Genomic DNA, 141,608 nt, shown 5'->3' with positions numbered 1-141,608 from the left:
AATAAATATATATATATATATATTATCCCTTAATTAAGACGGAAAACCACTCTATAGTTTCATTCCCATTTCCCAAATGTTCTAAGCAACCATACATAAAATATAGACAGCGCAGATATGCATAAGTTGATGCAAGAAACAGATAACCTTTCTAGGATATATGAAAACGGAAGCTTGTCAATGGGGTCCTCGCCACCCTGGATATGATCATTTACTAAATAATAATGGTTTAATGATTGATAGACGAGCAGGAAAAGGGGCCCATGTTGCACCTCCAGATACTGCATTATTTGATAAAAAGATGCTCTCTTTTTTCTTTTCTTTTGGCTTAGGCATAGAATGCATGCAGTTAAGGCTGAGTAGAATGAACAGATGATAAAGCTGCTTAATTGGGAAGACATTAGGAAGAAGAACCCTAAAGTTGAATGATGGAATTTGGTTTGGTATGGCCTTGCTTACAATTCCTAAACAAGCTTTTATTCTTTGGCTTGTAATTTCATTAATTTCATAAAGGAATGTTAGAGTTCTTTCTAGTGTTCTTTTGGTGTCCATATGAAAGGATATAAATATAATAAAAAAATGGGACAACTTTACAAAAGGGTATCGAATTATACAGCGTTTTGACGGAAGGGTACTGAACTATTATTTCTGTCGAACCCGGGGTTTTAACTATCAAAATGAGTACCAGAAGGACATTCCGTTTGTTCTCGGCGTTAAAACATGACTTTTTTAATGCCATTTGTCTGTTTTGCCCCTCACTTTCATGCATGTAAACTTGCCATGCGATATCTCCACCCGGTGCCAATGATTCCCTTTCTTCTCCTCTTCCCTCTTCCTCTCTCCGCTTACTCTCAGCACCCGGTTCTCCACTTTGATCTTTAGCTCCTCCTCCTTCAACCTTGACACGTCCAACATGATAGCGTGACCTTCTGGTGTCTCCTTCCAGTCGAACTTGTCGCCCCTGTGGAGCCAAAATGGGATATTTTCCAACACTTGGAATGGGTTTGCCCAGAAATCAGCCAACATACTCCCCGCACGATTTACGAGTGGCAGCAAAGACCCATTTGAGAACCCAATTAACATTAAGAAAGAGTAGGAGAAACAAAGCGGGGACAACTTGTTGTGCTTGTTCTCTCATTTCTCTCTCTTTTTTGTTTTAGAGGTTTCGGTAAGTGGAAGAACGCTGATATTGCGGTGTTGAGCTTGAGCGTTGTAGGCTTGTAGCATGCTCTGTGATTCTCACTTGTGAAGAGCGAGGGGGCACTACGCTAGCTGTTTATATAGGGAAGGGGAAAAGTAAAAGACGTGGCGGAATTTGGAGAGCTCCAACCAAAAGGGCTTCTTGGGGTACAAACCATGTCAAATTGGCAACTCAAAATTTGGAAGCCACATCCATGAGGATTACCAGTAATATCACATTGATTGCTCAACACTGAATGACTTTTTAATTAGCTTTGATCTGAAATTTGAAGTTCATGTATTCTTACAGGAAACTGTTTGAGTGGGTCACATGCAAAGTGGAAGTCACGTGACTCATGAAACAATTTTCTCTGTTTTAGCTTCACAAAACAGTGTGTTTAAGCCAATGGGGTTCGGCTCATGAAAAAACCACTTAATCAGAGGCATGGGCTTCACATTCAGGGAAGAAGAAGATTTACAATGTTTCTTGCAAAAGGTATTTTGGATTTGGTTGCGAGGTTGACTAGGAGACCTCTAACAAGCTTGAGGGCCGGTCTTCATGTTCTCGATCCCACGGCACTCCTCTAGGCTCGCCTTCCATGTCTCGGTTATTTCCTTGGCGCGCTCCTTCACGCTCGGCGTCACCAGCAGCCTTGACTTCCCGATCATCGGATCCACCACCACCGGTATCAGCGACTCCAGCACCAGAATGTAGGCCCAGCCCAAATCATTCAGTACTCTATCTCTCTTCTCCACCCTCTTGTCCACCGGAAACACCTTCGATATCGATTCCAGCACGAACCTCGGTGGATCCACGCACTCGGCCAGAGCCAGAGGCATTTGAGCCCTCAACGCGTCCAACTCTTTCTTCTTCCCAGTGATGAACCTCCAAAACCCAAGAGCGTCCATTTTCAAGCAAAACGATTTCAAACTGAACACACTTAAAAAAAAAAAAAAAGAAAAAAAAAAAGAAAAAAAAAAAAGAAGACTTTTTGAGCCGTTTTCAAAATGGCTCAAACATAGGGATGGCACTTCTTTGTTTGAGCCGTTTTACACAAAAACGGCTCTAATTAGAATCGTTTTTACAAAAATGGTTCAAAATATTTAGAGCCGTTTTGTCCAGAACGACTCAAAAAGTTTACAGCCGTTTTAGTAATAAAAAGGCTCAAACAATTTAGAACCGTTTTAGACACTAAAACGACTTAAAACATTTTGAGCCTTTTTATCACTAAAACGACTCTAACTAGGCCCAAAACAGCTCCAACTATTTGGAGCTGTTTTTAAGCATAAAAACGACTCTAAACCCCAATTTTTTTTTAAAAAAAATATATATTTATTTTTAAAAAAATACCTGATAATAAAAATATTATTTACATTCATAAGCTCATAAACGTACGTTCACATACACTTATAATCCAAACTCCATACACTCATAAGCAATCACTATAGCTTGATGTACACACCAAGCTGGCCATAAAAACAATAACAAATAAAAGAACGAATAAACATAAATAATGTCATTCAACCCCAAATATATAAAATACAAACTCTAAAGCATTCAAAGTAATTTCAAAACATAATAAAGAAGTTATTTACAATCACAAACCGATCAAGTCAAACCGATCAAGTCTAACCGATATAAACAATATTTACATCATTTACAAACTTCGATATTCCACGTACATTCAAAATGACTCAAGATATTGTTTGTGACGACAAGCGCTCATGTGAATCATCATCCTGAATTGAGGGCACGGAACTTACATTAGTAATTCAGATGAAATGTACATTATGCAACTATATATATATATATATAAAAAAACTAGTAACAATATATGTAACATTTTCAACTGTACAGGCTAAAAGAATCACACTTTGTTAATTAGTTAATAATGTTGGGAGCTAACCTGGTCGACTGGCCATTGAAGATTTCACCCTCATACCATTAGGTGATTCAATGTCTTGCGTAGCCGTAGTGTTGCCCACTAGTGCAGCATTGGCAACCGCAAGACTTTCCATCATCTTTTGCATATTCTCTATCACTTTACTTTAGATCATCTCCCGTTCCTCTGTTCTTCTCTTCTTTTCCTCCCATCTCCTCTCTCTTTCATCCCATCTTTCATCCGCTCTTCTCTTCTCTTCCTCCCATTTTGCCTTCAATTCATTTATTTGAGTATTGGCTGCAGCTTCCTGAGACAAGCGTGATGCAAATGAGCGAGAAGTGGGTCTAACTGGTAATGGTCCAAGCCTAGCTCCACGAACACGACCCGAGTATTCTGCTGTTCCCACTGCCTTTGCAAGCGCATCATCTTCGGCCCATAGTATTGAACCCTGCGAAGATACAAGATTCGTTCTTGCAGTGTCCTCGGCCATCAGCTCCCTAAGCTTGTCCTGACATATATATATATATATATTAAATGTGTTAATTATTAAACACTTAATTGACTCGGTAAATACTTATACTATTTTAATGTATATAATAAATTCAACAAAACACAAACTAAATCACTAAGTTAAGCACGCACAATCGTCTCTGAAGTTGATTGAGTGCTAGGCGTCCCATTCCTTTTTGTGTGGGTTGCTACAAAAACTTTCGCTCGGGTGGGTGGCACTTGCTTTAATATCTCCTACGAAAACAAACAATATAAATTAACCAACATTAGTCATGAATGTGAGAACAAGTTTTTAACAAGAAATTCTTTATAATCTTACTTTTTACATTGATACACAACAAATCTGTAAAACAAACAACTCTTATCCCTGTTACAATATATCTCCAACAACACTCCATAAGAAAATGAAATTGTCATTGCATTAAAAACTTCTTGACAAACATTACGTTGTAACAATAAGCCTTGTGCCTGTTTATGTGGAAGGTTGTGCCTGTGTACGTGGAAGTTTAAGAGGTTATTATCATAACTCAAACATTCAATCGATGAGAAAGCACAGTTGAATTGTATGTTTGAAGACAAGCTTTAATTTCAACAATTGATGGTGTCTGCTACATTTCTTCATTATTCTAATAGGATTCTGTTTTATAGTGTTGCATGACCTGTGTACTTAGGTGAGAAAAAAAAAGTTACTTATTTCCTGAATTTAAGCATTTTTACTTATTGGGGAGTTAATGGCCAAAAAAGCATGTAACTCATGTTTATGGTATACAAACATATCAATTTGTCTCAAATCACATATGTTGCTAAATGGAATAATTCAAGTTCTGTAGAATGTGTTGATACTGTCATTTGAGTTTTGATTTATAGCAAGTTATGATTGATATTGTTATAATTCAATTACGGATAATGTGTGATATATGTCTTCTTCAAAAATTAAGCTTCATAATTGCAAAAATTCATGCCCACAGGACATAAGAATCTCAAGAAACCCCAAGGTATTGCCATCAAATAAAGCTGGACCCAAGCACACAATTCACCAATGACCCCTTAACATGCAACATCCAACATATCATCCTAAGAGCCCCAACACAAGAATGTGCTTTACTATTTAGAAATAAATTTATATATTAGAACACCACCAAAAAATAAATCTCTACCTTACAAAATTATTTTCAACTATATATATATATATATATATATATATATATATATATATATATATATATATATATATATATATATATATATCCTTGTGAATCAAAGCAACATACCAGGTCTTTTGCGACTCTGGCGTAGCTCTTCGAGCCAGATGTATGAAAGATCTTATTGTTGCTTTTGGCAATTTGTCTATTACTTTCCGCTCTTACCTACACAGTTTTTGTTAAAAAAAAAAAATATGGTATCATGCATGGTTGAAAGTTGAAAGACATACAATATTAGTAAATAATATAATTACCTTATCTTCCGAAGTCAACCATTTGTCAATGGTAATCTCGAGATCCTCAGCATCGAACTCCGTGATGTTGGATGACGAGTCAAGAATTGACTCGCGAGTATCATTGTTTTGTAGATTAAGACCCTTCTTCACACTGTACTTGTAATTTTTTCGCTTTTGCCCGAGATCAATCATTGTGATCCGTTTGATTTGATTCATCGGTGCATCGGGCATGATGTAAAATTTATTCTACAAATTAGTAAAAAACCAATATATATTATGTATATGTAATATATGTTTAACACAATAAATCTGTAACTAACTTGTTTTACATACCATCAGGGCGGTCCATAGGCCCTCCTTAACTTGAGGAGGTACCTTCCTCTAGTTTGGGGCACTTAGCCCCACAAACTTCCCACTCTGGACATATGTCGCTCCTATCCAACGAAATTTCAACCCACTTGTGCGAACTGGCTGCCACGCTATATTAAATTCAACGACAACCTTCTTTCCAGTGGGTATTGTCCAAAAGGCGTTTGGAGCGCCAACCTCTTGTATGTGAAAATTACCATCCGCATCTGTATTTAAATTAATATTAGAAACAATATAAGATGATCGCATAAAAACTTTGGAGCCTAGTTTACATATACATCAAGTGTAACATACGTACCTATCGTATGGACTTGTTGGTTGTCCAATATTACGTCAGAATTGGGACCTTGTGCCCTGTCATCCACATGTGGCTCTATTGGAGTATCAAGATCAGGAAGACACCCGTCAATTCCAGTGTTGCTCGTATCCGACTGCCTATGTGGGTTGTCGAGTACGGGTTCCTCAATAAATGCACCCGGAGAAGGTGGATGGCTATCTTGTGTTATCTCATCTACAAGCTGAGATGGAGGTGCCTCAGATGTAGACTTTGTAAGACATCGTGATGGGATCCGCGTGCGAAGTCTCTTTCTCGGAGGTGATGATGCCATATCGGTGTACAAAATACACAAATAAATAAAGTGTCAGATAACATAGAAATATAGAAACCACTAAACATGTTTAATATAATTTGATATCAATTTAAGTTTATTGAAAAAATAAATAGTCATACATGCATGCTACTTTTATTGTGGTTGTTGTACTTCGAATGCAGGTACGTCGCTACAGGCACAATGAACATCTAGATAGTCAACATCATTTTGATCCTGATTAACGTTCAAGTTTAAAGGCTCACTCTCATGATAGTTGAGACCTTCATCATAGTTCATTTCCCTCTGACCAACGTCATACACATTTCTTGGTTTAGTCCTTACTACGCAACACCAATCTGGGTTCCTGTCGTCACGGGCATAGTATACTTGTGATACTTGTGAAGATAATACGTAAGGATCATCCGAAATCTTCTCTTCCGTATGTATCCGATTTTTGAAATTCACAAGTTTTATACTATACTCATCCTCCGACTATCCCTTATCTTTTCTAATGTCCGTCCAATCACACTTGAATAGCACATACCTAGTCATGTCATAGTACTCTACCTCGATTATTCGAGTTAGCTTCCCATAATAGGTATCACCATTAACTGTCGGCACACACACACACCACTGTTTTGGGTTGTTTTTCCTTCATCTTGGACCACAGTGCGAAACAACTTGCCGTTAACCACATATCGGTTATATTCGAGGGCTGTTTCGAGTGGGCCTTTAGAATGCCATACAAGCTTATCCCCCAGTTCAATTCTGCGTGTTTGGTCCATTCGGTTGACTTGTGATTTGAGATAATGTCTCTTTTAAATCGAGAAATGTAGAAAATTACATATACACTAAAACGATCATCATGGTTTTATAAACCATAAGAAATTCTTACATAGTCAAGGTACTAATCACAAAATGTGTCCCTATTTTGTCGGTGCAATTCTCTGTCCAATAGTCGGCCCCTATTAGAGTCGTGCCTCAGCTCATCCAAGTGCATCCTATAAGTTTGCAGTCTATATTTAAAATTCACAAATGTATGTTTAAGTTGAAGTGAAATGTCTTAAAAAAATATAACTCACGTGCGCAATTGAAGGAATTCGTCTGAGTTGAAAATAATATATCGATGAACTTGCGTCATTGTGCATTTGTCGAGGTTTACTCATGTTACTGCCCCCTTAGCCTCAGCGGGGTTTCTTTGAGGCCTATTGTAGACTGTTGGTGCATTCTCTAAGTACCTCGAACAAAATGTCAACATTTCATCTGCTAAGTAACCTTCCGCTATAGAAACTCTCAGAGGCAGCTCTATTGCGCACTAAGGATTTGTACCGTCCAAGGGACCTACATATACAAAAAACCCTTATATGTATCACACACACACACACACACACACATATATATATATGAGAGAGAGAGAGAGAGAGAGAGAGAGAGAATACTCGCGTTACCTCTCAACCGGATACATCCACCAATAGTGTACTGGTCCACCAAGCCGACATTCATGAACTAAATGCAGACAACTCTATTAAAGGTTTCACAACCTTATTTGGCAAGGATTCACGCAAAGCAATTGGCAGAAGTTGTTGTATGAGTATATGGTTGTCATGACTCTTCAGACCAAGAATGGTACGAGCTTTAAGGTTTACACAATGGGACACCTTGGAAGCTTATCCGTCGGGTACTCTTAACATCTTTAATCACTTTCAAAAAATTTAATTTATTTTCATTAGACATCGTGTGACATGCTGTGGGCAGATATGTCTTGCCTCTCTAGCTCTATCTCTAACATCAAACCCACTCCATCATCATTATAACTGGGGAACCCACGAAAATATAAAAATGAAAACATTTAAAAAAAACTGGAAAATGCTGTTACAGCACAGTGCACGCATATCAGTACATACAAATGAATGAGCATTGATGAGAGAGGTATCAACAGTACCTGAAACTGCACCAATCGTTTTCTCCACGTTCGGTAAACTTAATTCTGTGCGCACACTATGAATATCTTGTTGCTCTGCCTAAGAGACTGCGATTGTGCTGATCAGGGTGATCTTCTACATTTGTTCTTAAGTCAGCCAAGTGTTATCCTAGAAAATGCAGGAAAAAAACAAAATTGTAAGCTATCTATTGCCAAGAGTTCTTAGGTTATTCACTACCTTAAAAACAAAGCTTGCCGTCAACCCAAAGCCCGGGCACCACACACCAATCTTTCAAATAAAATATGAAAAGGGAATCAGCCTGACCCCATTCCGCCACATTTATGTTGTCCTAAATTCATTTTATATAACACTAATGACTTATGTTCCATAGACACTTGGACAGTGGCAGAACAAAATTCTCTCCCAAATATTAACTAAAAGAAATAATCATTTGCAAAGTTCAGATTTTTTTTCCAATGCGGGGAAAAGGGGAGTTACAAAGGTGGGTGTTTTCTACTATATCTGCCCAAGTTCAGCTTGTGTAGCCAGTTTTCCCTCTTATGCGCTTCCTTCGCCTATTTCCAAATAGAGAAATGCTTCATTCCCACCTATGGTCCTTCTTCTAGAGAGAGTGTTTGTGTGCGAGAGCTAGAGAGAGAGAGAAAGAGAGAGAGCAAGAGAGAGTGAGAGAGCTAGAGAGAGAGGACGTACCGGTGGTCGACGGAGAGCGGCGGCCGGCAGTGTCTGTAAGAGAGAGAGTGACGGAGATCAGAGAAAGAGTAATGAAAGAGATAGAGAGGCTCATAAAAAAAAATAAAAAAAAATAGAGAGTAACGAGATAGCAAGAGACTTGCGGGTGTACAGATGTTTCTAGAAGGAGAAAAAAAAACAAAAAAAAAAAAATGTATGAAACTTTTGCTATTTGGGGTGTGGCGCGCGCGGGACAATTTCTTGTCCCTCGCGCATGCCCCCAAAACGACTTAGAGTCGTTTTGGAAGAAAACGACTCCAACTAGAGTTGTTTTTTTTCCAAAACAGCTCCAATTACATAATTTATATATATATATATATATATATATATATTAATTAATTATAATACATTGTTAATAATATTTAGGAAAAATTACATTTTAGTCCTCTAAATTACCACCCGTTTGACAACTAGCCCCACAAACTGCCAACACTCCGACTCCGGCCCCCCAAACTACCAAAACCTTTGAAAAATACCCCATTTAGTGAAATATCCCCATATTACGCCTATCACGTGTCATTTTTCAATTAAAAAAACTAAAAAAAAAATTAAAAATTAAAAACTAAAAAGTCTAAAACTCTCTTCAGCCACCCCATTCTCCTTATTTTTTTAAAAATAAAAGTTTTTTTTAGTTTGCTTTTTTATTTATTTATTTTTAAAATATATTATTTTTTAATTGAAAAATGACATGTGGCAGAGATAATATGGGGATATTTCACCAAATGAGGCATTTTTCAAAGGTTTTGGTAATTTGGAGGGCCAAAGTTGGAATGTTGGCAGTTTATAAGGCTAGTTGCAAAACAAATGGTAATTTGAGGGGTTAAAATATAAATTTTCCTAATATTTATATAGTATTTTAAACTAACATATTAATTAGTTCTTAATACTTAATTAGTATAAACATACATATATCGTATCACACACGGTTAATTAATAAAAGTTAGGCTAGTTGCAAAACAAGTGGTAATTTGAGAGGCTAAAATATAATTTTCCCTAATATTTATATAGTATGTTAAACTAACATATTAATTAGTTATTAATACTTAATTAGTATAAACATACATATATCGTATCGCACATGATTGATTAATAAAAGTTATATATATATATATATATATATATATTATACTTTTATTATAATTACTTAGTTATATAAAATATATTAGACTTACTACTTGCTCATATTATACATATACCATTAGTTTATCATGAACTCGAATAGCATTCTCAATGAGCTTGAGCTCGCTCGAGTTTTAAACGAACTAGCAGAGCTTAAACACACGTCATAGATCGACTCTAGTTTGAAATTGAAAAATTATACATATATCATTAGTTTATGAACTCGAATATGATCAATCACACGTTATTTTGAATAATATGTGTCAAGTTTGATTGATCAAACTCTTTCACGATTAGTCGGACTACTGCACTATGGTCGATCAGATGGTCTATCGATCATATTATTCTATCATGATCGATTAGACTACTATACTAAGATCGATCGGATGTTCGATCAAACATTCACTGTATCAAGTTTGATCGATTCAACTCTATCATGATTAATCAGACTAATGCAATAGATTCGATCAGATGTTTGATCGATTGGAGTAATACACTTGGATCGATCAGATCTTCTATCGATCATATGATCCTGTCATGTTCGATCGAACTAGTACTTAATTAGAATCAACTGTATGTTAGATTGAACATTCATTGTGTCAAGTTTGATTGATCCAACATTTGTATCACAATAGATCGGATTAATCGATGCACTAGGATGAATGAGATATTCGATAAAACATTCAATTGTGTCAAGTTCGATCGATCATTTGATCGTATCACGATCGATTAGACTAATGCATTAGGATTGATCGGAGTAATACCCCAAGATCGATTAGATGATTCTATCGATCCTATGATCCTATCATGTTCAATCGGACTAATACTTATGATCAATCGCATGTTAGACCGAACTTTCACTGTGTCAAGTTTGATTGATCAAACTCTATAATGCACTATGATTGATTGATTGTTCGGTCGATCAAAGTAATACACTTGGATTGATATAATCTTCTTTCGATCCTATGAACCTGTTATGATCGGCTTTAGTTCAATATCAACTATTTAATTAAGTTCAACTCATAAATGAGCCAGTTTTGAAATCTTAAAAGCTCGCCTTGTCTCGATTACAACCCTAAATACAATTTATGTAGTGCTATATATTATATAAAATAAAAATAAAAATTAGTGCTATATATATTAGTTAATGTAATATATAATATATTGGGTTAGAGTTATTATAATTTGAGCCATTTTTTTTTTGTTAAAATGCCTCTAGTTGGAGTTGTTTTTATTAAAATGGCTCCAAATTCTCTTATTAGAGTTGTTTTCTAAAACGGCTCTAATTAGGGCCGTTTTAATAAAAATGATTAAAATTGCTCTAATTAGAGCCGTTTTAACAACAAAGGCTCAATTTAGAGCCTTTTTTTTTTTAAACAGCTTTAATTAGAACCCTTTTTTTCTTGAAACAACTCTAATTAAATATTGAGCCCTTTTAAAAAACGACTCTATTTAGAACATTTTTAACAAAAACGGCTCTAAATTGAAATTAAAGCCGTTTTAATCATAAACGGTTCTAATTAGAGCCGTTTTGAATATAAGGGCTCAAAATATATTTTGAGCCTTTTTACCAAAACGGCTCAAAAAGCCTCTTTTTTTTTTCTTCTTTTTTTTTTTTTTTTTTTTTTTTTTTTTTTTTTTTTTCTTTTTTTTTGTAGTGGTAGTAAGCCCTTGCCACTATCGACCTCTCCGTTCTCGTCCTCTTGGGATGCCCTACAAAGAGCCATGAGTGCAGCCTCCGTTTTCTCCTCCACTTTCTCCAGTACGATCTCGACGCTGCCTTGGATGGGGACTTCGCACTTCTCGAGATCGTTGAGGGAGGCCTTGGTCTGGTGGTCTAGGGTCTGGATTTTGTTCCTGAGGGCCACAGACTTCTTCAGGATGTTTTGCTCCAAGGATAAGAAGTGGTCTGAGAGCTCCCTCCAGAGGAGCGTGCAACTCGTCATCGGCACCACGCATCATTTTTTGTTCACTAAACCAGTTTCGTCTGCTAGTCTCCTCCTGGCCGGTTTGTCTCTCTAACGTCGTCATGCATGTCGGTTCTTCCACTCCTCAAAGGACCGTTCAGAGCTTCTCTCCAAGTTGATGATGACGAATACAATCTGCATGTGTGAGTGGAGAGTGGGTCCAGCTTGAGGAGTTGTGTTTACATGCATGAAAGTGAGAGACAAAACGGACAAATGGCATTAAAAAAGTCACGTGGAAGTCACATGACTCCACTTTCGTGAGGATTTAATGCCGAGAACAAACGGAATGCCCTTCTGGGACTCATTTTGATAGTTAAAACTCCGAGTTCGACAGAAATGATAGTTCAACACCATTCCGTCAAAACACGGTATAATTCAATACTTTTTTGTGAAGTTGTCCCTAAAAAAAATTAAAAAATTGCATCCATGCCATCTAGAAGGACATACATGTAATTTTTTTATTCCATTTATGTCGTTCTAGATGGATACCAGAAGAACACTATAAAAAACTCTAGCATTCTTCAATTCGATATGGTCTTTCTACCGGTGACAAATTGTTCGGCTAGGGTTATGGAAGGGATATTTCTTGTTCCTTTTGTCGTGGTTGTATTGAGTCTATATATTGACCATTTATTTTTTGGTTGTGGCTTTAGTGCTCGGTTATGGAAATTCTTCTTGTGGAAAAACTCTTTGGCGGATCCTCCTGTTGATTGGGATGAGGTAGTTTCTCTTGGCGTTAAGAATTGGAGTGGTAGCTTGAGTGCCATTTTATGTAAGTTGAGCTTGGCTGCTGTGGTTTACCATAATTGGCAGCAAATCTTTGAATAATTTCTGTCATGGAAGTACTCCTAGATATGAAGAGTAGATTTTAAATGCTAGCTGTAATTTGGGATATTAAGCATAGAGTCAATTGTAAAGGGAGGTTTAAACTTTCTCTGCCTATGATATTGTTCTTTGTGAAAATTGGGGTATTGGGTTAGATATCCTCCACGTACGGCTAGCAGTTTTGTTTATGCTCTAGTGCTTGGTTTTTGGGTTGGATCCCTTTGTCGGGATCATGTAGTTTTTGTTGAGTTTCTAGCTTTTTGCTAGTTGTATTCTTTGTCTTGGTTATGAAATCATTCATTGTCCAAAAAAACGATTTTTTCAAGGAAGCACTGTTCTTCCCTGAAAACAAAGAAGCTGAGCTCATAAAGTTGTGAAATTTTCACTACTTTTTGGCCGATGAGATGTAAAACATGTACACAGAAAGCTTAAGTAACTTTAGAGCGAAAACATATAGATTAGAGCACTCAATCTTCCTACAGGCACAATGACTTTGCTTTGAAGAGGATAAACAGGGCTCCGGCCGTTAGTATTTTATTAATGAAGTTGCTTTATCTACTGTGAACAAAAGATTGCAGAAAAAGTATATACCTACATTTGGCAGTCGGAAGGATAGAGGAATGAAAATGGTTAGTCTAAAGAATTCTGTAATCATTTTCCTTTCCACACTTTTTGTGAACCAAAAGTCAATCTATGGCTTTTTCGGGTTCAAGTAAACATGTTGATTATTTTTGTGGAAAACTTAGAATGACCCAAGCTTCAAGTCAATCTATTCGTTGCAATCGCCGTACGTTCTTGACGAATTGCTTTCGGGGCAAAGAGAAACTGAGCGGACCTGCATGTATTGAATTTATGATGAAGAACAGAGTATTGAAAAATGATCAGAATCGGTTGTTCTGCAATACGTAAAATGGTCGGCGACAAAATCAGATCAAAATGAAGGGTTTAATGTTAAAAAATCAGAAAAGAGGAAGGCTGTAGAAATTTCGAAGAAGGAGAGAGACAATCTAGAAAACAACGTTAAAAACCCATAAATAAATAAAAAACCAAGTAGCCGACGACCCAGATTCGTCTTTATAATATTATCCTAGTAATTACGTCCCAGATTTGAAGTGGACCATAGACAGACGCAGAGCCGCTACTAGCTTTGCTTATAAAAGTGGAGGAGAGGACCGGGACTCCAGAGTCAGATGGTCCACCATACTATCATTGTCGCTGACGGAGCTAATGCTTATATATATATTTTTGCTTCCTTCGTGTAACTCCATTTCCAAGGCACCATTTTTTGTAAGCAAACGTGATAATGGGTGTTCTGGATCATTTCTCCAACATCTTCGATTGCTATTGTCGCAAATCCAAGCGCAAGAAACGCAGGCAATTGCAGGTACGTACCTTCTTAATTTGCACCTGGAAACATGCCGGTGGCCGCCGGCTGTAAATGACTCAGGTGAGTAAAGTGTTTGCAGAGATTTGTAATACAAATATGGACTTCCCCGTTATTTTTCGATTGAAACTGGCCAAAATCCAAAATAGCGTCGACCGGCTTAAACTACGTCGTATTATTCCGGAATATACCATACCCAACAAAGTCCTTTCCGAGCGGAGCTAAGGTTGTATTCGAGTTAAACCAAGTCGAGTTTCGGGATACCAGATTCGGCTTAAATACAAATAATAGGAGCTTGAGCTCCGCTCGAGCTTGAGCCGAGTTTTGAATGGTTGTTTGAACTCAACTTGTTAAGAGCCTAACTGAGTTCGAGCTACACATAATAGAAGCTCGAGGTTGAGTCGAGTTTTGAATGGTTAAATTCAACTTGTTAAGAGCCTAACAAGTCAAGCCTCCAATCGAGCTTGAGCGGCTCAAGCTCAATTGGAGTTTTCTAATAATATATATATATACAATTTAACTTTGATCTATATTCTAAATAGAAAGTTTGTAGTATTACATATATTATGTTTACTATGTTAATATTTGTACACTGTAATTATAGAATCTTATATTTAATTATAAAACTTATTTTTATACATATATATTATTATATATATATATACACACACATGAGCAAGCTAATTATTCGAGTTGAACGAGTTGAGTTGAACTTATACAAGCCAAGCTCACGAGCTTTGTCCGAGCCGAGCTGAACTTATACGAGTATGCTTCATTTTATATATAAGTAGATTATTGTATTCACGACCGACTCATTTATTTTTCGAAAAAAAAATCAAGACTGAATCAAGTTTAAACGAGTTCACGAACGGCTGAACTCATCTAACACCCCTAAGGGAGCCCATATGTTAGAATCTTTAGAGCTTTTTTATTTATTTATTTATTTTTAAGGTGAATCTTTAGAGCTTTATGTCAGTCTGAATGGCTGCATATCTGTGTGCTTATATAAAGCCGGTACGTGTTTGCCACTTATGGGACTAAATTCTTTGATTTGGAATGGTTTTTGTGAATAGACGGTGGAGATCAGGGTGAAGATAGATTGCGAAGGATGCAAGCAGACGGTGAAGAAGGCGGTGGAGGGAATGAAGGGTGTGAAGGATGTGCAGGTGGATCCCAAAGAACATAAGGTGACAGTCGTTGGATACGTGGACCCGGGCAAGGTGGTGTCCCGCATGGAGCATCGAACGGGCAAGAAGGCTGAGATTTGGCCCTACGTGCCATACAACCTCGTCGATCACCCGTACGCGCCTGAGGTCTACGACAGGAAGGCCCCAGCTGGGTACGTGCGAAACGTGCAGGACCCGCAACTGGCGTATCTGACACGTGCGAGCTCCACTGAGGTGTGGTGGACCACAGCTTTCAATGAGGAGAATCCCACAGCTTGTACCATCATGTGAACAAATTAAAAATAGTCGTACTTATGCAGTGGACTTCTTAGGACCGTAGATTTCTCATTCTCCTTCAGATTGGCCGGTGTGCTGCAATTCTTCTTCTTCCTCCTCCTTTTTTATTTTTTTTCTTTGGTTGGGGACTATGACTTGGTCATCATTAGATCTAAGAATCAAAGAATTAAATCATCAAAGTATTTAATTCTGATTGTATATTTTTATGAAACTATTCGTCTAGATTCAATATTTTGTCTGTAAATTAAGCTCTTTTTTTTTTTTTTTTTTTTTTTTTTTTTTTTTTTTCAATTGGTTATAATTATGTACCAAAATATTATCAATTTAAAAAAGAAAAACCACTGTTATGTGTTTATGAGTCATATAAACTTGAAGTTTATTTCACAATTATAGAAATGAATTGATTTTCATTCTCTTTCGGGCTTGATTTATGAAGGTAGAATGTTAATTAAATAAATTATTTATCGGTTTAAACTTCGAGGATAATTAGTGATTTAACGTGATATTAGAGCAAATAAATATCATGAGTTTGAATATTATTTTTGTAATTTACCTCTCATTTTCAATTGAATATTTAGCGTGTGAGGAAAAATGTTCAAATATTAATTAAATTATTAAATTCATAATTTTTAACCTGCTTAAGCTCTTAAAGTACGTAACGGGTGATTTAACCACTAATCATAATTAAGCATGATGTTTGTTTCATAATCATGTGTATTCCCTTGGTCCAATTATGAAAATATAATCGTCTATGATATGTCTTCAATTCTCATTATGGGCTACCTTTGGTACACTAGAATGATATTTCCTTAAAAATAAGAATGGATATTAGTAGAAATACATGAAACTTGAATAGAATGACAATTCATATTCTTTTGTTTGGTGATAACATAAGAATTACCAATTTTTTTTAACTGAAATTGAATATAGTTTGCTCAAAAATTTTAAAATACTATAGCTCTAAAAATCATTTATCAAAAAGCTATTATTTTAATTTTTTTGGGTAACAAAGAAAGGATATAACTAGTTCTTTTTCCTTTCCCATTTTTCTTAAAAAAAGAAAATACACAATGGTTTTTTTTTTTAAGAAAAAAATAGTACATTTAATTAATTAGATTGTGATAATTAAAGGAAAACTTCCTGGTATGTGAATTAATGGATAGATCGAGATCGTTTGCATTGTTATTCTATGACTGTCACCTAATCTAATTCTTAATGCTTTTTGTTTTGAACACTTCAAAGGAAGTGTCAATTATGTCATCTCTTCTAATCAACAAATTAAAGCAAGTGGATAATTAATTTCCTTGTCTTCTAATAATGGGTAAGATTAAGTTTTGTTAATTAACTAGATTGAAGTAAGATACATATATATATATATATATATATAAGAGTTGAGTAATCCTAACAAGTTTTTCTGTACAATTCATACAATGTCAAATAAAATAAAATAAAAAATTGAAAATGCGTCAAATAAATGATTCGGTCTAATAATTTCTTGCCCATCAAGTAATCGACCAATAAAAAAGACGATTTTTGTAACAGGCCAAAAAGTTTGGTGGGTTTTTTTTTTTAATTTTTAATTTTTTCCCATGATATAATAGCAATGACGTGTCGATATATATGACAAAGTGTAGCTTGCACTCAACTCATTGATATTTTCATATTTTAAAAATAGAAATGTTCAAATGTGTTATAAAATAGAGCTTACCTATGCATGCTAACATAATACGCGCGTGATGGATGACCATTTCCACGTACTAATTAATTAAACTTTTACGTTGGGAAATAAATGGACAGAAATTGGTTATAAATAAGTCTAATATTAATTGTTGTGTTAAGAAAGCATCACATATTATTATTATTATTATTTTTTTTTTTTTGTGTGTCGGATGAAATTGATTTAATAATAATAATAAAATTATCTCAAAAGGTTCATGACTTATGAAATGCAATTTTTTAACCAAATAAATAATTATATAAATTCACGTCATCTAGAAAGACACTAAAAAAAATGTTCGAAGGAATTATAACATTTGTCTTTTTAAAATACATATTATTTTATTAGATTGATTTATAATAATTAATTATAAATTAATTTTTAACTAATTTCTGTCGGAAATGAAGGTATACGTACGTTGTGAGCTGTGACGTTTGCATCGAAACCCATGCACGTTACTACGAAAGTGCCAAGTGGATGCCTATGTCCATTTGCATTTTCTTTTCTCAATTAATTTTTCCACTTGTAGTTTGACTATATATAGTTTATTCTTGCAAAAAATTAAGAAAAGGGGTCTATTTTTTTTTTTTTTTAATCTGTTTATTTTATTTTTAATTGCTAGGTACGTGGTTTTCCAGAGTCAATGTGCGACCACAATTTCAAACATAAAAAAAAACAACTTCACAACAACCAAATTATGTTTGAAGGTGTACGTTAATGTTCTTGTTTTATATGTGTTTGGATTCTCCTTATGCTTTGTATTCTTTTTTAATTCACAGGGTTGTGGGAGATCAGCGTAAATTATTTTATTTTTACGCCTTGTAAAGGTTACTTTTTTAGGTTAATCTAAAAGCATTTTAAGGTTGATGAATATTTTACGTTGCATCAAACATTAAAAAATAATTTTTTCTTTTTTTAAAAAAAAACCATGTTTATACTTAAACAAACCGGGCCTAAATGTTTTTGGTGTAATTTCTGGGGGCTAGTTTGTTTCTTATTATAATATAGAGATTTTTATTTATTTATTTGTTATTATTATTATTTTTAAATTCCTTTTCAAAAGCTTAGGATGCATTTGAGATTGTGATTTCGTAGACAAAAATTATGATTTTAAATCAGATCGCAGAAAATGAATCGTTTGAGAATTAAGTCTTTAAAAAATTGCGATTTGAAAATGCAGAAAACTGCATTTTCAAATAGCAGGTAATGAAGTGTTTTTTTTGAAAACGCATCGATTATTTTAAAAGCTAACCTGAGATTTTAAAAACCAAATTACAATTTTGCCAAATGCTTAACTGCGTTTTTAAAAATTATTTTTTCAAATCACAATTTTTAAATTGCACTTTTTAAAATCAGATACCCAGACAAACCTTAATATATGAGGAATAGAGTTAACTTAGTTAAGAAAGAAAGTCCAAACCCCCCACATGGTATTCACTTTAACATAGGAGGAATCTCGGTTTTCTTTACAAAGAAAAAGACTGCTTTCTGTCAAGTGTGAAGGCCTTTAGCCCTTTCCATGTTGTCTTCCAGTCACCCATGCACTTTTGGGCGTCTAAAGAAGAAACAATCTACGTAACCACTCTATCACAACAGCTGCGCTTATAATTATATAAGATGGCCGGGGGAGCTGTTTGTGCTTCTAAATAATTAAGCACGGCCATGGAAACATCATCATCACCATTACTGCCTCAGCCTGAGCAGCAACAGCAAGGGGAGACCACCCTGAGTAATCCTGAAGCTGTAGCAAGCAGTACTAGTGGTAGTGCGTGGCATTCTTCTGGGTCTATTGGCCCATTCTTTGCAGTGATCTCTGTGCTGGCGGTTCTTGCGGTTCTTTCGTGCGTGTTGGGAAGGATGTGGACCCGAGGCCGAGGGGCTGTTACTCCACTGGAAAGTATGGGGGATAGAGGCTGCTTCCGGTGGGTTAAGCGGAAGTGCCGGCAGTGTACGGTTGGTGCTGTTGAAGGTGGAGTGAAGATGATGGCTTTTGGCAAAAAAAGAGACAATGGTGATCAGGTTCAACATCCCCCACAGGTTTAATTTTATGGTATCGGATTCTTTTGGGCTTTCAATTTTTTGTGGCCTAAGAGACCCTGAATTATCCTTTACTTCTTAAGTCACATTTCAATGGTAAATCGAGCGTAGGCCCACTACAGAAAACTGCGGCCCGTTGTCCATGCTAGTAGGCCCACTACTTAGACTTCGATTGGGCCGCTCAAAATGAGATGTATCTACTGCTACAATTGATTCAATTTTCACCGAATATATTTATGTACATCTTTAATAGGAATGTACAAACAGGGCGGTTATTAACTGCTAATAATTGTTAATAACTACTAATCACGTAATTAAAAATAACCGCAACCGAATAATCGCCTAAGCCACTTACGGTTACCGGTTATAAGGATTTAAAAATCCGAATAAACGATTACCGGTTTATATATATATAAAGAAGGCTAAAACCCACAAGAGACATGATTCGTGCATAACAGTTATGTAACTGTTGTGCAATAATCAAGAGGCATGGATGAATTTCACGTGGTGAGTCCCACCATATGAGTTCCACGTAAAATCCACTCCATGTCACTTATTTCCTGCACAACAGTTGCTGTTGTGCAGGAAACATTAGCCAACCCAAAAAGTTACGTTCAATTGTTCATTTTCCTTACGGAGGGTTTTGGATTCTTAAATAGCTTAAACAATGGAGAATCCAATATAAATAATTGATTACACCAATTTCAAGCCTAAGTCAGACTATTAGCTAGATTATGAAAAAGTAATTACAATAACAAAATATAATTTTGCTTTTTCTTCTACTCGGATCCGAAGCAGAAAATGATCATCTTTTCAAACTCAGATGAAATCAAGAAACAACATAAATGTATTAAAATTGCTAATGCTACCAAAACCTAATAACTACTTCTCAGAAATGGAAACTCTGTTTACACCTCCAAACACGCCCTGAAAATCACAAAGTCACAACCACATTCGATCACTGAACCACCTTGCTTAATCACCAATTCCACTCCCTAGACTTCTCAAACTTTACACTACAACCATTCGATCCTAGTCTCATAAAAAATTGAATATTGAATGGTTCGATTTCAAAAGAACAAAAAAAATACTAATTTATGAAAAACGATTACCGGTTAATAACCACATAATTATCGGTTGCTAATAACCTTTACTAGTTGCGGTTGCGGTGATTTAAAAGTGAATAATCGGTTGTACACCTCTAATTTTTATAGACATCAGCTTCGGCTTGAACAAAATAATGCTACACTTGGTCTTAATCTTGCATCGACAAATCTTGCTTCTTGAGATGTCCCCACATGAGAACGCATGTACTTTTTACATGTTTTTCGAACACATGTTATTTTATTAAATTGATCTGTAAGAATTAATTAAAACTAATTTGTAACTAATTTATGTCCGAGATGAAGGTATACGTTGTTAGCTGTATACCTTAATTGTATAATAAATGAAATTGATTGACAAAAAAAATTATAGTATGCATGGATGACACATAATAGGATCCTTTTCATTTCATGTGAAATTGAAGTGATCTATTTTAGGGTTAATATTTTATTTTATTACATTAACGGTGTACATGTTGCTGATAATGATAAAATTTTTCTATTGATTTTTTTTTTTTTTTTTTTTTTGTGATTTATTTACCCTAAATTAAGGGATTTGTTTACCCTAGTTTAAAGAATTTGTTTACATTTGAAAATATTCAAATAACCTGTAAAGCTCTATAAATAGGCATTGTGTACAATCAAATCAATAATAATAATAATAATAATAAAAAGATGTTTCATCTATGGCATTTACATGTAAATGTAGGCCAATGGCCTAACAATCATAATTTATCTGTATCTCTCTATTTTCATATTTTTAATTTTAAATTACGTGACAATATATATACCAAAAGATCTATAAAATTTAATATTGACTACAAAATAAATCATCTTTATTTTACTTGAAATGGAGGACACTAATCTATCATTAAATCAATTGAAAATTGCTGAATAGTTTTACATTTTGAAAAGTTATACAAGATATAACTTAAAACCTAATATCATTCACAATTTTTTTTTTTTTGGGTTTTTTGTTTTTGGGCCTTTTTTTTTTTTTTTTTTTTTTTTTTTTTTTTCTCTTATTTTCAACGAGCTTGATAATCATTTAAGAATGTGACATAGGTCTTGTAAAACAAATTACAGAAAATTTATTTTAATTTTATCGATGGTCTAAATTTAATTCAAAGTTTTATATGAAAAAGAAAAATATATAATAAAATTAAATCTCTTTTTTATTGCAATTAATTCAAATCCTTCATTTAGCTATGAATTTCCTTCTTGGCCAACCCAAAAGTTTAAAAAACATTTCTAGCCCAACCCAAAATCAACCCATTGGAATTTTAGCGCCACAACCACCCACCTGGCCACCTATATAAACTCTTCCCCACACCCCGTCAATGCATTCCCTCGTCGCCCAATTTCTTGGCGGGAAACCCAGTCAACGAAGCAAGAGCTCCACACACAGAGAGAGACCATGGCGGAGGAACAACAACCACAACAGAAAGAGGCTGCCCTGGATAAACAGGTGGACGAGGACTACGCCGTGTGGAGGAAGAACACGCCGTTCCTCTACGACCTGGTCATCTCGCACGCTCTCGAATGGCCGTCTCTCACCGTCCACTGGGCCCCGCTTCCGGTCCCACTGTCACACGCCTCCGACTCATCTCTCGCCGTCCACAGGCTCGTCCTCGGGACCCACACCGCCGAGGGCTCCCCCAACTTCCTCATGGTCGCCGACGCTCTTCTCCCCAGAGAAGCGTCGGAGACCAGGGTAGATGGCAATGCCGCAAATCCCATTGTCCCTAAGGTCAGTTTCTGGTACTTCCACTCTCATTTTCGAGAATTATTTTGTGGGTGCTTGGTATTTTGATGAATTATTTTTTGGGCACCAAGTGTTTGTTAAAATCTCTAGCAGAATGTGTTTGATTTCTATATTCAGTGTTTTAATTGGCAGAGGTGAGAGAGTGAGAGGCAAGGTACTTACATTGTTGTTATCAAGAATTGTCTTGTGGGTACTGAATATTTGGGAAATTTTCTAGCCGAACTTTGTGATGTGTACCTTTGGTGCTTTCATAGGCAAAAACGCCACTTGAAGAACTCCCCACCGCTCTTACTTCAAAAATTATTTTGTCGGAAATCAGTGTTGGAATTTCTACCTCAACATACGTTTGACTGTTTTGTTTGGAATGCTTGTAGGTGGAGATAACACAGAAGATACGCGTTGATGGAGAAGTGAATAGGGCGCGGTGTATGCCGCAGAACCCGGTAATTGTGGGTGCAAAGACAAGTGGGTCTGAGGTTTATGTGTTTGATTGTACCAAACAATCAGGGAAGCAACAAGGGGGTGATTGTGATCCTGATTTGAGGCTAAGGGGTCATGATATGGAAGGGTACGGGTTGTCTTGGAGTCCCCTTAAGGAGGGATACCTTTTAAGTGGCTCACATGACCATAAAATATGTATGTGGGATGTGTCTGCTGTGGCTCAAGATAGGGTGCTTGATGCGTTGCATGTTTATGAGGTAATTTTCTGAATCAATTTTATATGTTGGTAGTTGATGTTGGTGTTTTAGTCATGGTGCATCTGATACTTTGTTTATGGGTCTTGTAAATGTAACTAACAGGCTCATGAAAGTGTGGTTGAAGATGTATCCTGGCACTCAAAGAATGAAAATTTATTTGGGTCTGTGGGTGATGATTGTCGGTTGATAATTTGGGACTTGCGCACAAACCAACCCCAACATTCTGTCAAAGCCCACGAGAAAGAGGTGACTTAATCTTCAAACTATACATTTGTGTGATAGTAGTGGCTCTCTAAGTTGTTTATTGAATACCTTACTTACCTACCATGTCCTCTTTAGCGTCCCACTCTAGCTTTTCTGTTGAATCTCTATCAAATTTTCCACAATCGTAAGTATGTTGAGTTTGTTTTATTCAACTTATTTCATTTTTTTTGCTCTTACTGATAAACAATACGTTTCTTTTATTTTATTTAATTGATTCAATTCATTTTCAGGTCTTGAAGAAACCTTCTCCTTTTTTTTTTTCTTTTTTTTTTAATGTATATCATTTCTATCTGATAACTTGAATCCCTTAGTCGTCTTGTTATCTTGAAATGTGATCTTTGTTGCCCTCTGATGGTCTCTGTATTATCTCTCGTGTCATATATGTACAATCTCGAAGTGTGAATTTTGTTGCCCTCTGATTCAATGTACATTCCTGTTTCTCTTATATTATTATGTACTTAATAAGTACGAATTTTATTGATTACCTTTTTTGGGTGATCCCAGGTGAACTATCTTTCTTTCAATCCATACAATGAATGGATCTTGGCTACAGCATCTTCGGATACCACCATTGGTCTCTTTGATACAAGGAAGCTCAGTGTGCCGTTGCATGTTTTAAGCAGTCACACGTATGCCCTTTACCTAATAGATTGATATTAGATTTCAGTGTCATGAACAAATTATATGTGAACCCAGCTTTGTATCCCCTCTCTCTCTTGCTCTCTCGCACACGCAACCGATTCCTTCACCAATCTGAATAAACTTTGTTCTCATTCATTTATGTCTACAATTCAAGAGAATTCAAGACTCAACCTGCAAAGGAATTCACAGGGTTCACATTCATCTGTCAAATAGTCTTTCAATGCATGCAATGTCACTGAATGACTATTGCTGTCAAAACAATCAGCGATGCGATTTTTTTGCTGTGTTCGAATGCTTGCTAATTGCCCAAGATCTGGATATACAGAGTAAAGGGGGTTTAATGGGCTTTGAAAATGAAGTGATGTTTGGCTTATGATGAACATTTAGTCCATATATTATATTGAATTTGAATCTGTTGACAGTTAAAACTATTTTACATGTTTGTGACACTCTTCAACAACTAATGTACTAACTGATTCTTGACGCTGTAGTTCCATTTTTATGTGGGTGTCAGCAAGTTCTGGGTGAAACATGTCATTTCCTTGTTTCTCTTGATCTAATGTGTTATACTTGTGATGATCATATTGAAGTCAACTCATCATTTTTTTTTTGTACCCTTGATTTGCTTCTTATAGAGAGGAAGTATTCCAGGTAGAATGGGATCCTAACCATGAGACGGTGTTGGCATCGTCTGCTGATGATAGAAGGTTGATGGTTTGGGATCTTAACAGGTATTCGTATCAGAAATAGCTGCTAGGAATGTGCTTGCTTTTCTTTTGTTTTATTTGTACAAAAAATATATATTGTGTCCTTTTCTTTATATTATTTTTGTATATTTCTTTATGCAACTTTTGGTTGCTAAGAAGATTAAGGGAAACAGGAGAAAGCTTGGAAATGTTGTTGTTTTTTACTAGTTGTAAGCATCTGGTCCTTTTTTTTTTCCTCCATAAACAAAACAGAGCATCAAGGTCTCCCGACTAATTGGAATACTGTGAAGTGGATCGAGTACAGGACACAGGCACTTGACACTTCAGATATGTCTCATAAGGGGACTGACTTGGAAATTCAAAATAGTTGACTACCCTACTATTCAACCACAGCTGTTATATTTAGCTGCAGCAAGAAGGATTAGGGATGGATAATAGGACCTGATAAACGATCAGCAATTATTATCAGTAGAACCTCTTACTGAACATGTATCATTTATGCACCAACGCCAATTGTTCAAATGGTTTGTCATGGGATTCTCATTTTTTCTGATTGATGCTTTAGACTTCCTTTACTCCAGTCTATGAATCATGATTACAAACATGGAGTCGTGCATTATGAAGATTTACGAGTGAGGTTATGCATTTCATTATTTAAGATTTTTCTTGCTATTTTAATCTATTGTTTCAAAGTTGAGATGGTCTCATATTATACCAAAACTTCATTGAAATTTTGGAAAGCTTTTCTGGGCAGGAATTCTACAAACAATTGAAATTATGGACAAAATACTAAGTTTAGACTTTCTGATATGTTTGTGCGACTTCTACTCAAAATGTGTTTTGCCTCATCTGACCGATAAGTAATGCCTTCAGGATTGGAGATGAGCAGTCAGAGGGAGATGCTGAAGATGGTCCTCCGGAGCTTCTATTTTCTCATGGTGGCCACAAAGCAAAGATTTCGGATTTCTCGTGGAACAAGTATCAGCCATGGGTCATTGCAAGTGTGGGTGAGGACAACACTGTTCAGGTTTGGCAAATGGCTGAGGGCATATATCGTGATGATGATGACATGCAAGCAGCTGATGACTCACCATAGATGTGATCCTTGGGTCTAAAAGCAAACTTTAACTTCCAGCTTGTTTGGTTTAGGTAGGAAACATATCCGACTTTTCACTTGAAATGATCATCATACTCGAAAAATCTGTAGATTCTAGAGTTCATATATTGTCAATTTGAAACATTGTTAGTTAAGACTACTCAAGTTGTTCGTCTGATTTAAATCCTCTTGGAAGAGACTGATGGATCTTTGGAGGAGCCCTAGGCTCCACTTGTGATGGCAAACGATATTCCCTTTTTTTTTTTTTCCTCCCTCTCCCTCTCCCTCTCCCCATCCATGGTTGGTATCTCTAAAGGAAGTTTTCATACGGTCTTAAGTCATTATTGACTTCCTCTGTAGGAAACTTTGGTATGGCACATGCCGCACATCTGTGCACTGCGGAATAGGATTCTCTCCGCCTTCATTTCATTGTTAGAATTTAAAGCTTGTGCATGAAACAATATATATGTTGGTACATCATTTATATTTTTTAAAATACATGTCAATATTAACTTTATGTACACCGTTAGATGTACTAACGACAGGTTTGGAAAGGTATCAACTCCTAGTGTTAATATCTAGTGGAGCATGATGGTAATTTTCATGAGAAGCACAATCAACAAGGGATTGCGCCTATATATATTAAGTTGATTAGTTTAGCGCGGTTTGGAAAAGACATCCTAAAAAGAGCTTAATAATTATTGTTTGGAAAAAGTAGACATATCCTTTTAAACTATTAGGCAGTTTACAATATTTCTTCCAAATTATTAATTCAAGCAATATTCCTCTCCAAACTATCAAAAAAGTTAAATATACCCTCCCTCTCTCCTTAAAATGACAAAAGTACCATTACTAAAAGAATTTACAAAGTTCAAAAAAATATTTATTTATTTAGGAGTTTTTGTCTTTTTGAAAAATTTGTGAGGACATTTTTATCTTTTTGCAAAACAAAAAAGTACAATGCAATTTTTTGGTAGTTTGGAGAAAGGAGATGTTTTCAATTGAAAGTTTGGAGAAGATATTGCACAGAGATATGTTATTTGCACATAAATTGTACACGTCTTTTGGCATTTTTTATTTTTTTTTTTCAAAAAATAAAATAAAACACAGCCAAAAGTCATTGCTTTCTTCCTGGTGGAAATCTGGCATACTTTTGTCAGGAAAATGCCAAGAGCAGAAGCAAACTTCTGTTATTATATAGCAGCAAAGTAACTAGAATAAAATATGCTGGAAGCATCGGAAGCTGATTCTATCCTTCCACACAAGTCACAAGTTTGGACCACACAAAGTGAGATTTGTTCTCCCCGTCTCCCTCCCCCACCTTTTCTATCTATACTTAATTCAATGAATAGAATAATGGAGAAGGGAGAGGTTTCATATAGAATACGAAGACTGAGATTAAAGGCATTCGACTTCATAGAAAACCACAAACTTGGCCTCAACCATAAGTTCCACTGATACACATCAACTAAGCTTTCTGCTTTATCAAACATTACAGTAGAATAAACTTCATGAATTGGCCAAAACACCATAAAAAATATGAAATAACTAACCACATAAAGACCGGAGGGAAAGCTGATGCTGCAGTTCAACAAAACTACTTATTTGGAACATCCTATATGTCCTTGATAAAGACGCTGCCAAGTAATCAGCTCTTCAACTTGCTTTTGCTGCACGAGCCCCTCCTAGTAAAACAAACACCATATAAGTCAGGCTCATAAAAGGCTAACAAGCACAAACCCTACAGCTGTGTTCAAGTACATTACTTTTTTTTATCAACAGAGAAAAATAGAGATCAGAAGCATGGTCAAACTAGATATAGATGGAATCATTCAAAACACAGCAATCTCATATATATATATAAAATCTTTATAGTAGGCTAATCCCAAGAATGTATACACCCCCCTCCCCCCGCGGCTCTCTCTCTCTCTCTCTCTCTCTCTCTCTCATTTCAATAGAAGAAACCAACTAGGCCTTCTCTTCCTAGGCTTGAAAAGCTACTGGCAACTAAATTCAACTCCCTCAGCCATGATCGCAATGCACATTATAGGTTGTGGTTTCTTGAATTGGGTGAGACATGAAATAGATACGTCCTTTTTTAAGGTGTATGAAGAATACTGTTTAAATAAGGGAAAAATACTACAATGGTTCATGAGGTTTCACTTTTTATCAAATCGCTCCTTGATGTTTAAGAGTTACCAAATTGCTCCCTAAGGTTTGCAGCGCTATCAAATAACTCCCTCCATTCCCCTTCCGTTAACTTTTTAATGGGGATGGGTGACACCTGGCCATCAAGCCACATCATGCCCAATAAAAAGAAGACGTGTCCAGATCATCTAGTCAGCTACCTTACATAAGACACATGTCACACTGGATGTGCCACGTCGTAAAAATTGGACACGTCAAGTAGAACAAAAAAAACAACCCTCTTTATTGTGGGACAGGTGGCCTCGTGGCCAGCCCATTTGTTGTGGGAGACAACGACATGTGATGGTATTGTATACAAATCAAATCCGTATATGTTTTCTTTTGGAAAATGGTAAGCTTAGTGTATGAGATATTCATGTTGTCAATTTTTGTGTCATTAAGGCTCTACCACCTCATCAGCACCACCTGCAACTACCTGAAATCCCCATAGTCCTACCCCGCAAAGCCCTTCCATCCCTTGATGCTCGCGTCCTCTCACCACCTTAACCACCTTGAGCTCTACATGCTCATCCTCTGCCTCCTCATCACCTTCGCCCGCCAACTCCTCGTCTCCTCCAACCTCGACCCTCTCCTCAGAGGCCACACCGTCATCCACCATCATCCTCTTCCTCTTCCTATCCTTCCTCCCACTCCACCTTCCTTCCCGTCCCTCGGCACCCTCCTTTGCCTCCTCGACACCTCCATGTGCTTGCAGGGGCTTTGGGTGCTCCAGATCAGCCCCCCCCCCCCCTCTACGTGGATGCCTTCATCCCGAGGGCTTTCATCGGCTGCTTACGGAAGAGGAATGGAGGTAGTTATTTGATAACAGTGCAAACCTTAGAGAGTGATTTGACAACTTTTAAATCTTATAGAGCAATTTGATAAAAGGTAAAACCTCATGGACAACTTGAACATTTTTCCCTTAAATAAAAGACACAAGGACAACCTCATTCAAAGCAAAAAATCATGAAATGTCAAAAATATCAGAATGAAACTTTTTTTTTTGGGATAAGTATGAGAATGTAACTTGAATCTACTATAGTTGACATACATGAGAAAACAGATCCAAAATGGCGAAACTATTCTCTTTCAGGTTTGAATCTTGCCAAAGTTCGCTGCCACTACTTCTAGAATCTAAAATAATAAATTGAACTACATTGCAACTAACATACCAACTGTAAAAGTCCATGGGCCTTACTCACTCTTAAAAGACGCATTGAGAGAGGAGGGGTGTCCATGACTTATAAAGTCTACTAGACAAGGATCTCTTAGTAATGTAGGACACTTTAACACGCCCCCTCACGTATGGCATCTTTGGCCAAACACGTGCTCAACAACGGGAGGGAAATGCCCATCATTGTCAAAGGAACTTACTTTGATACCATGTAAAAGTCCATGGGCCTTACTCACTCTCAAAAGACGCCTTGAGAAAGGAGGGGTGTCCGTGACTTAAAAAGTCTACAAGACAAGGATCTCTTAGCAATGTGGGACACTTTAACACCAACTATGTATAAAGTAGAAGTATACATCAAGTGAGGTCAGATGATTGTTAATTGGTTAACACAAGCTCAGTCCTCTAATTTCCAACAATTTGATATAGAGAATCAAACCCCAGAGAGAGCTAAATGGCAGAAGAGTTTCATGAATCCAGCCTGGATAGAAAATCTTTGTATGGTTGCATTATGTTTGGGTCTTTATATTTTCTCTTACTTAACTCTTGTCAAGTCACTAAAGTCTTTACACTTCCACATGATGTTATATCATCTTGTTTTGCAGTTATGAAGTCTTCTGTTTCGGCATCCAGACTCCAGCTCCAGCCTGTACCTTATGGCCCACTGGTCTCCAATGTCTGAAAGTTCTCACCTCAAGAAAAATATCCTCAAACTCTTTTAGGACACTCAATCTGCTTGGAGACAGCCTAGTCCAAAAATAGTACTATTGCTAGTTTGTGCAGTTAGTTATCTTCCATCGTACACACAATAGCCCTTCTTTTTCCTGGATAAGTATGTGTGCATGGGATAAGAAGATAAATAACTGCAGAGATTAGTATATATTACACACGTACACTTAGCCTATGAGAATGACTTTTCTACTACACTTAGGATATTATAGACATTCTTTTAACATTTATGGCAATTGCAATAAAATATACGCATCTAAATATCAACAAACACCAATATGAGATATGCATGTTAATAAATGGATTTGAAAGACCTATAGGAAAAAGTATACAGAGGCATTTGCATTGCAAAATCTTCCTCACTTAAAGAGGAAACTAATAATAGAAGACAATAAAGGCCTTGTAAATTAAGAATACAACTCCTAGTGCAACCAAAATACATCCCTACTCATGAAAGCAAACAATAAGATTATAAAGTTGCAACAATATAAGACCACTACTGATCACAAGCTCATATCACAGCAGACCTACAATACAACTTATTTTACAGTAGCAAAGACAATAAAGAAAAAAATCAGTTACAACTAGATTACTTAACCCAATAACCACCCGTTCGTTGCCACAATAATAAGCTCTACACTCCTAACAAGGTATAGAAGTATGTCCCACAAAAAAAGAAGAAGAAGCTATATTGCTGTTAGAGTTTCTAATTTGCATAGTAAAAGCCTGCTAATGGGACAAGCAAAAAGTTCCATATCACAGATACTTTAATAAAAAGAGAGTAAAAATATGACATAAAGCGCCAATTAATCAACTTTATTAGCCTACACTCCATCCAAATAAAACCAAAAAGGAAAAGAACCGAAGTTTCACCTTTCCTCTTATTCGTACCGAAAGAATTGACATCAGATGCTACATCCCCAACACCACAACCAAGAAGCTCCTTGGATACCGAATTCTGATTCACCAAACACTGAAGATTCTCAAATTCACAGCCACTAAAACCTTGTTCGTTTAATGATGTGTCTTCACCACTTTTGCCAACCATAACTGGATTCTGACAATAGACCTGATCACCACACTGCATGTTACACGGGTTCATCACATATGCGCTTGGCATGTTCGCATGAGGCAAGTTTGGATTGGCTGATTTCTGATATGGAAATGATCCAATCTCCCCTTCAATCCTTCCTCGAATGTCCACAAGCAAACACTTCAGCCTCCCAATCTCCGTCTCCAATGCAGCTTGACCCTGCAACCTCTTCAACAACTGCTGATTCAAAGCCCTCAATCTCACAACTTCATCCTCCAATGATGCAGCTCGGGCCTTCTTCTTCTCACGGTACTTGCGAACTGCTTCCCGATTGCCTAAGGGGCGTTTCTTGCCTTTCTTTTCAGTGGACTCTGCAGTATCATCTGTGGAAACCTTGTCCTCAGATGGGACAGGCACAATTTGAGTGTGCACATGAAAACAGGTATGCGTATGTGAAGAATCAGGGCCGGATGGGTTACAAGTGTGGGTGTGAGTGCAAGCATGAGTGTCATTGAGAAGTTCATCAAAGAAACTATCCATTGAGCAACTGCCCGGAAAATCCCCCATGTTCGGACTTGAAAACACTTCATGGTTCGAGAAATCACGCTCCCCGTCCTCCATTAGGATATCCAAACTGCCACCAAACGAAATGCTAGATCTAGTGAAAGGAAAACCAATTTATGATTTTGAAGTTGACCAAGATGAAAATTTGAGCCCAATTATCCCTATTGACGGGAATTAACAAACACCCCGATGGGAAATTGTGGTGCTGGACAGATTCAAAGTCCTGAAATCAAACTACTAAAAGATGCCCAGCTGGGCTTTTGCACAATCAACTTCAAAACCCTAGAAACCAACTACATGAACACGACGAATTCAACCATTCCAGTCACAACCCATATGAAATCTCGTCGACAAAAACACTAAAAACCACTTCATCAAGCCAAAAATAACAGATTCTTAACAAGCAGGGAAAGGCTTACCATCACAACCTTAAACCGAATGAACTGCACGGAAGATTCCAACCATAGGCCGTATCAAATAATTCAATGCAATCAAGGTATCGGGAACTAAGAAGTGACGAACAAAATCGAAGAAAGACCCTGGCTTTGAAAGAAAATTGAAGCCCCAGAAAGTCGAAGGCGCGCTCAACATTAAACCCTAGGTAAGTGACTTGCTAATGATAATATCTAGTATCTACTATGACTTGGCAAGACGAAAACAAAATTGGACGTACCAGAGAGAGAGAGAGAGAGAGCGATAGGTTCAGAGAATCCAGAGGCTCTTTTGCAAAGTCAAGAACCCAGAAAGCCCTTCACTTCCAATTTGGCAATTTATAGGTATTTGGGATACTCTAGGTGTAAACATTGAAAAATCAAGGACGAGGGTGTGTGGGGTTCAATGGTTCATGTCAGCTCTGATATGATGCATATATCTTTGATCTCCACCGTCCGTTACTTGCATGTCAGATTCTTAGGCTAAAAGTATTCTCATGGAGATATGGCTCGTCGTGTAGCTGCTTACATCTTACCATTTCCAACGTGGTTCCACAGACATCCTCGCACGTGAGACCTACAAATACAAATATAAAAGCTTCAAAGATATTCCTCACTATTGCCTAATGGTGGCCATTAGTGCATAGGTCAGAATAGATTATTTAAATAATAGAATAAACAATAAAAAGTGATAAAGTTAATCAGAAAAAAAAGAAAGATATTAGAACTTAAAAATAATTATGTTCTTACAAATAATAATAATAATAATCATTTTGGTTGAAGTAATTTTCATTTCAACAACTAAAAACTAGTAGTTGTTTCGGTATAAAAAAGAAAAGAAAAAAAATAAAATATACAAAGTGATCAATTGTATGCACTTACTGGCATAAGAAAATTTGCAAAATTAGTCCGTGAAATTTGAGGTTGTGACAGATAACTCTATATGGTTTAAAAAGTAACAAATAATTTCATATGGTATGCTTAGGGCTGTAAATAGATCAGTCCATTCGACAACTCAATCGATACCCGCTCGATTTAGTTTATTCGAATTCGAGCTCGATACTGTAGAAACCCGTTCGATTAGTAAGTGATACATATCCGACTCGATCGACAAAACTTGATAGGGACTCGCGAACTCAGCTCGTTTAAAAACTCGATCCAATCGCTCGTCTGACTCATTAGCTTACATCTCTTGTATATATAAACAAATATATATTCATATATTACTAAAAATTAGTTATATAAATTTAAGCATGTATAGTAGTAATTAAGTAATATATGTTACTCAATATTTATATGTGTTTATTAATTAACATACTAACTAGCTAGTTTATAAACTAACATATTATCCAGTTAATTAATATATACTAAGTAAATATAATTAACTACATGTTACTCTCTCTCTCTCTCTCTCTCTCTCTCTCTATATATATATATATATATATATATATATACACACACACACACACAAACTAATAAACATATAGTATACTAGCTAAGTAAATATAGTATTGCATAAGAATACTTTGATAATAGTATTTAGCATATTAAACTAACACATTAAGTTATTAACAACTAGTATATATATATATATATATATATATATATCACAACACATATGGTAAATAATAGTTAGTTATATATTACTATAGTTACTTAGTTATTTAGAGCATGTTAGACTTACTATTTGCTCACATTATACATATACTATAGTTTATACTCTCTAGTTATATATAATAAAATATTATTAATCTGTTGCTTATAGACTATAATTATGTACTATATTTTATAATATGTCTTATATAGTTACACATTATATATTTATGCTATAAATAAATGTATAGATGTTGTTTACAAATTCGGGCTTGAACTCCGCTTTGATCGTACATTAAAAATTTTAATTGCATAGTTCAAGCTCTAATTGAGCTTGAGCTTAGCTTGTTGAGTACCTTTTTTTTTTTTTTTTTTTGACATGTCCACACAAGAGAGGGGAGGGGGGATTCGAACTAGTAACCTCCGCTTCATAAGGCGTGGTCTCCAGTCAATTGAGTTATCTCTTGGGGACAACTTGTTGAGTACAATTTTTAATGTCACATCAGCAAAGTTGAAATAAAGTGAGATCAAAATGTAATGTATAACATTTCTCTTTATAAAATCAATGATTTTGATGAAGTGATCAGAAATTCTTTTTTCCTGAAAGAGGAGGCGAATCAAGTATTTTGAAAAAAAAAACGTAATGATATTCTTTGCACTAAATTTTCATACCAGCTAATGCAACATATATTTTAAGTAACTTTTCATCCTAGTCACTTAAAAAAGAAAAGAAAAGTATTAGCCACTTAAACATGTCACATCAACCAGTGTGCAACTTGTAGGGGTGTTAGATGAGACCAGCTTCTTGTGAACTCGATTCGGTGTCGGTTCAAAAAATAAATGAGTTGTTCGTGCACACAATAATATGCTCGTATATTAAATGAGACATACTCATATAAATTCGGCTCGACTCGGACAAAGCTTATGAGCTCGACTTGTATAAGTTCGACTTGACTCGTTCGGCTCGAATCGTTAGCTCGCTCGTGTGTGTCTCTCTCTCTATATATATATATAGTATTCATATATTAATAATATATGTATAAAAATAAGTTTTATAAATATAAGATTATATAATTATAGTGTATAAATATTAACATAGTAAACATAATATATGTAATACTACAAACGTTTTATTTAGAATGTAAAATATTGATCAAAGTTAAAATTGTACTATATATATATATATATATATATATATATATATATATATATATATATATATATATATATATATATATATATATATATATATATATATATATATATATATATATATATATATATATATATATATATATATATATATATATATATATATATATATATATATTATTGAACTCGGCTCGAGCTCGAACTCCTTTTCTATGTATTTGAGTCGAATCCAACAATCTCAAACTCGGCTCAATTACAATCTTTGCAACTCTTATAAAAATGTAATGCGAAGATAAGCATTATTATACTATTATGGAAATGGAAAAGATTACCATTTTAATGCCGGTGAATAGAGAGAGAGAGAGGGAGGACCAAAATCAGTTATTAAACCAAAATATGAGTTGTCCTCAGCGCGGTTTTCTTCTTAATTTGTCGTCGTTTACACTAATGGAAAACTTGTTCCAAACGGCAAAGACAATTATTCTTGAATAATTCAACCATGCGTGCTTATTGCCAGGAAGGTACGGTGGTGTTAATCTAAACATAGGAGAAAAGATAATGACAGTTTGTTTCATGAATGGCCAATTTGTCAACCAAATTATATACTACCTAAACATGCATTGTTAAAATATATATTGGGTTTCAAAACTAGGTTTGATACTTTTCTTATTGCTAGAATACGTTACTTGCTATATTTGTGGTAGCATATTTTCGAAATATTCTTAACATATTACGAAAATATTCTATGTAACGTCCCACTTTTTACAAAAAAAAGTGTAAGTGAAAATTTCGATTTTCACGTGACATTACGATATCATCAGAGTTAAATATTAGCAACGTAATATTTTAAAGACTTGGAAACAAATAACACGTCAGAGCTGACTGAATTACCCCTAGGCATTTATTGAAAATCATCTAATTTCTTAATGCTAAATACATCGAAACAGGTGTCATAGATGACACGAAAACATACATAAAACATCTACGACATACAAATACTTCTCTAAACATGTTATGTTCAAAAGCACGTAAATACAAACAATTACAAATAAATACAATTAGCTACAAAACGTTAGCTTTAAAATCTTAGGATAATTGCACCGTTGGTCCCTGTGGTATACCATAATTATTTTTCACTCCCTATGGTTTAAAAAGTTCACTGGAGGTCCTCATGATATGCAATAATTACAAATCGATCCCTGGCGTCAAATTCTGTTAAAATTTTTAACAGATTCCGTCAAATGCCACGTGTCGCCAATAAGATGACGACACGTGTCTATCGTAATAAAAAATATAAATTTATTAAAAAATAAATAAAAATACTTATTTTTTTATAAAAAAAATTCAAAAAAAATTCAAAAAAAAAAAAAAAAAAGCTGAAGGGGTGGCCCAGCCACCCCTTTGGGGGTGGCCTAGCCACCCCCAGCCACTGGGAGTGGCCGCGCGCCACCCCCAGTGGCTGCAGGGGGTGGCGCGCGGCCACCCCCAGTGGCCGGGGGTGGCGCGCGGCCACCCCCAAGGCCCAGGGGGTGGCCCGAAGGCCACCCCTAGATCTACTAAGGGTGGCCTCTGGGGGTGGCGCGCGGCCACCCTTAGAAGATCTAGGGGTGGCCCGAAGGCCACCCCCAATGGCCTGGGGGTGGCCGCGCGCCACCCCCGGCGACCTCTGGGGGTGGCGCGCGGCCACCCCCATGGGCTATGGGTGGCCTGGCCACCCCTCCATCCCCTTTCCCATTTTTGTTTTTTTCTTTTTTTTTTTTTTTAAAAAAAATAAGTATTTTTTATTTATTTTTTAATAATTTATATTATTTTATTAAAATTAGACATGTCAGCGCCACGTGTCATCAATAAAATGACGACACGTGGCGCTGACGTGGCATTTGACGGAATCTGTTAAAAATTTTAACAGAATTTGACGCCAGGGATCGATTTGTAATTATTGCATATCACGAGGACCTCCAGTGAACTTTTTAAACCATAGGGAGTGAAAAATAATTATGGTATACCACAGGGACCAACGGTGCAATTATCCCTAAAATCTTTAAGCTAGCATTATCTATTTCTTCATCTTCAAGGCTTGCACCAACAAATATGTGATTGCGGATGCTTTCACAATCCCATACTATATTTGTATGAGTCAATAGTCCCCAATAACATAATAAAATACTGATTTATTTAAAAACATACAATACATCAATATGATGACCGTTATATATTCTTATACGTACTCTATCTCATTAATTTAACTCATTGGCACGGACAGCGACAACTTCCCAATTTATTAATATTTTTACCATGAGTAGCGACGACTTTCCCATGCCGTTGGTAGTGACAACTTTCCAACATATATTAATATATTTACCATGGGTAGCGGCAACTTTCAATTCCCATGCCATTGGTAGCAACAACTTTCCAACATATATTAATATCTTTACCATGGATAGCTACGACTTTCCCATTTATTATTATTCTTACTACGGGTAGTGACGACTTTCCAACATATATTAACCATTTCATTAGTCATAACAGTAATATATACATATATAACAGTAACATATACATAGTTTCAAACAAAACATGTAAAATGCCAAACAACTCGCATAAAATTAAATAAAGTAGAATCAAAACATTATCAAAGACCACCACGTATCATCCCCAGTGAATAAGAAATACTCACAGTCTTTTTGTGCAGTCTCTTAACTCATCACCTGCAATAAATATATACATATACATAGGATATTAACATCATCACTCATAAATCCTAATTATATTCACATGGGTACACTTATCACTTTTCTTTGGAAAGTCAGCTATATTTATTATCATGAGTTTTAAGAAACTCAACGATATTGCCATGATTTTAATTTAAAGGAATCCAACCATTAATCCATGAGCATACTATTAGTTTAAAGAATACTCATTATATGCTTAAATTTCAATATTAATTTTCAACAACCCTTAACAGAATTTCGTTCTCGAAATTCATAAATTATGCTACGCATAATGTTTCCTTTAGGAAGAAACTATGCTAAGCATTCTAAGCACCTACAAGCGAACAATGTGCACAAAAAATAAGGAAACCACATATGAGTAACATGCAGTTAGGAGCAGAACCAAAATCTGTGCTATTAAGGGGCGGAACTAGGATCTATGGTATTCGGGGGCGCTATAAGCACATAGCATTCAAAACACGATGGGGGCAAAACTAAAATAAGCTACTTTCACGTTGGGGGGGGCAAAATCAAAAGAAAACTTTTTGGGGGATGAAAAATTAACTTGGGGAGGGGGGTTTGCTAGTAAGAAATACATACTTTAAGGGTTTTTCAAAAAGAAATTGGAGGGGCTGAAGGCCCCCACACTTCTGCATGGATCTGCCCGGGCCTGCATACAATTCTTGGGGGACAGTCTTAGGTTGGTAGCTCTTGGGGACCGTCTTAGAATGGTGGTGAGGGATAATATTTAAAAGCACCATTCAAACAGGCCAGGAAGATCTGATAGGGCTCTATATAGGAGAACAACTAGTACTACGAGGTTGTCAAGTTAAAGATGGCTGTAGCAAGAATTTGCATGTGTAAATTTCTTCTTACATGATTTTATCTGAAGCAAATTGGTCCAGATGGAGATTAGTGCATTACCGACTTGTTCAAGAAATCACATCAATTGTAATACCAAGGCAGAGAGAGCAGCAAATAGTTTCTTCTTAAATTAATATGACTTAGAACATATATAAGTAATGCTTATTTTGTATGTATATAAAAGAGTTTAAATAAGAAGTCCAAGTCTCCAACCTGAGACATGCGAGAAATTTTTTTTGGTAGGGGCAGTAGACAATTAAAGTTGTACGTTATTTTATTCAGATATCACAACATCTGCAACATTTATTTTCCTCCATGAAATGCTGTTACTGTTAGCAAAGTCAGCAAACCATCGCTTGAAAAAAAAAAAAAAATTGACATTTCGCCACGTGGCTACAATAACCGGTACTGTAGTCACGTAGCAAAATGTTTTGCGTAGGTAATTAGTGACGTGAATTTTTTCACGTCGCTAATTAGCCATGTGGCTTGTTGCCATGACGCCAATTAGCCACGTGGCAAATAAGCCACGTGGTTAATTTATTATTATTATTATTAATTTTTTTTTTTAATAAAATTTTAACCACGTGATTTTTTATTTTTAATTTTTTAACCACGTCGCCAATTAGCTACGTGGCAAATAAACTACGTTGCTATTTGTTATTTAGAAGGAAGGGACGTACTGGGCCGGAGTTCTCCCAAAATTGAAATTGAAGTTTCTCTCAACTCTCTCTCTCTCTCAACGTGGACGAGTATGGACCACTTTAAATTTTGCCTTTATTTTTTATTTTTACATATCTCTATGATCTCAACTCTCTCTCTCTCTCTCTCTCTCTCTATTGAATAAAAAAAAAAAAAAAAAACTCTTTCTTCTTCTTCCTTGTCTCTCTCTGTCTCACTTTTTTTTTTTTTTTTTTTTTTTTTTTCCAGAAACTCGTTTTTGTCGTCAATGATGGAGATGAAGGCGTCGAGCTCCACTCTAGGCCGGATTTTTTTGGGTCACCGGTCCGATCTTCCACTTTTTCTCCCCTTTTTTGAACTCTCTTGGAACTCTGTGTTGGCCGAATTTTAATTTTGGGTTGAATTTCATGGGGGAGGAAGGGGAACGAAAATTGTTTTTTGTTTTTTTGGGTTGAATCTCTATGTCGGTTATTGTTTTTCGTCGTCGGGGAACGGAAATCCGCTCTGGACGTTGACGGGGAAGGAAAATCCTCACCAAATCTCGTTGGATCTTGACGACATCGTCGACGACGAGTTGGACCTGAAGATCGTATATGATATACGTCGGCCCTCGCCGGAGATCCAGTGAGATATAGTGATATACGTATATCGTATACGATCGATATTGAAAAAAAAAAAAAAAAAAAAAAAAAAAAAAGAAGAAGAAGAAGAAGAAGAAGGACAGAATAAATTTGGTTCTATTTTTTTTTTTTAAAAAAAAATTGCTTTTTGGCGACGTGGGTTAGGGGTAGGTGGTTAAAAATACTTATTTTCGACCTTTTTTTTTATTTTTAAAATAAAAATAAAAATGCATTTAGCCACGTGGGTGTACCACATGGCTAAATGTTGCGTGGCTAAATAACCACATATATGAAAAGCCACGTGGCTAATTGGCATTTAGCAATATCCTTACTAGCTATGCAGAAACCACGTGGTTAATTGCACATGTCGAACCGTTAACCACGTGAATGTCCCACATCCACGTGGCTAATTGCACATGGTTAAAAAATACATGTTTTGTAGTGCATTTTCTATATATATATTTGGGAGACAATATCAAACAATTTAGTAACCAATATTAACTAATTTTTTTTTTTTTTTATATATATATATATATATCACAAGTGAGAAAGAGTTGTAATGATGGACAAGCCGGTTTTGTCAGTTTATATTGGAAGTGCAAGTTCTGGATCTTCTGTATCCTCATCTTTTTTCTATTTATTGAAAAAAAAATTAGTTAGGTATATATAGGGGGTCAGCCGACCGGTTCATTCATATATATATATAAAGATTATTGCTTCTTTCAAACAAAGAAAAGATCGATTGAAGAGGACATGCACAAGTTTGAAGCAAAATTATTTATTTATGTATGTATTTATTTATTTGTTTTCGACATATCCTTTTAGAAGTGGATGTTTTGCCATCGTCCTCGAAATTTGTGTTTCATAATTTAGTAACGAAATTTCATTCTCGAAATTCATAAATTATGCTACGCATAATATTAGTTAAGATGGTAGCTCAAAATCTTATAAGCTTTGCTTCCAACAATCACCATATGATATAAGTAATGCTTCGAGTCTATGATATATAATATCTCAAAATCTTGTTGGTGAAAAAGAGAAAGCCTAACATGAAAGAAAAAAGCTTGTCAATTTAGCCAAAATGACCTGCGTGGAATTCAAGCAAGGTTAATTTCCAATGCAAACGCTTTAACCTCTTGCGAGTATATATCGCAGGCAAGTCATTCTTGGCTATCAAACAAAACTTTAATCTTCATGTTAGGCCTCACTTATTCTCAAGTATTCTGCTCCAATGGGAACTCTTAGAGTTTCTATTCATAGGCATGCAGTAGTACTAAAAGAATTGAGACTAGATTCAGGTCGCAGTTTTCTTGTATAGATTTTCTTCTCGTCAAGTGCATCATTTTGCTGACCATAAATGGAATATATCCCTTTTCTTTTGTTAGATGAATAAATATATTCCTTTTATTCAGTTGAGGGGACCCTAAACAATGTATTATCTTCATCATGTACTTGCAGCTCAACAGTGGAGAAGGAATTTCCACTCGAAGAAAACTCACGAAGACCTAAAATCGGTATTTTATCTTACTCTTTACGTTTTTAGGATTGGGTGGGGAGCGGTCAGCAAATGAGGATCATTCATCTTAACTTTTTTTATTTTTTTATTTTTGTAGGTGCTTTTTATTGGTAATTTGGATCTTTTGTTCCGAAATAATATTTGCAACTAAATCTCAACAACATTTTTATGGTGTTCTGCAATGTGTTTACAAGAGTTTTGAAGTCTGACCCAATGAAGGGGACAAAAATTGTTTTATATATGTATATAAATCATATCATTTCTAAAAACGTATGATCCTCACAAATTACAAATAGAAAAAACTAACAATTTACGAACAGAAAGAGACAATACCTTTTGATAGATGAAATGCTAAGATGGCAATCATGGGAAGCAAAGACTACTTTTTTGTTGAGAAAACTGAAATGATCTTGTTAATTTTTTTTTTTTTTTTTTTTTGTAAACAGTTATGGTACACCCCAAGCCTTTGCCTTCAAACGTCGTTAAAAATAACCGTTTAAGTTTTTGAAATAAACGTGTATTTTTTGTTGGCAAAATCAATGTTTAAGTTAAACTCACCATTTAACTTTAAATGTACACTTGGCTGCATTTTAAAAAGTCATTTGTCACAATATTATGCAATGCTCCTACTCTCCTACTGATTCCTCTATTATATATATATATATATATATATATGAGAAACGATACATATCCATCTATAACCCATCTCTCTTGTAAATTTACTGTCGAATCTGCGAGATCCACATTCTCTTGTTCTTCTCTCTTGCAAATCTGTGGGACTCATATTAGGTGCCACAGATTTAGAAGTGAATTTGTCCATTTTTAGCTTATTTGTCCTTCTTTACCTTGTACTGAGATGAAAAAAAAATAGCCAAAAAAAAGAAAAAGAAAAAGGAAGAGGAAACATTTCTTTTAACGAATTATTTCAAATCAAGTCATTTTACCACATGAATAATGGCGTACGTACCAACTAAAATTAAGATTTTATGATTTTTTTTTTTCCCTTTTTCTTTTATTTATCAAACGCTTCATGACAAAATTAACTATATCAAATCATTATTCCATGCAATCTTCCCTTAAATATCTTGAAGTCCAAATATATATCTAAATACACGTACAAAAGCATGGTTTAAATTAATATGTGGAAATTAAATTGCAATTTTTCAAATTCAATATACATAATTTCATTTAGATCGATTATAAAATAGAACTTAATCAACATTACTCCAAAATTAAATGGTTTAAAGTATATAATGACATGGTACCAGCTAAAATTGTAACGTGTCAAATTTTAAATTGGACTGTGTGATTTCAATGAAACCACCGTCTATCATAAATTTTTCGCTAGGTCTAAATGGCTTATCAATTATCAACTGTCATATTAAATATTATAAAAAGATCAACGGTCACGATTTGGTGATTCGATAATTTGATCAACGGCCAAGAATTCATCCTAGATTGACCGTTTTTAAATCAACAGCAAAGATTTAATATTGTTAAAATCCGGGATTGAATTCAATAGCTACGAGTCAATATTGAAATCCTAATGATCTAACGGATGTAAATAAAATCCCAAACGGCAAAGATATATCTTCTTTTCTGGCATTGTACATACTTGTATGCAAAGGCTATTGAAACATAAATCAAAATTTTGGCAGATTTACCCAAATCAGAATGACTCATATTATTTCTTCCATTTAAGCAAAGCAAGATCAGATTGCGCATAAAATCTTCGTGGAGATGTTATTCAAGCATTAAAATCTCCATAGAGATATGATTCAAGCATTATGGATGGTGGGAGGTGGTGTTCTTTGCACTTGTCTCTGGATGCCAACAGCAGCGACCACAAACATGGGGTTTCGCAATTGTGCACAAGCAACATTCTTTACACTTGCCCATATACTCACACGCTGCGGCCAAGAAAAAGGAAAATCAAACAAATTGATAAAGATACAATTTAATAGATGTAGGAGTTTGTTTTTCTTTGTCTTGTAGAAGGAATTTATGCCACCAACATTTTCTCCAAGGAGTACTCTAAATTTTAGTATAAGTTCTTTATAAACCGACTTAATAGTCCACGTACCATAGTTAATTCAAAAACTAAACAATTAAATTTAATTGGAACTGAATTTGACAGTATCACGTGGACTATTACGTCAATTTTGGGACGCCAATAGGAAAAAAAAAACAACACGGGCTACTATATATGTCAATCGAATAAACGATTAATTACTTCAACTTAAAATCACAAAAAATAAAAAATAAAAAAAAATAATCTGGCATACCCATGACGCAAGACAGTGCCACATTCTTTCTAGTAAATGTTTTTCTCAATTCATTTCACATGATAATAGAAACAAAAAATCCTGATGATATTCTAAAATTTTAAGAATTTTCTATTAGGAAAATTTTATCAAATTCCAACCATTTTTTCTAGATTGAAAGAAATTTACATTATATGTACAATATCCTAACAATAGACCCAATTAGGGGCCCCTTACGTGCACAAATTTCAAAACTGAAAGGACTCTAGTTTTGTCTTTGATCACAAGAATTCCGAAAGATTAATTTAATTCAAAAAAAATGTACTTTTTTTTCTAGCTATTTAAGAGAGATGAATTAAATGAAAACATGCTTGAAGAAAAACATGGAAACATCAATGGTGTAAGAGACAATAGAGAGAGAAATTTACGAACTCCAACGTTAGGGAGAGACGACGGAATTTGGTCGTTTGCTTCGGTCTGAAGATTAGGGATGATCAACATCAGAAACACGCAGAGGAAAATTCTTGAAGAAGGCCATTGTTTGTGTTGAGTTTGGGAACTATGGTTATCAATGTGTTTCTTTTTGGCTATACGCTTTTCACGACTGCTATTTATAAAAGGGAATGAGAAAGAGAGGTAGTTAACCAAAATATGTTTCTAGATATATTAAGAAGGAACATAATGAAGATTTTCTACCAAAAATGTTGACTTGGAAACAATAACACGTCAGAGCTGACTGAATTACCCCTAGGCATTTATTGAAAATCATCTAATTTCTTAATGTTAAATACATCGAAACAGGTGTCACAGATGACACGAAAACATACATAAAACATCTACCACATTCAAATACTTCTCTAAACATGTTATATATGTTCAAAAGCACGCAAATACAAACAATTACAAATAAATACAAATAGCTACAAAACGTTAGCTTTAAAATCTTTAAGCTAGCATTATCTATTTCTTCATCTTCAAGGCTTGCACCAACAAATATGTGATTGCGGATGCTTTCACAATCCCATACTATATTTGTATGAGTCAATAGTCCCCAATAACATAATAAAATACTGATTTATTTAAAAACATACAATACATCAATATGATGACCGTTATATATTCTTATACGTACTCTATCTCATTAATTTAACTCATTGGCACGGACAGCGACAACTTCCCAATTTATTAATATTTTTACCATGAGTAGCGACGACTTTCCCATGCCGTTGGTAGCGACAACTTTCCAACATATATTAATATATTTACCATGGGTAGCGGCAACTTTCAATTCCCATGCCATTGGTAGCAACAACTTTCCAACATATATTAATATCTTTACCATGGATAGCTACGACTTTCCCATTTATTATTATTCTTACCACGGGTAGTGACTACTTTCCAACATATATTAACCATTTCATTAGTCATAACAGTAATATATACATATATAGCAGTAACATATACATAGTTTCAAACAAAACATGTAAAATGCCAAACAACTCGCATAAAATTAAATAAAGTAGAATCAAAACATTATCAAAGACCACCATGTATCATCCCCAGTGAATAAGAAATACTCACAGTCTTTTTGTGCAGTCTCTTAACTCATCACCTGCAATAAATATATACATATACATAGGATATTAACATCATCACTCATAAATCCTAATTATATTCACATGGGTACAATTATCACTTTTCTTTGGAAAGTCAGCTATATTTATTATCATGAGTTTTAAGAAACTCAACGATATTGCCATGATTTTAATTTAAAGGAATCCAACCATTAATCCATGAGCATACTATTAGTTTAAAGAATACTCATTATATGCTTAAATTTCAATATTAATTTTCAACAACCCTTAACAGAATTTCGTTCTCGAAATTCATAAATTATGCTACGCATAATGTTTCCTTTAGGAAGAAACTATGCTAAGCATTCTAAGCACCTACAAGCGAACAATGTGCACAAAAAATAAGGAAACCACATATGAGTAACATGCAGTTAGGAGCAGAACCAAAATCTGTGCTATTAAGGGGCGGAACTAGGATCTATGGTATTCGGGGGCGCTATAAGCACATAGCATTCAAAACACGATGGGGGCAAAACTAAAATAAGCTACTTTCACGTTGGGGGGGGCAAAATCAAAAGAAAACTTTTTGGGGGATGAAAAATTAACTTGGGGAGGGGGGTTTGCTAGTAAGAAATACATACTTTAAGGGTTTTTCAAAAAGAAATTGGAGGGGCTGAAGGCCCCCACACTTCTGCATGGATCTGCCCTGGCCTGCATACAATTCTTGGGGGACAGTCTTAGGTTGGTAGCTCTTGGGGACCGTCTTAGAATGGTGGTGAGGGATAATATTTAAAAGCACCATTCAAACAGGCCAGGAAGATCTGATAGGGCTCTATATAGGAGAACAACTAGTACTACGAGGTTGTCAAGTTAAAGATGGCTGTAGCAAGAATTTGCATGTGTAAATTTCTTCTTACATGATTTTATCTGAAGCAAATTGGTCCAGATGGAGATTAGTGCATTACCGACTTGTTCAAGAAATCACATCAATTGTAATACCAAGGCAGAGAGAGCAGCAAATAGTTTCTTCTTAAATTAATATGACTTAGAACATATATAAGTAATGCTTATTTTGTATGTATATAAAAGAGTTTAAATAAGAAGTCCAAGTCTCCAACCTGAGACATGCGAGAAATTTTTTTTGGTAGGGGCAGTAGACAATTAAAGTTGTACGTTATTTTATTCAGATATCACAACATCTGCAACATTTATTTTCCTCCATGAAATGCTGTTACTGTTAGCAAAGTCAGCAAACCATCGCTTGAAAAAAAAAAAAAAATTGACATTTCGCCACGTGGCTACAATAACCGGTACTGTAGTCACGTAGCAAAATGTTTTGCGTAGGTAATTAGTGACGTGAATTTTTTCACGTCGCTAATTAGCCATGTGGCTTGTTGCCATGACGCCAATTAGCCACGTGGCAAATAAGCCACGTGGTTAATTTATTATTATTATTATTAATTTTTTTTTTTAATAAAATTTTAACCACGTGATTTTTTATTTTTAATTTTTTAACCACGTCGCCAATTAGCTACGTGGCAAATAAACTACGTTGCTATTTGTTATTTAGAAGGAAGGGACGTACTGGGCCGGAGTTCTCCCAAAATTGAAATTGAAGTTTCTCTCAACTCTCTCTCTCTCTCTCTCTCTCTCTCTCAACATGGACGAGTATGGACCACTTTAAATTTTGCCTTTATTTTTTATTTTTACATATCTCTCTGATCTCAACTCTCTCTCTATTGAATAATAATAATAAAAAAAAACTCTTTCTTCTTCTTCCTCGTCTCTCTCTGTCTCACTTTTTTTTTTTTTTTTTTTTTTTCTTTCTTTTTCAGAAGCTCGTTTTTGTCGTCAATGATGGAGATGAAGGCGTCGAGCTCCACTCTAGGCCGGATTTTTTTGGGTCACCCACCGGTGACCCATGGAAGATCGGGTCCGATCTTCCACTTTTTCTCCCATTTTTTGAACTCTCTTGGAACTGTGTTGGCCGAATTTTAATTTTGGGTTGAATTTCATGGGGGAGGAAGGGGAACGAAAATTGTTTTTGTTTTTTTGGGTTGAATCTCTATGTCGGTTATTGTTTTTCGTCGTCGGGGAACGGAAATCTGCTCTGGACGTTGACGGGGAAGGAAAATCCTCACCAAATCTCGTTGGATCTTGACGACATCGTCGACGACGAGTTGGACCCGAAGATCGTATATGATATATGCCGGCCCTCGCCAGAGATCCAGTGAGATATAGTGATATACGTATATCGTATACGATCGATATTGGGAAAAAAAAAAAAAAAAAAAAAAAAAAAAAAAAGAAGAAGAAGAAGAAGAAGGACAGAATAAATTTTGTTCTATTTTTTAAAAAAAAAAAAAAAAAAACTGCTTTTTGCCTTTTTGGCGACGTGAGTTAGGGGTAGGTGGTTAAAAATACTTATTTTCGACCATTTTTTTTTAAAAAATAAAAATAAAAATGCATTTAACCACGTGGGTGTGCCACATGGCTAAATGTTGCGTGGCTAAATAACCACGTATATGAAAAGCCACGCGCCTAATTGGCATTTAGCAATATCCTTACTAGCTATGCGGAACCCGCGTGGTTAATTGCACATGTCGAATCGTTAACCACGTGAATTTCCCACATCCACGTGGCTAATTGCACGTGGTTAAAAAATACATGTTTTGTAGTGCATTTTCTATATATATATTTGGGAGACAATATCAAACAATTTAGTAACCAATATTAACTAATTATATATATATATATATATATATATATATATATATATATATATATATATATATCACAAGTGATAAAGAGTTGTAATGATGGACAAGCCGGTTTTGTCAGTTTAAAAAAAAATTAGTTAGGTATATATAGGGGGTCAGCCGACCGGTTCATTCATATATATATAAAGATTATTGCTTCTTTCAAACAAAGAAAAGATCGATTGAAGGGACATGCACAAGTTTGAAGCAAAATTATTTATTTATGTATGTATTTATTTATTTGTTTTCGACATATCCTTTTAGAAGGGGATGTTTTGCCATCGCCCTCAAAATTTGTGTTTCATAATTTAGTAACGAAATTTTATTCTCGAAATTCGTAAATTATGCTACGCATAATATTTGTTAAGATGGTAGCTCAAAATCTTATAAGCTTTGCTTCCAACAATCACCATATGATATAAGTAATGCTTCGAGTCTATGATATATAATATCTCAAAATCTTGTTGGTGAAAAAGAGAAAGCCTAACATGAAAGAAAAAAGCTTGTCAGTTTAGCCAAAATGACCTGCGTGGAATTCGAGCAAGGTTAATTTCCAATGCAAACTCTTTAACCTCTTGCGAGTATATATCGCAGGCAAGTCATTCTTGGCTATCAAACAAAACTTTAATCTTTCATGTTAGGCCTCACTTATTCTCAAGTATTCCTGCTCCAATGGGAACTCTTATGAACTGTTTGGCAACCGAGTGGAATAATTATTCCACTCGGGTTTTAGAAAAAACCCACCCACCAGCATAAAACCCGGATTTTGACCCGAGTTTTGAGAAAATTTAATGCTGTTTTTCAGATTAATGGTGGGACCCACGCGCAGGAAAAGTTGACTAAAAAAACGCGTGGGTCCCACATTTAAATAATAAAATATCAATAATTTAAATTAAAAAAAAAAAAGAAATTAAAAAAAAAAACAGAGGGGTGGCTGCCGGCTGGCAGCCACCCCCCTTGGGGGAGGCCGCGCGGCCTCCCCCGAGTACTGGGGGTGGCCGCGCGGCCACCCCCGACCCTTGGGGGAGGCCGCGCGGCCTCCCTCGAGTACTGGGGGTGGCCGCGCCCTTGGGGAAGGCCGCGCGGCCTCCCCCGAGTACTGGGGGTGGCCGCGCGGCCACCCCCGACCCTTGGGGAAGGCCGCGCGGCCTCCCCCGAGTACAAGGGGTGGCCGCGCGGCCACCCCCGACCCTTGGGGGAGGCCGCGCGGCCTCCCTCGAGTACTGGGGGTGGCCGCGCGGCCTCCCCCGACCACTGGGGGTGGCCGCGCGGCCACCCCGACCTCCTCTGGGGGTGGCGCGCGGCCACCCCCATTGCCTGGGGGTGGCCCGGCCACCCCCAAAAGGGTGGCTGCCAACCGGCAGCCACCCCTTCCTTCATTTTTTTTTTTTTTTTTTTTTAATTTTTAATTTTGATTTCAATTATTTTTTTTAAAAAATATTATTTATTTTTTTTAATTAAATAATCAATATATAATAAATTATTATTATTTAAATTATTATTTCACACAACTTTTCAAAATACCAATCATTATACACAACTTTTTAAACTTCCAATCATTTCTTATTATTAAAATATAATATTTTTCAATCTCAAAATTCAACATACAAACACAATTTTTTACCTCGATATTTGTAAATAGAATTAGAATTCAATTCTAATTCTAAAAATTCAATACCCAAACGCACCATTAGAGTTTCTATTCATAGGCATGCAGTATGTAGTACTAAAAGAACTAAGACTAGATTCGGGTCGCAGTTTTCTTGTATAGATTTTCTTCTCGTCAAGTGCATCATTTTGCTGCCCATTAATGGAATATATCCCTTTTCTTTTTTTTAGATGAATAAATATATTCCTTTTATTCAGTTGAGGGGACCCTAAACAATGTATTATCTTCATCATGTACTTGCAGCTCAACAGTGGAGAAGGAATTTCCACTCGAAGAAAACTCACGAAGACCTAAAAATCGGTAATTTATCTTACTCTTAACGTTTTTAAGGTTGGGTGGGGAGTGGTCAGCAAGTGAGGATCATTTATCTTACTCTTTTTTTTCTCCTCCCCATTTTTATTTATTTTTATTTTATTTTTTATTTTTTTGGTAATTTGGATCTTTTGTTCCAAAATAATATTTGCAACTAAATCTCAACAATATTTTTATGGCGTTCTGCAATGTGTTTTTAAGAGTTCTGAAGTCTGACCCAATGAAGGGGACAAAAATTGTTTTATATATGTATATAAATCATATAATTTTAAAAAACGTATGATCCTCACAATTTACAAACAGAGAAAACTAACAATCTACAATCAGAAAGAGACAATATATACCTTTTGATAGATGAAATGCTAAGATGGCAATCATGGGAAGCAAAGACTACTTTTTTGTTGAGAAAACTGAAATGATCTTGTTAATTTTTTTTTTTTTTTTTTTTTGGTTGGTTGTAAACAGTTATGGTACACCCCAAGCCTTTGCCTTCAAACGTCGTTAAAAATAACCGTTTAAGTTTTTGAAATAAACGTGTATTTTTTGTTGGCAAAATCAATGTTTAAGTTAAACTCACCGTTTAACTTTAAATGTATACTTGGCTGCATTTTAAAAAGTCACTTGTCACAATATTATGCAATGCTCCTATATAACCCATCTATAACCCATTTCTCTTAAATTTACTGTCGAATCTGCGAGATTCACATTCTCTTGTTCTTCTCTCTTGCAAATCTGTGGGACTCATATTAGGTGCCACAGTAGTGAATTTGTCCATTTTTAGCTTATTTGTCCTTCTTTACCTTGTACTGAGATGAACAAAAAAAATAGCCAAAAAAAAAAAAACATTTCTTTTAACGAATTATTTCAAATCAAGTCATTTTACCACATGAATAATGGCGTACGTACCAACTAAAATTAATGCCCCGTTTGTTTCAGCGTAAAATGATTTCTGGAAAATGGTTTCGGTATTTTCCGGTGTTTGGTAGGGGCGAAAATAATGGTCAACCGGAAAATGATTTCCGTTTGACCAAAAATGCTTAATAAATTTTGGAAAATGATTTACGCTTTTTAAAAGCATAAATCATTTTCCGTAAATGGTAGATGCAGTCGATTCTTTTTTAAACAACGCAGTCGACCTTTACGTTCAAGCAATTGACTATTGTCGAATTTCGACAAGTCAGATTCCGACTTCGGTCGATGCCGAAATTCGACAAATTAAGCCGGAATCTGGGACCGGACATCATGCCGGATCCCGGCCCGGATCCGGCCATCTGGCCGGAATCTTGGACCGATCCGGCCGTCTGGCAGGGATACTGGCCGGGATCCTTGACGGATCCGGCCAGAAAGGTCGGACCCCCGGCATCTGGCCGGATCTGGCTGTTCTGGCCGAATCTCCGGCCAGGACGGCCGGTTTCTGGTCAACTGGCCGGGATCCGGCCGTTTTGTGCCGGAATCCGGCGAAAATGGACGGATTCCGACAACTTTTGCCGGAATTTGTATATGCCAAATTTTAAAAAATATTTTTATATTATTTTATATTAATATTTTTTATTTTGTGAATAAAATTTATTTTTTTTTAAATTAATATGATTAAATTAAAATATAAAAAATATTTGTAATTTTTCGTATGCGCCAAACACCGAAAAATGATTTCGACGGAAAATATTTTTCTGAAAAATGACTTCTCTGAAACTATTTTACGACGGAAACCATTTTACGCCGAAACAAACGGAGCATAAGGTTTTATGAATTGTTTTTTTCCTTTTTCTTTTATTTATCAAACGCTTCACGACAAAACTATATCAAATCATTATTCCATGCAATCTTCCCTTAAATATCTTGAAGTCCAAATATATATCCAAATACACGTACAACAGCATGGTTTAAATTAATATGTGGAAATTAAATTGCAATTTTTCAAATTCAATATACATAATTTCATTTAGATCGATTATAAAATAGAACTTAATCAACATTACTCCAAAATTAAATGGTTTAAAGTATATAATGACATGGTACCAGCTAAAATTGTAACGTGTCAAATTTTAAATTGGACTGTGTGATTTCAATGAAACCACCGTCTATCATAAATTTTTCGCTAGGTCTAAATGGCTTATCAATTATCAACTGTCATATTAAATATTATAAAAAGATCAACGGTCACGATTTGGTGATTCGATAATTTGATCAACGGCCAAGAATTCATCCTAGATTGACCGTTTTTAAATCAACAGCAAAGATTTAATATTGTTAAAATCCGGGATTGAATTCAATAGCTACGAGTCCATATTGAAATCCTAACGATCTAACGGATGTAAATAAAATCCCAAACGGCAAAGATATATCTTCTTTTCTGGCATTGTACATACTTGTATGCAAAGGCTATTGAAACATAAATCAAAATTTTGGCAGATTTACCCAAATCAGAATGACTCGTATTATTTCTTCCATTTAAGCAAAGCAAGATCAGATTGCGCATAAAATCTTCGTAGAGATATTGTTATTCAAGCATTAAAATCTCCATAGAGATATGATTCAAGCATTATGGATGGTGGGAGGTGGTGTTCTTTGCACTTGTCTCTGGATGCCAACAGCAGCGACCACAAACATGGGGTTTCCAAACTGTGCACAAGCAACATTCTTTACACTTGCCCATATACTCACACGCTGCCAAGAAAAAGGAAAATCAAACAAATCGATAAAGATACAATTTAATAGATGTAGGAGTTTGTTTTTCTTTGTCTTGTAGAAGGAATTTATGCCACCAACATTTTCTCCAAGGAGTACTCTAAATTTTAGTATAAGTTCTTTATAAACCGACTTAATAGTCCACGTACCATAGTTAATTCAAAAACTAAACAATTAAATTTAATTGGAACTGAATTTGACAGTATCACGTGGACTATTACGTCAATTTTGGGACGCCAATAGGAAAAAAAAACAACACGGGCTACTATGTCAATCGAATAAACGATTAATTACTTCAACTTAAAATCACAAAAAATAAAAAATAAAAAAAAATAATCTGGCATACCCATGACGCAAGACAGTGCCACATTCTTTCTAGTAAATGTACGTTTTTCTCAATTCATTTCACATGATAATAGAAACAAAAAATCCTGATGATATTCTAAAATTTTAAGAATTTTCTATTAGGAAAATTTTATCAAATTCCAACCATTTTTTCTAGATCGAAAGAAATTTACATTATATGTACAATATCCTAACAATAGACCCAATGTTTTCATTTAAGAGAGATGAATTAAATGAAAACATGCTTGAAGAAAAACATGGAAACATCAATGGTGTAAGAGACAATAGAGAGAGAAATTTACGAACTCCAACGTTAGGGAGAGACGACGGAATTTAGTCGTTTGCTTCGGTCTGAAGATTAGGGATGATCAACATCAGAAACACGCAGAGGAGAATTCTTGAAGAAGCCATTGTTTGTGTTGAGTTTGGGAACTATGGTTAAAATATATATCTTGTAATTTCATTAAAATGCTAACGAAAAAAGTTCAGAATTTACAAGTCCCGACAGACATGTCGGTTAAGAATCAAACCACATTTTAGATTGCTCAGATGAAACAACAAATTTCGCCAGTATGTGTGCCACCATATTACCTTCACGTTTAATATAACTTAATTCCCAAGACCCAAACCCCTTAAGGATATTTCTAGCATCTATAATGAGGCTTCCATAATTATCATCGTCTACCTCAGTGCTACCCGAGGCCGAAATGATCGCAAGAGTATCACCCTCCAATAGGACTGAATTTAAGCCAAGAAATCGTCCAAACTCAATTACCTGACGAGCACCATAGGCCTCCGCTAGCTACTGCCGGATGATAGATGTACCGTTGAACAAAGCACATAGAAGCCAAGACACTACCTACCGAAATTTGTGCCACAACATCCACACCCATCAACAGCTTAATTAAGAAGGATCGGAACATAATGAAGATTTTCTACCAAAGACTTGAAAAGGAATGTTAATAATTTCAAAATCAAACTTTAAATTTAGGGTTAAATACATATTTGCTCCCTGTACTTTACGACCTTTATTTTTTGCCCCATCAGTTTCACTTTTTATCAAATTTGGTACCTGTGGTATATGAAAAAACGAAAATGGTACCTCCGTCTGATTTCCCGTCCAAAACTAACGTCCACCCACGTCATTGGGTACCTAAGAATTTGAAGCCTAGAACCCAATTCTTTACACATCGTTTCCAACAACAACATGACAGAAAATGGCGTGGGTGAACGTTAGTTTTGGACGAGAAATTAGACGGAGGTACCATTTCCGTCTTTTCATATACCACAGGTACCAAAATTAATAAAAAGTGAAACTGAGGAGGCAAAAAATAAATGTCGTAAAGCACAGGGGGCAAATATGTATTTAACCTTTAAATTTATTTAACATGCATCTAGCACACATTAGGTGTTGATTCAAAGAGTAAAATCAATTACAATTGCATCGGTCTATAACTTACCTTCTGTCCATCTCACTTGCAAATTTACTATTAAATTTATGGGACCTACATTCTCTTGTCCATTTCTCAGTAATTCTAAATATATCAAGTATCCATACAAAAATTGATGTGATTTTTAAAATCACAATTTGATCAATCATATGCCCAATAGTGATTTTAAAAATCACTTCATTTTTTTTGGACATTTAATGTACATTTAGAATTACTCGGTTCTCACTTCTCACATATTCAATGAAGGATGTGTCTATCTTTTGTACAGGGATAGACAAAAGGCGGACAAAAGATGAGCGAAAGATGGAAACAAAATAATGTTAGATGTATATCTTTTGTGTATTTAATGTATATCTTTTGTGTATTTAATGTACATCTTTTTTTTTTTTTTTTTAAAAAATAACTATTGGTTCTGTAGGACTCACATATAGGTCTTTATGGGTCCTACGGATCCAATGATTGATTTTAAAAAAAGATGTACAAATATCATTTCTCTAAGGAATTATTTTAAAAGATATGTTATACATCTATTTTCCATCTATCTGTTTTTCAAATTTACCATTTGTGATGACTGATAAAATGTGTTTGGTGTCATTCTCTTGTCTATCTTTGTACATCTATTTTGCAAATTCATAATTGAATACGTGAGGCTCACATGTAGGTCTCACAAATTCAATTCAATGTTATATTTGCATATCGAGAAATGATTGGTGGACAACTCTTGTCCAACTTTGTTTACAAGACAATTTATTTTATTTTATTTTTTTCAAAAAAGACTAGGGAAAAATGCTAGATTGGTCATTTTCTTGAAAAAAAAAAAATTAAAAAAAAAATAAAAATAAACTGTCCCATAGGCAAAGTTGTACAAAACTAGGGTGTGCAATTTGGGTTGAACCTGCGAACCCAACACGAACATGACACGATATTACAGGGTTAGAGTTTATGCTAAACGAATTGGCGGGCTAACCCGTTTACTGACACGATTATAAATGGGTCACCCACCGACCCGCCAACTCTCGGGTTGACGGGTTCAACCTGTTTTACTTATTAAAAATTATATATATATAAAAGTAAACACAATTCTGCTTTGGAAAAATCTTTAAAAAATATCGTATCGTGTTGTGTCGGGTAACCCGACTGGTTAGTCGTGTTGTGTTCGGGTTACGAATTTTAATCGAATTAATAATCATGTCGGGTATGGATTGGCCTAATCGAGTTGACCGGAATCTGACACGACAACTCGAATTGTCCACCCCAATAACAAAACTTGTGTCGAGAGTGAAAATATTGTAAAAAAATGAATAAACTACCATGTAAACAAAGTGTGTCAAGAGTTATACACCAATTATTTTTCCCGAACATCTTTTGTTAGATATGAACAAAAAAAAAAAAAAAATGAAAATGAAAGTAAATATTTCTCATTTGTGATACCCCATGTCGTGATTGATAAATAAGACGATTTTTTTTTTTTTTTTTTAAGGATCAATTATACTGCTGGAATTTTGTTAATATTGACGTTGTAATAACGCATGCCTTGGAAGTAGTGTTTGCTGGTTCAAGTCTCTCATAACGCATACTAGTAACGCATGACTTAATGAAATGCTTGATTTGACTGAAACGCATGCCTCGAAGATAGCAATGTAACGTACGTTGCTGTGTTGTTCATATCCAAATCTAGGATTTAAAAATATATTTTTATTGATTTAGTTTTTCACTTTTTAAAATTATTAAACAATAAATATTTTAAATGTTTATGTAGTTTTAATAAATGCTATTAATATTTTAATTGATAAAGTTAACTATCAAAATATTCAATTTATTAAATTCAATTAAAGCCAAATGTTTTGAAATAATATTAAAATAAATGTCATTGGAAGTCATTGGCTCCGGGAGATGTAGCGTATCAAAAGCTTGTTAGGGAAGAAGAGAAGACTTAAGGTCTTGTTTGACAAATGAACATTCCCCTTCCTAAAAATAACTAAATTTAAAATATTTCAACTTTATATCATATCAATAATTTTTTTTATTATTTAAATAAAAAAATTCACTACAATACAATTTTTTTTTACTTTTCTATACAAATTCTTTGTACTTTATATCACATCTATCAATTCTAACTCCTGTTACCAATTCCCCTTCCCTTACCAAACAAGCCCAACATGAAAGAGAAGAGCTTGTCAGTTTAACCAATGTGACTTGCGTGGAAACCAAATAATGTTTCTAGACAATACACATAACTTTAACATTTAACCACTTTCAAGTAGCAGGCAAGCTAAGTCATCCTTGGTTACCAAACAAGACTCTTTTCTTCATGTTAGACCTTACTTCCTTGTAAGCTTGTATTGTATATTGAACAGTCATCTAATGTTGGGTTTGATACATGTAATGTATCAAAAGTTGTTGATAAAGAAGAGATGGCCTAGCATGAAAGAAAAGAGCTTGTCAGTTTAGCCAAGGTGACTTGCGTGGAAACCAAAAAAAGTATCTAGACAATATTAGTTACTTTAACTTTAACCTCTTCCGAGTAGCAGGCAGGTCATCATTGGCTACCAAACAACACTCTTATCTTCATGTTAGACCTTACTTTCGTTGTAAGCTTGTACTGAACAATCTCTAATGTAGGGCACAATAATACTCTGGCTCCAGGGGATGTACTGTATCAAAAGCTTGTTGGTGAAGAAGAAAAGGCTTAACATGAAAGAGAAGAGCCTGTCAGTTTAGACAATGTGACTTGCGTGGGAACTAAATAAGGTTTCTAGGTAATACCAATCACTTCGACTTTTAACCTCTTGCAAGTAGCAATCAAGTCATCATTGGCTACCATACAAAGACTCTTATTTTCATGTTAGACCTTATTTCCTTGTAAACTTGTACTGTATATTGAACCGTCTTCAATGTAGGGTGCAAATAATGCTTTGGCTCCATGACATGTAATGTATCAAAAAGCTGTTAATATGGCTACCAAACAAGACTCTTATCTTCATGTTAGACCTTACTTTCATTGTAAGCTTGTACTGAACAATCTCTAATGTAGGGCACAATAATACTCTGGCTCCAGGGGATGTACTGTATCAAAAGCTTGTTGGTGAAGAAGAAAAGGCTTAACATGAAAGAGAAGAGCCTGTCAGTTTAGACAATGTGACTTGCGTGGGAACTAAATAAGGTTTCTAGGTAATACCAATCACTTCGACTTTTAACCTCTTGCAAGTAGCAATCAAGTCATCATTGGCTACCATACAAAGACTCTTATTTTCATGTTAGACCTTACTTCCTTGTAAACTTGTACTGTATATTGAACCGTCTTCAATGTAGGGTGCAAATAATGCTTTGGCTCCATGACATGTAATGTATCAAAAAGCTGTTAATAAAGAAGAAAAGGCCTAGCATGAAAGAGAAGAGCTGGTCAGTTTAGCCAAGGGGACTTGCGTGGAAACTAGAAAATGTATTTAGACAATTTTAGTCATTTTAGCTTTAACCTCTTGCAAATAATAGGCAAGTCATACTTGGCTACCGAACAAGACTCTTATCTTCATGTTAGATCTTACTTCCTTGTAAGCTTGTATTGTATATTGAACAGTCTTCAATGTAGGGTGCAAATAATGCTCTGGCTTCATGACATGTAATGTATCAAAAAACTGTTAATAAAGAAAAGAAGACCTAGCATGAAAGAGAAGAGCTTGTCTGTTTAGCCAAAGTGACTTGCGTGGAAACTAGAAAATGTATTTAGACAATTTTAATCACTTTAGCTTTAACCTCTTGCAAGTAGCAGGCAAGTCATCCTTGGCTACCAAACAAGACTTTTATCTTCATGTTAGACCTTACTTCCTTATAAGCTTGTATTGTATATGGAACAGTCTCCATGTAGGGTGCAAATAATGTTTTGGCTCCATGACATGTAATGTATCAAAAAGTTGTTGATAAAGAAGAAAAGGCCTAGCATGAAAGAGAAGAGCTTGTCAGTTTAGGCAAGGTGACTTGCGTGGAAACCAAAAAAGGTATTTAGACAATTTTAGTCGCTTTAGCTTTAACCTCTTGCAAGTAGCAGGCAAGTCATCCATGGCTACCAAACAAGACTCTTATCTTCATGTTAAACCTTACTTTATGTAAGCTTGTATTGAATATTCTCAACGTAGGGCACAATAATACTCTGGCTCTAGGAGATGTAATGTATCAAAAGCTTGTTGGTGAAGAAGATAAGGCTTAATATGAAAGAGAAGAGTCTGTCAGTTTAGCCAATGTGACTTGCGTGGGAACCAAATAAGGTTTCTAGACAATACCAATCACTTTAACTTTTAACCTCTTGCAAGTAGCAGGGAAGTCATCCTTGGCTACCAAACAAGACTCTTATCTTCATGTTAGACCTTACTTCTTTGTAAGCTTGTATTATATATTGAACAGTCTCCAATGAAGTGTGCAAATAATGTTGTGGCTCCATGACATGTAAGGTATCAAAAGATGATGATAAAGAAGAGAAGGCCTAACATGAAAAGTTAGAGCTTGTTAGTTTAGCCTAGGTGACTTGCGTGGAAACCCAAAAAAAAAAAGTATTTAGAGATGATTAGTCACTTTAACTTTAACCTCTTGCAAGTAGCAGGCAAGTCATCCTTGACTACCAAACAAGACTCTTATCTTCATGTTAGATCTTACTTCCTTGTAAGCTTGTAATGTTTATTGAACAATCTCCAATGTAGGGTGCAAATAATGTTGTGGCTCCATGACTTGTAATGTTTCAAAAGCTTGTTAATGGTCAAGAAGAGAAGACCTAACATGAAAGAGAAGAGCTTATCTGTTTAGCCAAAATGACTTGCGTGGAAACCAAATATGGGTTTCAAACAATACAAATCATTTTAACCTCTTGTAAGTAGCATAGGCAAGTCATTCTTGGCTACCAAATGGAAATCTTATCTTCATGTTAGATCTCTCTTCCTCTTAATTTGCTTTGGCTGTGAGCTGAACAATCACCATATAAGTAATACTTCAAGTCTATGATATATAATATCTCAAAATCTTGTTGGTGAAAAAGAGAAAGCCTAACATGAAAGAAAAAAGCTTGTCAGTTTAGCCAAAATGACCTGCGTGGAAATCGAGCAAGGTTAATTTCCAATGCAAACGCTTTAACCTCTTGCGAGTATATATAGCAGGCAAGTCATTCTTGGCTATCAAACAAAACTTTAATCTTCATGTTAGGCCTCACTTCTTCTCAAGTATTCCTGCTCCAATGGGAACTCTTAGAGTTTCTATTTATAGGCATGCAGTAGTACTAAAAGAATTGAGACTAGATTCGGGTTGCTGTTTTATTGTATAGTTTTTCTTCTCGTCAAGTGCATCATTTTGCTGCCCATAAATGGAATATATCCCTTTTCTTTTTTTAGATGAATAAATATATTCCCTTTATTCAGTTGAGGGGACCCTAAACAATGTATTATCTTCTTCAAGTACTTGCAGCTCAACAGTGGAGAAGGAATTTCCACTCGAAGAAAACTCACGAAGACCTCCATCTGCCACTTTGTCACATGGCTAGCTGCTTGGTCAAGCCACTTGCAGTCATGATCAAATGTACTCCACTGATAGGGCAGACCTTAATTAAGCTCCTTCAAAGGATATGCATATCATCGAGCTCGATCAACTTGGTTCAGCTAATTATTTATAAGAACTTAATTCACAAAAATAAATTAAAAAGGTTTATTTTTAATGGCCTAAAATCTTGTTAATTTATTTCCAAATCGGTGAATATATATTTGCCAAAAGAAATTCCTCAAACAATATTAGTCTTTATCTTAATTAGTAGCCTTCTCTCATAAATGTAAGTTTCAAATGATTAGCTATCTGTAGTACGTAACACCAAATTTGTTAGGGAAATCCCTACGAATACCCTTAGAAAAGGGTTATTAAATAAGAATTTAAGGCTGACCGGCAGTCCGAAGGGTAACATTAGACTTAATGGGGATAAGGACAGAATCATTAAATGAAGTGATCTCCTCATTTAATGTGAATCCTGGTAATTGATGACCTACCGTCATTACCCTGAAAAAGCAAATACAATAGTGAGAAATGATTGGACTTTTATTTCCAGGCCATAAATGAAGTACGGAAATACAAATAGTACGCAGAACATATGGGTAAAAGTAGGTACACAAGGTGAACAACGTCTTTACGAAAAACTCACTCTCTCTCTTTTTCTCTCGAGTACCTTTAGAATTCATACTAACTTGATTGTCGGAGGAGGCGTCATCGGGACACTCCCGACGTACCTTTGCCTTGCAGGTTCTTTACTGGAACCCAGTTAAACAACTTCTTATTCCAAGTAACCAGCAGCTTGATTCAACTTGAGACCGACAAGTCATTGTGAAAATTTTGGCATCCACAAAATTTATCGTAGAAATCTAACATACATCAATTTATTGTAGAGAAAATAGTCAATTTTTGGTTTTACCCAATAACAAATCCAGCTTTGTCTGACTTTAATAACGTCGTTATCTCTGGTTAGAATATATGTTTTCCGTATTAGGCTAATACTTTTTCATTTTTCTATAAATAGACTTTTGTATTGTAAAGAATAATCAAGTCAATAAGAACAAGACGTAGCATGGTGGACATCAAATTCTAACACCGAAGTTACCGAACTACCCCAAAGTTCTTTGTGTATTTTAACTTTCTTTTTGCTTTCGCTTTTTCTCTCATCCTCAACTGCCCATGTATGCATGGGCCTTTCTGACCGACCTCATGTTTTTCTTTCTTCATTTTTTTTTTTTTTTTTGGTGGAGATGCCATGATGAAAATAGATGAGTTTGGCCATGCACAAAAAGGTCGACGAATTTGAATTTTGACTAAAGTTGGAGGCAAGACTTTGGTGATAGCTAGAGCTTACAACTTACAAGAGATCTTAGTCCCACTCCTTTTTTAATTCCAATCTCAGGGGGAACATGATTCTAATATGCCAACCTCAGTGCAAATTGGATGCCTCCATTCTAATGCGTTTGCTTTTCTTCTGATTGACTTTGTGTTGTATATAGGCTCGATCTATTCAATTCAAAAAAGAAAAAAAGAATTGAAGAAGTCCACCTATTCTATCTTAAATTGTCATTAATTAATCATTGCATTTGTGTTAGCAAAACAACTCTCAATTGTATGACAGTCCAATATGAGCCCTTAATCTATGTCAAGAATTTCATCAACAGGAACATTTAATTGATGATCTTGTCCTCGTGATTTTCACTAAAATTTTGAGTTATGCTTTAATTCCCAGGAAAAAAAAGAAAAGAAAAAGTAATGTGTATAGAAGATAGAGGGCACAAGTTTAAGAATTTGGGGGCAGAAAAAAAAAAAAAAAAAAATTGTAACGACAAAATTTAGTTTAACATCCCGGTCCTAAATTAGAAAGATGAGTAGCTCACATGAAGTGGCCGAGTGGGTGATTTATAAAATATAGTCATGAGTGCTAATTAAGTCTCACATTACTTAGTTATTAGATAAAACTGAGCTTTATAAAAAATTATAAAAAACTCTAAATTGACTAATCTTTTTGGAATGATAGCGCAAATATAATAGTGTTTTTTCTTGGATCGTTACATTTAGAGTGCTTCATGCATTTTAATTATATTATTCTCAAAATGTAATTACATATTTTGGTCTCTATCAATAACACGATTTCAACTAAATTGTCTGATAGATATGAGATACAAGGAGGGGTAAGAATAATAAAGTAAAACACAATAGGAAATAAAAAAATAAAAAAAAATAAAAAAAAAAAAAGAAAGAAAAAAGCAGGAGATTATTTAGATATGAGAAACAAGACTAAGATCTTGTAAGTTCGTAGTTCTAGCTAATAGCAAAGCCTTAGCATTTACTATCCGCACACTAAGTAGTAGGCCTTTTGAGTTTTGAGTCTATTTTAATCTTTTTTGCTTTCTTTGGTTCTCTATTAGGCATATTTTAAATGATTTTAAAAATATTTAATTTGAGCCAGTTTTTAGTGTTTTGAGCTTGTTTTAATTTTTTTTTTTAAATCTAATGTTTTGAAAATATATTGATTTCACATTATTTTTATCTCTTTGTCCAAGTGTCACAAGAGAAAGAAGCACAGCCAGCCAAACCATCTACAACACCTGCTGCACAATATAAAATATAATATAATATAAAAAAAATTAATTTTATATGTAAAGGGTTGCAGATGCGGTTATTGACCGTATATGCGGATAGTGTTTTTTTTTAACCGCATCTGCATGTGCGAATAATAGATAATTGCTATAACGGATGCGAGCGGTTAACATCTGCCCGCGTGTAGACTCTTATTCCCACAAGATATGATATGCTTATAATTCTTGTACAACTCCAACAATTTTTTTTTAAAATTAATCATTGGATATGTATAACTCACATTTATGAAAACAGGTCCAATGGTTAGTATGAAAGAAAGAAAAGAATGAAAAAAAATAAAAAATAATAATTATTGGAGTTGTACAACAATCATTTCTTTATTCTCACCCCATCCTCTTGTAGCTTATATAGGATAGAGAAATGATTATCCTACATCTCTGATACACCTCATCCTACGTGACGTCATTTTTTTCATTTTAAATCTGTCACTAAAACTTGGTTGATAAAAAAATAAAATAAAAAAATGTCGCCACATAGGATGAGGTGTAAAAGAGTTCTCAAAGATGTCGAAGAATCATTTCTTGATAGGATATTATAGTGAGGAAATATGATACGTTTACAACTTCTGTACAATTTCAACAATTTTTTTTAAAATCAACCATTGGGTATGTGAAACCCATATGTAAGAAAACACATCAAATGATTAATTTGAAAAAAAGTTATTTGAGTTGTACGGGAATTGTGTCAACAGTTGTATACCAATTATTTATCTATGGTGAAAATGGATTGAAATATGGTACATTGCCACCCCAAAACACAACTCCGAACCACCTTTGTTTACGTGACAATTTTTACTTTACTTTACTTTTTCTTTTTGAAAAAAAAAAAAAAAAAAAAACTCTAAAGCTAGCTAGGGGACCACCTTGTCACATGGTGGGCAAGGTGATCAAGAGTTGTGTCTTGGGGTGGCAAAATATCATATCTCAAAGGGATTATGTTATGTGATTTTATTTCCTCCACACTAAAATCATTAATTATCCAAAATATTTAAAATGATACAACATGATAATTTATTTAATTAATATTTTAACCCTCAATACCATGAATTAAACCATTCAATCATATAAGATTTACATGATCTTAAATGGGTCCTCATTGATATGGGCAGTAAAGATTTTTTCAATTTCAAATATGAGTTCACCCATGTCATACAGACTGAAGTAGTGATTCACATTTTCTCTTTCTTTTTTTTTTTTTTTTTTTGTTTTAAATGACTAATGTTGAGACAGTTTTCAGTATAGTGGCGTGTCAGCTCCTAATTGGTTCTCCAAATGACCAAGTAAGCAAATCTGCAAAATAACAAAGGACTGCTGGGGGTTGCCCGGCATAACCTCCTCCGACAGTTAAGTCAGCGAGAACTTTTATGAGGGTGAGTAAATGCTATTAGAGAGCTAGGTGAGACTTGTCTTTACTATCTATTTATGCTTCCCTTTGGATCAGTTAGCATGTAAGAGGTTCACCATCTTCTGGGATTATTGATTTTTCGGCATGGGTGTACAGTAATCCGGTATAATGTGAACAGTGATTAGGCACGTCGTTTAGACTCCTGGTATGGTGTACAAGGCTTGAGTTAGGTGTACTGAACTGACACCTAATCTAGCCTCTGGCTTGATTTGACCCTGTTAAGTACTTAAGTTAATAAATGCTAGAGATCCTAATAAATGTCGAAGATCCTACCTATTGAATCCCCATACTCGTTGGGGCAAATGTACTTTGTATTACGTGTTTCAACAGCGTTCCCGGTGCAATCATTTGCTAACACCAAACTTCTGATTGCCTTAACTATCCGGAGAGCACCCTCGATGGGGTAATTGGTCCACTTTCTGGGTACAAGCACTCGTATCCGAACCATTGTCCAACTAGCTGATTTATTAAAACCCGGCTGATCCAATCAGGTTTATTTTGATGGTGTTACTATATAGCTCTTACCAAAAATATGATTTTTTTTTTTTTTGACATGTCCACCAAGAGGAGGGGGGAGGGGAGATTCGAACTAGTGACATCCGCTTCATGAGGCGTGGTCACCAGCCGATTGAGCTACCTTGAGGACACCAAAAATATGATCTTGTTCATCCAAAAAAAAAAAAAATATATATATATATATATATATATATATATGATCTTGGTGCGACGTTACGTATGACAAATTTGGAAAGATAGACACCGGGCCAAAAAGCAAACAATCACAAACGTGACAAACTGCTTCTCTCCGGTTACTTGGTCTGTACGGAAACTTCGAAGAATTATCCAAATCCCAAATTTCACGGAAACCCTCTAACCCTTTGAGTTTCTAGGTCAAGGGATCTTGCTCACAGTTTAAACAAAAGCACCCCAGAAAAGATAATGTACAAGAACAAGAAAAAGGAAAAGAGCATGGTGGGCTTTCAAAAAGGCAGAGAGGTTTACTTTTCCTTTTGATATTTCTGTTGTGAAGTACTATAGTTTTAGGATGCTTGTGGTTATGATAAAGGGTGTTGATCGCCTTCAAGTTTAAGTCTTTAGGATCAATGTCCCGGTGCATACCATTCCCTCCACCTGGGTACGTGTGGAACGGTGTGGGTGGCGAGGCCCTTATAGAACTGATTAAGGTTTGTTTGGGCAACTTATGCTCTACTGTTACTGCCTTATTCAGTTCACATAATGGTTTGTTGTTATCTTTCAAGGTATGTGTATTTGGTGATGACAGAATCTTCAATGAGGAGAGGAATTGGATTCATATTCTTTGTGTGTAAATGTTTTTACTGGTTGATTTGGTGTTGTTTTTACTGGGGATAACACATACGGGTGAAAAAGTATTTTTATGCTGCTTGTTTTGGTAGTTGATAGAACAATTCCATCATCCATAGCAATGCTGTTGCATTTAATCAAGGAAAATTAATAAAATTTGACTGAGTGACCTCAGAATGGGCTGCAATGTCTTTTGCAATTCAGCCCTCTGCAGGCCTCTAAAATCACAAGTCACCATGCTCCGTCTTGCTGTCCAATCCTGTTCTATTGGAGACTTAAACTTATTGGAGAACTTAAACACATTTTGTTTTTGCAACTCCTTTCAACTAATTAAGATAATCACATCTCAATTTTAGTTTAGTCATTGGCTTCTGATGACTTTTGTCCCTTTATGGTTCTTAGTATTTCTTACTTCTCATGAACACAAACCATTAGAGCATTGTTTCTTTAGATTGGAAACATGAACTAGATAATGATGCTTATTTGAAAGAGAATGAAAGCATAATATGTTACTGTGTAATATAAAAGTATAGTCTTTTTCTTTTTCCTGTGCTAGTGGGGTTTAAAGTTCTCTTTGGGGTTTTCTGAATAATTCTTAATTGTTGAATGACTTTTGGTCTTTCATTGAGTTCAGGAATCAGGAAAAATGTTGGTTTTTTCATTGATATTAAACCGTAGAGAATTAACCCCAAGGGGTTGGTTCAAGTGGTAAGGACATTGGTCTTTGTGGTAGTCCCATGAGGTCTACTAAGGTTCGAATCCTCTTGGGTGCAAACAATTCATTGGGGCCCAATCTGTGTGGAGGGGGTACTTTACACAGATCTAAGGTTTACTTGATAAGGGTGGGTACACGAAGTGGCCCTACCTTGAAGGGGTTCCTCGTCATAAAAAAAAAAATTAAAATGTAGAGAATTCAGTGCAGTTCATTGTGTTAATTGCCGCCAGAACTTTTCTCTTTTAGCTGGGGTTTGCAGCTGGTGGTAGTTCTGATTTTGAAGCTTTAAAGTTCTTTGAAAGGTATTTGGGACCTTCAGTATCATGGAAACTTAGAAAAGATTTTCAACTTGTGCCTCTCTGGAATATGTTTTACTTTCAAGATGCCTTGGTGGTGACATGGTAGACACGTGAGATTCAAAATCTTGTGCTAAAGAGCATGGGGGTTTTAATTCTCTGCAAAGGCATAATACTGAGAATGCTAACTGAAATAGCAATACAATAAGAGATCTTGGATCAATTGACTATAGTCTTATTTGCTAGGGTAATGGATTTAGTAGCATTCTATTTTATAGAAACAAGTAATGTACTAATGACAATGTTGTAGAGATAAACATAGTTTTATTAATTCAGGGAATTACACTAATGGAAGCTCTCTGTCAGAATTTCTTTTCACTTGAAGTTCAAATATCATGATTACTGATGTCTCTAACTCTTCATTTACAGCAGTGTCAATTGATATCAAAGTGATGCTAGATGTGCCTTTTGTCTCGCATAAGTAGGCAGCAGGAAAGCATTATTTACAAATTTAAAATAGATTTTTTTTTTTTTTTGGGCATATAAATGCACGTTTTCTTTATGTTATGCACTAACATCAAAGGTCTATTTTAATGTAGAGTTGTTTATGGACCTTTATGTCCTGATTTCGTTGTGCTTTCACAAGCTTCTGCGGCATACCGTAGGGCCATGGGCGATTCCATGACTTGTGAACTTAGAAATTAGATGACATCTTCAGAGTTCAATGCAGTGACAGGCATTGTTCATTGTTCATAGTATTAAGAATTATTGATGAGACTCTGGGTGGCATGTATAGGTAAGAAGTAAATTGTAACTCTTTTAAAAGCAATGATAGAGTTGAGATAACTCAGTAATTTGTGTATTGATTGGCCTGAAGTTCATGATATGTTCACAAAATGTGGATGAGCTTCCCAAAATAGGGTTCGTAGAGTAGTGGTATGATCCAACAAGAAAGGGGTTCGTTTAAGAATACACTATGAACTCCATGCTTGCAAAGCTTTTTGTTCATAACATGAACAATTGCTGCACATCATACTGTGGACCTTCTTGACTTTAAAGTGATAGTGACTAGTTCTAAATTAGGACACTGTTCAGCATGGGGTGTTGTTTGAAATTACGTAGTTTATTGCAGAAATATCAGAGGTGAGCGGGAGAAAACTCAAGAATGAATCTGATTTGCATGTTTATAAAAGGAAGCACGTGTCGTTATATTCAGATTAGGGAATATGAAGCTATTCCCAATATATGTTACTAAGGCTTACATCTTTGGAGTTACTGAAGTATGAGAGCTAATGAATTAGATTGGTGCTGCCTTTTTCTTTCATATACCAGTTTAGCTTATTTCAAAGTGACGGTTTTTCTGTTGTGCTCTGAAGGTCAACAGAGAAAGGTTAAAGGCTGAGAAGGAAAAGAAAAAGAACAAAGAGAAAAAGAAAAGAAGGGAAGATGGTGAGATGTGGGAAATGCAGAGTCGGAAAAGTAGGCACAAGGATGACAAGAACAAGAGAAGTCGGGAAAAAAGTGACAACCAAAAGAATAGGAAATATGAAGTCCCAAGGTTGGAGAACAGCAGTCTTTCTGAACAATCCAGCAAACCAGTTTGTTCTACTCCCAGGTGGATGGATCAACTTGTCCAAGAGGATTTTGAAATGGCTCTGAGACCCAACAAAGATCAATTTTATTCTACTCTTGGTATGTCCACAACACTTGCCGAGGAAATGGCTTCTGGACCTACCAGAGAGAGGTGTCACTCCTCTTCTCGAATTGAGGTTGTCGCTAATGAGAATGCCGAAACAGCTCCAGCATCCACCTTCTCTGGAAGTGGCTTAATGCAGATAGAATCACAATATAGGACATTAATTGTGAATTGGATTCCCCCTCCCTTACAGACTAAGCACCCTAAGTTTGATGATCAAGAGTGGCTCTTTCAAAGAAGGCAGCACATAAGTAACATGACAAGAGAAATTAATGCTTACAATGATGACTTCTGTCATGGAAGCACCGTCCCATACCCTTCTGCTCAGTATTTGTCCAAGGCTGACATATGTGCTTTGCCATTTGCAATATCATTTTGAAACTGCCATTGGTGAGGTCAGTAGTCTAATTGAAGAATTATGGCCATTTGATCTGGTTGATTATTGGCATGCAACAGTTGTATAAAAAACTTGGTTGTGAAAACAGATGCTGAATCAGACTTCAACCTCATTGACATGGTAGAGCTCTTTGTCATACTGTCATAGAAGGAAATGCTTCTGCCAGACTAGCTAATTTGATCCATTATTTATATAAGCCTCAGGTTATTCACCAAGAACCCCACCAGGATTAGCTACCTATGTTGTCGTCAGCAGGAGCAACCTTTACTAGATCTTACTCCAGGCTTGTACGTGCTTGAATTCATAGAACCGGGAAAAATACAGTACAGTTTTACATTAACAGAATTTATTAACATGTAGAACTAGTTAATTATGCAGCAAAAGTACAATGCATAGATCCTGCAATCTCTTTCACTTCAGACTCAAATTCCCCATCACTTTTTTTGGCCATTATAATTTGTGGTTATAAATTTTTGCATCTGAGTTTAGTGACTGCCAAGTGAACATGAAAATCTCAACAATCCATTAGCTGGCTATGCATGTATATAATATATGGTTGCTGCGCATCTTTTGACTGCACCCTTGGTCGCCATTAGAGCAAATACTCTCAAGCCTTTTCTAGTTATAGATTTTATTGCCAATTACTGTTACGATAGGTATGTAATCAGTCATATCTATCCAAATTTGCAGACAATTATTTCACCTTTTTTCCAGCAAGAACTAGTTTGGCTATTAAGCTTCACAAGCTCTAGCATATCGAACTTTTACGAAATTCTCAAGTTTGTCTCAAGATTCTGTACCATTTAGTTGTTGATAAGCTAAGGGTTTATCCTATCATAATATCACATTAAAGGGGACTTTTACATTTTCCATCTATAAACCACCTCACAGTCGGGTGCCAACATTTTTTTCAACTGTACAGTACAAACTACTCATTTGACAAAGTTTAGTCTTAGACTCTTAGCCCTCTTTTTTGTTTGCAAAAAATAGTATTTTGGAGAGTACACCTAAAGCTAATCAAAGCTAGATGATCTGCTACATCTTCCTTTCAGGTATTCTTCCGAAGAAAGAATGTTGCTCTGCTCCAGACTACTATATGATGTGGTATCATCGTCAACATCAAGCAATGCAAGACTCAAATGTAACTCTGCACTAGAATTTGGATAAACCTCGTCATCATTATTGTCCTGGCTTTCCAAATTCTTTAGATCACCATGTTGAGAGTTATCCCATTCTTCGACATATTTATCCCCTTTTAGGAGCTTTAGTATCTGGAAAAGTTCAACTGTTAAATCACAAATTGTTCCAAAAGCTTAAACTGATAGGAAATTGTGAATTTAATCATTTAATCAATACGTTAGCTTGAATCTGTTTGAGTAGCTTTCACTCTAATATTAATGAAAACTTATATTTGGAGTATTGCTTAATGCAAAACATCTTCAAAATTGCAATGTTATTACCTGGCTCATTTTAGGCCGAAGCCTAGCTGCCCGTGTGATGCAGAGGGTTGCTGCAAGAACCATTCTCTGCAGCTGAACCTCATCATATTTTCCGTCCAAGTTTGGATCCAATATACCTTTTACATCTTCACTTTCTATTATTGGCTTTGCCTGCACTCATTGTATTAAATGTTATTCATCCACATAACTAATACAAGCAGAAATTCTATTAATGGAGGAGGCTCTTACCCACATGACCAAGCTCTCTTGTCCTTTGGGAGTCTCGGAGCTAATTGGTTTTCTTCCTGATATCAATTCAAGAAGCACTACACCAAAGGCATACACATCAATCTTGTCACTTACTTTCCCATACATGAAATATTCAGGAGCAAGATAACCAAATGTTCCTAATACATCGCTTTGTGTCACAAACGAAGAATTTGTTGGCCCCCAAATCGCAAGCCCAAAATCAGATAACTGTCACACAACAATAACAATTTGTCATATCACACATCTGTGACAACGTATTATTTTCAATTACCATCTGTATTAGTCTGGTGGAGTAGTACCTGTGGTTCAAGCCCATTGGAGAGAAGAATGTTTGAAGACTTGACGTCTCTATGAATAACAGGCCGAGAACATTCATTATGCAGGTAATTTAGAGCTTCAGCAATCCCAACAGCTATGTTAAATCTCACTTCCCATGATAATATGGATTTATCTTTGTTCTTACCTGCATCATATATTAACTGATATAGTATGGTTTCTGGCAACTTTTAGAAAGTGAAAAAGAAAAGAAAAAGAAATGCATAAAATCTATTCAAGCTTTACCATGTAGGTTTTCCTCTAAGCTTCCTCTTGGCAAGAAGTCATAAACCGAGATTAGAGCATTATCTTCCATGCAGGCCCCAAGCAAGGCCGTGATGTGTTTGTGCTTCAATGAGGAGATGATATCAACTTCACAGGCGAAATCCTTCCATGCTTCTTTGCTTGACTTCAGAATCTTTACTGCCACTGGCTTACCATCTGGGAGCATCCCCTTATATACACGGTTACAACCTCCTTTCCCAATCATATTTTCTGTTACAAAAGGAAAATTTTATATAGGTTTTGATAATTTCCTTATCTCAAATCAAAAGGATTTGATTACCTTATTTGTATTGTCGTCATCTACCCCAATTTATTTATAGGTCATTTGTAATGTGAACATCATTAAGAAATTATAAGATCACATAGGGCAATTCTTGGTGGTGATCGTAGGTGTCTAATACCGAACCACCCCAAAATTCTTTCTTTCGCTATTTTCCATTTTATTACAAATTTCTACAAAGGAAAAAAGACATTGCAATGAGTAATCTGAGGATAAAAGGTAGTCACCTGAGGAGAACTGAGAAGTTGAAGTTTTCAGAACCTCATGACTGAACCATTTGCAAACTGATGAGTCTGTTTTGAGGAGATGCTCCAAGCCTTTTGGAAGCTCAAACGATGCAGATACACCAGTTTTAATACTCTCATCCAAAATCTCACTGATATCGCCTTCCAATGGGCTCTCTTCAATAGTTGAACATTGAGGACTTAGCTGTGGGGAACGATCTGGTAAGCTCATTACCCATTGCACCACAGACAAGTTCCTTGTACGTGGGGCTTGTGGAATTGATGAACTAGCTCTGCGGAGTAATGGCCAACCAAGCGGCCTTTGCTCCGAAGGGTCTCTTGCATGTATAGAAGTCGATATCAAAGAAAGTTCGTTGCTTTTGCAGGCATGGTTGAAAACTTCATCCTTCAAGTCTTCATCAATTGAGTTTTGAACCACTTTGGAAATGGATATCTCTGACTCTGCCTCAGAGTCACCAAATTCAGATTGGCATTCTTTGGAAGTGGGAACTTGTATTAGACTAAAACTTGGTTTTAGATCCCCTTTAAGACCTGAAATAATCGAAAGCAAATTCATTATATGATAATGATATATCTGTATGATCTACAAGATGGGTGTCTTTAATTAACCAGGAAACAAATACCAAACCTGGTCCTTTCAAAAAAATACCAAACCTGGTAGTTGGCTATTGGTGAACCTTCCGAAGACAATTTTCCCATTGTGGATAGCCAAAACATCGGTTGTTGAAGGCAATCTCTTGGTGCAATATTTCGCCATGGAAGTCCAACCCCTGAAAACGATATCTGTTTAGAGTAAGCAGAAAAGAATCAAACAGGCTAAACCCAATGAAAAGTTGGGGTTCTAGTTCTCCCCTACCCGAGAGCTTTTTGCTTGCTTATCCCTACAACTACAGCCACAGCAGCATGGCTCTTTGCCTCTCTCACCAGAACCTTTCTCACTGAACTTCCTGTGAATATGTGACCGCTGAGATCAACCTGAAATCGAGTATGCCAAATGGTAATCAACCATTGATACTGCAATAAACGAGAAAAAAGTGAAACTGGAAGCATTACTAACCTTCTTTACACTACATAGGCCTTCATAAACTTCTAAATAACCATCCAACAAGTTCTTGTTTTTTGAAGCCTGATCTGTGTTGATAAATATTTGAATTAAGAAAGCATATGCAAATTAAGATCATATTGCTGTAAAGATACAAAATTTTTCCAAGGGCATTACCAGAACATCGACAAACATGAACTGCAACCACGCAATCTCCAGGGTCAGCTACTTTCACAAGAGCCCAGCTGAGCAGCTCTCTGCTACGGCTGTCCATTTGAATGCTAACCAATACATTTTTCTTCACAACAGCCTTCACTTCCTCCTCAACTGTCATTGTATTTTCTTTCCCTCTAATCAATATCTTTCAATCTCTAAAAAAATCTATAAATTATATTCCTTCTTGAACTGTTCTGGTCACTAACCTTGCCAGTTCTTGAACAGATCATTCCAATCCCTGCAAAAGGCTACCATTTTCACTCAAAGCTAGAATAACAACTCTAATGCCCCCCTTAGACTATTATAAATAGTGCCAATCAACAGATTACCAGTAACTAAACCAGATCCCAATTAATAAAAAACTCCCAAGAAAAACTTCAATATTCTACCCATGAGATCATACTACAGGAAATAACCCACATCATTTTGCACTAAAGATTAAAAAATTACCCAAAAAAAAAGTTCTAGCAAACGATAAACAGGAGCCGACAATAAAATTATACCTAAAAGTTGCATGTGTTGTGGCCACATGTTGTTGGAGCCAAACATGTTTTAAATATGAAAATACCGCCAAACAGCATCAGCGTAGCTACCTACTGCAACTAAAAATCAAGACCCAGAAAATATATTACAAACAAGATTATTTAAGCAAATGGTGATGGGGTTTGGAATTAAAAAAAGAAAAAAAAATATGAGTGCTAAGGTGACGATCAAGCTTATTTAAAGCAAATGGGATTACTCTAAAAAATTCGAATAAAATATGGAAAATAAAAGTAAAAAAAGTTGATGGGGTATGGAAATCTGGAGAAGAAAGTGTCGGCAAGTGAGTGAATTTCCATGAAGAGTGGGCAAAAAAAAAAATGGTGTGTGTACAAAGGAGTAAAAAGAGGAGTAATGTTTTATTTGAGTCCGTTGATAAAAACAGGCAGTTTTCGCGGGAAACCCATGATATCCGGTCATATTCCGTGCACCGATGAGAGGGGATTGGAGCTCTCGACCGGCTGTTCCGGATCGACGAACCCGCGACCGTGCCACATGCCGTAACGTTATCGGTAAGGACAAGGTTTGGGACCAGAAAAAGAGAGAAATTATTATTTTTTTTAAAAATAAAATAAAAAAAATTGACTCGTGCAATCAGTTTCAAACCTCAGAGATGAAACTGACCCTTATTGTCATTGACTTAATTGTCATTGACTTAATAAAAGGTTAATCACAAATGTATAATATGTTAAAAGGACTAATTATAATTAGAATTTTTCATAATTATTAGTATATTCCAATCCCTATAATATCATCTCACATTCCTTTTTTTTTTCTTTCTTTCTTTTTTCCTTTTTCCTTGAGCAAACCAAGTTTAACATTAACCCGGCCACATTCGTGGGAATAAACATGCATGATGATTTATTATGTATTTAAACTGAGTTTGTTTATTTAATAACACAACATCTTATGTTGTTATTGAATATAAAAAAAATACTAGCCTTTGACTGGTAAAAGTTATTCCTTTACCGGAGGTGGGTCTTCTTTCCCCACCTGGCCACCTCCGACATCCACCGCCGTAGAGAGTGGATCTTCTGCGTTCACGAAGGGAGACACCGGAAGGGGGAGGGGGAGACGACCTCCACCTCTTACATACGATATGAAAGGTGACAACAACCACTCGTGAAGACCAATCTCAAAGAAGCTTTTTTTTTTATTATTCTTTTTTCAAAAAATTAAATTGAAAGAGTCAATTTTTTTTATTTTTTTTCAGAAACACGTTTTACTTTTTCGTGGAAACTGGAAAATATTTTCACTTGATTTGATTGTTTTTGGCCCCCATCTATAAAGCAATGGGATTAGTCCCAAGAGGCCGAAAGCTAAATATTCTTTTTGTGCTGAGGACAAGGGATCAGGACGTGGCCAGTGCTTTCACTGAGAGTCAGAGACGTGTCCACCACTGCATGTGACCATATAATGGTCATGGTCAATTACGTGATTTACATCATCTGGGATAGGATCCCTCAATTTTTTTAAAAAATTTGACTTAAATTATCTGACCTAGAGAAATATATTTTTATATTTCCTATATATATATTTTTGTCATTTTTAAATTTACTTTTATATTTATAAAATTCACATTAAGCCCCACAAAATATAGACCTCATAAACTCAATAATGAATTTAAAACTTGATTAGATATAGGTGTACGATAAATATATAAGAGATGTATCATTTCTCTTTGACCCAAATCCAATACAAAAGTTGCATGAATCTTTAATGTGCACGTAAAATTTGGCCATGGTCTTCTTTTTTAATTAAGTTCTCCTTCTATTTTTTTTTTATTTAATTTTTTAAAGTAGTACTAAAAATTACATTTTTATCACCCCAATTGATGTAATTAACAGTGTTAATGAATTATTAATTTTTATTTTTTTACAATAATGGATTGAAACTGTCACCTAAACAAAATGATATAAAAGTATAATTTCTAGCATTATTTATTTTTTTATAGTACATATCAACTTGATTATAATTTTCTTAGTTATGACTTCTTGTTGGAACAAATTAAATCTTACTAAAACCTACAAAAATCATGAGAAGTGCTATAATAATAAGAGGAATTATAAAAACAAAAACAAAAAAAAAAATGCATTAGAAAAAGAAACATGGCCAACAATAATAAAGGATATTATAAGAAAATATAAACAACAAACAAATATTTATGCCTCCACCAATACCTTTAAGAATTTATAAGATGCTGCTTTGTACTATAAACAAAGGGTGTGTGCTTATTCTTGGAATCTAAAAATAATTAAAATAGTTCATCTAGCATACCCTTTGCCATAAAACCCTTAGTCGTAAGAGTCTCATAATTTTGAGCCTAAAAATTAAATTCGACACCTATCAAAATTAAGCATAGCCCTTCCTTTAGGATCTTACATTTATGAGAAATCTTAGTTCCGTCCTTAGACATGAGAAATCACATGTAAGAGTCATGTCTGCCTCCGGTGCAACACTCAGAGTTAGAATTTGATAAGTTACTCAATTAACTCTCTAAGAGTAATGGTGTTGCATATATACATGCGATGGAAGCGGGAAAAAAATAATGGCGATTTTGTTTAAAAAACGCGCGTTTGACCTACAAAATCGCAGGACTAAATACACTCATAATTTTCTAACCTCTAACTATTATTGAACTTAAAAGTCCCAAATGATGGATAATATTTCAAAGCAGGTTGGAGCAGGTTAATTCCTAAAGATATTAGGATATATAATTTCCATATGTTTATTGGTGATGTAGGGGCTATCAGCCTATCACTAGAAAGCTAAGAAGGATATATGTTAATGGCTAATCAGCTGTATTAATTCTGGAGGCATGTGTGGAAATTATTTGTTAGGAGAATATAGCTTGGGTCAAATTATGCCCTACCTGCCCTCACCCTTTCCCTGTGATTTGCTTAGATAAATAATAATAATAAAAATAATAAAATGGAAAAAGTATGCCCTAAATCCCTCTTTTTCAATACTAACAAATTTTCTGGTAAAGTAACCAATAATATTGTCCACTTTAGTAGCTATGAAGTATGTACAAATGCATAAATTAGAGATATAGGAAGCCCCACTGAAATTTCTCTTGGTTTGACTTGGCCTCACTTTGAGTGGAATGGCATCACTTGACTTTTGAATATTATTTGGTAGATCACTGAGGCCCATATATACTTGGAACCAACAATCCCATTATGTGTTATATATTGGAAAAATATCTGCTTATATGATTCGGTAGGTCATCTAAAGATTGATTCGTTTGTTAAAACTTTTGTTTTCTCTTCTTAAAACAAAAGGATTAACAAACAATACAAAATTAAAAAGGGTTACAACTAGCTTACAATGAACAAATAAAAAGGAATGAGCTTCCCAACAACAAATCCAAACAAAAGAAACATCGTCAAATCATCAAATAAGAAATGGGTATGTTAATGACCCCAAATGAGTCAAAAATGTTCCGGTCCTCCAAATCTTGGGCAAAAGTCAAGGAATAGGCTGCATAAAGCGGTATAAGCAACAAAACAAAGGAGGGTAAAGGCATGAGTCTTACAAGACCCTTCAACCCTACTTGATCTCCTAATAAAGGAGACATGAGGAGAGGCATAACCCTCGAAAGACCCTTCAACCATATCCGAGCGGACATGAACATAACCCTCGCGAAACCCTTCAACTTAACCCTACCGAAATAGGTAGAGGCATGATCCTTTGTTTTGAAACAAAAGAAAAATGCTCTTAAGGTCCCAATATTATATTACGGAGCTTTGTGATAACCAAAGATCAAATGTAACACTTCAACAACCGAAACAGCAATCCCCATTGCAAAACTAAAATCCGGCATGCACCTTGACAATGATAATATCAGCCTCAATTAGACGTCATTGATAGCATGGCATTGAAAAGACATAGAGACGTGCCTTGACTAACTTGAAATTAGACAGTCCTGATGTATCTTTGCAGAGAATAAAATGATATAATATCAAGAGTCCTGATAAGTTTAGAAACGTCAATGACGAAAGATCTAAGCTACAAATGGCGAACTAGGTATGTAGGATTTGGATGGGCAAGGGTGCAATAGCTCTGATCTTGACCTAGGGGCTGAACCAGAAATTGAGATGAGGGAGGACCAAACTAAAAAATGAAGATCTTTAAGGATGAAAAAAATTAATTTTAGGGGTTGAACTCATAAAGTTTTTTTTTTTTTAATAAAAAAAAAAAATTAAGAGGTTTTAGGAGGACTTCCATCCCCCAAGCTCAGGGGCAGTTCTGCCCCTGTCTGGATCTCAATCGCAACAACAAAAGAGAAAAAAGTAGCTAGCAAGCCATTGGTGTGGTCATTTTGGGAGGGGTGGGGGGGGAACCACCCCAGTAGCTTTTACACCACTTCATGGCTTGCCAGCGACTTTTTATTCCTCTCCTATGTTATCGCGATCTAAGCTATTCATTTTAAATGAACGGTCGAAATAAGAGCTATTGCACCTGGTGCATGCACTCGATCTCAATCCAAGAATAAAAACTCTGATGGGTTTGAATTCGAACTTGTGCTGTTGTGCATAACTTATCAACAAGTGTCCACCTCGTGCTTTCCATGCTTGATCTAGGGCTAGAAAGGAATACAAGGGTCTAGGCTATTATTGAGGGAATAGAGTGGAATTGGCCTATGGGTCAATCCAGAGATCGAGTTGGGACGGTTCTTAAAGACTCCATTTCTGAGGATTTCAAACCTGATCCTGCAAGTGAAGATCATTTGCAATGGGTGGGAGATCCTTCAAGAAAGTTTTCTGTTAAAAATGTTTGGAAGAGCATACATCCTATGTGTCTAGGAAGTAGGTCGGAAGAATTTCCTCCGACTCAATTTAGTAGTAATTGTTTGGTGTAATTTCTCCGAGAGTGTCGGGGTGTGATGTCCCACATCGCCTTGTATATGGGAATAGATATGTGTTTATATGTATATTCGCATCATTCTTGATACAACCAGGGACGGAGCCAGACATTTTAATGGGAGAGAGCCAAATAATTTTTTTTCTTAAGTATGGGTTAAAGTATATATATAAAGGCAAATTTTAAGTAAATTAAACATAACCCAGTTTTAATATTTTTATTATTCCGTTCAAATTAAAAATCAATAAGCAAAAGTGAAAAGAGTTTTTAGAAAAAAAAAAAAAAAAAAAAAAAAAAAAAAGTAAAGAAAACCACTGTCCAAAGATTCAGAAAATAAAAATAAAAAATGTCTCAGTTATTTTTTCCACACATTCTTAGGAAATCGAGCTTGGTCAAGCTTGTGACTCCTCAAATCCACACATGTTTTCTTCCAATGCACTACTTGACTAAACACTTTTCGTTTACTTTGAACAAAGCCTCTACAACTTTGTAAAGATCCTTCCATTGTACTTTCTCAGGCATGTCCATTGCTACCCGTGAAATATTAAAGGAAAAAATTTTGACAATAGTTGAACAGATGATAAAAGGGAAGGGGCCAAGGAAAAAAAAAATCTTGTTAGGGCCAATAGGCAAAAAAAAAAAACCATTATTTGATTCATCTAAAAAAAATACCTTAATTTTTTATTTCTTAAGAGTTGAGCCCCCCCCTCTCTCCGTCATTGGATACAACGTATTTTAAAGCCGTGATAACCATGAATCTATTAGAACTCTGCAGTTAAATGTGCTTCTGCGAGAGTAGTAGTAGGATGGATGACCTCCTAAAAAGTCTGGTTCAGATGAGTCAAAAGTGGACAATATTGTATCTTTGGGAGTAGGTCGTTGCAAATGGTATCAGAACCATTGTCTAGCCTGAGAAGGAGGGAGCGTGCACAAGTCCATGAGGGTCGCTAGCGGGCACTCGTTAGGACGCCAAGAATGGGGAGATCCCATGAGATGTTGTGTCCAAAGAGAGGATGATTGTGACGTCCCACATCGCCTAGATATGGGAATGAGTATGTGCTTATATGTATATTCACATCATTCTTGACACAACGCGTTTTAAAGTTGTAATGACTATGAACCTATCAGAACTCCACAGTTAAGCGTGCTTCTGCGAGAGTAGTACTATGATAGGTAACCTCCTGGGAAGTCTGGTTCGGGAAAGCTAAAAGCAGACAATATTGTGTCTTTGGGAATAGGTCGTTACACAGGAGATTGCATGTCTTCACCTATTATTTAATTCTTACTTCACCAGGAAAAAAAAAAACAAAACAAAAAAACTTTGAACTATGTATACATCTACTATTACTATTTTATTGCAATAGTGGTGCTACATAGCCCAAGATGAACAAGGATGAGGGTGAATTTGAAGTCTGTTTATTACATTAATCTTAAGCAAGAGAACATCATTGAGATTGAAAGATAATTTTATTCCAAGCAAAGAGATGCTCAAATTACAAAGTTAAAGCCTAACTCAGGCCATTCCTATACCTCAACAAGGCATTATGACAGACAAAATGGTAGGTTTAAGATCGGCAAGAATAGAGAATTGAGGTTCTTTAACCTTTAGTAGACATATATAGTATCTAGCCCATTGCATACTTTTGGGTCCAGCTCCGAGCGGTTGACTCATATTTGACTTTATCAGCCTTGCACATGTGGGCAATCTCAGGAACAAGTGGATCATCAGGATTCAGGATTTGGGTCAGTAAGCAATGAACATATGGAGAGTAAAACCTGCAAGATTCACTCCAATACATATCAGTATAATTTTAAGTCTTATTGGTTCAAGCAATTTATTTTAGATCAAGAAGAGCAGAATGAGGATTGAAATTGAGCAATAGTACACCATAAGGGAATACATTAATAATATCCTAGAAAAAATGATAACTATTGCTTTACATTTTTCCAGCATGAATTCAGTTTTCTTTTCCATAGGATCTATATATACAAAACAAGGTTGGTTGAGTATTTCAAAATCATGTTTAGACAGAAAAAGGGGGAAGAATCAGCGCGAATCGGACTTTTTAGGAACATGTCAAGAGAAAATTGGATTATTATTTCTCTTGTTTGTGATGCAATAGCTAGCCTTCAAATGCTATCAAGAATCAAAATAGATGGATTTCAGTTTTTTCTAGTCTTCAATACATCACCTTGGATATGGTGAGTGCAGGGCTCCATTGTTCCTTGAGTATGTCCAAGTAGATATTCCCATTACTGTTAATATTTGGATGGAACACCTTGGTCCTGAAGGCAACCTGCAAGCAAATTTATACAGGAGGATATCACAATCTTTTCTCTTTTTCAAAGCCACGATTAAGATTTTAAGAATGTAACCATGGTAGAAAGCAATGACTTCTAAGAGGAACATATCAACCTCGAACTGTAGCAAGTAGATACAAAAAGGATATTAGTGAACTTTGCTCTATACCTTTGGGGGTTTGAAAGGGTAATCAGGTGGGAAATGGATTGTCACAAGGAAAACACCCCCAGCGTAGGGACTGTCATTTGGACCAATGATGGTTGCTTGCCAGTGGAACATATCCTCAGCCACAGGACCTGAAAATGCACCATATCAGGAATCAGAATCTTTTATTCAAGAATGAAAACTAGCTGGTGTGATTAAATCCCACTTCCAGTTTATTTAGTTTCTCAAACCTGCACTGCATGAAGTTGGTGGATCTCTCTGCAAGTCCTTGAGCTCCTTCAGTATTCTCTTTGACGCCATTCAAGCAATTTCAGAATTACAGAGAATTTCAAGACAGAGGATGGGTCTGCAAAAGAAGCAAAACAATCTATGAGCACACTGCTAAAGGGAAGGTGACGGTGTATTTAATGGGGGAGAGTTGGAAATGAAGATGCCCATCAATCATTTTGGGCTGATGAAAGTGGGCACAGTATAAATTCCAGGAAGAAAAAAAGTAGCAAGCAAAGCATCCTTTTGGAGGACTATTTTGTTTTAAATTGCATGGTGTCACCTAATAGGAAATCAATCGGGACTCTTATCGCCGACCCTTCTTCTCTTTGAACTACCTGCTGTCAAGCATAACTTTAGAGGTCTTGCTTTCTCCCTATCTGTCTGTAAGATAAATAAGAAAACTACTTAGACAAATAAAGAAACCATGGATTCTAGTTGCAAAGGCAACTAGGCAAGACTCACTTTTATTCGATGGCTGAAATTTTGGTGAAAGATCCAATCGATATTCAGCTAGCCAGTCAAATACAACCCACGTCCCAAAAGAAAAGATATTCGTGCTTAGCTCAAACAGTTCGCTTTTGAGAATCGGAGCTGTACTGAAGTTGACAAATGACCACAAGATTTGTTCTACAAATCCTTCAAAAAGGAAAAATGGCATATTCTGTCCACTATGAAGTTGTTGATAGCCCCATCATATTCTGTGTCACTTTCGACGAAGCAAGTTGCATACGAGTACTGACGCACTCAGCACTCTTATGCTTAAGGAAAATCCCGGAATGCCAACCAACAGTAGTGGCATTTCTCCGAGCAGGTGAATGAGAAGAAGAAACTGGACAGGTGCTTGTTAGCTTGATTTGCCTCGCTCTTCTTCCCCTACTATATTTTACCCTCCCATTGTCTCTCATCCTTTTCCATGCTTCTCACCCTCTTCAATCTCTCTCTGACCGTCTTCTCTTCCAATATCCCCGTGCACCCTCAAAAAACACTTCCCCACATAATAGATAGAACCAAAAAATTAACATGTCGGCTGCTATTGTGGCGGCGGCGGCCGCCGCCACCTCCTCTCTCAGCCCGTGCAGCAGCTTCACAAACAGAAGTTTCAGGACCCAAAGCCACGCCAAGCAATATTAATCCTACTATCTCTTCTTGTACTGAGCCGCTACGAGTTCCAGAAGTGGCAAGACTATAACACCTTTGGTCAATACCCAAGAACCACAGTCTACTCTGAACTTTTTCTCGCTGCAGCGATGCCTATGTTCTCGAATTCCTCCGGTAACTTGACATGTTCGGCAAGAACAAGGTCCACATTGACATCTGCCCATTCTTTGATCACCCTCGCCCACCACCAGCACCCTGACCTTGCTCGTTGAGACAAGTCTGGAACAGCCTGAATGCTATAAATTTAAGATACAACTTTTGATTTCTTTAATGTTTCCTTAGTTTATGAAACAACAAGAAAATCTGATTCAATAATTTTTTTAAGAGGTTCTTTTACATTTCAAAAATAAAATGAAATTTAAAAAAGATGTTGCCAACCACCACCACCACCCACCCACAATTATAAAGTTATAGTACCCCTAACCGCACTCCATACACAGTGGGTTAGCTTTAATTGTGTACCAATACCCATCCCATAAACCAAAGAGAGCTCCAGTGAAGAATCCCCCAGCCCCCAGGCGCGCCAACTCAGCCAGCCGTTGAAATGGTTTTATCTAATATATGATTCAACGCAAAGCAATATACATAAAAAAAAAAAAAAAAAAAAAAAAAAAAAAAAAAAAAAAAGCTTCTTGAAATGTACTAAATGAGGTCACAGAACATGGATAACACCATGTGTACACGAGGAAACAGTTTGTTTTTTTATAGAGTCCACAAGAAAGCTAAATCTAGCCCAGAGAAACAGAAGACCTGGGCATTTTCACCAAGAAATGTGAATCATCAATATATGGATCAGCATACAGCCAAGAAAGTGACAACACAGACAACTTGATGCTTAAAAAGAGCTCCCTAGTTCTGTCAGTTGACTAAATCAAAGCTTGCTTCTTCCTTGAGGAGGGCAATTGTAAGAGATATAGTGACTGTAAGAGACTAATGGCCTATATGGCTAATTGGTGACGATATCCTCCAGGAATGATTCTTTTCACAATCACAAAAAGGAGCAGCCCTTTTGTCTGCTTCTCTTCTTTTTCTTCTTCTGATTTGGTGGCTGGAGAACCACCTTTATGGCCGCATCAAAAACAGCCTTCACATTCTGTACCAGAAAAGAGATCCTGTCAATAATGAGGGCTACCACACATACTTTCCCTTTGTAAAATGACATGAAAAATTACATACCTGCTGCGTTTTTGAACTACATTCAATGTAAACCGGAGCCCCAATAAGCTTTCTAAGTTCCTCTCCCTTTAAAAGAGAAAAAATAAAAAAAATTACATCTTTACACCACATGGGCTGATGCCATGATCTCATACCAAATGCATACAATAACATGGGAAAGATAAATGGTAAAGGTAAATCAAACATAGTAGTCACGTTTACAGCAGAATTTCTTTTCACTTGAAGTTCAAATATCATGATTACTGATGTCTTTAACTCTTCATTTACAGCAGTGTCAATTGATATCAAAGTGATGCTAGATGTGCCTTTTGTCTCGCATAAGTAGGCACCAGGAAAGCATTATTTACAAATTTAAATTAGATTTTTTTTTTATTTTTATTTTTTTTGCATATAAATGCGCGTTTTCTTTATGTTATGCACTAACATCAAAGGTCTATTTTAATGTAGAGTTGTTTATGAACCTTTATGTCCTGATTTCGTTGTGCTTTCATAAGCTTCTGCGGCATACCGTAGGGCCATGGGCGATTCCATGACTTGTGAACTTAGAAATTAGATGACATCTTCAGAGTTCAATGCAGTGACAGGCATTGTTCATTGTTCATAGTATTAAGAATTATTGATGAGACTCTGGGTGGCATGTATAGGTAAGAAGTAAATTGTAACTCTTTTAAAAGCAATGATAGAGTTGAGATAACTCAGTAATTTGTGTATTGATTGGCCTGAAGTTCATGATATGTTCACAAAATGTGGATGAGCTTCCCAAAATAGGGACAACTCTTTTCGTAGAGTAGTGGTATGATCCAACAAGAAAGGGTCAAGTTCTTCGTTTAAGAATACACTATGAACTCCATGCTTGCAAAGCTTTTTGTTCATAACATGAACAATTGCTGCACATCATACTGTGGACCTTCTTGACTTTTAAACTGATAGTGACTAGTTCTAAATTAGGACACTGTTCAGCATGGGGTGTTGTTTGAAATTACGTAGTTTATTGCAGAAATATCAGAGGTGAGCGGGAGAAAAAACTCAAGAATGAATCTGATTTGCATGTTTATAAAAGGAAGCACGTGTCGTTATATTCAGATTGGGGAATATGAAGCTATTCCCAATATATGTTACTAAGGCTTACATCTTTGGAGTTACTGAAGTATGAGAGCTAATGAATTAGATTGGTGCTGCCTTTTTCTTTCATATACTAGTTTAGCTTATTTCAAAGTGACGGTTTTTTTGTTGTGCTCTGAAGGTCAACAGAGAAAGGTTAAAGGCTGAGAAGGAAAAGAAAAAGAACAAAGAGAAAAAGAAAAGAAGGGAAGATGGTGAGATGCGGGAAATGCAGAGTCGGAAAAGTAGGCACAAGGATGACAAGAACAAGAGAAGTCGGGAAAAAAGTGACGACCAAAAGAATAGGAAATATGAAGTCCCAAGGTTGGAGAACAGCAGTCTTTCTGAACAATCCAGCAAACCAGTTTGTTCTACTCCCAGGTGGATGGATCAACTTGTCGAAGAGGATTTTGAAATGGCTCTGAGACCCAACAAAGATCAATTTTATTCTACTCTTTGTATGTCCACAACACTTGCCGAGGAAATGGCTTCTGGACCTACCAGAGAGAGGTGTCACTCCTCTTCTCGAATTGAGGTTGTCGCTGATGAGAATGCCGAAACAGCTCCAGCATCCACCTTCTCTGGAAGTGGCTTAATGCAGATAGAATCACAATATAGGACATTAATTGTGAATTGGATTCCCCCTCCCTTACAGACTAAGCACCCTAAGTTTGATGATCAAGAGTGGCTCTTTCAAAGAAGGCAGCACATAAGTGACATGACAAGAGAAATTAATGCTTACAATGACTTCTGTCATGGAAGCACCGTCCCATACCCTTATGCTCAGTATTTGTCCAAGGCTGACATATGTGCTTTGCCATTTGCAATATCATTTTGAAACTGCCATTGGTGAGGTCAGTAGTCTAATGGAAGAATTATGGCCATTTGATCTGGTTGATTATTGGCATGCAACAGTTGTATAAAAAACTTGGTTGTGAAAACAGATGCTGAATCAGACTTCAACCTCATTGACATGGTAGAGCTCTTTGTCATACTGTCATAGAAGGAAATGCTTCTGCCAGACTAGCTAATTTGATCCATTATTTATATAAGCCTCAGGTTATTCACCAAGAACCCCACCAGGATTAGCTACCTATGTTGTCGTCAGCAGGAGCAACCTTTACTAGATCTTACTCCAGGCTTGTACGTGCTTGAATTCATAGAACCGGGAAAAATACAGTACAGTTTTACATTAACAGAATTTATTAACATGTAGAACTAGTTAATTATGCAGCAAAAGTACAATGCATAGATCCTGCAATCTCTTTCACTTCAGACTCAAATTCCCCATCACTTTTTTTGGCCATTATAATTTGTGGTTATAAATTTTTGCATCTGAGTTTAGTGACTGCCAAGTGAACATGAAAATCTCAACAATCCATTAGCTGGCTATGCATGTATATAATATATGGTTGCTGCGCATCTTTTGACTGCACCCTTGGTCGCCATTAGAGCAAATACTCTCAAGCCTTTTCTAGTTATAGATTTTATTGCCAATTACTGTTACGAGAGGTATGTAATCAGTCATATCTATCCAAATTTGCAGACAATTATTTCACCTTTTTTTCAGCAAGAACTAGTTTGGCTATTAAGCTTCACAAGCTCTAGCATATCCAACTTTTACGAAATTCTCAAGTTTGTCTCAAGATTCTGTACCATTTAGTTGTTGATAAGCTAAGGGTTTATCCTATCATAATATCACATTAAAGGGGACTTTTACATTTTCCATCTATAAACCACCTCACAGTCGGGTGCCAACATTTTTTTCCTCAACTGTACAGTACAAACTACTCATTTGACAAAGTTTAGTCTTAGACTCTTAGCCCTCTTTTTTGTTTGCAAAAAGTAGTATTTTGGAGGGTACACCTAAAGCTAATCAAAGCTAGATGATCTGCTACATCTTCCTTTCAGGTATTCTTCCGAAGAAAGAATGTTGCTCTGCTCCAGACTACTATATGATGTGGTATCATCGTCAACATCAAGCAATGCAAGACTCAAATGTAACTCTGCACTAGAATTTGGATAAACCTCGTCATCATTATTGTCCTGGCTTTCCAAATTCTTTAGATCACCATGTTGAGAGTTATCCCATTCTTCGACATATTTATCCCCTTTTAGGAGCTTTAGTATCTGGAAAAGTTCAACTGTTAAATTACAAATTGTTCCAAAAGCTTAAACTGATAGGAAATGGTGAATTTAATCATTTAATCAATATGTTAGCTTGAATCTGTTCAAGTAGCTTTCACTCTAATATTAATGAAAACTTATATTTGGAGTATTGCTTAATGCAAAACATCTTCAAAATTGCAATGTTATTACCTGGCTCATTTTAGGCCGAAGCCTAGCTGCCCGTGTGATGCAGAGGGTTGCTGCAAGAACCATTCTCTGCAGCTGAACCTCATCATATTTACCGTCCAAGTTTGGATCCAATATACCTTTTACATCTTCACTTTCTATTATTGGCTTTGCCTGCACTCATTGTATTAAATGTTATTCATCCACATAACTAATACAAGCAGAAATTCTCTTAATGGAGGAGGCTCTTACCCACATGACCAAGCTCTCTTGTCCTTTGGGAGTCTCGGAGCTAATTGGTTTTCTTCCTGATATCAATTCAAGAAGCACTACACCAAAGGCATACACATCAATCTTGTCACTTACTTTCCCATACATGAAATATTCAGGAGCAAGATAACCAAATGTTCCTAATACATCGCTTTGTGTCACAAACGAAGAATTTGTTGGCCCCCAAATCGCAAGCCCAAAATCAGATAACTGTCACACAACAATAACAATTTGTCATATCACACATCTGTGACAACGTATTATTTTCAATTACCATCTGTATTAGTCTGGTGGAGTAGTACCTGTGGTTCAAGCCCATTGGAGAGAAGAATGTTTGAAGACTTGACGTCTCTATGAATAACAGGCCGAGAACATTCATTATGCAGATAATTTAGAGCTTCAGCAATCCCAACAGCTATGTTAAATCTCACTTCCCATGATAATATGGATTTATCTTTGTTCTTACCTGCATCATATATTATTAACTGATATAGTATGGTTTCTGGCAACTTTTAGAAAGTGAAAAAGAAAAGAAAAAGAAATGCATAAAATCTATTCAAGCTTTACCATGTAGGTTTTCCTCTAAGCTTCCTCTTGGCAAGAAGTCATAAACCGAGATTAGAGCATTATCTTCCATGCAGGCCCCAAGCAAGGCCGTGATGTGTTTGTGCTTCAATGAGGAGATGATATCAACTTCACAGGCGAAATCCTTCCATGCTTCTTTGCTTGACTTCAGAATCTTTACTGCCACTGGCTTACCATCTGGGAGCATCCCCTTATATACACGTTTACAACCTCCTTTCCCAATCATATTTTCTGTTACAAAAGGAAATTTTTTTTATATAGGTTTTGATAATTTCCTTATCTCAAATCAAAAGGATTTGATTACCTTATTTGTATTGTCGTCATCTACCCCAATTTATTTATAGGTCATTTGTAAAGTGAACATCATCAAGAAATTATAAGATCACATAGGGCAATTCTTGGTGGTGATCGTAGGTGTCTAATACCGAACCACCCCAAAATTCTTTCTTTCGCTATTTTCCATTTTATTACAAATTTCTACAAAGGAAAAAAGACATTGCAATGAGTAATCTGAGGATAAAAGGTAGTCACCTGAGGAGAACTGAGAAGTTGAAGTTTTCAGAACCTCATGACTGAACCATTTGCAAACTGATGAGTCTGTTTTGAGGAGATGCTCCAAGCCTTTTGGAAGCTCAAACGATGCAGATACACCAGTTTTAATACTCTCATCCAAAATCTCACTGATATCGCCTTCCAATGGGCTCTCTTCAATAGTTGAGCATTGAGGACTTAGCTGTGGGGAACGATCTGGTAAGCTCATTACCCATTGCACCACAGACAAGTTCCTTGTACGTGGGGCTTGTGGAATTGATGAACTAGCTCTGCGGAGTAATGGCCAACCAAGCGGCCTTTGCTCCGAAGGGTCTCTTGCATATATAGAAGTCGACATCAAAGAAAGTTCGTTGCTTTTGCAGGCATGGTTGAAAACTTCATCCTTCAAGTCTTCATCAATTGAGTTTTGAACTACTTTGGAAATGGATATCTCTGACTCTGCCTCAGAGTCACCAAATTCAGATTGGCATTCTTTGGAAGTGGGAACTTGTATTAGACTAAAACTTGGTTTTAGATCCCCTTTAAGACCTGAAATAATCGAAAGCAAATTCATTATATGATAATGATATATCTGTATGATCTACAAGATGGGTGTCTTTAATTAACCAGGAAACAAATACCAAACCTGGTCCTTTCAAAAAAATACCAAACCTGGTAGTTGGCTATTGGTGAACCTTCCGAAGACAATTTTCCCATTGTGGATAGCCAAAACATCGGTTGTTGAAGGCAATCTCTTGGTGCAATATTTCGCCATGGAAGTCCAACCCCTGAAATCGATATCTGTTTAGAGTAAGCAGAAAAGAATCAAACAGGCTAAACCCAATGAAAAGTTGGGGTTCTAGTTCTCCCCTACCCGAGAGCTTTTTGCTTGCTTATCCCTACAACTACAGCCACAGCAGCATGGCTCTTTGCCTCTCTCACCAGAACCTTTCTCACTGAACTTCCTGTGAATATGTGACCGCTGAGATCAACCTGAAATCGAGTATGCCAAATGGTAATCAACCATTGATACTGCAATAAACGAGAAAAAAGTGAAACTGGAAGCATTACTAACCTTCTTTACACTACATAGGCCTTCATAAACTTCTAAATAACCATCCAACAAGTTCTTGTTTTTTGAAGCCTGATCTGTGTTGATAAATATTTGAATTAAGAAAGCATATGCAAATTAAGATCATATTGCTGTAAAGATACAAAATTTTTCCAAGGGCATTACCAGAACATCGACAAACATGAACTGCAACCACGCAATCTCCAGGGTCAGCTACTTTCACAAGAGCCCAGCTGAGCAGCTCTCTGCTACGGCTGTCCATTTGAATGCTAACCAATACATTTTTCTTCACAACAGCCTTCACTTCCTCCTCAACTGTCATTGTATTTTCTTTCCCTCTAATCAATATCTTTCAATCTCTAAAAAAATCTATAAATTATATTCCTTCTTGAACTGTTCTGGTCACTAACCTTGCCAGTTCTTGAACAGATCATTCCAATCCCTGCAAAAGGCTACCATTTTCACTCAAAGCTAGAATAACAACTCTAATGCCCCCCTTAGACTATTATAAATAGTGCCAATCAACAGATTACCAGTAACTAAACCAGATCCCAATTAATAAAAAACTCCCAAGAAAAACTTCAATATTCTACCCATGAGATCATACTACAGGAAATAACCCACATCATTTTGCACTAAAGATTAAAAAATTACCCAAAAAAAAAGTTCTAGCAAACGATAAACAGGAGCCGACAATAAAATTATACCTAAAAGTTGCATGTGTTGTGGCCACATGTTGTTGGAGCCAAACATGTTTTAAATATGAAAATACCGCCAAACAGCATCAGCGTAGCTACCTACTGCAACTAAAAATCAAGACCCAGAAAATATATTACAAACAAGATTATTTAAGCAAATGGTGATGGGGTTTGGAATTAAAAAAAGAAAAAAAAATATGAGTGCTAAGGTGACGATCAAGCTTATTTAAAGCAAATGGGATTACTCTAAAAAATTCGAATAAAATATGGAAAATAAAAGTAAAAAAAGTTGATGGGGTATGGAAATCTGGAGAAGAAAGTGTCGGCAAGTGAGTGAATTTCCATGAAGAGTGGGCAAAAAAAAAATGGTGTGTGTACAAAGGAGTAAAAAGAGGAGTAATGTTTTATTTGAGTCCGTTGATAAAAACAGGCAGTTTTCGCGGGAAACCCATGATATCCGGTCATATTCCGTGCACCGATGAGAGGGGATTGGAGCTCTCGACCGGCTGTTCCGGATCGACGAACCCGCGACCGTGCCACATGCCGTAACGTTATCGGTAAGGACAAGGTTTGGGACCAGAAAAAGAGAGAAATTATTATTTTTTTTAAAAATAAAATAAAAAAAATTGACTCGTGCAATCAGTTTCAAACCTCAGAGATGAAACTGACCCTTATTGTCATTGACTTAATTGTCATTGACTTAATAAAAGGTTAATCACAAATGTATAATATGTTAAAAGGACTAATTATAATTAGAATTTTTCATAATTATTAGTATATTCCAATCCCTATAATATCATCTCACATTCCTTTTTTTTTTTCTTTCTTTCTTTTTTCCTTTTTCCTTGAGCAAACCAAGTTTAACATTAACCCGGCCACATTCGTGGGAATAAACATGCATGATGATTTATTATGTATTTAAACTGAGTTTGTTTATTTAATAACACAACATCTTATGTTGTTATTGAATATAAAAAAAATACTAGCCTTTGACTGGTAAAAGTTATTCCTTTACCGGAGGTGGGTCTTCTTTCCCCACCTGGCCACCTCCGACATCCACCGCCGTAGAGAGTGGATCTTCTGCGTTCACGAAGGGAGACACCGGAAGGGGGAGGGGGAGACGACCTCCACCTCTTACATACGATATGAAAGGTGACAACAACCACTCGTGAAGACCAATCTCAAAGAAGCTTTTTTTTTTTTTATTCTTTTTTCAAAAAATTAAATTGAAAGAGTCAATTTTTTTTTTTTTTTTTTCAGAAACACGTTTTACTTTTTCGTGGAAACTGGAAAATATTTTCACTTGATTTGATTGTTTTTGGCCCCCATCTATAAAGCAATGGGATTAGTCCCAAGAGGCCGAAAGCTAAATATTCTTTTTGTGTTGAGGACAAGGGATCAGGACGTGGCCAGTGCTTTCACTGAGAGTCAGAGACGTGTCCACCACTGCATGTGACCATGTAATGGTCATGGTCAATTACGTGATTTACATCATCTGGGATAGGATCCCTCAAATTTTTTAAAAAATTTGACTTACATTATCTGACCTAGAGAAATATATTTTTATATTTCCTATATATATATATTGTCATTTTTAAATTTACTTTTATATTTATAAAATTCACATTAAGCCCCACAAAATATAGGCCTTATAAACTCAATAATAAATTTAAAACTTGATTGGATATAGGTGTATGTTAAATATATAAGAGATGTATCATTTCTCTTTGACCCAATACAAAAGTTGCATGAATCTGTAATGCACACGTAAAATTTGGCCATGGTCTTCTTTTTTAATTAAGTCCTCCTTCTATTTTTTTTTTTAAAAAAAAAAAATTTTAAGTAGTACTAAAAATTACATTTTTATCACCCCAATTGACGTAATTAACAGTGTTAATGAATTATTAATTTTAATTTTTTTTTACAAGAATGGATTGAAATTGTCACCTAAACAAAATGATATAAAAATATAATTTCTAGCATTATTTATTTTTTTATAGTACATATCAACTTGATTATAATTTTCTTAGTTATGACTTCTTGTTGGAACAAATTAAATCTTACTAAAACCTACAAAAATCATGAGAAGTGCTATAATAATAAGAGGAATTATAAAAACAAAAACAAAAAAAAAATGCATTAGAAAAAGAAACATGGCCAACAATAATAAAGGATATTATAAGAAAATATAAACAACAAACAAATATATATGCCTCCACCAATACCTTTAAGAATTTATAAGATGCTGCTTTGTACTATAAACAAAGGGTGTGTGCTTATTCTTGGAATCTAAAAATAATTAAAATAGTTCATCTAGCATACCCTTTGCCATAAAACCCTTAGTCGTAAGAGTCTCATAATTTTGAGCCTAAAAATTAAATTCGACACCTATCAAAATTAAGCATAGCCCTTCCTTTAGGATCTTACATTTATGAGAAATCTTAGTTCCGTCCTTAGACATGAGAAATCACATGTAAGAGTCATGTCTGCCTCCGGTGCTACACTCAGAGTTAGAATTTGATAAGTTACTCAATTAACTCTCTAAGAGTAATGGTGTTGCATATATACATGCGATGGAAGCGGGAAAAAAATAATGGCGATTTTGTTTAAAAAACGCGCGTTTGACCTACAAAATTGCAGGACTAAATACACTCATAATTTTCTGACCTCTAACTATTATTGAACTTAAAAGTCCCAAATGATGGATAATATTCCAAAGCAGGTTGGAGCAGGTTAATTCCTAAAGATATTAGGATATATAATTTCCATATGTTTATTGGTGATGTAGGGGCTATCAGCCTATCACTAGAAAGCTAAGAAGGATATATGTTAATGGCTAATCAGCTGTATTAATTCTGGAGGCATGTGTGGAAATTATTTGTTAGGAGAATATAGCTTGGGTCAAATTATGCCCTACCTGCCCTCACCCTTTCCCTGTGATTTGCTTAGATAAATAATAATAATAAAAATAATAAAATGGAAAAAGTATGCCCTAAATCCCTCTTTTTCAATACTAACAAATTTTCTGGTAAAGTAACCAATAATATTGTCCACTTTAGTAGCTATGAAGTATGTACAAATGCATAAATTAGAGATATAGGAAGCCCCACTGAAATTTCTCTTGGTTTGACTTGGCCTCACTTTGAGTGGAATGGCATCACTTGACTTTTGAATATTATTTGGTAGATCACTGAGGCCCATATATACTTGGAACCAACAATCCCATTATGTGTTATATATTGGAAAAATATCTGCTTATATGATTCGGTAGGTCATCTAAAGATAGATTCGTTTGTTAAAACTTTTGTTTTCTCTTCTTAAAACAAAAGGATTAACAAACAATACAAAATTAAAAAGGGTTACAACTAGCTTACAATGAACAAATAAAAAGGAATGAGCTTCCCAACAACAAATCCAAACAAAAGAAACATCGTCAAATCATCAAATAAGAAATGGGTATGTTAATGACCCCAAATGAGTCAAAAATGTTCCGGTCCTCCAAATCTTGGGCAAAAGTCAAGGAATAGGCTGCATAAAGCGGTATAAGCAACAAAACAAAGGAGGGTAAAGGCATGAGTCTTACAAGACCCTTTAACCCTACTTGATCTCTTAATAAAGGAGACATGAGGAGAGGCATAACCCTCGAAAGACCCTTCAACCATATCCGAGCGGACATGAACATAACCCTCGCGAAACCCTTCAACTTAACCCTACCGAAATAGGTAGAGGCATGATCCTTTGTTTTGAAACAAAAGAAAAATGCTCTTAAGGTCCCAATATTATATTACGGAGCTTTGTGATAACCAAAGATCAAATGTAACACTTCAACAACCGAAACAGCAATCCCCATTGCAAAACTAAAATCCGGCATGCACCTTGACAATGATAATATCAGCCTCAATTAGACGTCATTGATAGCATGGCATTGAAAAGACATAGAGACGTGCCTTGACTAACTTGAAATTAGACAGTCCTGATGTATCTTTGCAGAGAATAAAATGATATAATATCAAGAGTCCTGATAAGTTTAGAAACGTCAATGACGAAAGATCTAAGCTACAAATGGCGAACTAGGTATGTAGGATTTGGATGGGCAAGGGTGCAATAGCTCTGATCTTGACCTAGGGGCTGAACCAGAAATTGAGATGAGGGAGGACCAAACTAAAAAATGAAGATCTTTAAGGATGAAAAAAATTAATTTTAGGGGTTGAACTCATAAAGTTTTTTTTTTTTTAATAAAAAAAAAAAAATTAAGAGGTTTTAGGAGGACTTCCATCCCCCAAGCTCAGGGGCAGTTCTGCCCCTGTCTGGATCTCAATCGCAACAACAAAAGAGAAAAAAGTAGCTAGCAAGCCATTGGTGTGGTCATTTTGGGAGGGGTGGGGGGGGAACCACCCCAGTAGCTTTTACACCACTTCATGGCTTGCCAGCGACTTTTTATTCCTCTCCTATGTTATCGCGATCTAAGCTATTCATTTTAAATGAACGGTCGAAATAAGAGCTATTGCACCTGGTGCATGCACTCGATCTCAATCCAAGAATAAAAACTCTGATGGGTTTGAATTCGAACTTGTGCTGTTGTGCATAACTTATCAACAAGTGTCCACCTCGTGCTTTCCATGCTTGATCTAGGGCTAGAAAGGAATACAAGGGTCTAGGCTATTATTGAGGGAATAGAGTGGAATTGGCCTATGGGTCAATCCAGAGATCGAGTTGGGACGGTTCTTAAAGACTCCATTTCTGAGGATTTCAAACCTGATCCTGCAAGTGAAGATCATTTGCAATGGGTGGGAGATCCTTCAAGAAAGTTTTCTGTTAAAAATGTTTGGAAGAGCATACATCCTATGTGTCTAGGAAGTAGGTCGGAAGAATTTCCTCCGACTCAATTTAGTAGTAATTGTTTGGTGTAATTTCTCCGAGAGTGTCGGGGTGTGATGTCCCACATCGCCTTGTATATGGGAATAGATATGTGTTTATATGTATATTCGCATCATTCTTGATACAACCAGGGACGGAGCCAGACATTTTAATGGGAGAGAGCCAAATAATTTTTTTTCTTAAGTAGGGGTTAAAGTATATATATAAAGGCAAATTTTAAGTAAATTAAACATAACCCAGTTTTAATATTTTTATTATTCCGTTCAAATTAAAAATCAATAAGCAAAAGTGAAAAGAGTTTTTAGAAAAAAAAAAAAAAAAAAAGTAAAGAAAACCACTGTCCAAAGATTCAGAAAATAAAAATAAAAAATGTCTCAGTTATTTTTTCCACACATTCTTAGGAAATCGAGCTTGGTCAAGCTTGTGACTCCTCAAATCCACACATGTTTTCTTCCAATGCACTACTTGACTAAACACTTTTCGTTTACTTTGAACAAAGCCTCTACAACTTTGTAAAGATCCTTCCATTGTACTTTCTCAGGCATGTCCATTGCTACCCGTGAAATATTAAAGGAAAAAATTTTGACAATAGTTGAACAGATGATAAAAGGGAAGGGGCCAAGGAAAAAAAAAATCTTGTTAGGGCCAATAGGCAAAAAAAAAAAACCATTATTTGATTCATCTAAAAAAAATACCTTAATTTTTTATTTCTTAAGAGTTGAGCCCCCCCCCCCCTCTCTCCGTCATTAGATACAACGTATTTTAAAGCCGTGATAACCATGAATCTATTAGAACTCTGCAGTTAAATGTGCTTCTGCGAGAGTAGTAGTAGGATGGATGACCTCCTAAAAAGTCTGGTTCAGATGAGTCAAAAGTGGACAATATTGTATCTTTGGGAGTAGGTCGTTGCAAATGGTATCAGAACCATTGTCTAGCCTGAGAAGGGGGGAGCGTGCACAAGTCCATGAGGGTCGCTAGCGGGCACTCGTTAGGACGCCAAGAATGGGGAGATCCCATGAGATGTTGTGTCCAAAGAGAGGATGATTGTGACGTCCCACATCGCCTAGATATGGGAATGAGTATGTGCTTATATGTATATTCACATCATTCTTGACACAACGCGTTTTAAAGTTGTAATGACTATGAACCTATCAGAACTCCACAGTTAAGCGTGCTTCTGCGAGAGTAGTACTATGATAGGTAACCTCCTGGGAAGTCTGGTTCGGGAAAGCTAAAAGCAGACAATATTGTGTCTTTGGGAGTAGGTCGTTACACAGGAGATTGCATGTCTTCACCTATTATTTAATTCTTACTTCACCAGGAAAAAAAAAACAAAACAAAAAAACTTTGAACTATGTATACATCTACTATTACTATTTTATTGCAATAGTGGTGCTACATAGCCCAAGATGAACAAGGATGAGGGTGAATTTGAAGTCTGTTTATTACATTAATCTTAAGCAAGAGAACATCATTGAGATTGAAAGATAATTTTATTCCAAGCAAAGAGATGCTCAAATTACAAAGTTAAAGCCTAACTCAGGCCATTCCTATACCTCAACAAGGCATTATGACAGACAAAATGGTAGGTTTAAGATCGGCAAGAATAGAGAATTGAGGTTCTTTAACCTTTAGTAGACATATATAGTATCTAGCCCATTGCATACTTTTGGGTCCAGCTCCGAGCGGTTGACTCATATTTGACTTTATCAGCCTTGCACATGTGGGCAATCTCAGGAACAAGTGGATCATCAGGATTTGGGTCAGTAAGCAATGAACATATGGAGAGTAAAACCTGCAAGATTCACTCCAATACATATCAGTATAATTTTAAGTCTTATTGGTTCAAGCAATTTATTTTAGATCAAGAAGAGCAGAATGAGGATTGAAATTGAGCAATAGTACACCATAAGGGAATACATTAATAATATCCTAGAAAAAATGATAACTATTGCTTTACATTTTTCCAGCATGAATTCAGTTTTCTTTTCCATAGGATCTATATATACAAAACAAGGTTGGTTGAGTATTTCAAAATCATGTTTAGACAGAAAAAGGGGGAAGAATCAGCGCGAATCGGACTTTTTAGGAACATGTCAAGAGAAAATTGGATTATTATTTCTCTTGTTTGTGATGCAATAGCTAGCCTTCAAATGCTATCAAGAATCAAAATAGATGGATTTCAGTTTTTTCTAGTCTTCAATACATCACCTTGGATATGGTGAGTGCAGGGCTCCATTGTTCCTTGAGTATGTCCAAGCAGATATTCCCATTACTGTTAATATTTGGATGGAACACCTTGGTCCTGAAGGCAACCTGAAAGCAAATTTATACAGGAGGATATCACAATCTTTTCTCTTTTTCAAAGCCACGATTAAGATTTTAAGAATTGTAACCATGGTAGAAAGCAATGACTTCTAAGAGGAACATATCAACCTTGAACTGTAGCAAGTAGATACAAAAAGGATATTAGTGAACTTTGCTCTATACCTTTGGGGGTTTGAAAGGGTAATCAGGTGGGAAATGGATTGTCACAAGGAAAACACCCCCAGCATAGGGACTGTCATTTGGACCAATGATGGTTGCTTGCCAGTGGAACATATCCTCAGCCACAGGACCTGAAAATGCACCATATCAGGAATCAGAATCTTTTATTCAAGAATGAAAACTAGCTGGTGTGATTAAATCCCACTTCCAGTTTATTTAGTTTCTCAAACCTGCACTGCATGAAGTTGGTGGATCTCTCTGCAAGTCCTTGAGCTCCTTCAGTATTCTCTTTGACGCCATTCAAGCAATTTCAGAATTACAGAGAATTTCAAGACAGAGGATGGGTCTGCAAAAGAAGCAAAACAATCTATGAGCACACTGCTAAAGGGAAGGTGACGGTGTATTTAATGGGGGAGAGTTGGAAATGAAGATGCCCATCAATCATTTTGGGCTGATGAAAGTGGGCACAGTATAAATTCCAGGAAGAAAAAAAGTAGCAAGCAAAGCATCCTTTGGGAGGACTATTTTGTTTTAAATTGCATGGTGTCACCTAATAGGAAATCAATCGGGACTCTTATCGCCGACCCTTCTTCTCTTTGAACTACCTGCTGTCAAGCATAACTTAAGAGGTCTTGCTTTCTCCCTATCTGTCTGTAAGATAAATAAGAAAACTACTTAGACAAATAAAGAAACCATGGATTCTAGTTGCAAAGGCAACTAGGCAAGACTCACTTTTATTCGATGGCTGAAATTTTGGTGAAAGATCCAATCGATATTCAGCTAGCCAGTCAAATACAACCCACGTCCCAAAAGAAAAGATATTCGTGCTTAGCTCAAACAGTTCGCTTTTGAGAATCGGAGCTGTACTGAAGTTGACAAATGACCACAAGATTTGTTCTACAAATCCTTCAAAAAGGAAAAATGGCATATTCTGTCCACTATGAAGTTGTTGATAGCCCCATCATATTCTGTGTCACTTTCGACGAAGCAAGTTGCATACGAGTACTGACGCACTCAGCACTCTTATGCTTAAGGAAAATCCCGGAATGCCAACCAACAGTAGTGGCATTTCTCCGAGCAGGTGAATGAGAAGAAGAAACTGGACAGGTGCTTGTTAGCTTGATTTGCCTCGCTCTTCTTCCCCTACTATATTTTACCCTCCCATTGTCTCTCATCCTTTTCCATGCTTCTCACCCTCTTCAATCTCTCTCTGACCGTCTTCTCTTCCAATATCCCCGTGCACCCTCAAAAAACACTTCCCCACATAATAGATAGAACCAAAAAATTAACATGTCGGCTGCTATTGTGGCGGCGGCGGCCGCCGCCACCTCCTCTCTCAGCCCGTGCAGCAGCTTCACAAACAGAAGTTTCAGGACCCAAAGCCACGCCAAGCAATATTAATCCTACTATCTCTTCTTGTACTGAGCCGCTACGAGTTCCAGAAGTGGCAAGACTATAACACCTTTGGTCAATACCCAAGAACCACAGTCTACTCTGAACTTTTTCTCGCTGCAGCGATGCCTATGTTCTCGAATTCCTCCGGTAACTTGACATGTTCGGCAAGAACAAGGTCCACATTGACATCTGCCCATTCTTTGATCACCCTCGCCCACCACCAGCACCCTGACCTTGCTCGTTGAGACAAGTCTGGAACAGCCTGAATGCTATAAATTTAAGATACAACTTTTGATTTCTTTAATGTTTCCTTAGTTTATGAAACAACAAGAAAATCTGATTCAATAATTTTTTTAAGAGGTTCTTTTACATTTCAAAAATAAAATGAAATTTAAAAAAGATGTTGCCAACCACCACCACCACCCACCCACAATTATAAAGTTATAGTACCCCTAACCGCACTCCATACACAGTGGGTTAGCTTTAATTGTGTACCAATACCCATCCCATAAACCAAAGAGAGCTCCAGTGAAGAATCCCCCAGCCCCCAGGCGCGCCAACTCAGCCAGCCGTTGAAATGGTTTTATCTAATATATGATTCAACGCAAAGCAATATACATAAAAAAAAAAAAAAAAAAAAAAAAAAAAAAAAAAAAGCTTCTTGAAATGTACTAAATGAGGTCACAGAACATGGATAACACCATGTGTACACGAGGAAACAGTTTGTTTTTTTATAGAGTCCACAAGAAAGCTAAATCTAGCCCAGAGAAACAGAAGACCTGGGCATTTTCACCAAGAAATGTGAATCATCAATATATGGATCAGCATACAGCCAAGAAAGTGACAACACAGACAACTTGATGCTTAAAAAGAGCTCCCTAGTTCTGTCAGTTGACTAAATCAAAGCTTGCTTCTTCCTTGAGGAGGGCAATTGTAAGAGATATAGTGACTGTAAGAGACTAATGGCCTATATGGCTAATTGGTGACGATATCCTCCAGGAATGATTCTTTTCACAATCACAAAAAGGAGCAGCCCTTTTGTCTGCTTCTCTTCTTTTTCTTCTTCTGATTTGGTGGCTGGAGAACCACCTTTATGGCCGCATCAAAAACAGCCTTCACATTCTGTACCAGAAAAGAGATCCTGTCAATAATGAGGGCTACCACACATACTTTCCCTTTGTAAAATGACATGAAAAATTACATACCTGCTGCGTTTTTGAACTACATTCAATGTAAACCGGAGCCCCAATAAGCTTTCTAAGTTCCTCTCCCTTTAAAAGAGAAAAAATAAAAAAAATTACATCTTTACACCACATGGGCTGATGCCATGATCTCATACCAAATGCATACAATAACATGGGAAAGATAAATGGTAAAGGTAAATCAAACATAGTAGTCACAAACACAGAAACCAGAAGCATATACCTGGGCTGTGGTGATGGGAACCGCACCAGGGTGGTCTGTAACGAACTGTTTATCATCCCGAAGATCTGCAAAAGGCAAATTTAGTTGTTATGAAAAATTATAGGCCTAGTCACTTTCTTCTGGTATGTTTTTCTTTTTCTTTTTTTGGTTTTGGGAATTTTTTTTGGGGGGGGTGGATCGGGGGAGAGGCAAGTATGAATAAGACGATGTAATCAATTGGGCATGTAACAGCTACTCCAAAATAGTACAAGAATGAACTAGGGGAAACGCACAATATACAATCTAATAACATCATAATAGCTTGAAGGTAATTATAGCATAACTTCAGTTTCATATCAAAAATTTTATGCAGAAACAATAAAGACATGTAGTGAAATGGTAATCAAACAAAATAGATATGATAACTGGCAAGTTTTCTACAACAGACATAATAGTTGACCAACATTCAGTGTCATTAAAACTGACCAGCTTGTCCATAAGACAAAATCTGGTATCCCTGCATGCATGCGCATGTACGAAAGAGAGATAGAGGGACTGTGTCTAGTTAAGAACTGGTTGAATGCATATATTGGTTCCTTATATCAGGAGGTAAATAGGTTACCAGAAAACATACAGGATCTTCTGTAGATTTTTGCAGGAAACAAATTTGAAAAGATTGAGAAACTATAAACACAAATGTTTCTAGAGACCTTCAGAAGTTCTTCCGTTCTGTTATAGAAGCGTTTAGAAAACACTGGGGGAACCCCAACAAGAACCAGAACAAAGCAGATTTATCAAGCAGTAGCCCCTATTGGGCCCTTGCTTTGGCCCAAAGCTTAGCTCAAGTTAACAAACTATAAATCTTTGAGCCAAAGATGTATCATAAGTTTCTATGACACAATCAGAGAACTTTCAAGAACCCATAAAAAGGAAAACAATTTATAAGACAAACAAAGGTTAACCAATTCCTAAATAAATTTTTGGGTCAAGCTAAACTGGGATAGATATGCTGAAGTTTACTGCTAAAACTTCTTCCAAGCTTCGCCCCCACCCCCCTGCAAATACTTCCAGGCTTATTTAATCACCTACTAAAAGACAGAAAACTATGAACAAAGAGACAGCAGAAATCTGCACTTTGGTGAAAACATTTTAAGGCACAAGTAGCAATCACCATAATGGTAATTTCCTTTATCCAAATCGGGTTAAAAACTGGTATTAGTGTTGAACATTGCAATTACGAATAATGTTGGCCTTAAAAACAAGGAGATCTTCAGAAATGCTACACCAAATGATTGCCCTGAGACATATCTGGCATGCAGTTGCTGTATATCAACAGTACCAAACATATAACAAACGCCCAACACAAGGATGAAAATAGAAATGCATTTGGAGTCACCTTTCCAAAAATGTATAAAAGAGAGCGGAAACAGAGAAGAAACACCAAATTCAAAAATTATGAGAACACGTACAAATAAACACATTATAATACCAAAAAGGAAAATGGTGAGTAAAAGAATCTGACCAAGTTTCGTTCCAACAAGTACAATTGGAACACCAGGTGCATAATGCCTCAATTCAGGAATCCACTGAACATAAAAAAGAAAAAAAGAAAAGCACAAAGAATTTATCAGAGATCATTAGAAAGAAAATGGGGGAGAAAAAAAAATAGCCATGCAGTTATAACACCACTCTTACTTTCTTTGCAATATTTTCATAGCTGGCCTTGCTTATGAGAGAGAACGCAAGCAGAAAGACATCTGCCCCACGATAGCTCAAGGGTCTTAATCTATTATAATCTTCCTGGCCTGTCCCACAAATCTAAAACATCAGACCCATGACAAGAAACTCTCAAAAATACAGGGAGGAAAAACTATAGGTCTTGAACTTACCAGCAGTATCCCACAAACCTAAATTTACAGTGCTTCCATCCACAACCACATTGGCGCTAAAATTGTCAAAAACAGTTGGCACATAATCCTGCTCCCCAACACATTGTACATGAAAGCAGAAAGTTACAATCAACCCATTTGAAAACCATTCTCACTCACCAACAGAATAACGATAAAGAAAAAAGAAATGAAAAACAGGTATAAATGGAGAATCATTATTACAATAACGATGTCAACTTAAACTTTAAATAAGAAAAGTTCTAAAGGAAAGCAAAAGGCCATGCATCTACACATTTTAATATCACAATTCATACAGCTATGTGGCTTAGTTAAGGTTTAATTTTGCCCCAGAATGAGAAACCAGTTAGGGGATGAACAGACCCGCGAAAAGCAAAACACACAAAAACCCTTCTATGAAAGGAAAGCAAGAACAGTCCAATTCCCAAATTAACAAGCTAAAGCCTACTCTAGTCCATTCAAACAGAAATATAAAAGACTAAGAAAAGGAATCAAAGATTCAAAGTTCATGTAAAATATGTGATTCCGAATTACACTTTCTTTTCTGTTCCTTATATTCCTAGAGAGCAACAAACAAATAGGGGTTAAACGAAGATACCAAAGTAATAGTCCAAAAACTCAGTTTGCTCGGTAATAACTATAAAAACCAATATACAAAAGCATCTCACTTCCACAATGGACTACCACAAAAGCTTTTAATTGCGCAATTCAAACAGAAAGATACCAACACAAAGAATTCAAAATTTCACATCCCTTTCTCTCCCTCACTTTCTCTCAACCCTCAAGGATCAGATAGAGAGTTAACAAACCAAACCCCATAAAACAAAATCTTTTCTAGTCCTCCACTCAGTTCAGAAAGAACCTTAAAAAGCCCATTACAGGAAACTTTGTTTCTCCAAGAATCATATATGACAACAAATTGACCGACCAAACAAAGCCTAAATCACTCCTTCAGAACACAAAATTAGCATCAAAGTTGAAATCGTTTTTCATCTCATTTCTCTAAGTTCCTCAAAACCCAAATGGAGGTTTAAAGAACAGAGCCAAGAAAACACTTTAAGGCCAAAAAAGAGCCCACAAAAACCCAAGTGAAGCAGGCATTTTTATACAAGAATCTAGCACCAAATTACCAAAACCCAAGCAACAACGAACCAAAAAGATAAAGAAAAAGTCAAGATTTTGTTTTGTTTTCTTCTAGTTCCCCACATTTTCCCAGGGACCAAACAGAAACGAGACTGAGACTAACCGTAGGGAAAGTGTTGCTAGTGTAGGAGATGAGCATGCAAGTTTTGCCGACCGCACCGTCACCGACTGTGACACACTTTATGAACCTTGAAGCACTCATTTTTTTCTCTCTTTTTCAGCCCTTTGCCTTGTTTCTTCAGTAGCTACAAGACCCTATTTTCAGAATAACATGTTGTTGCCCTCCGGCCTCAAACACACGCACACTTGGAGAGATGCAGGTACAGGCAGAGAGAAGGAGAGAGAGGGAGAGAAGTATGGGAAGCTGGGCCTTAAGAGCCAGCTTTTGCCAGCTATGCTTTTATGGGACCTCAATTACCAATCCCGGGCCCCAAATTCCTACCTTTCTTATTCCTCTTTCTTAACTCATGCCCCTCACCAACAACAACACCAACACCAATTTCAATTTCTTTTTCTTTTTTTTCTTTTTTTTTTTCTTTTTTTTAGTAAAACAAAAAATAAATCGAGGCACTTTTTTAGTATTTTTTTTTTTAAAAAAAAAATTGAACTATTCATTTATATGATTAATTTAAATTACAAATTACTTCATGTAGTGTTAAAATTAATTTAAAAATCTTTATAAATAGCCTAATTTACAAATCACATCATTGGTAGGGAGCGGCTGCCGAACCGACAACCACCGATTTTCTATTTTCTATTTTTTTCTTAAGATCGACACGTGTTGTTATCATATTCGCGCTGACATGACACTTAACAGAATCTGTCAAAATTTTTAATAGAATTTGACTTGAGGGAGCAATTTGTAAATTAGGTCAACCATAAAAATTTTGAATTAATTTTGATAGAAAATTAAACAATTTGTAGTTTAGGCAACTACAAATTACTAATAGTGCAATTTTATTTTATTTTTAATAAAGTATAAAGTAAAAAAAATGGAAGGACAAATTTTACTTCAAAAAATATAACTTATGGACTTACTAATTTAAAAATTCATTTTGTATAAGTGATTAGAGGATGTTAAATTATTTTTTTTAATGACTAATATGATTTTAATTAAAAAAAAAAAAAGGTTCACAACTATATATGACATCACTACGGAACCATGTGGAGCAAATATTGTGGTTCAAATTTGATAATTTGTTAAAATAAAGTTACAAAAAGTGGTTGACAACTAAGATTATGTGGTATTGATTGTGACATGAAACTTCTGGAAGGTGATTTTAACCGGCTCTAATTGTCCAGCTTTACGAATAATTAATATTTTATCTTTTGAAGTATTGATCCTTTTCTTTTCCTTTTAATTTATAATTGAGATAAAATAAGAACAAACTAGCATATGGGTTCACCGGCGTCGTCTTATTCCGTTGCTGTTTGTTCTGGTTGTCAGGATCATTGGTGACCGGCGCGTGATCGTCACGCGCCAGTAAAGTGTTTTCGTCGTCGGGCGCGTGGAGGTCTCGTTTCGGCGTTTTTTCGTTGGGCAAAGGCGGTGGCCGGGCACTAGGAGACTGATCTGATGGTTGGCGGTTTCGGGGGAGACGCGTGTTGTACACGAGCCGGTCTCCGGCGAAGACAGTGTTATCCTCCGACGTGTTGGGTTGAATTTTTCTGCTAGATGTATTTGTGTATTCTCTTGTTTCTAGGTACAATTGCTTATGTGTGGCTCAGGTTTTATTAGAATTTTCTTTGTTAGGAGGCTGATTGTAATTTTAGTAAAATTTGAGATTCTACATATGTAATTGTTTATTTAAGTCAGATCCTTCTGACTTAAGAGTGTGGGGGGTATGTCCCTCATTTCTCGTTGTAGCCTTTGGGCACCCAGTTGTTTTAATAGCACATGCTATTTGTTCTAAAAAAAAAAAAATTGCAGGACAATAAGAATACAAATACAAAAATAGACCAACAAATAAAGAACATTGGCCTTAATTACTATCTAAAAACTTTTCAAAAAAAAAAAAGGGTAATTGCACCACTAGTCCTTGGGGTTGGTCTAAATTACAAATCACTCCCTATGATAAAAAAAAAAAAATCATGAAGAATCCTTGTGATAAATTATAATTACGAATCACTCTCTGAACCCGTTTTCCGTCCACCAAATTAATATATTCCTTTAGTTTGTCATATCATACCTACTAGAAAATCGACACGTGCCTATCCCAAGCCTAGGGGAGGCCGTGCGCCACCCCAGACGTGGCCGGGCCACCCCCGATAGCCACCCATTTGCTATTTTCTATTTTTTTTATAAAAAAAAAAATATATATATATATATATATATATTAAGTTTTATTTATTTATTTGTAATTGACACGTGTCGATTTCTTATTGGGTATGACGTGGCAAACTAACGGAATCTATTAACTTGGTGGACGGAAAACAGGTTCTGGGAATGATTCGTAATTGTAATTTACCATAGGGACCCTCCATGAACTTTTTATACCACAATGAGTGATTTGTAATTTAGGCCAACTCCAATGACTAATGGTGTAATTATCCAAAAAAAAAAATTACTATCTAAGAAGGTATTTTCCAAAGTACATGGAATCTTTGTGATGGAGAAAGCAAGCAGGCAGGGACGGAGCGATAAGCTTTTATGGTCAGAGGACAAAGGTTAAAAAAATTTGTTGGTATGGACTAGTAGGCTAAATTTTTATTTTTTACGTTATAATTTTTTTTTACCTTTTTTTTTTTTTCTTTTTTGGAACTAAGGGGGCCATGGCCTATACCGTCCCTCCTAAATCCGTCCCTACAAATGGGAATGCTGTTAGTAGAACGGGCTATAGCGACCTATAGTGAAATGTTGTAAGTGCGGCTAATAACTTTCATATTTATCTTGAGTTCGAACTCTGATTTTACAGTTTTTTTTTTCTATTTTTAGTTATATATTTAACGTAAAAGATGAGATGTGATGATGTGTTAGTACTTCAAATGAATAGTTTTGCATGAAGAGAGACAACCCAAAAGTAATAATTCATGCATCAAATTTATTGCTTTCATTGAACTCATATTGTACCATTAAGCGAAGTATTAGTCAGTACATCTAAAAGCAAATTAAATCTAGATTGACCTAATTTTATGGCAAATAGGGAGAAACATAGCAGGCAGTCTTCTATTTCTTTCTGGTAAAATACAGAAAATTAACGCTCAAGAGAAGTAAGAACCCTAGTTCTCTAGTCACTTACTCTTCCTCAAATCTCCATTGTGGAAGTTGATTTATGTTTTATTTGGAAACATCACATACACATGCTAAAAATGCATATTTAATGGGCTTTGGTTCATGTCATGTGCATGTGTGCGTAAGACGCAAGTTAGGGTGTCACGCGTCTCCAATTATTGATGCAGTATCCTTAACTTGCGGGATTAGGATTCTCTTAAATTATTTGTCGAAATTTGAGAAAATTCAGACAGGTGATTATAGGAGCTAGACTATTTATAAGACTCATCTGACCAAATAAAAATTAGGTTGTCCAACCACTTATCCAGTCAAGTGGGTCTCATAAGTAATTTCTCACAATTATTCATCTGAATTCTCTCAAATCCGAACAAATAATTGAGAGGATCGTAATCCAAACTTGCGTCATATTGCGCATAGATCATGGGACTCAAACCATACTCTATTTAAGGTCTATGTCCAACTGGTTAAAGTACTGTTATGACTTGCCTTCTTTAGGAAGCAAAGATAAGAAGATTCATTAGTGGAGATGGTTGGGAATCCTTGCTTTCATGGGGAGCCAATAATGTATAGCAAAGCCAGCCACCAATGAAACAAATACACGATTGAATGAGCAAGTTGATTTGGTTGGGATGGCCCTTGCATGTTTTTGAGTTTCTTGACCCATCACATTGAAATAACTCTTGAACCACCAAAAATCCTTTATGAAAAGGGGGGTGAGGGGGTCGTTAAGAGTGGTTAATTGGTCCATCCGCTCACGAAATCAGAGTGATTGAAGGATGTGTTCTGCTAGTGATTGGTATAGACCTCGTCATCCCAACTCATAATTAAGCTAAACCAGTAATTAAGGAAAAGAAAATCCAATTAGTCTGTGAAAAAAACTTCAAAGAAACGAACGTGAATGTTAGAACAAGTGACTCATATTCTCTTTAAGTATAGAGGGTAATCCGAGTGTACCAGTATAATATTTACTTATAAATATATTATGCTGTAATCTTAAATCATATTATTGAAATATAGCCGCACTACCGTGGATGTAGGCATATTGCTGAATTACAGAAATCTGTGTCTTAATTTTCTCATACTATCTCTTTTCGATTCCATATTATTCATCATTATTGTGCATGGTAACAATAATGAGTAAGAGTAAAGAAAGTAGTAAATATATTACATGGAATTCTAAGACGGATAAAGTTTTCTTCCAAATCTATTAATCGACATTCGTTCTTAGAGCACGTGATTCTTTAGACAGATGTCAATTTAATAGACTGAGTTATATAAATTTTCATAAACCCAGTTTGAAATAAAACTTTGTATAGGGCAGGTATTACCCTTCCTGAACCTATAACTTTCATTAGAGTCAACTGCCAGCACATTCAAATGCAAACGTAGTGACTACGTTTCCATGGCTTAATCACATAAAAATATCATTTAAGGTCACTTTCATGACAAACAACCACGACCAAACAACTTGTCTAGATCTGATTATTGTATTATCTACCTAATAAAATATCATGCAGTAGTACAAACCGCTAAGGCTTTTGAAGCTCGTCCTATGATTTAGTAAGGAACACGCTGTCTTTGATACTTTGCGGAAAGAGATTTCTAATTTTTAACAACCCTAATCTTCTGGTAATGCCAAGTATAGAGACAACTTATATTGAATAAAAGTATAAACAAAAGGTAGAGGTCAATACCAACTCCATGTGCATGGATGACCAACCGTCCTCCTACTTACCTCTGGATTCCCCCTATCTTTGTTTGCGCCACAACTACAATCAAAATTAATTGATTCCTTTGTCTAAATATGTGTCCTCAATCGCATAATATATACTAACAGTACTTTGGTGGGATGGGATGTCACTATCGGCATGTCATCATACTAAGACAGCCTACAACCAGAACCCCATGTTCATCATATATGTTAGATGAACGAAGATCGGATGCAATTAATTGTCCGTATTGCATAATGTGAGAGGACAAGCGGGCCATTCACCTACTCGGGTTGCCCTTTCATGTCAGTTGCATGTATTGCAATACGGGCAGTTAATTGCATCCGGTCCAGATCTATGTTAGATAAGTTTCCATGAGAGCGCTACTAGTCGTTACACTTAAAAGAGTTGTGGCGCTAAGTTTACCTGCGCAAGTATGTTACGGGTCTAGTAGAAGAGATTTTAGGATAATTTAGAGATAATATCTGATCACATTAGAAGTGCTTTATTCTTGTTTATCTTTCATTTCTATTAGAATTTGAATATTTGATATAATATCTTATCATTAAGAGTAGTTTATTCGGGTAAGTGTCTAATTTCTTCTATGTATTAATCTACCGTTCTTGTTTTATTTTCATCCAACGTTACGTAGGCACGTACAAAGTCCTTTACTTGAAGAAAAAAATAAAAAATAAAAGGCCTCTCCAGTGCAAGTCGTGGAGAAAGAAAAGTGTGTAACAAGTTGTGAAGTCTTTGATCTAACAACATATTCCAAACATTAAATTTTCGATTCATACATTAAATAGGTCCAACATCAAAGGAAAGCAAATTCTTTCTCAATTCTTACAGGAGACTGCAACTTTCTCAATTCTTTCCCTCACTGGACTAAACGCTTTATTGTATATACGAGGGATATCCATTTTCACTGATAGATATTTCCACCAAATTGCATCTTTTAGGAGCCGCAGTACACAACCATCAAATATAAATCCATAGTTCTGTGATGCCACCTCCCATAAATGGAATTGCAACCACCAAGGAATTAGATCTTAACAAAGGACACTCACAATTCTTCATCTGAACTGACAAAATCTAACTCAATCAACTTTCCCGTATTCTGCTTGGTTTTGTCTACCACTCCTTGCCCCTGCTGCTCGGTTTTATTTCTTTTCGCGTCCAGTTGCTGATTTCTCATTACAGATGATTCTGCTTTCATGGTAGATGATTTCCTGAGCAATGATAGATGAACCTTCAATAACATGGAAAGCAAGCACTAATGGTTTGAATATCAAAATGATTGATAAAATATCCAATGCATGATTCACCTTTTCTCTGAGATGTTTACGGGTTGCTTTGGCATTATCGATTCTTTATTTGTGCTTTTTGAACCCATTTTCCCTGCAATTCAAAGGTAAAAGTATCTCAGAAGGAAATCTCATGGAATTACAATGAGCATAAGAAACAAGTCCTGAGATGTTAAAAAACCTGTAATTTCAGTAAGAAACCTTATCCCTTGTGAGTGTGCATTTGTAGTCACTTTACCTGCATTACTGTTTATACAAGTACAATAAGCAAACCCATCCGTTATAAAAACATGTGATTTTTTCACATTAGATCAATATATCCTATCTATGACAAACCTCAATGCCTTTTTAAGTCCTTCTACAGACAGTAATTTTAATGGCTGCATGGGCTTTTTGAAGTTTGTCCTGTCAGCTAAAGGATCAACCATGTAAATCCCTTCGGAGTTGAGAGAATCCCTAAATGCAGTTCTTAGATTCCTGTTAAAGAAACAAATAAGTTGAAGGCGCCCATAAAAAGAAACAAAAGACAAATGATGCAAGTATATTCAAAAAAATATTATAATTTGGGTAGAAAAATAGTTGACAGGTCGAACATTAAGAGCAAATCTGTGCAGACTCAGCTTTGGAGCAGTGGTGTACAACGTGTGGAGACAAAGGAATGATGTTAAACATTGTAATCTAATAAAGACAAAGGAGAGAACTGTTAAGCAAATTACATGGGAGATCAGATCAAGAATTATGAGTAGAGGCAAGTTTAGTTTGACAAGGAAAAATGTGGAGTTATGTAACAGATGTAATCTGCCTGAGAGTCTTCTTAAAAGCTATTTCAGACGGTGGTTGCTGGCTGTGGGTAGGTTCAGTGCATAAAAGAACTTAGAGGGCCGGGATTTTGTTTGCAGATGTAGTGTTTTTCTTTAGCTGTTGGCTGAATTTTTGTTTCAGTTGATACCCTGGAGATATGGCTATTGATTGTAGAATAGAAGAGTGGTTGTATTCTACAGAAGGCTTGTTTATGCAGAGTTTGTGTTTTGGTGTGTATAGTTTGTTTTGAGAGGAAGTTGTTGGGTTAGCAACTGAGGCCCAGTTTTTACTGGAGAGTATTGTTTGCAATATGTTTTGTTGGTTAGTAAAATAAGCATATTCATTAAAAAAAAAATTAAAATTAAAAATTATTCAACTGGTATGTCCTAGCCAATAAAGTTGAATACTGTTAAACGTTAATCACGTACCCTCCCTTGAGCTCAGTTCGCGTTGTGATATATTTCTCTGATGCTCTCTGTAGAAAATAAAACAGATGGTAAGTACTTCCATGAGAAGAGTTAAAAAAAGAAAACATATGGTTAGCTTTATATACAAATTGGTCAAATAGATTGAGGCGTTGAACAGTTCTGCTTACCGATTTATGATATTTACAATATATCCCACTGCGTCTGAAATAGCACAAGACTCAAGATATTAGAAAATTCCGCGGGTAAGGAGATATGAAGAAATCAATGGTACAAAATATACTATTAGATAAATATTTCAAAAAAAAAAATACAGAACCACATTGATAAATAGAATATTGATGCGGCTGCCAATGGGAAGACAAGTGGCCAAGTAGCAATATACTGAGATAGTGAATTTGCCAGATAAGATGCACATTATAAAAATTCATGGAATACCTTTATGACATTTCAACCAAGGACCTCTGATGTAAGGTAACAGAAGTAATCTCTTTCTTTTGTTCATCTTTTACCCATCCACATAACATGATTCTTTAATGAACTGTAAGATGTTTCTCACAAACCCATGCTCTCATGACTTGAATTTGTCAAGTAAAGGTAATTGTGCTAATGTTGCAGAATACCATTTCTATTATTTTGCATTTTGCCCAATATATTCAAAGAAAACTGCAAACCATAAAACCTTTAATATGACTTCTGGTCCTATGAAAAGTAACCAGAGAAAGCATACATAATCTTCCAAAGAGACCATGAGAAACTCTCCTCTCCATAGATAGGAGATTCTATTTTTAGTGTATAAACATATCTACAGTGTTTTCTGATGGAAAGATCATTCAACTCATCTAAATATTCTCCATATGTTTTATTGGTGAAAAGTAGTTAACTTATCATGGCAGATGACACATTTCAGATTGCATATATTTCCTGGCTAAGTTTATTGCCATGGAAAGAGAGATTAAGCATGATGTGCAGTCTGAAACTTTAACAATCTCTGACTTGCCAGGGCACCATGTTTAATGAGCTGATCTAAGAAACCAATTCCATTCAAGTACCTCGGAAACTTCGCATGTCCCACATTTTTCTTGTTTATCCTGAAGCCACTATTAATTGGAGGAACACGCCAGTAATTTTGTGAAAAATAAGAGTATAAGGCCAACTTAGTCCTAAGATTGCATACCTATCCATGTAACTGCTATCCTGAAGAACCACTAAATTGACTTGGCAACAACCTTTGGTAAACCAAGCCAACCAAATATTTTGCACATAATTGAGTTCTCCTCTGGATTGTGATCATCTTATACCCCCTTGATTCTGATGATTAGGTATGCTATATAAGTTTATATCAAATATAGTCAAGGATAAGAAATAAGGCATAACTTTAACAACTATTAATGAGAACAATACGGCAGAACATTATCATTATTTCACAAAAAAAAGTCAACAATTCAATGTGTGAGAGAAGGCCAGCAACAAGTATTATACATAATAATACACGAACCAAATGAGCTGGAGCCATATAATGAAACAATTATTGAACTTAGACCACAAGCAACAACACAAATACTTCCCCGACCATTATTAACAAATACATATTATTTCAGAAAAATCAGTGTATTTTGAGCACAACACCCAAAAGCAAATGTTATGACCATTGTAGTCCATAATACAAGGAGATGTAAGGAGTTCCCCCAACATACTTATTTATGACTAGTGTGCACAGCATCCCATCCTTCCTTTTTCCCTTGCAAACTCCATAATCGGCTGAAGTGCCAATCTTTAAAATTTGACTAGAAGAATACACACTCAAAGAAAAACCCGTACCCTGCAAAAACAAACAGAAAATTGTAACATATTGGTAAACCTTAACAAACACAACACTCTTGGCAATGAAAAGTTGATACCATTGCATCCTTGCGTACAGTACAATTGAACAATGCAAAGACTGTTCCAGCCTGCTCTTTCGAGTTCTTCTGATAAGCATCACCAAACAAGAAAAGGGAAACAGTATTTTCATCCAGACATCCAACCTTCCATATACAATAGTTCTTCCCCGTAGAACTGGTCTTTGGAGCCCCCTTCTCAGTCAACACTCCAACAGTTGCCCAAGAGCCCGATAGAGTGTCCCCTACCAACAAATTCCTACAACATAACCAACATCTGAAATCAATACCAACATTCAATTAAAATCAAAGTATTCTTCAGGCAACATTTTGTACTTTTCTTGCCTATAAAAGCAACACCAAAGAAAAAATTTCTAAAGCAAGGGAATCACTTAAAAAATCTCAATCATCAATGCCCATGTATACAATGTGAAGTGCAGTTTAATACTTTATCGTTGATAACCGAACAAATCGAATGTCTGAAAACCGCTCGGTGAGCTCTGCTGGGCTGACCAATTGTTTCCTGAACAAAAATACAAAAAAACAAAATTAAACTATTTTGAAAACCTCCAAGTTGCTATACAATTAATTTTCCACTTTCCAAGTTGCTCAGAGAACTGCACATAAAATGAAAATGTAACTCTCTCAAATACTAAAAGAAAACAAAAGACTCGCCTTAGCTTAGCCAAATTACTACCTTACCCAAGTTAAAACACTGTATTAGGCTATACAATCCCAAACAATGAAATCGAAAGGTCTCTAGCCTCAACATCATTCCCCTCCCCACTAAAAGTGAGAAATTTTAAAGCAAAAATTACAAATGAAATGCTCAAAACTTCTTCAATTTTATATTTTTCTCTTCAGCAACAAAACAAAGATAAAAATAAATAAATAAATAAACGAAATCACATAATCTAAGTATAATTCAAATGCTTAACATCTTTCTTTACCTTGGATAAGAATAGAATCACTGACCTTATTCGCAAGCCCGAGAATTTATCAACCTCAGCATCATTAGAGGCCTTGGACCCCTTCAATCTTCCAGGTTTCTGAACCGGCTTGGGCTCGTAATCAAGGCAGTCTTGCACAGCATTTCTGAAGACGGACATGTCCGCCTGCCCAGCTCGCCTCGGCGATCCCTCATCCGAAAGATACCCTGAAAATTCAAGGCCATTTGCCACGCACCCATAAATTTTTTTTCCAAAAAACAGAGACCCAACACACCCGCACACACATATACAGTGGATATTAGAGAAAACTAAAGGACACCCAGATCTATTTTTGGTCAAACAGAATGAAAAATTACAATTGCATGAGAAAATTTACAAACTTTGGTGCTGAAATGCTAAAAAAAAGAATACAAAGACGTGCCTGGTGAATGGGGTGAAGGAGAACCAGGAGGGGTTTCCAAAACTCTCTCTTGGAGGGAGAGAAGGAGGTCCAGGTCGTCTTGGTGGTTCGACATTGGTGGCTCTCTCTCTCTCTCTCTCTCTCAGTGAGACTGCTATGCGTTGAGAAGTGATTTGTGGAGGGAAAGGTTAACTTCATGGAGGGAAACAAAACGAAAACGCCCTGACGGCGTCGTATAAAGGGATTCTATAATCAATACTAACAAAATGCTAATACTAGGTTTAGGGTTTTGTTTTTCTTTTTTATAAAACTCTTTCTTGTGTAATATCTGCACGGACATAAATTTTTTACAAATAAATTTGTAAAAAATTTTATATAACCCACGTATAAAATTATCATGTGTCTCTTTACATGTAAAAAGCGCATGTTATTTTAACATTATATATTTCTCAGTTCTCACATGATTTTTTAATAGCATTAATAAAAAAAAATATAATTATCATATGTTTAAATGACACATGTTACTCTTATATGTGAATTGTATAAAATTTCTTACAAACCGATTTGTAATAAATTTTTGTCCTATTTGCACCCCTACATTAAAATATGTACTTGCCATCATATTAAACGTTTTTTCCTCTTCTGCAACATTCTCCATCTTTCATACTTTTTTAGATATTGCCTGAATATAAATAAAGATAAAATAGATAATTAGAGAGAGAGAGCAAAAAAAAACCCGTGATCAAATATGAATGGATGGAAATTACAAAAACCATCCAAATCCTTTTCGATTTGAGGCTTTTTGGACCGCTTGATAATCATGATCATGATGTGGTAAGACAATCTCCTAATTTGCTCCATTCCCTAGGAGACTAAAATTTTTCATACAATCAAACAACTCAATTTTAGGCTTGGGTATTGAGTATATCGGTGTCGGAAACTTCTTCACCGATTTTCGACCGAAATAGTCGATCGGGTAATTACCCGACTTTTTTTGGTGACAAAATATTTTTGAATTTTTTGAATAATTCAAGAAATTCAAGTAATTCAGTAATTGTCAGCCCGATAATTCGAGCAATTGCTCAGCGGCAACTAATTCTTCTTTAGCTTATTCATGAACAAACTAAGCTAAAATTCTTCGATATATGATTTCATTAAATAACCACAATGGAATAAAATGAAGAGAAAAGGAGTAGGAATTGCATTATGCAGTATACTAATGATAATGCCGAATGTTACCTTGATTCAGTTGAACACGAGAGAGAGAGAGAGAGAGAGGGGCGGTTGGCAGGCTGGCCGTGGACCGTGGATGGTGGGCAGCTAGGCTAGGGCAGCAGATGGGTGTGGGTGGCAAGGAGGGGGTGCAGTCGAGCTATAGGGTTAGGTTAAGCGTGAACTTCAGCATATTCGTGACTTGGAAACAAAAATCTGTATATATAAAGTATCTAAACAGCGTCATTTTACTCGTTATCAAAACAGCGTCGTTTCGATAACGAGTCAAACAACATCGTTTTGAAATAGTCGGGTCGAGTCAGCACCCAACAGAAAACACCATTTCACCGATTACCGACCGACTAATAATTTAGAAAAATTATTTATTTCGATTTTTCTATTTTTTTTATTATACGGTATATATGCGGTAGGCGGTTCGGTGGCGGTCGGTGAGTTTTTGGTGGGCAATAATCAGATAATTTGCCCACTATTACTCAATCCCACCAAAGCTCTCGTGCGAAATTATAACTCCCCTTAAAATTAACTAAACTTAGATAATTTGGTGCGTCTCTCCAGACCTATTTGGATATTTATTATGTAAATAAGCCTAAGTGGATCTTTTATTGTTAACTCTGAATTAAAATATGCAATGAAAAATTAAATACTTACACAAGATAGCTTTCTAAAATAAAGCATAGGAATTAAATTACCATAGCAAAATACTAAATCTTCAAAGTCTCACATAAATTAAACCTCAATACCAAAGGCATAAATAACTAATAAAAAAAAAACTCATTAAAAATAACCTTAAAATATCATAAAATAAGGCAGGAGGGGGTAATTTTAGTATTTTATAATATTATGTGGCGAATAATTTATCACCTGTTTTTATGTATCTAATATAGACGGATAAATAAATACTGCCTATTGATTTAGATATATTGATATTTTTCATAAAGCAAAAAAAAATATATATATACTATTTGCGCTTTTATATATTTTATAGATAATAAATATACATATAGACATTGTAGTTACTGACCCAAAAAGAAAAATATAGATATATTTTGTAATTTTTTAGTGAAAATTACAAAATGTAATGTAATTTTGTGGCGAATAATATTTTATCACCTGTTAATGACTTATCTTGACTTAAATGTAATTTTTTAGTGAAAATAATGTGATTATACAAACGTATATAGTAAGCATCTAACCTTGCAATGCATACTGCCTATTGGGGTTCAAATCCAAATTTAGAAAAGATCATGACAAAACGGAGGATGGTACACTTATCATGGCATATGTCTTCCAATATATTTCCATTAAAAAAAAAATTAAAAAAAAAAGTGAAATCAAATTAATTAAACTAGCATATAACCCACGTCATGCGCGGGTTTTTACTAATTAAAACTGCATAACAAATTAGAATGTTATATTTAATTTAAGAAACAAAATAAAAATTTAAGAATAAGATTTAAAATACGTAAATGTATATTGTAAATTATCTTGTAAGAAATCAAAATAAATCACATATATTCAATTTTTTTTTTTTTATAAGTAATCGCATATTCAATTTTTATAGACGTTAATTTAAGAAATCTTTTACATAATATAGGAATTCACAAAAATAAAGAACAAAATAGTGTACTCACATCATTGCTATAACTTGTATTCAATATTTACAAAAGAAACTCAAAAGAAAATTTTGTTAACAATTAACATATTTAAACTAAATAAAATTGCACTCTCACCATAATCAAATAATGAATAATTAACAATTTATAAACCATCAAACATGAAGCCAAATATTATATTGTCATTTTTATAAATATTGTTTTCTTATTACCTTTAAAATTGAGGGCAATATGAAATGAAGTGTAACTCATACAACATTCTAGAGGTGTATATATGTATTACATGTATAACGTAAAAGAAACTACATTTATAACAAAAATTAAGGACCAAAAATTGAAACGTAAGATTTGTATTTTTCTCGGTTTCAAAGAAACTAATAGGTATAGAAAGAAGTCCGACAAAATGATTTTTTTTTTTTATATATTTTTTCTTTCGACCAATGTCCTTCACATATTTATCATAAAAGAAAATACTTTTAGCACAAAATAAGCAACAATATATAAATTAGAACATAAAAAATGGACAAAAAATGAAAACAGATGACAAACGAAAAAAAAAAAAAAAAAGAAAAAAAAAAGAAAAAAAAATACTCATATAGCTTAAAAATAATTTTATTTTTCTTTTATTGTATATTTTCTCCAATTACAATAAATTTATAGCCTGATAGGTATAGGAAGAATTTATGTCTAACAGAGATTATTTTTCTCGACGATCATTTGCATATATAACGTTAAAAAAAATTACCTTTAGAACAGAAATAAAAATAATATATAATATTTTTTTTTGGAAGAAAAAATAATATATATAAATTAGAACAGAAATAAGGACAAAATATGAAAATGGACAATAAACAGAAACTGGAAAAATACTCATACAATATAAAAAAAAGATGTATTTTTTGTATATAAATTATAACATCAAATAAGGAAGAAAAAAAATGAAAATGGACGACCAACGACAAACAAAATATACTCATAATAGGTAATAAATAAATAAATTTTTTACTTTATTTGGTTCCAATGAAATTCATACCTATAGGAATAAGTTATGCCATAAAAAATAAAGACAAAAAAAGGGACAAACAAAAAAAGAAGAGAAATTACTCAAATAATGAAAAATAATTATTTGCTGCATATTTTCCCGATTCCAAAAAAGCAAACAAAAATTATGGAGTGTACGTATGTGTACCCAAAATTTTTTCTATAGGCTAAATCAAAAACCACTTATATGAGAGAATAAGAAAGTAAGAACATTATTTATTTCGACAAAAAATAAAGACAAAAAACAAAGAATCAAACATACTAATATAACAGAAAATAACTGTATTTTATGTATAATTTTTTCCGTTCTAATGAAACCTTGAAAGCAATGTCGTCCATCAATTAAGTACGTAAACAATGTGTATTACACATTCTAAAAAAAAAATGATTTAAAAAATTAATAAATAACAGTGTAAACTAAAAAATCGTCATACCTTGTGCAAAACACAACGATGTGAATCTTTCTCTCTCACCATAATTTTACTAAATTTACCGTAAAATTTATGAAAGAAAAAATAATATATAAATTAGAAGGAAAAAATAAGGAAAAAAAAAAAGAAAAAAAAAAAAAGAAAAAGGAAAGGAAGAAGAAAATCACAGAAAATAAAAACAAAAAATAGAAAACACTAATCATATATTGCATAAAGGCATTTATTAACCTTTGTTTTCTTACAAATGAAATAAAATTTAGAAAGAAATCTTTATGTTTAATACGGCAAGTAAAGATTTGAAGAATCATGTAAGCCTCTTGCTTCTACCTTTTGAATAATGAGAGTAATAATAATAAATTAATAATAATACAATACCTAAGTTTTTACTAGAATTTGAAAGGGATTCATTTCCTACAAAATGGTGCCAGAGGCTATGAGTCAATTAAACTAATTCTCAAATAGCATTTGTTTCCATTGTAACAAAAAAAATTACTTTATTTTTTGTATAGAACGATTTTGTAAAGGTAAAAAGAAATGATCACACAATCATAATCTTTTTTTTTTTTTTTTTTGAAATACAATCATAATCGTTGTGCTTTAAGGTAAAGGGCTAAGAGTGCAGTAAATATTTTTTATTTGCATAGTTTCAATTGAAGTTTGGACGCACATTTGACAGTTTAAAAGTTAATTTATACGTCCTTTTTTCTTTTTTTTTCTTCAAAGAAATGAGTGAATACTCAAAGAACTCTGGGCTCCACAAATTTTGAACAATTCATAAATCATCGCTACACAAAAGCTCTGTAATTATACATACATACATATATTAAAATAGGTGGAAAAGTTGATGCATAATATTAAACATTGAAAAGATCGAAAGCAGAACATCATTCACAGGAACACAACAAAACACAGATTAAAAAACAAAAAAAAAAACATAAAATCATATAATCGTAAATCAAAATATATATGCATGTATATATATATACTCTAATAAAATACATATGATCCCCACAAATCTACATAGAGAGAACCTTTTGGTTGATCAGATTTGAAGATGAACTTCAAGGGGCGGTAGATAGTTTTGAATTTTATATAGAGAATAATTTTGTAAAGGGTTGTGATTTTGAGAGTGCAGTAAACAATTACAGTTATTATGAAACACTACGTTTTAGTTTTAGTTAGTTGGTAGGAAAAAAAATAACTAATGCATAATGAGTTGGCTACCGCATGTTTAACATCAAAATAAGGTTCAGTTTTTTTTTTTTTTTTTTTTTTTGAGAGAGAGAGAGAGAAAAAAAATAGGGATTCAGTTTTTATATATATATACTCTAATAAAATACATATGATCCCCACAAATCTACATAGAGAGAACATTTTGGTTGATCAGATTTGAAGACGAATTTCAAGGGACGGTAGATAGTTTTGAATTTTGTATAGAGAACAATTTTGCAAAGGGTTGTGATTTTGAGAGTGCAGTAAACAATTGCAGTTATTATGAAACACTTCGTTTTAGTTTTAGTTAGTTTGTAAGAAAAAAATAATTGATGCATAATGAGTTGGCTACCGCATGTTTAACACCAAAATAGGATTCATTTTTTTTATTTTTGAGAGAAAAAATAGGGATTCAGTTTTTATTTAGCATTCAAATAGAAATTGAGTTTCCTATCACATTTTAACACAAACTTAAACTCACCGTTTAACTTAAAATGAACACTTGGAAGCATTTTAAGATGCCACTTGTCTGAATATTATGCAATCTTCTTAGTGATTCCTCTATTAAATGAATATATGATATATGATCCCTTGTTGGTAGGTATAATTATTTTCTTTCCATTTTATTATGATTAAGTAAATGATGGGATTGATTAGTAAAAGTAAATCTGGAATTGATTTGCATATATATTATTGTCTAGAATTGCATACATAATCAACATGTCGTGAACTCTCTAGAAAGAGTAATGCTATATATCTCACAATGCTAATGTGACATTGTGAATCCATCATTAATTGAATTTTTCTTTTCAATAAGGATTGATCTAAGGACGGATTGACAACGTCATGTCAATATAGTGGGATGGATAGTGGTGTTAGTGATATTAGTTCTCTAGAAAGAGTAATAATACATACTACACCTCCATCCCACTTGGTTAATGTTGCAGTGCCCATTAATATTCCTTAATTTTTTTTTTTAAAACAAAAAAAAACAAATTTTGATCCAAGGGCTCATGGATTCCAGCACATCAGTCTAGTGAAACAGACGTGGAATAAGAGTGTAATATGTAACATGACTCATAATTAATCACCAGGACCGGCTTCATATATTCTTGATCAATTTCTTCTCAATTTTCATAAGATCTTAAATTTTTTCATAAACCATAATAAAACTCCCATGATGAGAAGGATTAATTGCTCTTCTTATTGGCAACATATATAGAGATGGAGGTTGCATGCAGAGTAAGAAAACTTCCTTTCCCTTGACATGCACACCAATTCCGAGTTGTTGTTATGGTTATTGATGAGTCCGGTTCCTCATTCAAACCCTCCATGAAACTCCCCCAAGAATAGCTACAAAGACAATGAACTAATTAACAAATTAAAGATTTGAAAAATAAATAAAAATACGTTATAGAAAGCAACACATACACAACTCTACCAAGCAAACGACCACCAAGAGATCAAAACAGAAATCCAAAATGGCAAGTCCGAGGTTTCCTCAAAGCCCTTTATGTTTTGACCCTTTCATCGTCCTATATCTTTGCCTTTTCATGGAGTTTATGTTTCAGCTTCCGGGTATCTCCTCCTCGTAAGAAGGAGGGTTCCCGTATTGGCTCGAAGACTGCTTTCTTTTTGTCTCATTTTCCTTGGAATTTATATCATCATCATCATTCTACTAATATCAACGGCTGGGCTAGGGTTATAGTTTAGAAAGAGCATTCAATGGCGGTGTCAAGCCGCGTGCTTTTGCTGATCACCATTCTTTCTCTTCTTGTCTCCGCCGCAGTTGGCCATGACGGGAATAACTCTCAAGGCGTGACCTACGATGGGAGGTCTTTGATCATCAATGGAAAAAGAGAGCTTCTATTTTCGGGTTCCATCCATTACCCTCGTAGTACCCCGGAGGTAACTAATTAGATGTTAAGTTATCGAGCTTCTCCTTTCGATATACGAGAAACGCTATTCAGTAGCTAGACTATGTAATACGATTGAAATGAGGTGACAATGAAAATTAGCCCTCTTGATTTTTATTTATTTTTTCTTAAACTTTGATTTTTGTTGTTATGTCCTCCCAGTTGTATAACAGATTGACAGTATACTAAATAACATTACTATTATATGTATTTTTATTTTTTTTTTTGACTTTTTGAATTTTCTTGATGGTTGAGTATCAATGGATGAAACTAATATGTAGTTGTGTCGAATTGGATTTTTTTAGATGTGGCCAGACCTTATCTCAAAGGCTAAACATGGAGGTTTGAATAACATTCAAACCTATGTGTTTTGGAACATTCATGAGCCTGTGCAAGGGCAGGTAAAATAAAGTGTTGCAGACAGAAACTGTTCTTGAATATTCATTAATGTCAGAATTGCCGCTATAATTTGTTAGTCTAACTCTTCAATGATGTTCTGAATTTTTGGCAGCACAACTTTCATGGAAATCGTGATTTGGTGAAGTTCATCAAGCTGGTCGGGGAGCAAGGACTGTATGTGACCCTCAGGGTTGGACCATTCATTCAAGCTGAATGGAACCATGGGTATGTTTAATGTTTTGATTTCTCATTTTCTTTCCTCTTGCATGATTTTCTAGCTGCTATGTTACTTAACTCTCTCTAAAATTCTGTTGTTTTGAAATATGTGTACTTCAGAGGGCTTCCATTTTGGCTAAGAGAGATCCCTGGCATTGTATTCCGTACCGATAACGCGCCATTCAAAGTACTCAATTTCGCACTAATCTCAAAAGCTTAAACGGATAGATAATGATTGATTTAGCTAATATTCTAACACGGCTTAAAATCATGTACTGACTCGATCTTTCCCATTTGCAGTACCAGATGAAAAAATATGTGAAGATGATTGTAAACAAGATGAAAGAGGAGAAACTATTTGCTTCACAAGGAGGCCCCATCATCTTAGCGCAGGTTAATTTGGTTGAGTTTCTAATAATTTTCGCTATACTGAAAGGAGATGTTATCTTATTAATTTGATTATTCATTAACTTATGGCACAGATTGAAAATGAATACAACCATATCCAACTTGCGTATAGAGATATGGGAAGCAGATATGTTCAGTGGGCAGCAAACATGGCAGTCGGGTTGAAAACTGGAGTTCCATGGATCATGTGCAAGCAGAAGGATGCTCCTGATCCTGTGGTGAGTTTGCAAAGATGGGCTAATATTTTGCATTCCCAAGAGACACTTTAAATTTTCTCTGGAAAATGTCAAGAATTGAGCAGCAAGAAAACAAACCAAACAACAAAGTCTTATGAGTCTTTCTGGTCTTGGGACTAAAAGCACACGCTTTGACATGCAGATCAATACTTGCAATGGAAGGCACTGTGGCGATACTTTCACAGGGCCAAACAAGCCCTTCAAGCCTTCTTTATGGACTGAAAACTGGACTGCTCAGTGAGTATACCCCTCAGCGATTTTCATTGAACCACTACTTAAAAGCCTGTTTGAGATTACGTTAAGAAGCTTAAAAACCTGCTTTTAGTAAATAAAAAAATTGTGTCAAGCAAAAATAAATTTCTTTGGTAAAATATTTAAAGGCCCTAAATTGCGTTTAGGGAGAAGCTTAGATCTAAAAAGCTTTGTTAAACTTTTTCTATAAACAAAAGTTCTTTTTTTCCGACGTAATCCCAAACAGGCCCTTAGGGTTAATGGCATAAAATGCATCCTATATATAGCCACTCAACAGGGCCATTTAAAGTACCATAATACCACTCGACAAGAAAGGAAGAGAGCATCATAAACAAACTCACATAGACACACACACACTCATTAGAGTAATAAATCAAGCTTAAAAGGTTTTAAGTTTGCTTTTTATGCTAAATTAAGTAATTGTTTGTTGGCTTCTTAGCGATGTTAATGTATTTTTGTTAGAATATTAATTAAATGATTAAATTCATCATTTTCTATCAACTTAACTCTTGGGAGAAGTGATTATTTAACATTGTATCAGAGCAAATGTCAACTAAGTGGTGATTTAACACAATATCATAGTAAAGCTCAAACTTTTAAAATAAGTAGTGACCTATGGGCTTTTCAATTGCTATTTTGTAAATACAGGTACAGAGTATTTGGAGACCCTCCATCTCAAAGAGCAGCAGAAGATCTTGCATTCTCAGTTGCCCGATTCTTCTCAAAGAATGGAACTCTGGTCAACTACTATATGGTACGAAGACTACCCGGCCTTCTTCTCTTATATTTCTTAAGAGAATCAGTTATTTTACTGCCTGAATGGCTTTTGTTCTTCATTGCAAATCACCTTCCTTCATAATTTGCAGTACCATGGTGGGACAAACTTTGGTAGAACAAGTGCTGTCTTCACAACAACTCGCTACTATGACGAAGCCCCTCTTGACGAATATGGTAATGATTTCAAGTATATCTTCCTCTCCAATGACTCAATAAAACTAAGGTTGCTCAAACGTATAGAGAGACTAATGCAGGTTTGCAGAGGGAACCTAAATGGGGTCACCTTAAGGACTTGCACAAGGCTCTAAATCTATGCAAGAAGCCTCTGCTTTGGGGTGTTCCTAGTGTCGAAAGGTTGGGGAAGGATACAGAGGTAGGTCTCTGAATATAGAGTGAATAAATACAGCATTTCTTTCATCCGGACTAAATCATCATTTATTCTAAAAGCTTAAGCGGATATGAATGACTGAATTTACTCGTTTAATTTATATTAAAATACTCTTCCTCGCGTAAAAGCTCAAACTCCTCATTCAATACGTGAAATATTCAATTGAAATGAGAGGTAAATGACGGATACAAAGTTTGACCTCAAGAACTTTAACTCTGATAACATATTAAATCATCATTTATCCTAAAAGCGTAAACCGATAAAAATGGATGTATATTCTAAAACCATCCAATCACCATACACTAATATGTTTAAGCTGTTCTACTATGCAGGCTCGGTTCTATGAGAATCCTGGAACAAAAATCTGTGCTGCATTTTTGGCCAACAACAACTCCAGAGTGGCAGCAACTGCTAGTTTCAGGGGTGTGGACTATTACCTGCCACCGCGTTCCATTAGCATTCTCCCTGATTGCAAGACTGTGGTCTTCAATACTCAAACAGTAACTCCTGATTGATCTCTTACATGTCTCTCTATCTATAGCATAGAAGAAATAGGACCTGATTATCTCATATTTGGATGTTTGTCAATGTCTAAGGGATCGATTCTTCTCTTAAATAAAAACAGATTGTATCTCAACATAATGCAAGAAACCTCAAGAGATCAAAGGTTGCAAAGAACCTTACATGGAAGATGTCCCCAGAACTAATCCCAACTGTCGAGCAATTGCCAGTTGATTCCAGGGAACCAAAGGAGCTCTATAACCTGCTCAAGGATACCACGGACTATGCATGGTACACCACCAGGTAAGTAGCACCTTGTGAGCAGAATATAGATTAAGTTAAGATGTTCTTAACTATTATAACAATAAAGTTTTCAATAGAAAACGTTTTTCATAAATACTTGGCCAAAATAAATACTAAACGCACGTTTTTTTACTCAAAAGGGACACTTTTAGTCAATTCTCTTGAATAAATCTGACATGTTCTGCATATTATAACTGCAGCATAGAATTGGACCCCCATGACTTCCCAATGCGGCCTGATATTCTCCCAGTACTACGCATTGCAAGTCTTGGACATGCCTTGCAGGCATTTGTGAATGGAGAATATGTTGGTGAGCTCACATAATCCAGGAAATACATTCTTGTTAGATATAAAATTTTTCGTAAATAACTAATTGTTCTTATGGTTTTCAGGATCGGCACATGGGAGCCATGACGAGAAGAGCTTTGTCTTTGAGCATGCCGTGAACTTCAAGCCTGGTGTTAATCATATATCATTGCTTGCCATGACAGTGGGACTCCCAGTAAGTAGCTCCTACGCCTTTTTAGTGGATCTTAGAAAAGATGTGGTCATCTGTGGAGTCGGGATTATAACTTAGGACCTCTCACAACTTATCCCAAAAGCTTAAGCGGATAGAAAATGGTTGATTTCATCATTTAATTTATATTTTAACAAGTTGTTCTTTACCTATGAAGGATAGCGGAGCTTACATGGAGCACAGGTTTGCTGGTCCTCGTGCAGTAACCGTCCTAGGTTTGAACACTGGAACTCTCGATCTGACAATCAATGGTTGGGGGCATCAGGTGCCAATGAACTCCCTATAGTTACTTGCAGAAATCAAGAACCTTCAAAAATAGTTGATAGGTGATGTAATATAGAAATGCCCATTTTGCAGGTTGGCCTAACAGGAGAAAAGCTTAAGGTGTTCACTCAATCAGGATCACATAGGGTAGACTGGAAGAAAGCCAAGGGACAAGGACCTGCTCTTACATGGTACAAGGTAATTGTTCAATCGTCACTTATCTCAAAAGCTTAAACTGATAGGAAAAAATAAATTTAATTATTTAATTAATACTTTAACATTTCCTTTCACGTGTGAGTTAAAACTCATTTTTAATAGGCGAGGCACAACACGTGAAATATATAATTAAAATGGGAGGTAAATGACGGAGTCAAGGTTCGAACTCAGAACTTTTAGATCTGATACCATGTTAGTTAAACCACTATTTATCCTAAAAGCTTAAGCTTATATAAGAAAATATAAATTTAATCATTTAATCAATACTTTAACAATAATAACAAAGTCTAATCAAACCTGCATGGTTCTTAGTCAGCAGTCAGCAATGGAACTGACTAAAAAAGGTATTTAATTATTTTGCATGAAACTTCATTTGGAAATGCATTTATATCTGCAGACATATTTTGATGCTCCTGAAGGGAATGACCCAGTTGCTATCAGGATGAGAGGTATGGGCAAGGGAATGATTTGGGTGAATGGTAAAAGCATTGGCCGTCACTGGATGTCCTTCCTCTCTCCTCTTGGGAAGCCTTCTCAATCAGAGTAAGTAAAACTACACACAGGGATGATGAAAAAGATCTTCATGAAAAACAATATTCTAAATTTGCAATAATATTCATTAGGTACCATATCCCAAGATCCTTCATAAAGCCAACAGAAAATCTCATTGTTGTATTGGAGGAGGAGAAAGGGAACCCTAATGAAATGGACATCCTTCTTGTCAGTAGAGACACCATCTGTAGCTTCATAACAGAGTATCATCCACCCAATGTGAGATCATGGCAAAGGAAGGACAGCAAAATCAGACCTGTGTTGGATGTTGTGAAGCCAGCAGCTCATCTCAAATGTCCAAACCACAAGGAAATCGTTGCTGTGGAGTTTGCTAGCTTTGGTGATCCCTATGGCATATGTGGAAACTACTTTGTGGGAAACTGCACTGCTCCCGTTGCCAAGAAGGTTGTTGAACAGGTAAAACATGCATATTTGTTTCCAACATGTAATTAATTACCTTATTCAATGCTAATCATTCTGTTGTTTTGGCTTTGAACAGCATTGCTTGGGAAAAATTAGCTGTTCAATTCCAATGGAGAGAGAGCTTTTCGTTAAGAACAATGATGCTTGTCCGGATATCAAAAAGACACTTGCTATACAAGTGAAGTGCGGCCGCAAGAAGCATTAAAGAATATATCAAATTGAACTTTGAACAGTGATGCCAAGCTTATGGTAGTTTCAATGGAAAAGTAGACTTGAGAGTTATTGAGATTCAATTTTATTTTATTTTTTCATTTTTTTAATTAGTATATGAGTACTTGAATTTGTGCTTATATTCACCTTTTTTGTGTTATCCACTCACAAATATACTAATGGTAATACATAGTAACTCATCCATTGGAGATGCAAGTTTCCTCTCTCTCCAAGCAATCTTGGCATTGTTTTGAAACACTTCAAGTTCATTTGATAAAATATTTTAGAGTGAGTTTTTTGCTTTTTGGTTGAAAACAAGTGTTTTGATTGATATAAAGGTGAAAGTAGTTTTGAGTGTTTTGTGTTTGAAGTTGTTTGTTAATGCTTTTACTTCTTTTGCTAAAAGCAAAAAATTTCCTAAAAAAACGTAATCAAATGAGGCCTTCATGTTTTTAACCTCTTCGGCCTTCAAGCTTTCGGGATGAAGAACTTGGAAAGGAGTTGAATGTTTAAGGAGGTATTTGGAAGCAAAGCCAAATAAAAACTTCTAAGTTCCATTAGATTTCATTTGCCTAATGAAGCACCTTACCCTAAAAGGAAAGACCAAGTTTAGTGCACTCGAAATATCCAACCATTCATAATCTCCTTTCGACCCTAGTTGAAGGAAAAAAAAAATTGTGGAAAAAAAATTATTCAAAAGAATAAATTATATAAAACAATCAAAATGTTGAAATCGAGTTCAAAATTATTAGATAATTTCCAATTCACTTTTTGAAGATATCAAAAAATAAGAAGGGAAATAGCTTAGAGCCGGCAAGGGAAGGTCGATCAGTGCAGTTGGATGAGAATTTATTTGCAAAATTTGTGGCAACAATGAGGTTGCCTGTTAGTTTTACAACTAAGAAAGCAGCTGCAATGCTACCAGTGATGGATTCTGTGGGTCCGCAGGAGTGGCAGATTCCGTGAAGGATATTGTTAAGCCATCTATTTCGAATAAGGGTTTCCTTCAGAGAGAGTTCCTCTACCCAAGCCTAGCTATGAAAGTTTATACTCCTCATTCCTCCCTTTTAGTGTCGGTCGTGCATCATCGACTCTAGATGTCAAGGAAGATGGGGTGATAGGGTTTCCCTCTCCATTGAGTGGTTGCATCACTCCCATCTTTGAAAAGGACAATGAATTCAGGGTGAATGGTTTGTCACAATCTCAGAAGTGGCCATTAGGTTTTGATCCACCTGGGAAGGTAGTTGTATTGGAGCAGAGTGATGAGATTTGGGATGGGAAGGCTGGAGATTCCCCTTACCCTTTGGGTCTTCTTCCTCCCAGCATGGCATTAGATTGGGAGGTGGATAGTGTTGAGAATGAGGATCCGTCCTTGGTGATTCTGGATGCCTTTGAAGAGGACTTTATTTGAGGAGTTAAAGTTGCACGCCCGGAGTCTAAAGGCAGGAGGGAGATTTTAAATTTGGTAAGCTCCATCAACTACGGTGATGCAAGTGCGTCCACTCGGCATAGGAAAAGGAAGAAGGCTCACGTGCGGTACCGGAGAATGCTTCTTGAGGGTTTGAGCTTGAGGGTTTTGGTTTTTGAGGGCTTGTTGGGTTCTTTTTTCTTTTTATGGTCTGCTTTGACTGTTCACTTGTACTTAGAGGCGTCTTACGCTTTTTTAATAAATTTTTCTTACTTAAAAAAAAAAAAGAAAAAAAAAGGGGATTGAGCCAAAGGAAGCCCTAGTGATTCCAAATCTGTTCTCAAGCTTGAGCACTTAAAAAGGCAGTGGCCCGAATGATATATATTAAATTTCACATATTTAATGGTATTTATTAGCATCCGTTGCTCAAACCAAATCATGCCAACGTTATGGAAGTTTCTAGATCGTGTGAAATACTAATAGTACCAAAGGCACCCTATAGTTTAATAATAAAAAATGAAAAATTGGCTATGGAGCTTCTGTGTAGCCAGAAATTCATACAGAAACAAAAGGGTTCAATAGAAAAGTCATTTTGATCCGATCCATTCTTGGGGTCAAATAAAGACAAAGGATATGTTAGTGACCTAGCACGACAAAGAACTTTGCCACATAATAAATAAGTTGTCATATCATTTAAAATTTTTAAATGGCACAATATCATAAACACAATTAAATACAACAAAACAAAGAAAAAACACGCAGTTGTTGGGAATTGTGTCATAAACTCCAATTGAAATGCATGGTACTTAAAATATGCGGAATAAATCGTTTATTTGATGTTTTATTAAATAAGCAATAGGCATATATAATTGTTTACATGTATACCTCTCATTACTTTTATATTATCATGTACATGCAATGTCCTTAAGTTACATTGACTATGACTTCTGTGTGAGTAAAGAGGTTACCACGCAAAAAGATTTAAGTTATATGTTCTCTAACTTGTAAACCATTGTTCATAGTGTTAAATAGAAATAAGAATTCTATCAAGACTATAACACATTATGATTTATCTTGGTCATAGAAATAGAGACTTGGGGTTGATATTTTGGTGCAAAAGCATAGAAATGCAATGCACTAAACAATACATCATACATGTAAGTCATCATTCTTTATTAGAGGGGCGCCTTATGCTTTTTTTTCTTTATATAAAATTTCATTTACTTATAAAAAAAAAAATAATGATGTACGCTTACAGATTACTTATAACAATTACTCTAAATAGTGAAAAGAATGTAAACTTAGATATAAATTATGTCACTTTGATATAAAGTATATGTCACTTTAATTCTTGTAAGAGTAAGACTTTTATTGCGGTTAAAATCCTAGTTCGTTGGTTGATTGCATGTAGCATTGTAGCATCGCTATAGTTCAAGAAAGAATCCAAGTCTTTTGTAAGAATCAAAGAGATAATAAATATTTTCCTTGATGTATATTTAACAAGAATGATTATTCTGAAACTCAGGCATAGTGTTTCGGTATGAATTACTAAAACTGTTAAATGAGATTTCACATAATACAAATAATACTCATGAGATTAAATTTGGGACTCAAAGATAAGAGATAAAGAATTAAAGTGACAGTTTTGATCGATTCTAATTCAACTACGAAATATTTCATGGACGGATAATGTGTAAAAATAAGCCAGCCATATGAATTAATTTATTAAAATCAAAAATATTAACTGGAGTATAATTACAATCATTTAGTATAACTAATTGTAATTAATAATATCATTTAGTATAACTATTTGTAATTAATAATAACATGTAACAAGTCATGAGATGACAAGTATATAAAGTTTATTGAAGCTAGTTATTTTTTTTCCTTTAGGTCCCTCCTTAAGCTGATATAATTTAACCAATGGTATTAGGGCCTCAATTATTTATTTATGCCTAATTTACCTTATGTGGGCTTAAAAGAAAATAATTTCTTGCACACATAAAGGAAAATTCGGCTAAATATGAAATCAGCTTAGCCCTAGACGCATAGAAATAATATTTTATCCCCATGGGTGTGTAGTGCCAAGGGGATTTAACCCCTGGCCATTTTAGGCTTCTACTCCTATCCTTCATCCTAATTTCCTAAGCCTATAAATAGAGATCAATGGTGTAAGTTAAAAACACAACAAAAAGTTGTGAAAAGAGATAGAAAAATTGCTCAGCAACCTTCTTTAAATAACTGAAATTAGATGAAGACCACTTTCTCAAATGCAGTCTAGCAAAATGGCACGATCTACACTTGCTGATTCTTTTTTATTACTACAAACAATTGAAGAAGCCTTGGATTTCACCAAGATGATAGAATTTAGAATCAACAAGACATGGTTAAGTTCCCCGAAACTGGCAACACCCACCTAGGTATGGACCAGTATACACCACATAGGACAACAGGTGCAAGAAAAAATTAGGAAAAATGTAAAGAAATTCAATAGAATTAAAAGACATAATAATAATACTTAAAAATTATTTATTTTTCCTTTTAACATTTCATACCATACATGTATATCCTACCACCAATGAGTTGAACATTGGAAGAAGAAAAAAAAAACAATTTCCTATTTATTTACAAGCCCTAGCAGCTGAAAAGGTGCTCTCCAATTTCCTTTACAGCTTCCTGAAAATTTGGCGATCCAACCTGAAAACAGTTTACTGCTATTGTTTATGAAAACCAATACACATTAATGACGAAGTAAAAAAGGGAAAAAAAAAATATATATATATATATATAGGCAGTATTGCAGAAAGAATGGAGGGTTCCCGGGAGAAAAATGCAAGCAGTACACGGTAAGAGAGTATAAATGGAGGACCTAACCACAGGCCCTGACAAAAAATATTCGACACTACAGCCACCATGAGAAGATAGGAACTGACCTCGATCATGCGCTACTTTAGAAAGGCACCTAAAAGGAAGCCATTATTTGACCTTCAACATCAAAATTATCGCAGGCAAGAGAAATCAATGCTGAGATACAATATACATAAGTCGATTGGTTAGTCCCAAAAACTCATGATAAATCAAAAGATCCCTGCCCTTCACTGATCGCATAAAGCAGTTTCTTGTACATAACCTCCTGTTTAAAAAGTAAAAAAAGCGTATTAACACCGGGATAAGAATGAACTGTACTGATATATTGTATTGGCCTATTTTACCAATTATAATACCTTTGTAGAGTAAGGAGGAAGCTTCAGGTAGTTTGCACATGTCATGACACTTGGCAAGTCATCATCTGCTGGTTCTAAAAGCCCAGTCCCGTTTGCCGCTGTGTTACTTGCGGACGAAGAATGCTGCACCAAAGATAAGCAAGCATTAATGCTATTAATATGTGCGAGCAACATGGATAAAGTGACAGCCAACAATCTAAGACAGACAAATATTCAAATGCATCAGAAACACAATTTCAACAGACATCATCTAAATCTAAATCCACTATGCTTATACCTTTCTCACAATGGTAAGTTTTGGATTCAGTACTGCCAGACCACCAGGTGGAAGCCTAGGTGCACCAGTGACAAACTGACAGAAGGCCCGCTGCTGCTCTGGTGTGAACTCTCCCAAAATCTCTAGTAGCTAACATCACAAAGGAAACAATAAGGACCATGTAATATTTTAGTAAAAATTCATTTCCAGAGGACTGACTTCCAAATCTAGGAAGAGAAGCATACATTAACTACTGCTGGACTCTTGGCAGTGTATCCATGATCAAATTTTATATGATCAGCAAGTGTATCAGCCTGCAAAAGTTAGAAATTAATGTATAACCATAGAATATTTTTTAAAAGAGGTTCCAATCATGTCTCGTAATGCATAAATGCACAAATAAGAAAAAATTACCTCCCATAACTCTCTACGGCCACAAAGCAAGTAGTCCAATTCATGCGGAGTAAATATATGTAAAGATGTTATGTCAAAGACCTAATTGTCATGCGGAATAAGAACAAGTTTTGTTAGCACAGGAATATGTTTTAAAATTCAAATATAGAAGAACAAAACAAATATATCCAAATCAACAAAATGAATCAGAAGAAAAAATGCATTATAATAAAAAACCTAATATGAGTTTTAAACAAGAGAGACATGAAAAGTTAAGGAACAAATTTCAACAAACAGGCCTGGTGGAGAAAAGAGCAAGGAATTCTGTCTTTTATTTCTATATTTCAACATAAGTTCGCTTCTATATGCTTGTACCTCAATATATCTCCTTTCATCGGTTTGCATCCCCCCTCTCATAGGCTCTCTCCTACTCCATTCTCTATCTTAAACTTAATGGTGAAAATCACCAAAGTTTTTCCCTCTTAGTTTCCAATGCCCACAACCAAGACATACGCCCACCAAATATTAGCCACCTTTATCACTATAATCATTGCCAAGTTCAAAAATCACCACGTATGGGCCTTGCACCAGCAACCAAAACATTCATTGCATAACCAACACCTACATCTGTTTTTTCACCAAAAAGCACCAGCTACTATGGCAAATTCCAACTCAAATTTCATTGAAAATGCACAGAGAGAGAGAGAGAGAGAGAGAGAGAGAGAGAGAGAGAGAGAGAGAGAGAGAGAGAGAGAGAGAGAGAGAGAGAGAGAGAGAGCATGGCGAAGGGGGTGGGAGTGGGAAGGAGAAAGAAGGCTGAACTTGTTATCAGCACAGGAAGAGAGAACAAAGAAAAACTCAAATCACAAACTACCCTCTCGGTCACTTTAAAACATGACATTAAGATCAAGGTTATTGTATGCCCATGAAAGTCCTAACGCTCTGCAGGTTAGCAGGACTCTTGAGAATTTGAATGTTACAAGTGAAAATATGACCCAGATTCATAAAAAGAAACCTGTATAACTAAACAAATAAGCTTTCACACAAAAATGATTATGTGCAAGACATAGGACACCAGTAAAGTGCCATTTATTGAGCCCACAAAGTGATGCCCGACTCCAGTTACAGAAACAGCTTATGACTAAATGCTGGCAAAATTTTGAATTCAGGAACTACTGGAGATGATAAGGTTCAACATCATTGTCTATCTACCAAGAAACAATTTGAAAACCCCTCAGACACTGATCTAATTTTACATCTTTTACTATTTTACTTCAGTAATTATCTACTTGAATATTGTTCTTTTTGGCACGTACACTTGAATATATTACATTACCAAGAGTCAACAAAGCTACATAGATTGTGCATAACAGATGTACGGTTCTAATTGCGCAAATTGCCATTGTAGGTGGATTAGAAAACCTTCTCAACAGATGTCCAAGCCCATGAACCAAATCCAATTATCCATTTCTTGGACTAAAAGATTAAATTACAAGAGTTGGTGAAAACAGTTGATACTATATCCAATTTAATGCAATGTACAGGTTTTTGATTCATTTATAAATGAGATTTCAATTTCCATAAATTGTTATTGTGGGCACATTTGAAAACCTTTCCCAAACAAATGTCAAGCCAGATGGTCCAATAGCAACCAATATCAACTACCACGGCACATGAACATTGTGATAAACCCAACATTGTGTGTGGCAGACTCGGGTTTTTCACGTGGTCGGCAGCTCTAGGTAAGATCCTTACCATGAATAATCTCGAGAAGCGGCATGTCATTGTGATGGATAGATATTGCATGTGTAAGAGGAATGGAGAATCCGCAAACCACCTTCTTCATCATTGTGACATGGCTTATGCCATTTGGATTGCCTTTTTATAGTCGTTTTGGGTTGTGGTAGTTTATGCCTAGACGTGTTGTTGAGGATTTGTATGCCTGTTGGTGGATCTATGGCAGTCCACAGAGTGTTGCAGTGTGGAAGATGATGCCTACATGAATTTTATGGCGTTTATGGAGGGGAAAGGAATGACAGAAGTTTTAAGGAACCGGAAAGGACAATGGAAGAGATTTTGGGTGTTTGGTAAAGATTGTTGAGTTGAATTTTTGCTTTAGTATTAAGAAATGATTGATGTAATATAAAGTAGAAAAAAATTGTATGAAAAAGTGAAAGTTTTGTATTGTAGTGGATTTTTTTTTTTTCATTTGAATAGTAATAAAAAAATTATTGGTGTGATATAAAAAGTGAAAGAAGTTGGGATGTTTTGAAGTTGATTGTTTTTTGGAGAAGTGAAAGAGGGCAACTTACTCTTTTAATGATGTCAATTACTTATCAAAAACAAAGTCCAAAGAAATCCTAAACAACACAGCAATCTTCGGAATACTACTAAATAAAGATCAGAATAGATATTTAACCTGATTAAACCCTGCTCTAAATGCTTCCATTTGCCGCATCATTCCAGTCTTGACAGTCGCATCAACTACCAAGGATATATACTCCTCCAAGTTATAAATATCAACCTGGAAATTAGTATTGTCAGACATATCTTGACTTCAAAAAAATAAAAAATCATGGATGACATACTAAACATAGATATGTTCAAGGTATGTAAGTTGTATACATTTTCATCTCCAGATTTCAAAATGTATTCTGGATAACCAGGAAGTGTGAAATCGAGGCAGAGATCTTCAATTGGAGCCCCACGAAAACGTAAATCCGCAACTGCATCACTATTATCACCACTAGTTGATTCTAGATGTTGTTTCCGGCAAACAAGGACTTGCAGTTCTTGCAAAGTCTTCCCTAACTCAGCATCGTAAGTAAGAATATCATGCAAATCAAGCTCCTGCAATGGATTCAAAGATTGAATGTCTTGACCAAAATAGAGGTATAGAAGTATACAGTAACATAGCAACATCCAAACCAAAAAAAAAGGGTTAGATTTTTCATAATCCAATAAGCTTACTTGACCAAGCACGAGCTTATAAAATGCTGTTGACAGTGGGAGGTCCAATAGCCGTCCATCTTGAAGAGCTTTGGCCATCACACGCCCTACCAACCGGAAGTACTCAATCACTTTAGAGAACTGGCTACCATCAGAAGTATCAGCACTTGGAGACCAGGGACGAGGGAACAACCCAAGAGGGGCTTGGACAAGGTCCCCATCAGCATCATTGGGTTTTCCATTTTTATGTTGATCTCCATCAATTTCCATTGAAGGCTTCCCTGAGGAAGAATTTGTTCTCCACATTTCAAGTCCAACTTTTTGCAAGTCATGACTTAGAAGTGTGTAGAATTCAAGAGTGGGACCTAATCCAGTGCCAACTTCACCAAAATATTCTACCTCAAGCACAGCCTTCTGGCTAGAATACATCTCCATTACTTTTGCAGCAGAATCCAAAATGCGGTTTCTAGAGACACGGACCTTCTGGCGCTGCAATCTCCCAACCCTCACCTCTCTTTCATTTGCTGATCCATGACCATCAGCACCCTGTTGCTGCTGAAGACGATATAAAGCGCGAGATAACCCAAAAGCAGTTGAATAGAAGTACTGTCGCCGGGTCTCAAAGGGAAACAAGAACGGACACGCTTTTGTCAACTGGTAGCACCATGAAGGAAGACTACCACTGCAGAGTGCAAGCGCATCTTGAATTTGCCGAGCTAATTTGGGAGTAAGCTTGCTGTTAATAAATTCCTCTGAAAGAACCCTGGCACCGGTTGTTCTCAGCTCATCCAGACTCACGATTCTTCCCTCGGCAAAATTATCAGAAACTATTTGGGCTCTCAAACGAGGTGCAAGCTGATTCAAACCCTCTAATACACGCAAAAGTGCCAGTATGTTGAAAGTAGGATTAGATTTTTCCAGATCACAAGGAAGTTCTCCCTGCAAGATACTATCTAGAAGTGACATTCGATTCAACTGGGAATCAGAGTTAGAACCCGCAGAACCAGATTTGGTGGATTTTGATGTAGTATTAGAACTTGATCCACCAACAGAAGCCCTATCAGCTTGGCTTTCTGCCCGCTGGTATGTAATAGTGTAAATATCACTCCACAGCCTGCTTCCATCACTAGATATGAGATCATTACCTGCGTACCTCTCATCGTCATCTTCATCCAGTACAAGCTGTCGCTGAACAGCCTGATAGATAGTCAAATGCTTATTAAGCTGTTTCCCACCTGCAGTAAAGATTAATTTTGGAGGATCATTCAAACTTCCATATAGAGGGCGCCCTTGCCTATCTCTGCCTCCCCTAAAACCTCTACCATTAGCAGATCCAAGACCAGCCATGGCAGCAGCAGCAAATGACATTGCACCCCTTGAACCATAAGAATTTCCGCTCCTAAAATCAGCAGAATCGGAGCCCTTAACTGTAGCAGCTCTGCTACTAGAACCAGAAACTGGATTAGTCTGGCTATCACTTGCTGCTGGAGCAACAAAACTATCCTCTGCTGAGTCACCCAATTTCACATCGTGTACTTTGTCAGGCATGCAAACAGGAAGGGAATCATCTCTTAGCACCTGGACGAAAACAAAGATGACCCCATCAGAAAACATTTTGCAAGTGATCTCAATGACGAACAATATTACGTAAAATAGATGCTACCTCATCCCCCCCCCTACCCCTACCCCTCCCTCTCAAAAAAAAATAAAGGAAAAGAAAGCTGCAATCATATGAGACAGTTGAGAAGCGTGAGTGCAAATATTAAATCGTCATCTCTAACTCTAAGGAATGCTAGAAAACAAAAGCTAGAAGATCCATAAAACATACATCTTCATGGTCATCATCCTCATCATCTGAGATATCATCGTCTTCAATCACCAATGCATCATCAATCTCAACAGGAGATATATCCAATTCCTCGTCCTGCATGAGATGGTTAAGATTGTCACTGGAAGATTTTTTTTTTTTTTTTTAAAGTAAACTGGAAGAAATTGCCAATCACAAGAAACATACTATAAAGAAAAACAGAAAGAGATATGGAATATTATGAATAGATTTCGCAAGGTGCAAAGAGACCACAAGTACTAAGTCAGACTTATTACCAAAACATTACTGATGGAATTAGTCCTTAAAAATATTCAATCCGATAAAATTAGTACCCAACCCCACAACCTGAACAAAAGGCCCACATATCTGTATGTGCGGCGTGTGTGTGTGTGTGTGTGTGTGTGTGAGAGAGAGAGAGAGAGAGTAGACCTCAAAGACATTTTTATTTCTCCCTCATAAGCTTCGAAACATCTATCTATTGGTCTCTGCCTTTACTCAAATCCTAAAGCAAGTATCATTGTACTTGCCCCAAAAAAGAGGCAAGTACCATTTTCTAACCTTGCATATCACATTTGTTTCAAACAACCAAAGGAGCAGAGCAAGTTGAAATGCATATAAGTGGTATAATACTTAACACTCCCATATCAAAAAAAAAAAAAATCCATATCCTATGTTTCATAGGAAATCAGAATATTATAGCAATAGATAATAAGTTCTTAGAGTTCTTGAAACAAGATGCCACTAACTTATATACAATCATGCACTAGAGAAGGACTAAAAGCGGGACCTTTTCAATATATGCAAAAGGCACCGGTGAAAATGACAAACCATCCATATTGAAAAGATTTTGACTTCACACAAATATAATGCAAAACACAAAATCCACTGTTGAAAATGATACACCTTCCATATTTAAAAGATCTCGATTTACATAATTCTAAACAAACTACCGTTAAATGCTTTCTCACCTAATTTTCATTATTAACTTTGGAATAATACCTTTACTTTTAAATTGAACAAGGAGAAAAATACATGAGATACCAGGAATTACTGGGAAGTGCAAAAATCATTCATTGAATTTTTTACGGGCATAAATTTTGGGATAGTCACAAAAGAAAACACGAGGTAACATTAAGGGAGGAAAGAGTACTGGGAAGTGCAAAAATCATTCATTGAATTTTTGACGATGGAGATAAATTTTGGGATAGCCAGAAAAGAAAACACAAGCTAGCATTATGGTATGAGAGAGTAGGTCCTGAGTCTGGAATTTTTTATAGAAGAAAAAAATTACATCTATAATCTCTAGCCATAAATACAATCATAGCATTTCAAGTAAGAAGACAAAACTTCTCATAATATAGCAATGATAGAGCTTATTTTGATTTCAAGTATCAGGACTGTCACAGTGATACATCAAGGCACCTTTCATCAATGTCTTGTAAGGTAATTTTGGCATTTTATGTTCCTACTTTTTCAACTTCTTATCAAAGTCCTTACATTCACTTCAACTTATTTTAATTTTTCAATTATATATTATGATGCACAAACACAGAGGTCACACTTGCAACCTAATCCTAGGCACAAGGAGGAATAAAGGAAACAGCTATAAGAATCATGTTAGCATAGGCTGTACAAATCAAAGCCAGTATTTTAAACTTGGTGTCTTCTATTTATTCTTCTACTCAGGCAGATCAGCATTGTTTTGGCAATTTCTAGTCCTAGAATACTCGCAGCATACCTCAGAAGTAGAGTCCCCATTTACAGGTTTCATCTGAGCATCTTTATCCAGCGCTGCCCTTCTACGGGCAGCATTTCTTGTTTGAGGTCCTCTAGCCTCCTCCTGAGCAGGTCTCAAAACAGCTTTACCCTTTCCCTTCGAAGAACTTGTGCTTTTCTCTTGTGATGGATCCTTTTTAGATGCATCACCTATATTAACAGATGCTCTGGATCTAGTAGAATGACGACGAGTAGTGGAAGCAGGAGTAGAAGTAGATGGAGAAGAAGCACCAGCTCCTGTAGGTGTAGTTCCAGACTCAGAGTTCCCTGCAGATGGCGTGGACTTCTGACCAGATTCACCTCTCTGAACTCGGGGCCAAAGGAATTCTTCAACAGCTGCTAAACTTGCCAATGGATCAATCAGTACAACATTAGATGAATAGTCGCGGAGAGATTTTTCACCTTGGGCTCTAGAGAGACGCAACTTAAAAGGCTGAGACAATGCACTCAGTCCAGAGGAGAGGCGTGCACTTCCACTAGATGACCTAGATGAGTGGCTCAGCACAACAGGGAAACGCTCCAAGGAGGACAAAGCATTTTGAAGCTTCTGAACCAAGATAGTCATAGGAGCTACACTTGCTTCATCAATACTAGAAGGAAGAGCAACAGCAATAAATGACTTGAATCTTCGAAGTGCTTGTTGGCGAAGTTTGGGCAAGTTAGCTTCTGATATTTTCTCCTTAGAAAAGTAGCCACAAGAGAAGTAGTTCAGCAAAGCAGCAATCACACCACTACCAATAAACTCAAAAGTGGATACACCATCCCCTTTGCTTAGTTCTGATAGCATCTCAGATATAACCCCAACCAGATACTCTTCCTTATTCACAGAGTTATCACCCAGGCGAGACCCAGAAGCTTTAGATTTCCCCTTTGCTTTAGTCTTTTGGTCATCAACACCGGAATTCAACTTCATGCAAAGATTCTTTAAATGTAGAAGATCATCTGTAACTCCAACTTCAACAGAGCCAGGCTCTGAAGGGAAGTACTTGTCTTTAAAAGCTTTAGCACATGAACTGACTGCCGTACGAAGATTGGAATTAACAGAAGGAATTTCCACCGAACTTGGAGGCGATCCAATATTTACTGAACCGGGATTCTTAGATTCTTCTGAAGCACCTCCATCCACATTGGTGCTTCCACTCCGTCTTCTATAGCGCCTAGAGCGAGATGATGTTCCAGGGCCGGACTCATTTTCCTTCTCAGCAGAAGATGACTGTGCAGGATTTGGATTACCAGCTAAAATAAGTTGGTCCACAGCATGTACCACACCTTCTCTAACAAAGATCTTGGAGAAAGTCCCAGGAAGCTTTTCCATCAGAATCTCAGCAATTTGGAGGGCAGGAATCAAGACATGTGGATCTTTCCATGCTAAAACACCAGCTAAGAAACTATGATAACAAAGCAAAATGATGAAGTGAAGAATAAGTATTTCTCAACAAAGTATACTGTGAGCATATGAAGAAATCATAATCAATTAAAGTTGGATACCTTGATATGTTCGTCACACTCAATAAAGACTGAATCATCTCGGCAGTACTGAAGTACATCAATTTTCCAATCACTGAAAGACATTTGTGACGAACAGGGCCATTCACACTAGAACCATAGATCTGATTGAAAAATAAACAAACACTATAATTCACTAACTAAACCATTCAGCAAAAAAAAAAAAAATCACCAACTAAACCAAGTATAGATCAGAAACTACTTAGGCGCACCAAAAACTTACCTGAATCAGAACAGGAAGGAGATCCATTCCAAATTGTTGAAGAAGTTCAGGCTGATCATTTAATAGTTTCTCCCGTGCTGAAACCTCGGGAACATTTCCATTTGAGTCTTCCTGTTTCCCAGAACTGCCAGCCGAAGACTTCTTAACAACAGATCCTTTCACAAATAAATTAGAGCTAGATGGAAGGGAGATGGTTCCTTGCGGCAATGGAGGGAGAAGCTCATTTGCAAGGTTCACAATCTCAAAAATCTGCATAGTTGATTGAAAAACAGAAAAATTCAAACTCTCAATGTTAGAAAGATAATTGGAAGGTTCAAAGACTCTGATATAACCCCTCAATATATTTATGGCAAATAGAATAAAGAATACAACAAAATGCATGTTACAAAAAATTAATATCGGCAAGAAAAACAATAGACAAGTTGTGTCACTCATTTTAAATCATAATGAGTATAAATCAAGTAGAATTTCACAGAGCTTAAAAAAAGGCTGATAATTACAATCGTTTTGATATACTACTATAGCAATGAAAACAACAACCCCTTCCAGCTATAATAAAAGCCACTAAAAGAACAGCAATACCTGTTCCGCCGGTCTACTTAAAGCAGGTGAAACCGACGCATTAGTTGATATGCCCGAACCCGCTAAAATATCTTTAAGGATGCCACTGATACCCAGGAGAAGCAAAGTTTTGGATCCCAAAGGAGACCCACTTGCACAAGTGGAAAGAAGTCGTATTAAACCCTGTATGCCAAATAAGTCAAAATCAGAACCCTCCAATATACATAAACTCATCTCAATTTAGCTAAGCCTTAATACCAACTACCAAGGATGGCCCTCCAATATACATAAGCATCAAATTTCAAGGGTCAAATTTGCATTTACTGTGTATGTAGGAGCACTGAGAGATGCCTGTCCACCTCCAGAATTGCTGGTGGAAATAAGCGAGGCAGCTTGAGTAACCAGACCGTGATTGCAAAGTTCATCTAATTTATCTGGAGATGATGCAAATGCTTCAGCAATTCGAGTCAAACAAACAGAAGCATGCTCCAACACCTACAATCATAACACAATGCAACATGATAAGCAGAAATTATACCCAGAAGGGAAATCCATAATTCACAAACTATTAAATAATTACCATTACCTTTGAATCGTGATACTGAAGAAGGTTAGTCAACAGGGGAACAGCCTCCATAACAAAGTCAGCTGCATCTGAAGGGAGTTTCTTGCACATATTTGCAGCCGTAGATAATGCCACTCGCTGGGTCAAAAGTAAAAGAAAAATGAGAATTACTCAATGAAGATCCAAAATGCAAAATGGGTCCTTCTCTCTCAACCAAAGGAACCAACTTGTCAGTTTCAAATTCCACTAATTAAGTTACCTGAACTCCTGTGGAAAAGAAATCCAGATACGAAAGCACTGCCATAAGAGCACCAGCTCGCAAACAGGCAGTTGGGTGTTCCTGAGATATCTTCTTCAAGGCTTGTAGAGACTGTTATACATCATAACAAGCATAAATATCATAATGCAGCACCTAAGCAATGCTCCATTAACTTCACATATACAAATTTAAGGTTATAGTTTACTCACTTCCACTATAAAGTAACATAGTCACAACCATATCTAACAAAGCAGAAGCTAAATTATCAAATTCCCTACCCATCTGAATCATTTCACAGAGAAAGAAGAGAAATGCTACATGTAATTAAAATTTGACAAAGGAGCCTTCCTAAGATGATGTAGAGCTTATTCATTGGTACTCATAATATTTTTTTTTATTAATTGTTTTAATCATCTTCAATGAATAAGCTGCACATCAGTTAGTAAGGCTCCATTTGTAAGTCTTAAGTCCATGAAGCATTTCTCGAGAAAGAAACCAACCTGTTCAGCCAAGTCCATATATTCAATCGTAAGCAACCTCGCACAAAAGCAAGAAACTGCGCCGTAATGAACAACTGCTGCGCAGGACGAAGGGAGCACATCGCACAGATGCGTGAGCGCCCTCGCTGCAAGGAGCATTATATCAGGATTGCTCTCGTGATTCAGCAACCCGACGAGCACCGGTACAAACGAATCAACAGAGAATGTGCTCAGCGACTCCTCAGTTCCAATAGAAAGCATCTCACAGAGCTGCGTCAGCGCCTCGACCTGCCGCCCTTCCTCCCCGTCA

The 141,608-nt window shown here is 35.7% G+C and overlaps 14 protein-coding genes and 1 pseudogene across 27 annotated transcripts in view; 5 read left to right on the top strand and 10 right to left on the bottom strand.

Annotated features, from left to right (window-relative positions):
- Nucleotides 1–729: 729 nt before the first annotated feature.
- On the bottom strand, nucleotides 730–1,083 carry LOC133881019 (22.0 kDa class IV heat shock protein-like). Its single transcript, XM_062319986.1, has one exon. It carries the CDS (start codon nucleotides 1,081–1,083, stop codon nucleotides 730–732), a length of 354 nt encoding a protein of 117 aa, XP_062175970.1.
- Nucleotides 1,084–1,713: 630 nt separating this feature from the next.
- On the bottom strand, nucleotides 1,714–2,088 carry LOC133881018 (FRIGIDA-like protein 4b). The gene has a single exon (XM_062319985.1). It carries the CDS (start codon nucleotides 2,086–2,088, stop codon nucleotides 1,714–1,716), a length of 375 nt encoding a protein of 124 aa, XP_062175969.1.
- An 11,682-nt stretch (nucleotides 2,089–13,770) lies between these two features.
- On the top strand, nucleotides 13,771–15,668 carry LOC133882588 (heavy metal-associated isoprenylated plant protein 26-like). The gene is made up of 2 exons (XM_062321793.1): nucleotides 13,771–13,936; nucleotides 15,010–15,668. The coding sequence occupies exons 1-2, from the start codon at nucleotides 13,856–13,858 to the stop codon at nucleotides 15,391–15,393; spliced, it is 465 nt and encodes a 154-aa protein (XP_062177777.1). The 5' UTR covers nucleotides 13,771–13,855; the 3' UTR covers nucleotides 15,394–15,668.
- Nucleotides 15,669–18,751: 3,083 nt separating this feature from the next.
- Nucleotides 18,752–19,442, top strand: LOC133882752 (uncharacterized). Its single transcript, XM_062321968.1, has one exon. It carries the CDS (start codon nucleotides 18,779–18,781, stop codon nucleotides 19,157–19,159), a length of 381 nt encoding a protein of 126 aa, XP_062177952.1. The 5' UTR covers nucleotides 18,752–18,778; the 3' UTR covers nucleotides 19,160–19,442.
- Nucleotides 19,443–21,586: 2,144 nt separating this feature from the next.
- Nucleotides 21,587–25,688, top strand: LOC133881392 (WD-40 repeat-containing protein MSI3-like). The gene is made up of 6 exons (XM_062320309.1): nucleotides 21,587–22,006; nucleotides 22,396–22,719; nucleotides 22,822–22,965; nucleotides 23,488–23,612; nucleotides 24,261–24,356; nucleotides 25,206–25,688. Exons 1-6 carry the CDS (start codon nucleotides 21,674–21,676, stop codon nucleotides 25,426–25,428), a joined length of 1,245 nt encoding a protein of 414 aa, XP_062176293.1. The 5' UTR covers nucleotides 21,587–21,673; the 3' UTR covers nucleotides 25,429–25,688.
- A 1,091-nt stretch (nucleotides 25,689–26,779) lies between these two features.
- On the bottom strand, nucleotides 26,780–31,968 carry LOC133881391 (basic leucine zipper 19-like). Of its 3 annotated transcripts, XM_062320306.1 has the most exons (3): nucleotides 31,532–31,959; nucleotides 30,389–31,182; nucleotides 26,780–27,113 (listed from the first exon to the last, which is right to left on the bottom strand). In XM_062320306.1, exons 2-3 carry the CDS (start codon nucleotides 31,167–31,169, stop codon nucleotides 27,085–27,087), a joined length of 810 nt encoding a protein of 269 aa, XP_062176290.1. In that variant the 5' UTR covers nucleotides 31,170–31,182; nucleotides 31,532–31,959; the 3' UTR covers nucleotides 26,780–27,084. The 3 variants fall into 3 exon arrangements, with proteins under 3 accessions (XP_062176290.1, XP_062176291.1, XP_062176289.1); XM_062320307.1 differs by having other exon boundaries at nucleotides 30,407–31,968; XM_062320305.1 differs by having other exon boundaries at nucleotides 30,389–31,950.
- A 32,194-nt stretch (nucleotides 31,969–64,162) lies between these two features.
- LOC133881747 (uncharacterized) lies at nucleotides 64,163–68,908 on the top strand. Its single transcript, XM_062320772.1, has 3 exons — nucleotides 64,163–64,484; nucleotides 67,011–67,725; nucleotides 68,780–68,908. Exons 1-2 carry the CDS (start codon nucleotides 64,404–64,406, stop codon nucleotides 67,707–67,709), a joined length of 780 nt encoding a protein of 259 aa, XP_062176756.1. The 5' UTR covers nucleotides 64,163–64,403; the 3' UTR covers nucleotides 67,710–67,725; nucleotides 68,780–68,908.
- Nucleotides 68,452–72,655, bottom strand: LOC133881746 (protein kinase STUNTED-like). 5 transcript variants are annotated; one of them, XM_062320769.1, is made up of 12 exons: nucleotides 72,323–72,655; nucleotides 72,026–72,057; nucleotides 71,781–71,930; nucleotides 71,619–71,692; nucleotides 71,418–71,536; nucleotides 71,216–71,331; nucleotides 70,544–71,092; nucleotides 69,998–70,246; nucleotides 69,736–69,899; nucleotides 69,416–69,643; nucleotides 69,188–69,337; nucleotides 68,452–68,998 (listed from the first exon to the last, which is right to left on the bottom strand). In XM_062320769.1, the coding sequence occupies exons 3-12, from the start codon at nucleotides 71,875–71,877 to the stop codon at nucleotides 68,741–68,743; spliced, it is 2,004 nt and encodes a 667-aa protein (XP_062176753.1). In that variant the 5' UTR covers nucleotides 71,878–71,930; nucleotides 72,026–72,057; nucleotides 72,323–72,655; the 3' UTR covers nucleotides 68,452–68,740. The 5 variants fall into 5 exon arrangements, with proteins under 5 accessions (XP_062176753.1, XP_062176752.1, XP_062176751.1 ...); XM_062320768.1 differs by having other exon boundaries at nucleotides 71,781–72,057; nucleotides 72,323–72,654; XM_062320767.1 differs by lacking the exon at nucleotides 72,323–72,655 and having other exon boundaries at nucleotides 72,026–72,144.
- Nucleotides 72,656–78,673: 6,018 nt separating this feature from the next.
- On the bottom strand, nucleotides 78,674–80,223 carry LOC133881591 (ubiquitin-conjugating enzyme E2 28-like; annotated as a pseudogene).
- Nucleotides 80,224–84,855: 4,632 nt separating this feature from the next.
- LOC133881560 (protein kinase STUNTED-like) lies at nucleotides 84,856–89,372 on the bottom strand. Of its 5 annotated transcripts, XM_062320514.1 has the most exons (12): nucleotides 88,858–89,372; nucleotides 88,561–88,592; nucleotides 88,316–88,465; nucleotides 88,154–88,227; nucleotides 87,953–88,071; nucleotides 87,751–87,866; nucleotides 87,079–87,627; nucleotides 86,530–86,778; nucleotides 86,265–86,428; nucleotides 85,945–86,172; nucleotides 85,717–85,866; nucleotides 84,856–85,527 (listed from the first exon to the last, which is right to left on the bottom strand). In XM_062320514.1, the coding sequence occupies exons 3-12, from the start codon at nucleotides 88,410–88,412 to the stop codon at nucleotides 85,270–85,272; spliced, it is 2,004 nt and encodes a 667-aa protein (XP_062176498.1). In that variant the 5' UTR covers nucleotides 88,413–88,465; nucleotides 88,561–88,592; nucleotides 88,858–89,372; the 3' UTR covers nucleotides 84,856–85,269. The 5 variants fall into 5 exon arrangements, with proteins under 5 accessions (XP_062176498.1, XP_062176496.1, XP_062176495.1 ...); XM_062320512.1 differs by having other exon boundaries at nucleotides 88,316–88,592; nucleotides 88,858–89,369; XM_062320511.1 differs by lacking the exon at nucleotides 88,858–89,372 and having other exon boundaries at nucleotides 87,079–87,618; nucleotides 88,561–88,683.
- Nucleotides 89,373–95,200: 5,828 nt separating this feature from the next.
- On the bottom strand, nucleotides 95,201–97,848 carry LOC133881559 (ubiquitin-conjugating enzyme E2 28-like). Of its 3 annotated transcripts, XM_062320507.1 has the most exons (6): nucleotides 96,946–97,847; nucleotides 96,764–96,864; nucleotides 96,444–96,559; nucleotides 96,217–96,344; nucleotides 95,938–96,042; nucleotides 95,201–95,521 (listed from the first exon to the last, which is right to left on the bottom strand). In XM_062320507.1, the coding sequence occupies exons 3-6, from the start codon at nucleotides 96,511–96,513 to the stop codon at nucleotides 95,378–95,380; spliced, it is 447 nt and encodes a 148-aa protein (XP_062176491.1). In that variant the 5' UTR covers nucleotides 96,514–96,559; nucleotides 96,764–96,864; nucleotides 96,946–97,847; the 3' UTR covers nucleotides 95,201–95,377. The 3 variants fall into 3 exon arrangements, with proteins under 3 accessions (XP_062176491.1, XP_062176493.1, XP_062176492.1); XM_062320509.1 differs by lacking the exon at nucleotides 96,764–96,864 and having other exon boundaries at nucleotides 96,946–97,848; XM_062320508.1 differs by lacking the exons at nucleotides 96,764–96,864; nucleotides 96,946–97,847 and having other exon boundaries at nucleotides 96,444–96,744.
- A 402-nt stretch (nucleotides 97,849–98,250) lies between these two features.
- On the bottom strand, nucleotides 98,251–102,456 carry LOC133881558 (rac-like GTP-binding protein RAC1). The gene is made up of 7 exons (XM_062320506.1): nucleotides 102,166–102,456; nucleotides 100,902–100,989; nucleotides 100,708–100,817; nucleotides 100,535–100,598; nucleotides 99,034–99,098; nucleotides 98,814–98,879; nucleotides 98,251–98,730 (listed from the first exon to the last, which is right to left on the bottom strand). Exons 1-7 carry the CDS (start codon nucleotides 102,262–102,264, stop codon nucleotides 98,626–98,628), a joined length of 597 nt encoding a protein of 198 aa, XP_062176490.1. The 5' UTR covers nucleotides 102,265–102,456; the 3' UTR covers nucleotides 98,251–98,625.
- A 5,321-nt stretch (nucleotides 102,457–107,777) lies between these two features.
- LOC133882453 (uncharacterized) lies at nucleotides 107,778–112,913 on the bottom strand. Its single transcript, XM_062321636.1, has 11 exons — nucleotides 112,785–112,913; nucleotides 112,389–112,569; nucleotides 111,862–111,936; nucleotides 111,435–111,672; nucleotides 111,231–111,355; nucleotides 109,704–109,737; nucleotides 109,537–109,583; nucleotides 108,644–108,784; nucleotides 108,489–108,553; nucleotides 108,329–108,401; nucleotides 107,778–108,232 (listed from the first exon to the last, which is right to left on the bottom strand). The coding sequence occupies exons 1-11, from the start codon at nucleotides 112,876–112,878 to the stop codon at nucleotides 108,067–108,069; spliced, it is 1,239 nt and encodes a 412-aa protein (XP_062177620.1). The 5' UTR covers nucleotides 112,879–112,913; the 3' UTR covers nucleotides 107,778–108,066.
- Nucleotides 112,914–119,741: 6,828 nt separating this feature from the next.
- Nucleotides 119,742–125,942, top strand: LOC133881447 (beta-galactosidase 11-like). Its single transcript, XM_062320376.1, has 19 exons — nucleotides 119,742–120,201; nucleotides 120,515–120,610; nucleotides 120,721–120,833; nucleotides 120,945–121,011; nucleotides 121,125–121,217; nucleotides 121,307–121,450; nucleotides 121,611–121,705; nucleotides 122,369–122,474; nucleotides 122,587–122,671; nucleotides 122,752–122,870; nucleotides 123,218–123,385; nucleotides 123,511–123,689; nucleotides 123,890–123,999; nucleotides 124,082–124,191; nucleotides 124,364–124,471; nucleotides 124,564–124,668; nucleotides 125,084–125,229; nucleotides 125,310–125,655; nucleotides 125,738–125,942. The coding sequence occupies exons 1-19, from the start codon at nucleotides 120,019–120,021 to the stop codon at nucleotides 125,864–125,866; spliced, it is 2,502 nt and encodes an 833-aa protein (XP_062176360.1). The 5' UTR covers nucleotides 119,742–120,018; the 3' UTR covers nucleotides 125,867–125,942.
- Nucleotides 125,943–129,745: 3,803 nt separating this feature from the next.
- The window catches only part of LOC133881446 (E3 ubiquitin-protein ligase UPL3), a 12,815-nt gene continuing 952 nt past the window's right edge, over nucleotides 129,746–141,608 (bottom strand). Inside the window, exons 1-18 of one of the 2 annotated variants that reach the window (XM_062320375.1) lie at nucleotides 141,320–141,608; nucleotides 140,820–140,930; nucleotides 140,582–140,698; nucleotides 140,320–140,490; nucleotides 140,017–140,178; nucleotides 139,435–139,683; nucleotides 139,194–139,315; nucleotides 137,668–139,093; nucleotides 135,930–136,025; nucleotides 134,123–135,679; nucleotides 133,778–134,002; nucleotides 133,572–133,676; nucleotides 131,174–131,254; nucleotides 131,005–131,073; nucleotides 130,781–130,909; nucleotides 130,504–130,626; nucleotides 130,213–130,412; nucleotides 129,746–129,990 (exon numbers count right to left, since the gene is read on the bottom strand). The exon at nucleotides 141,320–141,608 is cut by the window's right edge and continues 952 nt beyond it. In XM_062320375.1, coding sequence (XP_062176359.1) covers nucleotides 130,347–130,412; nucleotides 130,504–130,626; nucleotides 130,781–130,909; nucleotides 131,005–131,073; nucleotides 131,174–131,254; nucleotides 133,572–133,676; nucleotides 133,778–134,002; nucleotides 134,123–135,679; nucleotides 135,930–136,025; nucleotides 137,668–139,093; nucleotides 139,194–139,315; nucleotides 139,435–139,683; nucleotides 140,017–140,178; nucleotides 140,320–140,490; nucleotides 140,582–140,698; nucleotides 140,820–140,930; nucleotides 141,320–141,608 — 5,098 coding nt within the window. In that variant the 3' untranslated portion in view covers nucleotides 129,746–129,990; nucleotides 130,213–130,346. The remainder of the gene's footprint in view (nucleotides 129,991–130,212; nucleotides 130,413–130,503; nucleotides 130,627–130,780; nucleotides 130,910–131,004; nucleotides 131,074–131,173; nucleotides 131,255–133,571; nucleotides 133,677–133,777; nucleotides 134,003–134,122; nucleotides 135,680–135,929; nucleotides 136,026–137,667; nucleotides 139,094–139,193; nucleotides 139,316–139,434; nucleotides 139,684–140,016; nucleotides 140,179–140,319; nucleotides 140,491–140,581; nucleotides 140,699–140,819; nucleotides 140,931–141,319) is intronic. The other variant, XM_062320374.1, reaches the window with a different exon arrangement.

This window comes from Alnus glutinosa, chromosome 11 (genome assembly GCF_958979055.1).
Source record: "Alnus glutinosa chromosome 11, dhAlnGlut1.1, whole genome shotgun sequence".
Classification (NCBI taxonomy): domain Eukaryota; kingdom Viridiplantae; phylum Streptophyta; class Magnoliopsida; order Fagales; family Betulaceae; genus Alnus; species Alnus glutinosa.
Note: the sequence above shows the minus strand (reverse complement) of the source record. Positions and strands in the feature narration are given on the sequence as shown.

Coding starts and splice junctions, on each gene's coding strand:
- LOC133881747 (XM_062320772.1), top strand. CDS start 64,404: ATGTCCCGGTGCATACCATTCCCTCCACCTGGGTACGTGTGGAACGGT. Junction 64,485..67,010: donor CCCTTATAGAACTGATTAAG/GTTTGTTTGGGC, acceptor TGTGCTCTGAAG/GTCAACAGAGAAAGGTTAAA.
- LOC133881560 (XM_062320510.1), bottom strand. CDS start 88,609: ATGGTAGCCTTTTGCAGGGATTGGAATGATCTGTTCAAGAACTGGCAA. Junction 88,072..88,153: donor GCCTATGTAGTGTAAAGAAG/GTTAGTAATGCT, acceptor ACTCGATTTCAG/GTTGATCTCAGCGGTCACAT. Junction 87,867..87,952: donor AGCAAGCAAAAAGCTCTCGG/GTAGGGGAGAAC, acceptor TATCGATTTCAG/GGGTTGGACTTCCATGGCGA.
- LOC133881019 (XM_062319986.1), bottom strand. CDS start 1,083: ATGTTAATTGGGTTCTCAAATGGGTCTTTGCTGCCACTCGTAAATCGT.
- LOC133882588 (XM_062321793.1), top strand. CDS start 13,856: ATGGGTGTTCTGGATCATTTCTCCAACATCTTCGATTGCTATTGTCGC. Junction 13,937..15,009: donor AGAAACGCAGGCAATTGCAG/GTACGTACCTTC, acceptor TTTTGTGAATAG/ACGGTGGAGATCAGGGTGAA.
- LOC133881392 (XM_062320309.1), top strand. CDS start 21,674: ATGGCGGAGGAACAACAACCACAACAGAAAGAGGCTGCCCTGGATAAA. Junction 22,720..22,821: donor ATGCGTTGCATGTTTATGAG/GTAATTTTCTGA, acceptor TGTAACTAACAG/GCTCATGAAAGTGTGGTTGA. Junction 22,966..23,487: donor TCAAAGCCCACGAGAAAGAG/GTGACTTAATCT, acceptor GGGTGATCCCAG/GTGAACTATCTTTCTTTCAA.
- LOC133882453 (XM_062321636.1), bottom strand. CDS start 112,878: ATGTCGAACCACCAAGACGACCTGGACCTCCTTCTCTCCCTCCAAGAG. Junction 109,738..111,230: donor TGCACACTAGTCATAAATAA/GTATGTTGGGGG, acceptor GTGCTATTTCAG/ACGCAGTGGGATATATTGTA. Junction 108,554..108,643: donor GGACTTAAAAAGGCATTGAG/GTTTGTCATAGA, acceptor TTGTATAAACAG/TAATGCAGGTAAAGTGACTA.
- LOC133881746 (XM_062320767.1), bottom strand. CDS start 72,074: ATGGTAGCCTTTTGCAGGGATTGGAATGATCTGTTCAAGAACTGGCAA. Junction 71,693..71,780: donor TCATGTTTGTCGATGTTCTG/GTAATGCCCTTG, acceptor TTATCAACACAG/ATCAGGCTTCAAAAAACAAG. Junction 69,338..69,415: donor AAGAGAGCTTGGTCATGTGG/GTAAGAGCCTCC, acceptor CAATGAGTGCAG/GCAAAGCCAATAATAGAAAG.
- LOC133881391 (XM_062320306.1), bottom strand. CDS start 31,169: ATGGAGGACGGGGAGCGTGATTTCTCGAACCATGAAGTGTTTTCAAGT. Junction 27,114..30,388: donor CGGTACGAATAAGAGGAAAG/GTGAAACTTCGG, acceptor TTGTTTTACTAG/GAGGGGCTCGTGCAGCAAAA.
- LOC133881447 (XM_062320376.1), top strand. CDS start 120,019: ATGGCGGTGTCAAGCCGCGTGCTTTTGCTGATCACCATTCTTTCTCTT. Junction 121,218..121,306: donor GCCCCATCATCTTAGCGCAG/GTTAATTTGGTT, acceptor CTTATGGCACAG/ATTGAAAATGAATACAACCA. Junction 122,475..122,586: donor CTCTGGTCAACTACTATATG/GTACGAAGACTA, acceptor CATAATTTGCAG/TACCATGGTGGGACAAACTT.
- LOC133881558 (XM_062320506.1), bottom strand. CDS start 102,264: ATGAGTGCTTCAAGGTTCATAAAGTGTGTCACAGTCGGTGACGGTGCG. Junction 100,818..100,901: donor AGGTTTGTGGGATACTGCTG/GTAAGTTCAAGA, acceptor TTTGTGGGACAG/GCCAGGAAGATTATAATAGA. Junction 99,099..100,534: donor ACTTGTTGGAACGAAACTTG/GTCAGATTCTTT, acceptor TGCCTTTTGCAG/ATCTTCGGGATGATAAACAG.
- LOC133881559 (XM_062320509.1), bottom strand. CDS start 96,513: ATGGCGTCAAAGAGAATACTGAAGGAGCTCAAGGACTTGCAGAGAGAT. Junction 96,345..96,443: donor ACCAACTTCATGCAGTGCAG/GTTTGAGAAACT, acceptor GTGCATTTTCAG/GTCCTGTGGCTGAGGATATG. Junction 95,522..95,937: donor CTGCACTCACCATATCCAAG/GTGATGTATTGA, acceptor TGAATCTTGCAG/GTTTTACTCTCCATATGTTC.
- LOC133882752 (XM_062321968.1), top strand. CDS start 18,779: ATGGAAACATCATCATCACCATTACTGCCTCAGCCTGAGCAGCAACAG.
- LOC133881018 (XM_062319985.1), bottom strand. CDS start 2,088: ATGGACGCTCTTGGGTTTTGGAGGTTCATCACTGGGAAGAAGAAAGAG.